This window comes from Ciconia boyciana, chromosome 14 (genome assembly GCF_034638445.1).
Source record: "Ciconia boyciana chromosome 14, ASM3463844v1, whole genome shotgun sequence".
Taxonomy (NCBI): Eukaryota; Metazoa; Chordata; class Aves; order Ciconiiformes; family Ciconiidae; genus Ciconia; species Ciconia boyciana.
The window spans coordinates 16,287,253-16,431,431 of NC_132947.1; the positions used below are offsets into that span (position 1 = coordinate 16,287,253).

Sequence of the window (144,179 nt, forward strand, 5' to 3'; positions counted from 1 at the left end):
CTGTGGTGCTGCAGCTTTAGCAGCAATATCTGTTAGACTATTTCTTACCTCTTCTTTTGTCCTTCTGCCAGTATGAGCTGGCTGATGAATGATAGCAAGTTTCTCTGGAATTGTATAGCTTTTAACAGTTCAGTAATTTGAGGAGTATTTGATGTTTTACTTCCGCTAGAAGTATAAACCCACACAACTTCCATAACTGCATGGCATACTCCAAATGTGTATTGAGAATCAGTATAAATATTTACAGTCTTTTCTTTGGCCAGCTGACAGGCCTTTGTTAATGCAATTAATTCTGCTGCTTGTGCACTCAGCTTTGGACTGAGTGGTGAAGTCTCCACTATTCCATTCACTGTAGCTATTGAATAACCTATAACACAGTTGCCATTCAGATAATACGAGGACCCGTCTACAGATAGTTCCAGATTGGGACCTAGAAACGGCACATCTGTTAAATCTCCTCAAGTCTTTTCAGCTTCCTAGGTTGTTACTACACGACCATGATACGGAGCTCCTTCCCCAGAAGGGGAGTAGAATAGCAGGGTTCAGTGTATTACACTGCTTAAGTGTTATGTTTTCCATTGTTAGGAGAATCAGCTCATAGTGATGTATTTGCTGTGGTGACATTGCCTGTGTAACTTGTACCATCGGAGGATGTCCAAGCACTAGATTTTTTTACTCCGTTCAACTAGGAGTGCTGTGGCAGCAATTGCAGAGATGCAGGCAACAGATCCTTGAGCTACCGGACTGGGCTGAGTTGAATAATATGCAACTAGATGTTGTCGTTCCCCAAAGGCTTTGAGTTAACATCCCTGAGGATGGGGGGATGTTTTTGTGGATTTTAGTAAGGCTTTTGATACTGTGCCTCACAGCATCCTTCTGGACATCTGTGAGATGAGCAGGTACACAGTGGACTGGGTGAAGAACTGGCTGAAGGGCAGAGCTCAAAGGATTGTAGTGAATGGGGCTGCATCTGGCTGGCAACCGGTCACCAGTGGTGTTCCTCAGGGCTCAATCCTAGGGCCAGCTCTGTTCAATATTTTTATCAATGATCTGGATGCAGCAGTTGAATGCACCATTAGCGAGTTTGCTGATGATACCAAACTGGGAGGTGCTGTTGACTCTCTTGAGGGACAAGATGCCTTGCAGAGGGATCTAGATAGACTGGAGCATTGGGCAATCATTAATGGGATGAAATTTAACAAGAACAAATGCTGGATTCTGCACCTAGGATGGAGTAACACTGGGCACAAGTATAAATTGGGAGAGGAGTGGCTGGAGAACAGCCCTGCAGAAAGGGATCTGGGGGTGCTGGTCGGCAGCAGGGTCAACAGGAGTCAGCAGTGTGCCCTGGCAGCCAAGAGAGCAAACCGCATCCTGGGGTACATCAAACACAGCATAACCAGACAGTCAAAAGAGGTGATCATCCCGCTGTATTCAGCATTGGGCAGCCTCACCTTGAGTACTGTGTGCAGTTCTGGGCCCCACAATTTAAGAAGGATGTGAAGGTCCCTAAATGCATCCAGAGGAAGGCAACAAAGCTGGTGAAAGGGCTGGAAGGATCCTATGTCCTATGAGAGTGGCTAAGGACTCTGGGTTTGTCTAGTTTGGAGAAAAGGAGGCTGAGGGGTGACCTCATTGCTCTCTACAGCTTCCTGAGGAGGGGACATGGAGAGGGAGGTGCTGATCTCTTCTCCCTGGTATCCAGTCACAGGGCGCGTGGGAACGGTTCAAAGCGGCATCAGAGAAGGTTCAGACTGGACATTAGGAAGAATTTCTTTACCAAGAGGGTGGTCAAACACTGGAACAGGCTTCCTAGAGAGGCAGTCGATGTCCCATGCCTGTCAGTGTTTAAGAGGCATTTGGACAATGCCCTTAATAACATATTTTAACTTTTGGTCCCTGAAGCGGTCAGGCATTTGGACTAGATGATTGTTGTAGGTCCCTTTCAACTGAAAATATTCTATTCTATTCTATTCTATTCTATTCTATTCTAAATTCTGTTCTATTCTAATTGTATGCAAAAAGCACTAGAATTGCTCCAGTTCCCAAAGAGATGCAGTGTGAGGGTGAATGGGATGGTCTAACAAAGTAGCAGTGGCAGAGGAGAAGGAGGATTGCTACAGCAAGGCAGGGGGGAAATGGCAGCCTGAGCTGTGTCGTCGGTAGAAATGGCAGCCTGAGCTGTGTCGTCGGTAGAAATGGCAGCCTGAGCTCTCCTCAGGCAAAAAACCAAGAGGCCTGGCACCAGCAGCATTGAGGAGGGTGGGCGAGCTCTGCTGGCTTGCCTTGGCAAAGAGTTCCCTTCCAGCTTCTGCAGTTAGAGCAAAGAGGCTATCCTGAGCATAGCCGCTGCCTCAGTGGCATGTGAGCTGAGCTGCTGTCAACTTGACTCAGCAGGGAAAAGGCCAGCACTGGCTGTTCATGCAGCAGAGCATGTTCATAAAGCTGCTTTGACAAAAAGATGAAATCCCTGTCCCGCATTTCTAAAACCCAATGTCCTCACTGTTCCTCTGGGGGAGCAGAGCACCTTCTGGCCTGGGATTCCCAGGCACGGTGATTCCTCCCGCTCCAAGCATGTCACCAGTGCACTGACACCTGTTGCACAGCTCAGATTTGCCAGCCAAACCGCCCTGTGTGCCAGGCTGGCTGTGGGTGCAGTGCTCCAAGATTCCCTTCCCAGCAGATATGGATTCAAACTTCTGGTGTCAGTAGGGTTAAACCAATGACAGAGCAAGGGATTCACCTGGTGGCACAGCGTCTCCGTGATAAAATAATTTATTAAAATCCCTGATAAAAATAATTTATTAAGCATGTGTGAAAGTGCAGGCTGCCGACTGCTCTTTCAGACCCTCTGAACTCAATGAGGCTGGGCCAGGGGGACTGCCGTCCACAACCTCCTCCTCCTTCAACCTGTCACCACGAGGCACCATTTTTGATCCCAAGGGAAACGAAGGAGAGAAATGGAGTGTGAAAAAGCCCTTGGGTCTCTCTGAGGTAGCACAGAAACCCATGCCTCCACCTGGGTGCACATCTCAGCAGCACACCACCTCCTTTCAGACTGGGATGGCTTTAGGGCAGGACCACTGGCCAACAAACTGCCAGCCCCACCTTTCCTCAGGCTCGTTATGAGGAGGTGTATACAGCCGGCCTCCTGCATGTGGGGCTTCTACACACACCTGCTGAAGATCTTCAGCCTGCAGCCGAAGACCACGCGAGGCAGCCTCGGCAGGGAGTGGGACCTTTGAGAACAGGAAACAATCCCGTCGTGAGAGAAGAGGCCCGCAGAGAAAGACCTCGGCCCTCCTGCATCCGCTCTGGTGCTGCGGCAGGGCCGGGGCCGCCGCGAGCCTCCCCGCGCTCTCCCCTGCCTGAAGCCAGAGGCGGGTGCCTGGGAAAAACCCTGAGGGACGGCGACCCGGGACTGCTGCTGCCTGGCTCTGAGCCCTTCCCGCGGGAGAAGCGGGGCCAGGGCGCTCCCGCCGGCCGCACCTCCTCAGGACCGCGCCGTGATCCTTCGCGAGGCAGCCACGGCCCGGCCCGGCGGAGGAAGGGGCGGTGCGGCGGCGGCTGCCTTCCACTTCCGGCTTCCCCGCGCAGCCGCAGCCCGCGCCGCTGGGCCGGAGCGCGGGCCGGAGCGCTGGCCGGAGCCCCGCCGCGCTGCCATGGCGCCGAGGCGGCGCCGGGGCCTGGCCGCGGCGGGCTCCCTGCTGCCGCTGCTCTGCGCCCTGCTCCGCGCTGCTGCCGATACCAGTACCGGCCGGGTAGGTCTGGGAGCGGGAGGGGGGGCGGGGCGCTGAGGGGAGTGGGGCCGGGCGACTCTGTGGGGCGGCGAGGCCGGCGGTGCCGCAGCTGGGACCGGGATGCCGGGGGACGGGAAGCCCGGGGCCGCCGGGTTGTGCGCTGTGTTGGCCCGGGGGCAGGCTGGAAAGCTGGGCGGGCAGCGGCTCCCCGGCTCCTCCGCGCCCGGCTCCAGCCCCGTCGCCGCGCCTGGGCGCTGCTGCCCGCCGGAAGCGTTCCGCATCTGCTGTAGGCCCTCCTCGTGCCGCTCTCCGAAGCGGCCGGTCTTGGTTGCTGCTGCCGGGCTGGGCTCAGGTGTGCGGCCACAGCCGCTGGCAGCTCCTCTGCCTGTGCCTGGGCAGGGTGGGAGCCGGCAGGCGAAGGCAGCTGTGCCCCTCCTGCGTGCTCTTGAGCATCATCCTCCCGGGAGGAGCTTCTCTAGCGCCTGGGCGGACATCGCGTGGTGTCCCTTTCCCTCGCCCGCTGCCGCGTCCGAGTCTGGCCGGGAGGGAAAGGGGATTGGCGAGGGCAGCCCCACTCAGAGCTGTTTTGGTTACTGTGCTCTGCCCTTGCTCCTCAAGGACAGCTTATTTTGGTCAGACCGAAGGTCCCGTGTTCCAGCATGCTGTGTTTGTCAGAGGCCGACGCTAGATGCTAAGGCAGTGGTAGCAAATGTCCAGTCTCCAAGCAGTTCTGCAGCTTGGCTTTGTCTTGAGCCATTGGTGATGTCCGTGTTGAATAGTGCTGTATGTCCATTTACATGGTGAACTTTAACGTGCCCAGCCCAGATGCTGTCTTACACCTTCTTTTTCCTGCTTTGGAAGCAAGGCCTTTCGTTTTTCTCATTGGATTCTGGCATCTTCTTGTTGCCACAGAGAAATGGGGATTGTTGTTCCTCTTGTGCTCCTCCTGACTTGAGCCCCTTTCCCGCTGCTGTGTTATGTTAAGGGAAGATGTGCTTCTCCTCTCCCCCCTGCTCTGAGTGATCAGGCTGCCGATGTGAGAGCAGCGCATGCAGATGGTTCACCAGCGCTTGTGTGTTGAGGGCTGTGTCCTGTGGGTCAGATGGATTGTCCTTGTGGCTGGAAAAAGCTTACGGGATATATGTCAATGTCATAGCAATCCTGGTCTAAGTATTGAATCAAAGGGCTGGGGTATTGGCCAGAAGAAAGAAACACTGGGGTGTGTGCATGAAAAATTATGGTGAAAAGTTTATGAAAGCAAGCCTTTATTCAGGTTTGATTGGCATTTGCACTTAATGGCGAATTAATATTCCTTTTTCTCATGGTATCAAAGTGAGGGGTGGGGAGAGAGGGGAGGAAAAAAAAATCCTCAATTAATGGCTGTTTTTGAAAATGTTGTCCTTAGCATTTTGACAAGTTTGACAGGTGGTTTTAACTAAGGCTGCATTTTGGGGGGGAGGCAGGGAAAAGGCACAAAGCTTCTTGAGGAGACTTGGCTATTTTCCTGTTCTGACAATTTGCTAGATATCTGCTATTAGTAGAGGAAAAGTTGATTTAACCAGAGTCCCTGCAAACTTTCTGAGTGTGTTTTTTTTTGTTTGGGTTTTTTGTTTTGGTTTTTTTTTTTGTTGTTTTTAAGAAATACTCCTGTGCTCAGTGCAAGCGTAAAGCTGAACCTGTGTTTGCAGGGATTGCCCGGGTCTATTAAGCTGTTTTCTTGGAGTAATGGTCCGGAGGCAGCAGTAGGTGGTGGGCAGTGGCTTATTGGGAGCGTGCTGCTGTGGAGACTGAGAAATCTCGTGATGCCAAGGTGACAGGGTGCGCAGGAGGTCTCTGGAACAAGGACAGAGCCTTTCTGGTGCTCCAGAGACCTAAGTCTGCCTCAGTAATTTGGTTGGGATGATGGCTATTTTTAATTGGCAGGTCTGCATTGTCCTGTCAGGACAGGTGATATTAAGCTGGGTCTTCAGCCCGTCCAGGGGATTAGATGATATTACCAAACCTAACCAAAAAAAGAGAGGTGGTTGAATATTCTGGGCTAGTTTGTCACTTTTTCTTTTGAGGAAGTGTTCTGATCCATTAAGTTGAAAACTTACCATGGCATCTTACCATCTGTTTCTTTCTTTTTCAGGGTTGGTTAAAAACTTACGGCTACTTACTTCCTTCTGACAGCCAAATGTCTGCCTTGCAGTCAGGAAAAGCTGTGCAGTCCGCAGTTGCCACTATGCAACAGTTTTATGGGATCCCAGTAACAGGAGTTTTGGACCAGACAACTATTGAGTAAGATTAACGTAGGCTAATTTTGTCTTTCCCTTTCTTAACGCATTATCATATTACCTGGGTAATTATTCCAGCTACAAGAAGTCCTCAAAAGGGATAGATTTGACTGACTCAGCCAGAGAAGTCTTGATTATGAAAAGGTGTCCCTAAAGAAAACATGTGGACAACTCCACCTTTTCTTTTTGCCAGCAGTTCTGTTTGTGAGCGTGAGGAGAAGCTCTTGTTAAATGTCAGTCTTTGTACATAGATCCCACTGCTGGTGCACAGGCAAAGCATGTGAGCTTTGAATCCTGTGAGCTTCTGAAAGTGGAGAACATCAAGGGTTTCATTTATTTTAATCTTTGTCTGGATTTAGGTGAAAATCTGGCTCCAGAAATGGCTTCTAATGTACTTCTTAATTAATTGCAGTTGTGGATCTCCATAGATGCTCTTTGTGGAGTTGTGAGTTGAAGTGAGTTGTAGTCTGATGACGATAGTCAAGACTACTTAGCTGTCCATAGTTGCCATTTGTTGGACATTAGATGTTCTCTGCTGTATGCTGACTATGTGTTGTTTGTGATCTGTGTCTTGATAGCACAGGAGCATTGGTCTAAATCACCTAGGCTGGAGGGACTTTGTTCTTTGAAGGCTGTTGCCTTTAGTCTGCTCTTCAGCGTGTACTGCGAGGTGTGGTGTGGAAGTGGTGTTCTGGTGTGGGAGCGGTGTTTGTTGCTGCTGCCTGACTGGCTTCCTGTTGTCTGATTTCCTGGATGTTGTGTATTGGCTGAATCTGTCTGCTGTTGGTCCAGACCAACTAGGGGAGCATCTGTTGACTAAAGCGGAATGCAGATAAGGTCTTACTAATGCTTTCTGGGGAAAAGAAGCATCTCATGGTGAGCAAAAAAAGAAATAATAGAACTTGCTTAGGCCCTGCCTGAGAGTTTTCCCTTGACCTTTTCTTACTGCATTAGCAGACCCTTTTAGTGCACTCTGCCTAGTTCTTCATCTCTCCTGTTATGGCACTCTTCTGGCAAAAGGGACACAGTAACACAAAAGAAAGGGGCACAAAGTAACCAAACAGTGTGAAGAACAAAGGGGTTTGCTTGTATGCTTTCTAGACTACAAGAAGAGGGAGAAACAGAAGAAACTAGTGAATTAAGCAGGAGGGGATCATCCTGGACTGGGAGCACCTCTCCAGTTAATGTAACATTCCTTCCTTTAGCTTACAGGAAAAGCCCCTTGTTCTCCATTGAGAGAGAGAGAGAAAATCCTGTTTGTTTGCTTTTCAAATGAGTTGAAAATGAAATGCTTTTTAAAGGTGGGGATTTTCTATCCAAGATCTCTTTGCCATTAATAACACAGTTTGTAAGTGAATGCTGAAGCAGAGCCAGAGACAAGGTTGTGTGTGTGCAGTTGGTGTGTAGAAGCTTGCAGTTGGGATGCTTATGGTTGGAACGAGGTGGGGGAAGAAGTGGCTATGATATTGGGGTGCTAGTTTGGAAAGTTAGGGAACTGCTTCTGCTGCTCTGTGGGTGACAGGGGAAGGGAGCAAACTGCGTGTGGGAGTCCCTGCTTTAGTAAGTAAAAGTATTTTTATGGAGGAAAGGAAAGCGTTGCCCACATTTTACTGAGTTTATATATGGGCAGGGGTTGATTGGTGCGTGAACACACAAAGGCTGATGGGTGAAAAACCTAGATGTTTCCCTCTTCTGAAACTCGAGTCTCCAAAGGCTTGAAACCTCAGCTACAACCAAACGCGGGTGTGCTTTGCAGGCTTGTTCAGTTGCTCTACGTCCATTTGTCCTGAATCAGTAGGTCCATATGTTGTATGGCAGGGTGGAGCAGGAGTACCTACCTAGAAATTACATGAAAGGAAAGAGGTCCTAATTGCCGTTAGCAGTGAGCCTGTATTTTGAGTTGGAGGGGCCCTATTGGGCTGTTACTTCCTCAGATCTGATTGTGGAAGCTGAGCGAAAGAGGAGCTGGCAAGGCAGGCTGGCTCTGAGAGCTCGGAATTACTCAGGTGTTTGCTAAGCTGTTATTTCAGTCTGTGTTATGAGTTTTGAGATTGCAATTATGAATTTTTCTGTCACTTCTGTCAGTGTCATAAGCTCTTTCCCTTTAAAGTGACTTTAGAATCAATCAGAGTGCGAAGTTATTTTCTATGGTTTCTTTGTCAGGCAACAAATTCTGCATATTCTGTTTAGATTTATTATGGAAGCCTAAAGTTTTTCGTCTCCTTCCCCACATGTTCCCAAATCCCGAGCTTGTTCTTTCCTCCAAGAGTGGTACCCAAGTGTGTGAAAGCTACCATGCAGGCGCTGCCAGTGGGAGTGGGAAATGGGAAGGAACAACACCATTGGTGTTGCTTATTGGTACCCGAAAGGAAGGTGGGGTGGGGGTCCGTTCAGCAGAGGGGCTGTCTTGAGGGAGCAGGTTGAGGATATGTAGTTTCCTGTAAGGAGAGCAGGGGAGAATATGTAGAACAGCCTCCTTGTACCCTGCAATTAACAGTGTCTCAGCAAACTTTCTGTCTGCCTGCAGCTACTGGGTTGAATTGTAATTCTGCTTGGCAGCTAGGCAAGGATATAGTCCTGGGAGCGTGCCGGGAGAGAAGGCACACTAGCACCTAACAAAAGTGGTGACTATTGTGTTTGTCGTAATCAACCACATGGCCCTGGAGGGAACCAAGAAATAGTCTTACTTGTGTTGGAAATGTCTTGTGTGTCTTGTGCTTTGTCTTGAGCCTGTTGTGTAGGTCCCTCGCCTTGGGATGCACAACACTGCTGTTTAAAGATACCACTGCCACCAGCTCAATAGTAGGCGATTGAGAGTGACAGCTTCCTCTATTTAGGAGAGTCTTGTGGAGGGCTTGGAGCCTGAATTGGGGAAAGCAGCTGTATCTGGACAAGAGCTGGATGTCACTGCTTTTGGAAATTACCTGTTTTCTGCATGCCAAGCAGCTGGAGGAATGCAATATTCTATGCGTAAACAGTGCCAAGTATAAATTTTGATGATCCAGTGTTATTGGTGCTGCCATTTAAAAAAAAAAAGGGGGGGGGGGGGCAACCATAAGTATCTGAATCCTGCTTCAAGTAATTGTCTTTCGTTGTTGTTTCTGATGTGATGTGCTTTTATAAATCCTCTGGAACACAGAAAGGGTTATCCAAACTGCTCAGTGGAGAATGGCTGTCAGAAAGATCAGCTAAAGAAGATCAGTGACAGCAAGCTACAGCTTTGTGATTATTTTGCCATAGATCTGCCCTGCTGAGAAAAGAAGAGATGGCTGGACTTGTACCCTGGTCCATGTGATTAGACTAGGGCCCATATGTCTGGGAAGCAAGTTGAATCAGGGAGCTGATCCAGATAAACATTCTCAGCTTGACATTAGCACAGGTGGTTGACAGCTTGGGTACTGCCTAGCTCTAACCAAGTCGTTGGGCTTTTTTACTAGATCTGTTTCAGAAAGTGTGTAGCTGAGCTGTGGAACAAACTGTGATAGAATATGGGGGTTGTCCTGGTTTTGGCTGGCACAGAGTTAATTTTCTTCCTAGTAGCTGGTATAGTGCTGTGTTTTGGATTTAGTATGAAAATAATGTTGATAACACGCTGATGTTTTAGTTGATGCTAAGCAGTGCTTACACTGGTCAAGGGATTTTCAGCTCCCCATGCTCTGCCAGGGGCACAAGAAGCTGGGAGGGGGCACAGCCAGGACAGCTGACCCCAACTGCCCAAAGGGCTATTCCATACCATATGGCATCATGCTCAGTATAGAAACTGGGGGGAGTTGGCCAGGGAGCAGCGATCGCTGCTTGGGGACTGGCTGGGCGTCGGCCAGCCGGTGGTGAGCAATTGCACTGTGCATCGCTTGTTCTGTACGTTCTTTTATCATCATTATTATTATTATTATTATTTTCTCTTCCTCTGCTGTCCTATTAAACTGTCTTTATCTCAACCCACGGGTTTTACTTTTTTTCCCCCGATTCTCTCCCCCATCCCAAGATGGGGGGGAGGGTGAGTGAGCGGCTCTGTGGTGCTTAGTTGCCGACTGGGGTTAAGCCATGACAGGATTCAGACAGGCCTGAGTGTAATGGGGTTGAAAGAGGAGTTAGGCAGCCGTGCGTAGTATAAGTCTGTTGGCAGCTTTGCAAATGCTGATACCTCAGAAGCTTTGGCTCAAGAAGCCCTTAAAGTCCAGGGTGCAGGTATTACAGCTTGCCTCAGGAACAGCCCTGTGCCCTGCCCTGTGTCCTTATGTTGTGATGGAACTGGCACAGGGGCAGGGAATCTGACTGTCTTTGAGGGAATTAACTTTTGGTCGGGTATCTGTGCAGTTCTGATTGGCTTTGATAGCATGGGACTAATCTGTGTGGGGGCTGATTTGCTGCAGCCTGCTCAGCATAGGGCACGTGTTGGGAAGGGGCAGCCAGTGTTCATACATGAAACAGATGTTGAGGTGTGAGGTACTTGGCGGTGTACTGCTAGTGTGGCAGCATAGCTAGCACTGTCCTGGAAAGTCCTGGTGACCTGTCCTACACATCCATGTTGGTTTGGTAGCACTCCCCTGTTACCTTTTTGTCTTCTAGATGATACTAGTAAAGATAAAACAGAAGGTTGTTTTCCGACTGTAATCAGGGCCTGATGATGGTGATGTTCAAAGTACTAGAGTTCTCATGAAGCTCAAGAGATGAAAACCTAATTCGCACTACGGTTTGTGTAAGGTTATGCTAAAAACTCCAAACCATATAATGACGGGAATTTTTAAAAAAAATAGTCAGGAAATATCTAGGAGAATACAGGCTACAGTAATCCTAGCATCTCTCTAGGAAAGTGGTAGAAGCAATGCAAAAGAACACAAATAAAGGACACTTGGAAAAACACAGTGTATTGAGGTTGAATTAATATAGCTTTTCTAAAAGCAAACCTTAGATGTACTGCTTTTCTTTGAAGGTGGCAGCAGTTGTGTGGGCAAGACAGATCTGATTTGCACAGGGTACTTAGGTTTCTGAAAGACATACTGTACTGATAAATGTAAGGTAATGTAAGTGGGGAAGATCTGTACTAGCTTTATATATACAGCTTGGGTTCTTGTCAGGTACAGTACAATATGTATAACACTTCTCATTTGCTCTGTTCTTGGTGGGGAGAAGATGACAGATGACTGCACTGAAATTTGTAAGCATCTGTAGTTTTTACATATAGGAAGTGGACTAAGGAAAGGTCAGCTGCTTGACTGTCTGAACTGGGAGCAGGTATGTGTGCTGTGAAAGAATGTTCTTGTGAGGCTGTACAAGGCAAAGTGTCTGTCTATTTGTTTTTTATTTAAAAGCCATCCTGGAAAGAAGTCTTGTAAACCATCTACTGGTGATGGGAAGACACTACCTTCCTGAAGGTGTGGGGTTAATATTTTTGATAGATAAGATGTACATTGTTTAGGCTCAAGCATGTGGGCACATATGGGCTACTTGCCATTGGCTGGCTGCAGCTGATGGAGGAATGTCTGCATTTGGAGGCCAAAAGTTGTCCCCCAGGTGGCCAGGGATGTGAGGGAAGCCCTGCTGAGGAGAGGGGAGGGAATTTGGTGTCCTGTGTGAGGAATCTGCCAGGATTGGCTACAATGCTCTTCTCACGTGTGACCAAGCAGTGGCCTGTTTCTGCATCCCGTGTCCTGCAGTGTGTTCTTAAGGCATTGTGTCACAGTGGACACTTGCCTTTGCTATCAGAGTAAGTGGGTCAAATGCATAAAATGCCTGAAGAATGCCAGTGGCAGTGGCCCCAGCAGCAGCCCAAGCAGAAGGCTGAGGGCAGTGCCAGTGTGCTTGGGAGGCTGTGGCCAGAGACTGCTTGCATTATTCCTGGGCTCTGGTCTCCTGACCTGGGCTGCACTGCAAAACCCTAAAGAATGTGGCTGAGACAGAAAGTTGCCATGCTGGGACCTTTGGAGACCAGTACCTGTAGTTCCTCTCTTTCTGTCCCTGTCTTCTTTTTTCCCTGCTGCTGCATGCAGCGATGGGCAGATTTGTTCCTCCATAAGCCACTTCTGACTTCTCTGGAGTGTGCCCACACCAGCAAACGGGATAGTATTCTGGGATACAGTCTATTTCTCCTTGTCAGAGAATCGTTTAGATTGGAAGGGACCTCTTGAGATCATCTACTCCAACCCCCTGCTCAAACAGGGACAGCTAGAACAGGTTGTCCAGGACCATGTCCAGTTGGGTTTTGAATACCTCCAAGGATGGAGACTCTACCACTTCTCTGGGCAACCTGTGCCAGTGTTTGACCAGCCTCAAGCTGGTGCAAGAAATAAGCAAAAGATCTGTTCAGGTAAAGGAGATAGGGGAGGAGACCTGACTTCTCTGATAATAGTGCATGGATCCCCATGCAAGGGACAGCATCCTTTGCTCTTCCAGTTCACCTGGCCATAGAGGCAAGAGTTTCCTACATCATGAGTGACCTCAAAAGAGTCAAGGTTTATAGCAAGGGTCTAACAGAATTTGGTGACTGTGACCCACAGATTGGAGTGATCTGTTCTGGTCATTACAGGTGAAAGCCTTAGTCATCATCTGGGAGTGCAGTCATGTCTGCACTTGTTCAATCTTATCTAGTGAGTTATGAATTGGAGGTTTTTTTACTGGCACAGCAGCACTTTAACAAATGGAGAGTGGATAGGGTAGGTGATAGGAGAGTTTGATCCCAGTGCGCACACACATGCAGTTTTGATCTGGGTATCTTTTGTGGCATTATCATCATTAAGCTCTTGTCAAGCATAAGGACTACCTGATCTGGTATCTGTGTTTCCAAAAGGAAAAATGAATTCTTTTTGGTGTGCTGAGGTGTGTGGATTGCCAGCAGAGGTGGGGTGTACAGCTCTGTGCAAAGAGGGTAAACTCGAGAGAGGGAAGACTGAGCCCTTCTTGGTGTCTTCATTGGCCATCCTTCAGAGTTCTTCCAGTCACCCCCTGAGTTCTTTAGAATCTCTTTTCCAAACTGTTAGCTTGCTTTTTCTTTCCTTCTGTTCCAGGTGGATGAAGAAGCCTCGATGTGGAGTTCCAGATCATCCCCACCTACGCCATAGCCGGAGGAAAAAGCGGTATGCACTAACTGGACAAAAGTGGAGGCAGAAGCATATAACCTATAGGTATAACCCCTTCCCTGCCCCTTTTTGTTTGGGGAAAAAACATTCTGTACTTCTTTGGTATGCAAATTTTGTAAGTACTTTTAAAAAATGGATTTTCCCTGTAATGCTTAGTTGAGGGTTTCATTCTCAGAACATGGTGGAGGGGAATACTGTCAGAGCAGTGGAGTAACTGAAGAGTCTATTCTCAATTAGAAAATAACTGATCAGTAAAGATGCCTAAATCACAGCCATCAGTTGTGTAATTTTGTCAGGAAAATCCTAGTAAGCCCCTTTCTGTTCCCTTAGAAGTCTCAGGCTCTAGCCCTTAGATCATGTGTCTTCTTTAACAAACCATTAAAGCAGAAGGAACATCATTGTCTAGAGGCGTGATGCTGTCTCCCTCTACTGATATGCAACATTTTACTGAATAGTTATTTTTGCAGAGGTTTTACTTTTGCTCATGTAGTAGAACTCTTGCTTTTGTCCAGACTTAGGCCTGCTGAGTGAATATGCTGAAGTGGGCTACAGGTGTCAAATGAGTCTTACGTAGTGACAGTTGTTTCCCAGAGATGTGTTTTGTTTGAGTCATTTAGGCCCTTAGCTTTTGAGAGGCAACTGCTGAGTGATGCCAATGGAAATTTCTGACAATAAGAATGTCACTTCAAAATAAAATTAAGCCCCGCTCTAGTTGAAAGTATAGCCTTTTAATTTTTTTGGAGGGGGAAAGGAGGTTGCAGAGGAATAAAAATTAGGAATGTAGACATTAAGGAGAAGATACAAGTGAGCAAGGCTAAGACAGAAAGAAAGTCTGTGGTAGAAATATGAGTGACCAGCATGGGGAGGGTGCCAGAATGTGTAGGAAGAGATATGATGGTGTGAAGGGAAAGAGAATCAGGGGCTGGGGCACTCTCTTGCTTCTGCCGAGAGCTCTGAGAAAGGAGGAGGAGGATTCTTCAAGTAACAGTGAGGGACTGCAGAGACTGGGAGGAGGGACTAGTTCTGGGGAGTAGTTCAAAGCTTCCACCAATAATCATTCCTTTAACTCAAATTGTAAAGGGACACCTTCTGTATGTGAAGATCTGAGAGTCAGCTCCTGCTTCTAACCTTTTCTGGACCTTAGGGAAAACTGGTATATAATCATATAAATAAAACATATCTTAAGCATATGCATAACCACAGGCAGCAGGTTGGCAGATGGCTTCACTTCTGCCATTGTCAAACTAGTAGTTGTTTAACTTTCCAATTTCAGTATTTGTAGTGTGCCATTCAGGTGATAGATATCTTGTTTTACCACTGTCTTTCATCTGTCAATCCTTATATTAAATTGAGCCAGTTTATTAAAGACTGAAAGTTGTTTCCATGACACAGATATTTCATATTCCCCAAGCCAAGCTTAATAGGTCTTGAGTCTGTTATATGCACACACAAAAAACACCCCATGAACAGCACTTTTTAAGCTAAAGTTTACAATTATGGGAAATTTATGTGCAGTTGAACTCCCCCCCCCCCGCCGCCGTAAACTCTGTATCATCAGCTGTCATGGACTGGGTTGCACAAAACTGGCAGGTCCATCACTCCTATGAGCTCTTAAGTATTTTGAGTAGTCCTGAGAATGAAGCTGCTCATATAAGTAAGGTCGTATAGTTTACTGAAAGGTTTGTTTCTCAAAAATAATTAGTCAGTTTTTTTCATACACTGGATTCCATTTTAGCATGATAATTTCAGACAAAATCTGAAGTAATTTACATTTTTAAACTAAGTTACTTAGCTGTCTACACTGGAATTTGAAAGGTTGTCAGGTTTTTGGGAAGCAATGCAAGATCAACCGAAGTATTGGGAAGATTCTTATTAATAAATGTAGACTTCAGATCAGGGCTGTAGTTTTGTTGGTAACTTTATTTGTAACAGCAAAACTTTGCATGCACAAAGTAGTGTCTGCAAAAAATAAAGACCCTTTGGAAATGGAAACTGTGTAGGTGTGGTGATGTATTGGAATTATAGTAAGAAGTCTGAAATGTATTCTGCAAATTTAAACAACCCTTCTTTCTCATCCACACAGTGTCCACAACTATACCCCCAAGGTTGGAGAGATTGATACAAGGAGAGCCATTCGTCAGGCATTTGATGTTTGGCAGAGAGTGACACCACTTACCTTTGAAGAGGTCCCTTACCATGAAATTAAAAATGACAGAAAGGAGGCAGATATCATGATATTTTTTGCTTCTGGTTTCCATGGAGACAGTTCTCCGTTTGATGGAGAAGGTGGATTCCTAGCTCATGCCTACTTTCCTGGACCAGGAATAGGAGGAGATACTCACTTCGATTCAGATGAGCCATGGACCCTGGGAAATTCTAATCATGATGGTAAGAGCGCAGGTCATTTTTCAAAACAAGGATAAGTTGAATGTAGGCACATTGACAGGCTTTCGACTAGAAAGGATTTGGTTAGTGGAGCTTTCGCCCTACAATGGTTCAGATGTTTTCTAAAACATGTATTCTATCTTAAATGGGTAAATAATTTTATTAGTAAGTTTGTGACTCTGCATGCCTCTGTGCACATGTATGAATGTTGAAGAGTGAACAGAAGTGTGTGTCCTCTGGCTTTTTACATCTCTCAAGATTTGGACCATAGTTGCTACAGAAACCACGGCTCTGGGAGGGAAAAGGTGAACAAGAGAGTGTTGAAATATAAACTCTGTATCTCATGGAATACTTAACAAGGGCAATTAGAGTTAGTTGTAATGGTGAATAGAAAGTTGAGAGAGTGAAGACATTTGAATGTCAAGTTCTTTTGATCCATATTTGTTTTCCCACAGTCTGAGTATGGTCATAATTCCTCCCATCAGAGGTTGGGGCTGGCTGATTTGTTAAGGAAGACTGATTATTAGGATAATTATCACAACTGTTTTTGTGTTATTAAGCAATGAGGAGTTTCAGTGTCTTTCTAGTTTTATCTTACTCTCTAATGGCAATGAGCACTTTCTGATCTATTTTCAAACCTTTGATTGAGAATAGTGATGACTTGTAAAAAGTTTAAGTTGGAAAAACAGAATTTTACAGTGGCCTCATAAAATATCACTCCAGTTTCCACAGTCTTAGTGATTTGGGAAGGACAAAATGTCTTTAAACCTTTAGGGATTCAAAATCACGTTTTGAAACATTTTATAAGGATTAGAAGTTTACTTGGAATGTAAATAAGGCTTGATTTTTAAACTATATAAAAACATAGTAGCATTGTTGTGGCCACGATCTCTAAGGACATATGCAGAGGTAGTGTCTTTCATTAGACCAAACAGTGTATTTTGAAAAGGAGAAAAGCTTTCAGGCATGAAAGTCACCTTCAGGCCTGACCTAAAAGTGACAGCTTGCTGTCAGGATGGAATGCAAATTGAGAAAATCCCTCAGAGTTTTGAGTTGGTATCTATCAGATCATCTTTGAAAGGATATGGAGTAGGCAAGTTCAATGTGGGAATGCTAATTTGTAGGAAAGCAGAAATGATATGATACTTGTCTTCTCAGGGCAAGAGAAAGAATGTTTCCTGGGATGTTTAAATGACTAGATTAGATGTAGGCAGAGAAAGAGAGAGGTTATAGCCTGTGGGATGTGGAGGGGGGATAGCATGGAGAGCGTGGGAAGTTACGGTGTGGCAGAGCACAGTCTTGCTATCTTGAAATGCTATGAGTTTTTATTCCTTGGTTTGTGGCTGGAGGGCAGTTTATAGGTTTCCTTTGCGGATCAGGATTGACAATCAGAGACTGAGTGATTACCTTGTGAGAGCTACTTTTGCAGCAGTTAGGTGTGTTTGTGCTTTATGAGTGGTCTGGGCGAGTTCAGTCTGGTCTTAGTAGTTATTTGATCTCAGCTATGGGGAGTGAGGGTGGCTTGTGTGCTGGATATGACTTCCCAGGTAAGCCCATGTATGAGACCTGGGAATGCTGGTGTCTGAGACAGAAGTTCCTTACAGGAGGGTGGAAGGGGAGGTTTTGACAAGTTGTACTTGGGTTTTTTTTTTTCTCTTTTTCCGCACAAAAAGTTTCCTTCTGATGATAAGCTTAGCAAGATTGGGAGGCTGCTTAAAGACTGGCAGGGATGGCTCTGGGGAAAATTTTCCACTGGATAGGATGTTCTAACATAGGTTATCACTTTTTTGAGCGTTTTTTTTTGTATAGTGTTTAGGATGGTGTTTGAGAGCAATGTATACAATGAATAGAGGGTCTCTTTTTTTTAATAAAAGCTATTTCTTATGCAGTATCCATGTGGCTCTTTCAAAACCATGATGTATTATATTTCTCTGGTGTGCTGAGTGACTCTCATGAGTAGTGTCCTCAAAGTGCATGTAACTGGTATTTGAGGGGCTGGTGTGCACTCCGAGTGTGAAAATTGATAGAAGAGTTGAGAGTTCCGTTCCAGAGGATAAATGTCACTTGTGTATTTGTTTTCAAATAACCGTGCTGCATAGTCTGGGTGACCCAGTTATTTGAAAACTCTTTTTAAAAAAGTCACCAGTGAGGATGTTGAGAATGGTGGGGTCATATTTGTCCCCTCCACCTGGGGGAAGCGCTGATGATAGGGAATGTCATGTGTTGGGGATGACAGGGGTAAGCCTGTAGTCAGAGCATTATAGATGCGAGTGTTAAATGCGAGGAATTTGGGTTTGCCTGTGTTCTTAGCCTTGGTATGCAAATATGAAAATGTCCTGTCTCCTCACTGGATGATCCAGGCCTTTTTAGGAGGGTTTTTCCGTCTTTTTCACTAGTTCTTGTCATTGGAGCTCTCACTAGCTCCAGGTTCTCACCTCTGATATGTTTTACTTGTAATGCTGTTAGCAGGTTTTAAAGAGTTTCTTCCTGGTCAGAGGTTTCCTGCACTGTGATCAGTTCACTGCCTTTTTTCATTGGAAATAAGGTGTTAGTGAGGACAATATTGTCTTTTTAACAGGAAGTATTTCTTCAAATATGGTCTTGCTTGTCCTTATGATTTTGGGATTTTATGATTATGTATTTTGGGGCAATGGGGTTGTTCAATCTGGAACTGAAGAAGTCTCTCAGTGAAAGAATAAAAATACCCTACCAGTAGATCAGTAGCAAAGCTCTCATTTATTCAGATGCAAAAAAGGAACTGTTTTGGCCATTCAGCATCCATTCAATGATTATAGAAATCTTAAAATAGCCATGAAGTAACAATAGTATCTTTACATCAACCTGCAAAATATCACCATGTAAAATGTTCTATTCCTGACAAGAATGTGTATTAGTTGAAGGGAAAATTTGAACAATCTGTCTCAAAGCTCTCGCAACAATTGTAAAGGTAAATCTCTGGTCAACAGAGCAGGATGCTGAAACTGGCACTGTAGGTCCTCAGAATATTTGGCTGATCTATTTAGTCCATATAGTTTTGTTACAAACCAGTACGATCTGAAGCTTTGCTTTTGTTGGTCTACACTTGTCTTACTGTGTTGTGGCATGCGAAGAGTTTCAGTGAGTCCATGTTTGGATGTAGCTGTCACCTCACAGAACTGTTTTGGTCTTCACTAGCAGTGCAAATTATATGGATAAAAGCAAAACATTTCACATGAAGTCTCCTCCAGTCAGAAAAAAATGAAGAATTATTTGAACAGGTCTTTCTATGAAAACAGCCATCTCTGATTTGTACATGGAGAACATGATATATGCTGTTGATGAAAGCTTCTATCTTGTAAAGATACCTTGTGGTAATCCGCTACGGTTCATTAGCAATTTTATCACACCAGCTAGTGGATAGTTAGTTGGGATTTATATACTCATTAGCATTTTGCATGATCATTATTATACTGCTTTTGCCCCTTGTGGACAGCATGGCCATTACCATCTCCCTTGAAATTATTAGTATAATCATAATAGCTATGATGCTGTTGGTTGTCTTTCTGAGACTGTGGTAATAGGTGCATGTGCACCAACACTTGTATTATCTTCTGCTGTGAAGAATGATCCTGCATAGGCTTTCAAAGTGAATACAAAGTTTCCTTCCCCCTGGATATTAGTTACAGTTCCATTCATGCATACAGTTCCTTTAGCCGAGTAATACTGTACTTTCAATTCATGATTGTTGATTTATCATCTTAATTGTACTGCCTTCTCTGACATTCCCATAAGCAAGCTGTGGAAGATTAATTTAGATAATATTATGATGAGGATGTGCAAAACCAGGTGGGAAGTTGAATTCCTGGAGCAGTCCTTATTAACTGTGATCATGGGATACAGAATTCATTTGTTAAGTTCTCAGATGAGAATGTCAATGGGAGCAGCTAGAAGCATGAAGCAGAATACAGGAATTCGGAAGGATCAAGGCAAATCAGAGGAGTGATATGGCAAACAGGATGCAACTGAAAAAGAGGAGGAGTGTGGTTTTACATTTAGAGATGAATCATCTACACAACCACACAAGGATGAGTGACTGGCATGGTCACGGTTGCAGGGACTTATGTTTTTCCTGGAAGGTGCTGCTTAATAGAAATGAAAGCAGCTCTTGGCCTTTAGCTTATCCCAGACTTGTAGCAGCAAGGGCTCCTGCTTATCAGACTTTGATGTGTGGGCACTTGCAGGCAATTGAAGCCGTTTTTGGAGTCATTGTCTTTTAGTGGTACATTCTGTGTAGCTGCTTGCAGGCCAAATGGCCCCTCTTGGCTGCTTAGACGCAGCGTTTGGTGACTGAGTTACATGTCAATGCAGGCAGTCTCAGTATCCCAATTGTTTACCTTACCAGAAGGAACACCAAAGGTGACTTTGCTCTACTTTCTCCAAATCTTGGGCTTTTTTTACTTGAAATGTGCTGTAGAAACAGCCAAGAGAACTTTAAACTGCCCATCTCAAGACTCACAGCCACTGACATACGTTGCTCACTGTAGGCAGCAAAGCTTGTGCCTGAAAGAGGGTAAACAGACTTGGCCGTGCTGGGATCTCTTTGCCTTGGCTGCCTCAGTGCCTTACCTAACTTGGCTCAAGCATGGAGGTGCTGCATGAAATCCATTATTAACTGGCCAAATCAAGTATTTCCTAGCCTTTATATGAAAATAATAATATATATGTACGTATCTCCAACAGCAGCTTGAAAAGGATTCCTGAGTGGCTGAAAGTAAGTTCTGTCAGTTTAAATATCCACATTACCCATGACTGCTCTTACAGCCCTCTGACAACTCAAACATTTGTTTAATCCAGGATAATTACAGGAAGTAAATTTTAATCTCCAGTTTAACATTGCAAATCATATCAATAATAATCCTAGGCAAATCTTCTTCATGGTCTTTTAAAAGACCATTGCTGTTATGCATGTTTTCAACACCATACCACTAAAAATGTGGTGTCTGCCAACCCACTGCAGATGTTACCTTATAGCTATATAGATACAGCTGTTTATAGCTATTAGCTATATTCCTCTGTTGGTAGTGACAATACTTGCTCTGTCACCATCACTGCAAATAGCAGTCAGTGTTCCTGTGCAGTCCAGATTTCATTCCAAAGCTTATGTGTACCAGGCACCATGCTGGTCAGGAAATGCACTGAAGCAGTAGTAGAAGGCTTAAAGTGGAGCAGGATTGATTTAGGGAAGACATTTCGAGAACTTTTTAAATGCTAAAGCAAGGTAAGTACTGAGGTATCCATGCCCTGCGAGGGATCACCAGAATTTTTTTCTTTCAGCATGCACAGAGTTGAGCTCTAAGAGCCTATCATCTGCATGTAGTGTGGCATTGTAAGTGGGAGTGTGCCCAAGGGCAGCCACTTCAGCTTCTTCAGGAAACAACCCCAGCTGACAAGTTATTCCCGTAGTAACTAGTGTAACTCAACTTCACATCAAGTTTGATTATTTTGCAGTTCACAGGATTCATCTTTCGGTATCCTCTCTTCCAGGTACTCTCCCACACTGTACAGCTTCACACCTGTATTAAGTTCTCTCAGTAAATGTAGGATTACCACTGTGACTGCTCTTTAGATATTGGCAAGAAATGCTGAGATTTGCTAACAGCAAGTAAACAAGTATTGTAATCATTACAACAAACATGTCCTCAGAGATCCTGGTGGGTTCCTGCAGAGGCTTCTTTGGAAAGCTTCTTGTTCAGGGCTTCTGAAGAAAAGCCAACCAAAAAGAGTGCCAGTGTTTACAGTGTTACACTGCCAAAACCAGTACAGGAGACGAGACCTCATGAGTTGCTTTCAGTGCCAAATCAGTGCAGGAGCTTCTGCAGAAGTTCTGGAGGGAAAGGGCCTGAGCCACCTTCTGGAAAGGCTTCTGTTAGCCACAGAGGAGAGGAACTGGATGGATTTTTCTCTGTGATTCCATCACAAGGACTAGCATTGTTTCAGTGGGCATCTACCTGAACAACAGAGCGAGCACTCCTGAAGCCACCATCTAGACATCACATATGTTCAGGAACCTGAGCAGGTTTTTCAGGACAGCCTAAAACTGTCTAAGCTGACTAATGTGAATGTTCAGCAAGGATCTCAGGGAGAAAGTTTTTATTAGAGTAGCTAATTTTGGAGAAGAGTGTTGCTGGTAGCCAGTGAGCATGACAGCCTGTTGTACCTGTTGGTGGGGGGCATGCATAGCTTTGAGCTGACATTTAATCTGCTGGTCAGTGTGTTGAAAGTGGTGTCTTCACTGGAGATTTACTGTTTTCTATCCCAGCAATATTAATATCACAAGCCTTCTTGATTCTTTTGACATTTGTATCCCCGTTCCTAAAGATGGAATCCTCTCTCTCACCTCTACATTTACAGTGTAATTCAGTTGCATAAACATAGGCATTTAGCCAAGCGTTGAGAGAACCACTCTCCTGTCACAGCTTGAGCTATTCTTGTTAAGAAATCAGGTGCGCCAAATTAATTTGAGCTTGAACTTGAATGTCCTGGTACTCTCTTTATTCCTGCTATGAGTACAAAGTTCTTAAAATTGCCCAGGCACCTACAGATTTTCTGCCATAGCAGTGCCTCTGTTTGGAGTCTGTCCCATTTAGATCACTGACCCTTGCCTTTATCCATTTGGTCCATCTTAGGTGTCTTATGGAGGGTGTCCCATGCTTCTGATACTTGATGCCTTTACTGTCGCATCTGAGTACTTGAATCTGCTCACTTGTCTTGAATACCCTAGAAGCCATTAGAGGTACAATATGGAAGGTTTCTTCTCTTAAAAACGCAGTTACTGAGCGAAGTCATACTTTATGGACTGTGTCTAGCTAGAACAGGCAGTTCTTCTACAGACTGTCTCAAGGAATAGATGTATGGCTTTCCCTGTTCACATTCCTGGATCTTGGAGGGATGAGTGTCTTTCAAAGCTCTAAATAATTTGACCTTGAATGAGAAACAGAATTCAAGTATCATGCTTTTCATTCTCAGCTTCTGGAACTTAGTTTGCAGACTAGTGCTCTAGGTCTCCAGTCAGATGCTTTAGGTCTCCACTCAATTTAAACTCCTACACAAGGGATTATGCACATGCTTCCCCCCATCACTGTCATATTTTTCCCAGCATCTCTTTCTCTTTCTTCCTCTTTGAACCAGGGGAAGGTTGAAGTGGCCACAGTGTGAACCAGGTAAGGGAACAGCTGTAGCCAAATGTTGTTTGTCTTTCTCTTCCTTTCTCCTGACCTGGTTTAGCTTAGAGCCGCCCCAGCCCTTGGGCCCAAATGAAAGAGTAGGTAGAAATGGGCAGCTGGGGCAGGAAAAAGGGCTGCTGCCCTTTCAGCTGCAAGATGCACATCTTGATCATAAAACCACAGCAGACCTATTGTATATCTACATTCTGGGTAGAGTTTTATTTCTTCAAACCTATCTGTTACTCTCTGCCTGCTGTTCTCCTATCCTTTTTTTCTTCCTGCTCTTTGACGCTATTTTGGTGACTGGAAGAAGGGAAACATTGTGCCCATCTTTAAAAAGGGTAGAAAGGATGACCCTGGGAGCTACCAACCTGTCAGCCTCACCTCTGTGCCTGGGAAGATCATGGAACAGATCCTCCTAGAAGCTATGCTAGAGCACATGGAGGACAGGGAGGTGATTCAAGACAGCCAGCATGGCTTCACCAAGGGCAAGTTCTGCCTGACCAACCTAGTAGCTTTCTACAAGAGACTTACCACATCAGTGGACAAGGGAAAAGCAATGGATGTCATCTATCTGGACTTCTGTAAAGCCTTTGACACAGTCCCCCACAACATCCTTCTCTCTAAATTGGAGAGAAGCAGGTCGAGGGAGGTGATTCTGTGCCTCTGCTCTGGTGAGACTTCACCTGGAGTACTGCGTCCAGCTCTGGAGCCCTCAGCACAAGAAGAACATGGAGCTGTTGGAGCGGGTCCAGAGGAGGGCCACGAAAATGATCCAAGGGCTGGAGCACCTCTCCTACGAGGACAGGCTGAGAGAGTTGGGGTTGTTCAGCCTGGAGAAGACAAGTCTGCGGGGAGACCTTATAGCAGCCTGCCAGTACTTAAAGGGGGCCTATAGGAAAGATGGGGACAGACTTTTTAGCAAGGCCTGTTGTGACAGGACAAGGAGCAATGGTTTTACCCTAAGGGAGGGCAGATTTAGACTGGATTTAAGAAAGAAATTTTTTACAATGAGGGTGGTGAGGGACTGGCAGAGGTTGTCCAGAGAGGTAGTGGAGGCCCCATCCCTGGAAACATTCAAGGTCAGGTTGGATGGGGCTCTGAGCAACCTTATCTAGTTGAAGATGTCCCTGCTCTTGCAGGGGGGTTGGACTAGATGACCTGTAAAGGTCCCTTCCAATCCAAAACATTCTATGATTCTATGATTCTGTGATTTTCATCCAGAAAGCTTTTCTTGTTCCTTAGCTGGATCTTTCTGCAAAGCCAGCTTCACTTTTGTCAGCAGTGCATGGTTGAAACCAGTGATGTTCAGAGTTTAACAAGAATGGAGTGTGGTGTTTGGGGCCCCCAGTACACGAAAGGTGTCAGCAAACTGGGAAGAGTCCAGTGCAGGAGCATGGAGGTGATAAGGGATTGGAACAAGAAGAAACCAGGGGAACTGGGCTTGTTCAGCCTAGTGAGGAGGAGGAGCATGGGGTGGGGAAGAAGTATCTAATAGCAGTCTTCTACCTGAGAAGAGAGGACAGAGCCTCACTCTTCTTGGAGGTGAACAGAGAAAGGAACAAAAGGCCATGGACACAAGCTGCAACAAGGAAAACCCCATCTGGGCATATGGAAAAAAATTCTTCACTAACAGAGTGGTCCAACTCTGAAGGCTGCACCTGGAGAGGTTGTGGAGACTCCATTCTTTGAGACTTTCAGAACTTGGCTGTATGATGCCCTGAGCAGCCTGATGTAGTTTTGAGATTAGCCCTGCTTGAAGCAGAAAGTTAAACTTGATGACCTCCAAACATGCCTTTCAATCTAAATTTTTCCATAATTCTTTAGCATTGCCAAACAGATAGAATTTTAGTTCCTAGAACTTAAGAGCGGATTGCAGTTACTTCTCACGGCAACTCTGAGCTGTAAAAAGGTATTCAGCTCATAAAATTCTCTTTTCTATCACCAAATTCCTTTCTAAAAACAGGAATCTTTTAATATTGAGATCCTTCATGAAGGAGGACTGGTGATGCTCATAGATGCATAAAGGGGTACCTGGCAATATTTTTGGCCAGATATTTGATGCTTTTGAAGTACCACCTCTTATTGTCATTTTTTTTTTTAATGCAAGAATGTACAAGGTTTCTGTAAGCATTCACTAGATTAACCATATAAACATTGAATGTATGTTAGGATACATTATATAACAGATCCCCTAGTATTAAGCAGTATGTGTAAGTAGGTTTGGTATTTTTTTAACCTGGTCAGGTAGTTCTTTATTATCAAACACTTCCAAGTGTTTCCAATCACTTCGGAAACATTGCCGACTAAACATTCTTCATCCTATTTGATTTGTTTGATTCGATCACAATTGCGATATTTTAGGTGGAGGGAGGAGACTAAGAGGAATGAAGAATATCCAGTTGTTGCTTTTTTTTTTCTTTGAGATTTGTATTGCTATCCACTTTTCTAGGTTGACTCTCTACTATCTACTTGCAACCCACTTACCTGACTTGTACAGGTACAGTGCATGCTTGCGGAAAAAGAAGACACAGCTTCCCTTAACCCCTGTACCTTCACCCAGCATATTGCCAGAAGTTGGTAGTCTTTTATCCTTGATCAGTTCCTGTTTCCTCTGCATTTTGCCTTGCTTTCTGTCTCATTTCTTTCTTAATTTACCATTTGTTTCATGTTCATTTTCTATGGAAATGCTGAGGCCAGCAAAGACAATTTACAAAGTATCAATATAATGAGCAACTTGACAGAGAGTGCATGTACTCACAACACAGTACACATACAGTCTTTGTGCTATTTGGCTGTTAAATACTTTTTTAATTTTCTTTCTCTGATTTCTCAGGTACAGAACATCTCCACATCTAAAGAGTTTTGTTTTAACAAATGGCATTTTGAATTCATCATTATTTTTCAGGCTTCTGACACTATTGTTGAAAATGAGCATCAGTATTTTTCAGAGCTGCTTTGAAGTTACTCATGTGTCCTTTAACACAGAAGACCTGTTATCTGAAAGACTAACATAGATGTTGGCAGTCAAGTGGGGCATAAATTGTATTAAAATTTCAATTTATACTACCAGGCCTTTTTATGATACTTCACTCCACTAGATCATGCTGTTGGTCAGTTCTTTTGTTCATTGAAGACGACCAGTTCAGTATTTAGTCTCTAGAACATACCTATTTAACATTGGTTTCATCTTGTAACTGCTTAGAGAGACTTGTTCCCATAAGCCAGAGTTCTCTAAAATCATATGCTAATATTGAAGCAAATCTGAGCAAGCATATAGACACATGGTCTTAAAACAGCCAGCCACAGTAAAAAGAAATCAAATCAGGCAGCTTATATCAGCAACAGTTTGAGATTACATCCCTGTCATGTCAATCCAACATAGAAGGCCATAAATAGAGAACTTGCAAATTAATTTTTTTTACAAAAGTAAAGTGAAGAGAGAAAGCCCACCAGCACACATGGAAGACTTCTGTCTTCAGATTCTTCTTCTTCGCTACTGGACAGCATCTCTGTAAGTAGTGCTTTCTTTTGTTGTATATGCTGTCATTATACAAACGTAGAAGTGGCATTACAGTAGTGCTATGCTAGTGCAGTCTGGATTTTAAAGGTTTGCAGTATTGACAGTGCTAGTTTTTGATTACAGCTGAAATTCATTAATAAGGATCACCTGCCAATTCCGCTTTCAAAACAATGTACTTGTAAATACACCCGATGTTCACAGTGTTCTATAAAGAAAATTATTATCCATTGCTTTTGTCAGTAATTGTTTAATACACAGAGTATGAATACGGTTATGTAGGTATTTGGAATCCTATTGATTTCTGTATAATCAAATTTTACTTCTTTCCACACAGAATGAGATGTTCTGAGATTCGTAGGAAGGAGCCAGTAGGGATCAAAATGATGTGTCATTCCCTTAAAAAGGAAGAAAAAAAACAACTGTAAAAAAGGCAGGTCGTGAGAATCAAGGTGAGCCAAAAAGTCTTTTTGCTGCCTTCCTTTGTAAAGCAGAAACAGGTGATGTGAAGTGAGCCAAAACACAGCAGTATCACTAATAAACTTCCTGCATTCCACTTGCGGAAGGGAAGAGGAGTAAAATAACAGGCGTTCAGGAAGAGAAAAAATGAAAAATAGATGAATTCTTGAAAAGAGTTTGCTGGTCATTGCAGTCAGAGGTGGATTGCAGCATCAGCAGTGAAATGACACCCAATACTCTAGATTTTGACATCAAAACCAAGTGGCAAAGTTGGGAATTGTTTAAACTACATTTTTTTTTCTCTCCTGTTTCTGAAGAAGAGCACAAGATTTGAACACAGTTTAACTAGTATTGCCTTCTCTACCCAAATCCACCAAGAATACCACTTTGCGGGGGGAATGTCTCTTACATCCCAGTTCTCTTACTTCTCAGTCCTACTCAGTCTTTACAGTCCCATCAGGAACCTTCTGTGTCAGGGGAAGACAAAGACAGTGAGTCGCCTGTCCTAGGTAGAAAACACTCTTTGTGGCAAAGAGGTACCCTCATAGCTTCCAGAACAGCACTTTCTCTGTTGCCAGTACCAGGAGTTAAATATAATTTCAACCTGACTGGCAAAAAAGAATCCCAGATAGCACAAACTGGTTTGTAGCCACACTGCCTACGCCAGGACCTGTGTGGAACACACTGGGCCAGCCTTCTAACTGTTTCAAAATGCCTCCTTTTTTTTTTTTTTTTTTTTAATTTGTAGTTACCTTCCAGTTGTTCCACGGCTGGATAAAGTATTAAATTCTGTCTGTAGACCCTGCTGTATTTAAATACTTCTAAAAAATAAAAGCACCAGCATAGCTTCTTTTCAAGACTGATGGAATGAAAGCCATATCTACATTTTCCCTGTCTTTATGAGTATTTTTCTTTTCTTTACCATCTGTTCTACCAAATTAGGGAATGATATGCTAATGTAGGCAAATATGAGTTTTCATTTTGGGATTGGTAATTCTTTTTTATTATTGCTTATTGAATTACACCCTACACTTGTGAAAGATACAGGAAAATTTTTCAGCAGAACACTCGTATTCCATTCAGTGTCAGGCTGCTGAGCTAGCTGAAGCAGTCACAACTTCCCCTCTCTCTGGCTGCCCGCTCTTGCCTCCACATCACTCAGTCAGTTTTGGTCTCACCATTCCAGAAAAATATAAAATATTTTTTCTGTGAATTTCTACAGGAGATTGTCCCCATAGTGCCATCTGTGCAGATGTCAGATAAAGCACAGCTTGCAACATTAATCAGGTCTGTAACACACCTAACAAACCTAGTTTGCACACTGCCTTTCGGGGACAATAAGGCAAACTACCTGTCCTTCATGATGATTGGTAACATAATGTGGTTCTTTGTCCTTCTGCAGTCACTTGATCTCACGGAGATCAGTTTGTTAACATGGCTGTGGTACAATTTCTGTTAAGACTGCGTATCACTTATTCTTCTTTCTCCAGTGAAGCTGTTTAAAGACACTCTTAAGAGTTTTCATTAAGTTCTTAATATATTCATTGCTACATTTATAATGATAATAGTTTATGAACAAAATGAAACCTATATTTCTTTTTAACATGTATTTTCTTCCTTTCTAGGTAGAAAAGCTGTTTTCCACAACTCATTTGATGCAAACAAATGGAAGAGCAGTATCACCACGTCTTCAGAAGATTGAAAAGCTTTTCTTGAGCAGAGTGTGTTGTGGAAGTGAATGGAAGAGTACAGACAAATCATCTGTTCTTCTTTTTGATAGTTCAGACTTCAGTACCAGGTCTGAAGATGCAAGAACCAAGGCATAGCTTAGAGTAGCCCTAAAGCTTCTTTAAGTTGTGCTTGGAAAACTATTGTCTCTGCGTGGCTGTTGGAGTGGAAGGGATCATTTTAGTGTATTTAAAGCATGTTTAGTTCACACCATCTTTTCTGTAATCATCTTAGGCATGCTATTGTTACAACCAATGATCTGACTTCTTCAGTATCATTCTTACTTTAATAAAACTTCAAAATTTAACCTTCATATGTCTTTTTAATTATGTCTGAGTAAACTGCAATAAGTAGATGTGTTAGCATAATGATACAGTTCATAAAGTATAAAACTAATATGACAAAGATCAGAGAGTGACAGTTGCTTTTCTATTATTAATCAGATATACAATATTATTTGTACTTCTGTTGTCTTAGAAGCTCTGTCCTGGATTTACACTCCACTGTGCTAGGAGCCCTACGGAGTCTACCTACACTCCTTACAGCTATATATACAGCTATCGTGCTCCGGGATAAATACTGATAGTAATATCACAACATTGCCATAATAGTATCCCTGTGACCTATTACTGATAGGCATTTAAATGAGTGGTTTTGCTGACCTATAGCAATTGGCTACCCTACTATGCAATGAGTTACTTAACCAAATAAAGAAAAGGTTTTGATATGGATTTTCATAATTAAAATGAATGAAACTGTACAAGAAGGCATGTGCTAGCAGTTTCACAAAGAAAAACCTTTCTCAAGATGTCTGTTACCTGATTTAACAGCCATTTTTCCAGCTGAAGATGAAAATCAAAGAAGCATTAGTGGTGGAGTATATGACTAGAAGGAAGATCATATGGCTAGAAGGAAGATCAGTTTATCTGTGACTACAGTGTTCTCTGTGTTGTTGCAATAAAACCATGTGTTTCTTATCTCTGCAGGGAAAGGTAGTATATTATAAACAATTTGAGAGTGCTTAAGCAAAGAGCTGGTTTTAACGTGATTATATTGCAATTTATCTTAAGTAAGGTAGCTCAACTGGGAATATATCAGCTAACAGGAGGTTTATTCTGAACATAAACTTAGATTACTTTTAAGGAAGAAAATTCAACTAAAAAGTATGTTTCAAGTTGTGTGTATTCTGTGTCTGGTGTGTGCATGGGAGGTATAGAGCTATTAAACCGAATGTAAGATAAGCAGTGTGTTCACCTGGTTTGGCATCATGATAATGGGCGACGCTTTTATATTATTATAGGTGTGTCCTCAATTATAACTTTCTCTGGTGATAACATTGTTTTGATAAGGAAAACACGTCAGCAACTTTAAAGCTAAATTAACTGTGTTTGTTTATGTTTTAGCATGGCAGGTCAAACTATTTCAATCAATGAACCAACTTACAAAACTGTCCCTGGTTTTAAAGGGTCATCCTCTCTCTGGTGCTTATTGGTGGACTTTTGGATGCCTCCTGAGAATCGGGATGGAGAAAACTCAGGCAGGTCTCTGACCAGGCCTGTTTATTTTGTACAGATGGTGCAAATGAGAAAAAATTGTTGGATTTCTCTTGGGACCTTTCCCTGCAAATGCAAAGCAAGGGTAGTCAGTTCCTTCTTCACCTTACTGTCCTAGCCAGGTGGCTGAATACACTGAATACAAGTTTTACTTGTTACTTGTCTTGGGGGAGAGGGTTGAACAGGAAATTAAGGAACTTTATATGATTGCCTGACCTTGTTTCCGTATGAGTAGCAAAGTATCAAGCTAGGCTATTAATTCTCCCTTCTGAATCTTGCTCCAAGAAGATGGACATTATTAAGAGTGCTGTTTGGACAAGAACTGTGGAGAACATGAAGGTCAGAGACCTTACTGCATGTTTAAGAACTAACAGAAACCATTTGAGAGGTACGGGCTCCTTTCAAGACTCCTGCAGATCAGCTGAGTGGACAGTTTCCAAAGGGCAGCCAAACAGCAGTAACAGTACACAAAGAGCCATCACAGCTCCAAGCTAGGGGCTGTGGGAGAAGTACGCTGTCAGGCAGTAGTTTTATACCTTGATATTTTCTTTTCAGAGCAAATCCCAGCCCACTCTTTGAAAAGAAAATGAACAATGTGTTGTCTTCCACCCTATGAAACTCCCTACCATTTATGAAAATAAAGGGAACTTCTTGCTTAACAATATTATTGATGTAAACTGACCCCTCAAGTGAAATAAGATGATGAATCCAGAGCTGGGTTTTTGAGCACTCTGTGCTTACAAAATGGTCTTAGACTTTTTTTTTTTCCTGTCTCCTCTTCCCACAAAATGCATGCTGTCCACTTGCCCTCTGAGAATGACTTAGCTGCTTTCAGACTTGGGACCCTATTATAGAATATAGCAGGGTGGAGACGGCAGATGATATGGGCATGCTGGAAGGAAGAGAACTATGGATGTGTCTGGGAGGAGGCTAGAACAAAAAGAAAGGTAAGGGGATGAAATAGTGGTGAGAAATCTTTGGCCAGGGCAGGGAGCAGGAGAGGGAGCTATGTCTGCTAGTGCCATTCCACTGCCTTTCAGCAAAGGTTTTGAGATGAGAAGCAACCACAGCATTGAGAATCAGAGTATTTGTTGAGAAGTGAGAGGAACTTCTTGTCCTACTTTCTGTGGAAGTCACTTCATTTCCTAGAAATTCTCTTTAGCTCCACTTCATCTGCTCCAGCCACCACCTCCCAGCACATTGCTACTCCAGTTTGAGGGGCCTCCTAGCAATGTGTCCTCTCTTAGGAGGATAGCTTTTCCACTGACCTGTCCTCTGTGGCTGTGATAGAACTGGGAAGGTTCATTTCTTAGTGAGTCCCTTACCTCTAGATGCAAGGAAGCAGAGCTTCTCGGCCAAAATTTTCTATGCTCTGTGGCATCCTCGCACACCACTGTCAGTCAAAATGGTGTTTTAAAACTGGACAGCAGCAGCTGTTTTCCGCAGTTGTCTATATTTCAAGGTATAGGTATTTCATAGGGATAACTAGGAAAAGGTGCCTTTCTGTTCAATAGTGGAAGAGCTGGTCGGCCTGACCACCATGGTTGTTGGCATACTTCCTCAGGTATGAGCCTTCATCTTTCTGGGCTTGCTGATCATCTCAGAACTCTTCCTAGTTGTCTCACTGGTGATCTGCTGGACCTGATACTTAAAAAGGAAGAACTGGTGGGTAGTGTGAAGATCAGTAGCATCCTTGACTGCAGTAACCATGAGATGGTGGAGTTCAGGATATGTATCAGAGGGGTCGATAGTGAGGTCAGTGCTGTTTAATATCTTCATGAATTACCTCGATGCAGCAGAGTGCACCCTCAGCAAGTTCGAAGATGATACAAAATTTGGAGGAGTGGTTGATATACTAAATAGTAATGCTGTCATTCAGAGAGACCTCGAGAGGCTGGAGAAATGGGCTGACAGGAACCTAATTAAGTTGAGCAACAAGAAATGCAAAGCCCTGCACCTGGGCTTTGTTGGTGGCCGACAGACTGAAAAGCAGCTTTGCAGAGAAGGACCTGGGGGTCCTGGTTGGCACGAAGTTGAACAAGAGTCAGCAATGTGCCCCTGCAGCACAGAAGGCAAACAGTGTCCAGGGCTGCATTAAGGAAGAGCATTGCCAGCAGGTCAAGGGAGATGATCCTTCCTTTCTACTCAGCACATCTGGAGTGCTATGTACAGTGCTTCCCAATACAAGAAACTTGAAATTCAAAACCTGACTGGACACAGTCCTGGACAACCTGTTTTACTTGACTTTGCTTGAGCTGGGGGATTGGACTAGACAATCTCCAGAGGTGCCTTCCAACCTCAACCATTCTGTGAGTCTGTGATTCTGTTTTCCAGCTGCAAAGTGGGCTGGCATTTGTTTTGGGCAGAAACAAGTGATTGAAGGCTCTTTAAAACTAATTTAAATGAAGATAGTGTCTGATCTTATGCTCCTGATAAAGGTTTAGCACACAGAGGAAAGTAACTTACATAGAGACAAGTTCTAGACATGCTGTCAGTACAAAGACTCTTAAGATACTTCAGCAAGGAGTAAAATACCACCAAATTGGTGAGGGAAAAAGTCTCTAAGTAGTTAGCATGGGCACAGCCCGTGAGCCCATGACTTTCTCATGAAAGTCAGCTCTGCAATGAGTGACTTTTACCATGGACTTCCATGCATGAGTAATTGTGGTAGCAGTGAAAATTATGCTTTCATGAGCATTTAAGGAGAATAAACCCATTTAATTTTCAACAGGACTTTGAGTCTTTGAATCCCTTTTGAAAACTGGGTGCATTTCTAAGCTTGTGAATCCCTTTTGAAAACTGGGTGCATCTTCTAAGCTTGAGTGTTTTTGAAAACCCATGAAGAGTGATTAGTCCTCCAAACTTAACCATGATACTACTTAATGCATTTTATATTATGCTGTTGAACATTTTATTGACTTGTTCTGCACACACCAGATTTTTCAGCAACAGATGAGAAAAAATTATTAAGTAAGTCCCCATTTGGATTTCCTGAATACAGAAAATCTGGAATTTTAAATACATATATGGCTGAATTTTATCCCACATGTTTTTGGAAATTTGTATTTGAACAAATGTATTCAAACCTTTATCTGAAATGCATTTGTGTATTTTAATGTCTTGCATATTCAGGTGCTTACGCCCTCCAACTCAAATGTTCAGACAATTTAACCATTTTGGTGTGGTACGTATGACCAGTTGAGAACTGTTTGTTACTGACTTTAGGTATCCTGAGATGCTGGCAAAGCACCCTGCTCTGAAGACTTGCAGACCCCTGAACCTATGTTGTCACATTTTTATGGGTAACAGTGAAGCAATAAGTATTTAAAAAGTGGAGATAGTTCTACGTGAATCACTGTTGCAACTCGTGTCCCAAGGAGAGTGCAGCTGTGTACACAGAACTGAACTTTGTTACCTCTAAGATAGGTGCAGTTTGGAGATGTGGGGAACGGAGGTACGCTGTTCGGAGGTGCTGCAAAGCAGCCACTGAGCTGCCACTGCCAACTGTTTTCTCCCGTGTCTGATTGCAGGTGTTCTTGGTTTGTGCCGTGCCAAAAAAAGCAGAGAACCCTGATTCAGGCAGAATTGAGGCATTTTATTGGCATGGGGAGACTCTTACATCTGTCTTTGTTGGCTGTATCTTCATCCCTCACACAGCATTGCCTGTGTCACCTCCCATGTCAAGGTGCCCTCACGGAATAGGACATCCAGGAACCACACTAGATCGAGGAGACGAGTGTCCCAGATCCATGGGACTGAAGAGGAGTGTATGCCTGTAACATATAGATAAAGTTGAAGGTACCCCTACTTCGCACTCCCACCACCTTCTGGACCAGACAGGGCTCCTCAGCCCTTTTTCTTCCTGTCAGGAGCATGTCCCTTCTTTCCTCCTTCCTCCTTCTTCCTCCTGCCATTGGGATCCAACCCAACCTTTCCCTATGTGGCTCTGCCTCCTGCAGGATGGTGCTACCTGTGCTCACCTCCTCCCGCAGACATGGCAGTGCCAGGAGTCGAGCAAAGTGAAAGCATGTTGAGGAGCCTGTGCTAGAGGAGATGGGGTTGTCCCAGGTACTACACGTGGTACGGCGGGTGTTAGCCCTGGTCTTCCTGTCCTTCCTCCTGCCTTGCCAGATGCCTTACAGATCTCCCCTAGGATTTGGTGGTCCAGGTCAGATCAGAGCATGGCACCAGAGGACCCAGAAGGGGGACAAAGCTCCCTTCCTTCCTAACCTGTACCCTTGTTGATTAGGAGTCTCTCACCTCTCCTGGCAGGACTCAGATAAGGAGGCAACGGTATCAGAGCAGCCTATTTCGTTGGCCATTTTCTGTAAACTCTCTACAAAAGAGTCTACAGTCAGTATCCTTTCACTCCAGGCAGCTGCCTGTTTTACCTGGTCTGAGGGTGCTCATGGTCATGGGTGGTCGTGGGCTAGGAACCTGCTGCCAGTTCTGTGACAATGACTGTAAAAGCTGCACAGACTTTTGGGACTAAAACCATCTCCAGGAGCTGACCCTGGCACTGTGACCTGCTGTGCAATAGGATAGCAAAGCATTTGCTTCTTGCTTTATGAGTAAGCGGGGCTTGGGATTGCATCAGCGTGTGGTTGCGTACTAACCTGGCTGTGCCTTCCTTCCACAGGGAACGATCTCTTTCTGGTCGCAGTCCATGAGCTGGGACATGCGCTGGGTCTGGAACACTCCAATGATCCCAGTGCTATCATGGCTCCTTTCTACCAGTACATGGAAACACACAACTTCAAACTGCCCCAGGATGACCTCCAAGGAATTCAGAAAATCTATGGTGAGCAACACTATCCACTCATCTATTTACACTGAGCTCAAGTCTAGTGAGTATTTTACAGCCACAGACAGGTAGCCCCCAAAATGCTTGCAGCTGGTGGGCTGGATTTCCTACCATAGCTGAATGGGGAACCGTTTAAAGCCCTTGATCTACAGCCAGATACCAGACAACTGTCCCCGTGGCACTATCTTTGCACATCAGGATAACCAAACCTCTGTGATCTCACTGCTGCTCCATCCCTCACTATGTCCCCAATATGAAGGAGCACTAGAAAGGGAAAAAGAGGCAATTGCTGTACCCAAGGTGTGACCATTAGGAACAGCCAGTGCAAACAGAGGGGAAGAATGTGAAGAACATGGAACATCAAGGAAAGGTAAAAAGTATTTATGCACTCATTTTTTTCTCCATATATAGAAGGTAGGGAAAAGAAGTTTGGATCTGCTTAGGGAACACTTTACTTCTTTTAATCCCCGGCTGAACATTGTTGTACGACATGTGCCACAAAGATATGGGCTCAAGGAGAAAAGACAGAAAAGGAGGCAGAGGGATTATGGGAGAAAACCAAGGGGCTGGAGATGATGTGGTACCATGTGATGGGATCATGGACACCAGGGTGTGAGGACAGGGACTTCCAAGAATTATTGGCTGAAGGAGACTCTGGGAGCAGAGGGGAATGCAGGTTTTAGGAACCACAGTCAAGGGGAGACTGAACTAGAAGATGCTAATGGATACAGTCTGTGGCAGCCCATGGAAAACAGGTTTTGTCAAACATCCCTGATTTCATTCTTTGAGGAGAGTATAAGTTTGATAGAGAGGTTACTTAATCAATGTAGCATAGAGCAACTATGCTACGTAGCTATGCAACATTTGCAGCTGCTTGACATCTGGAGTCAATTAGCTCCCAGTACCAGTAGAGCAGATATTACATGAATTAGACCTGAAAAAACAACTTATAAGACAGTTGTCAGTGGGAAAGCTGGTGTTTCTAAGGGATTGCTGCTGGGATCAGTAGCAGACCTGAAACTAGTCAACGATTGCATCAGTGATCTGCCAGTGAATTTTAAATTACTGCTAATAGAATTTGAGCCAAGACCTATAAGGCTCTAAAGCAGTACAGCAAGACTTTAGAGGTCTAAACTGTATGTCAATTGTTTGCGTCTGATTTTTTTTTTCTAGGTTTTTTTTGTGACTGGCATGAGATTCATTTGTTCAAATGTAGATGCCTAAAGGAGATAAATCTCTTTCTGGGCTAGTTTCCCTGACTCCTGTCTGGGCAATGGGAAAAAACAGGCATTTGTAGAGTGCAGTTCATCCTTGCTGTAAGGCAGATACCCAAGTAAGGTCCAACATTTAAAATAAGATGGCTTGAAGTACACCAAGGGAAACTGGCTCTTTCCATTAGTGCAGCTGAAGATTTCTCTTTATTGTTCATTACCAGGATGAAGTTGCATGGCAATTGTCCTATGGTATCATTCAATTATGCATACTTTAACATAGTATATATTCAAATACTCACAGTAACAGAGACTCTGGATGGTTTTGAAATAAACTGCTGGAGTAGTAAGTATTAAACTTTCATTAAATAATATACCTAGGTTTTCATCTTTGAAAGCTGCTAAAATGTCACTATGCTGTTTCTATTTTGAAATGTTGATTTAGTTCCTGTGAACTTTGACTAATCAGAAAGAAAAAAAAATATCTTAATTTATCGCTGACAATGAAAGTGCAATCAATAAAAAAATTACTGGTTTCTCTGTTTTCAGATATGTTTCTGGAAAGGGAGCAGATAAGGAATTGACAGCCACGCTTCTTCACATTTGTGGTTCAAGCCAATATCAGCTGTGGCTGAGCTGGGGACCAGCACTCCCCCAGCACAGCTTGGGCAGGGACCCAATGCCCAGGGCTGAGTTGAAATGAGGCTCCTGGGCCCATGGGTGGGGGTGGAGGTACCGGGTGATGCTGGTCAGGGCCATTAAGACCTCAGGGTCCTGACAATTTGTGAGAGCACTGCACGGCATCTTGTGCACAGGTATGACAGAGCAGAGAGCTCAGTACTGTACTGCCTACGGCTTGGCAGTAGCACCACTACACTCCCACTTACTTTTCACTTACGTAGTGACATTAAACTTCAGCCACATACTGTGTTAAGATTCTCTGTATGCAATATAATATGCTTAAAATTTTAACTCAGCTTGAAAAAAGCAGTATGAATTAATTACTGGTGCAGGTAGTGGGTTGGGGACAGTGTTGGTGGTTGTAGAGATAACTAGTACTGCGGGGAGAAGAAGGAGCAGCTTCTGCAGTAGGAGCTTTGATTCCCCAGGTAGAGATTTCAGCCCTTAGCACAGAGTTACGGTCCAAAAACTAAAGTTTAGTTTAAAAGTAGACACAAAGAAAAGATGGAAAATGCAGGTTATGTTTCTCCCTGGAACTGGAGATATGAGAACAGATCCTTTCCTCTGAGCTTCTTACAACTGAGAAGCAGCTGCTGAAATATCCTTCTTGTAGCTTTAGCAGAACATTCAACTGATGTGTTTTATTTCCACAGTGCCAATCATCTGCTTTGTTGTGCCTAGGGAATGCCAAAAGCCCATCTACCAGACCACCTGTCCAAAAATCAAAACCTCCTGCTTTCTTGCTGCTGTGACATTCTCTACAGTGCAGCAGCATGTGCTCAATACGTATTATTTAGGAACCTACTATGCAAAATAAGTCATAGAGCCAGAGCCAATGCCTTGCCTGTAGAATCCTTTTTTAAAAATAAATTCAGTTAAAATAAATTCTAGTTTTTCATTCCACTGAAGTTGCTAGAACAAAGAACAGAGGCTCTACTAAAGCTTAAGTCCATTTTGTCTCCTTCTCTTGAGAATGGTGCGTTTCAAATGTATTTTTATGTTGTATCTGTGTTTATCCATTAGAAAAGAAATATGTCTAAACCTGTCATACAATGATTTGTTGAATTATTAAGTTATTTGCTGCTGGATTTATTTCAAAACTGACCTAAAGAGACAGTAGGTGATGTGAACTCTTGTTTGTGCTTCATGCTGGTTAGTATAAGGTCAATGTTTAAAATGTTATTTCCAGTTATGAGCTAATGATGAAAAGGCCAGCAGCTCACCGTGTGTGACAGAGTAGGCTGTAAGACAAGTCAGCAGTATTTCCATCTTCTGATAGGTGCTTCCTGTAGCATGTTCCTTGACAAAATGAGAGAAATATCATGACTGTTCTTTACATGTCTGTTTCAGAAGGATATCTCCCACTGTACTTATGTGCCCATGTCACTATTGACATGCGCAGGAGGGAATTAAACTGGAAATAATACCTTTATGTAGGTCCCCTGGATATCCTGTTAAGTTGACTGCCTCTTTTCATTTTGCTAGTCTTGAAGTCAGGGCTGCCTGTAGCTACAGTGCAGATGGAGAGAGGAGACATGCTCAGCCATGGCCTTATCACAGAGCCTGAACTGATCATCCTTCAGCACTGGTTCTCCTGTTCTTCACATCCTGCTCTAAGCACCCTTTTGCAGTAGGCTGTGAAGCAGCTTCTCATGTTAGGAGTGACTTCTGACACTATGCCTGGGGAGCAGAGGGGTTGACATGATGTGCAGGAAAAACTCATGTCCACACAGATGCTTGGAACTGATAAACCAGGCCATTACAAAGCCTAAGGTCCTTTCAAAGCCTAAGGTCACAAAGGAAAGGTCTCCTAATAGATAGACCAAAGATAGACCAAATAATTAAGCCTGGAGACAAGCTCAGGGATCTGGATCCTCCCAAATCTCTCTGAGGATGTGTCAACCTCACACATCTTTTCTGCAGCTGAAGAGAAAAGCTCCCAGTCAGTGCACATGCTGCATCCCATGAGGGCTGAGATCCAGGGTGGTCGTGAAACCACACCAGCCCCTGGCCAAAGAACTAGACAACACCAGCTCTGACATCCAGGAACCAGGGGATCAGCAGGGCATAGCGTCCATGAGCAAATAGCACCTTCTGCCGGCCTCATTACTCCTGTGCAGCAAGCACAGGTTTCATAATCTCCCTCACCTTTTCCTAATGGCGGCCCATAGAGCAATCCCAGATCCTTGTAACCTACATGTATGTGTGAGATGGCTTGTGATGAAACAGCAGAAAGACCTGATGTGAAATGCTCCACGTGGTGACACTGCATTGTGAGTGGGACTGTCAGAGCAAGCTTTGCTGTCGTCCAGAACCTGGAAACGTTAGGCATAGGACTGTTTTCTGATAATATCCTCTTGAACGTGGGGAGAGAATAGAGTAACATCCAAGACCTTATCTATAGAAGCTGCAAGACCTGGGACTTTTGGGTCCATGCCCCATGGTGCTGTGGTCGTAGGAGGGCAGGGGAAGGAAAATGCGTGGCAATAAGAGAGCTGGAGGGATCTGCCCTGGTGCCGCATCTCTGGCATGTTGCAGAGATACCAGACTCCCTCTCTATGTTGCATCCCTTCATTTGCACCTTTCCTCCTGTCCAGAGACTCTGCTGGACTCGGCAGGAAATACCAGACTCCACCTCTGGTGCATCCACTGAGTCTCACCTGCTGTATGCCAGGTCTCCATTCCCATTCCTCTGAAAAACAGGCAGGGAGTAACCGCCTGGTTCCTGGTGCTGTCCCTGGGGTCCACCTGACACCTGGAGGACTCTGCCACAGCACAGGGACTCACCTGTGCCCACATCAGCCCTGGAGCTTGAGTTGAGTGTGAGAGGAGGGAGCTGATCAGCTGCCTCCTGACGAAGGGGGAGCTGAGAGCGACCCCACCTCTTTTGGAAGGTTTTCTCAGCTGATGGAGAAACACTGCTTTATGTTATGGCTGGGCATGAAATACTTCTCTCATCCTACAGGTCTTTCTGAGTATAAAAAAATGTTCTGTTTTGCAGTGGAGCAGATGTCAGGTGTCTTAAAGATTTTCCAGAGGGGAACTGGGCTGCAAGCACCACAGCTGGAGTATCTTGCAGAGCCCCAAACTCTCATCATTTGCCTGCCTAAGCCTGGGAATTTTGGACCCAGTTTTCTTGCACCCAAAGCAGAGAAGCCAAGCACAAGGTGAATCGCCTTGTTACAGAGCCCAGGAGAGCATGCCCTTTGGCTTAGAGCAAGGATTTCAGCCTTGGATGCTTGTCTTCCAGGTGAATGCTCTTTCACCTGAGTGGTAGTTGGTCATTCGGAGGAGAACGTCTATGCGAGAAGGGCTCCAGAAACTTCCTGCCACCCAGTGATGATCACAAGGGCCTCAACTGCCCAGCCATTGGCTACGCTCTGGGTGCTGGGGCTTGTTCTGCAGACTGTAGTGCACTGTGGCAAGGATACCCAAACTAACTGAAATAGCTAATTCACTTCACTGCTGAAGTCTAACCCCAGAAGTGCAAAGTGCTTTGTGGACAGGTTTACCAAGCGAGCAAGGGAAATTAGTCCTTCCTGAGCTCTGAGCTGTTGTGGATGGACCGTCTCTCGTCCCTGAGATAGCTTGTTGGCAGCTAGCTCATTTAATATGAACAGGGACCTCTCTCCACTGCCCTGGAGTCTGCAGAGCAGCCAGGTGGGTTTCTCTCGCTCTCCCTGGCTCATTTGGATCATACATTTTGATTTGAAACTGAGGAGCCTTTCCTGTGTACCTGGACAGCTGGTACAGTCCTGCGGAAACATGCAGGCAGCTCAGCTTTTTACAACCAAAAAAAACCCCTGTATGTTATTCAAAAGCGTAACTGCCTGTGTGGATGATAGTTTTATTCTTGGAGTGAATATTAAGAAGATAAAGACAGGCCTTTGTTTGCAGGTGGATCATTATCTCCCCTGATCTGAAACAAAGGGCGTCCTCTGCACTGGCAAGCCTGGAGAGCCGCCTGGCTCGCGCAGAGCTGGCTGTGACGGATGCTGAGCCATGCAAGATGCTGAGCCTCCAGGCAGGTGTTGTGCAGTTGAGGGAACACTCTGTCAATAGCCAGGAGGACAGTACAATTATATTTTGTCCTCAACTATCGACACAGTGGCTCCTAAATGCCTCCTCTCTCTGTGTTATCTTCACAGGTCACCTTGGTATTCAGATGGTCTGCGACAGAGGAAGCATGAAGGGAGGAGGCTAAGTGCCAGTGGCGGAAGTCACACCTGAAGGTGATCTGCTGTGACCCAAAAGCTTTCTGACATCCTTTGCCTTGGTTGTAATAGAGAGGAAGAAAGTCTTCTTCTCCACACAGTGTCTGTAAAGTCCCAGCAAGTTGCTTCCCTTCAGAACGTAGCGTTTCCAGCTCTGGGAGGTTTCTTACCTGCTTCCTGTGTGGAAGTGGCTGCAGGTTCAGCCCCGGGGGTGGGTTTGGCTCTGGTGCTGGGATCACACGCAATAACTAGGTGACTGGGTTCAGGCCCAATTGCAGAACCGTGCAATAGCCTCTGTCACTTAACTTTTCTCTCAATGAGATTTGCTGACTGATTCTCTGAAGTTGCTTGGAAATGTAGTGATAGAGGCTGTGATTTGTGTGCGATACCGCCTGGTTAGTTACATCAGTGGTGGGTGTAGTTGGTTCCTGTAATAAATACCAAGGTGCCAGCATCTCTTAAGTAACTCTTTGTTCACGTGGTCATCTCTGCTGCTCATAAACCTGTTATATCCTGCCTTTAGCCATCTGTTTTGGAGGCAGGTTACTGTGATGAGATTCTGGAAGTAGTAATGACTGGCAAACTATAGAGGGTCTATTCATTCTGCTTTCATGCCAGGTTGGGCTCTGAAGTGGCTTAGGGCTTACAAGATAGCATCTTTCTTCAGTAATGGACAGGCTGTGCTTCTGCTTTCCATGCCCCTAACTGTAGACCAAATTCTGCCTGCCTAGCACTTGGACCCGAGGATTTTCATGTTGTATGTATGCTCCTCTGCTCTTTGCATGTGCATAACTGTAGGATTACCTTCCACCTTTAGCTGTGAGTCCACCCTCACTCAGTGACAAAGTGAAGGCAGCAGTTAAAAATAAAAATGCAATCTGTATAGCCACAAGAGGAGACAAGACTTCAATCAGGATAAATTAGAAGGCCCAGAATGCATAAAAACAAGAAGAGAAGTGAAAGATAGCAAGGAAAAATCCATGGCTGGCAGGGAAAGACAGTAGGAGGAATATTTTAAGTGAAATGACAAAGTCTGCATCCAAGCAAGTTGCAGTACCACCTGCAAAATGTGTGGGAAGCCTTGTCAGTGCTGGGTACCTCCTTCAGAGCAATATGCCAGCGCTAGTTTGGCCATTGCAAGCAGTGAGTACGTACGGTGGCCCAGCTTCCGTTGTTGGTCCTGACTTGTGATCTCTTTCCACTGTGCTAGCAAATGTTTCGGTTAATGCAAATCTCTGGTTCACCTGAATCATTGCTGATTTGCACCATCCTAACCGCAGTGTGTACAACTGCTTCTGCCTTGCAAGTTTACTGCATTCTGTTTCAGTGGCACCTTAGGGCTAATTAAAAATTTTATATCAGTCCCCTGGGTTGCAGGTGCTATTTTAACTTTCCTGTTCTCTACAGAAGACTGCGACAGACTTTGGGCACTTAAGTTGAACGTGAGCGAGTTGAACGTGTCTACTGTCCTTGCAGCAGGGGCAGGGCAGGCTGTAACCTGGTATACGAGTGGTGAAGAGAGAGTGAATCTTTAATAACTCCAATCGTGCATGAAATGTTAAATTTCTAGCATATAACCACAATACTATATTGCCTATTCTGCACCTTACTATCAGATTCTATATGTCTTTGTGACCCATCAGACACATTCATCATAATTTTCTTTGGATATTACTCCTGTCTCACCCTTTTTTCCTTTAAAAGAGAGGGGGAAAAAATTAATGTCACGTCCTCATCCTACTGCTCATGGTCCGCTCTATAAAACTCTATTCTTGCTCTCTTCTCCTCTCAAAGTGTGGAGTTTTTGGCTTCTCGTTTCTGGAAATCCAGAACTGCTGTGGATTTCAGTATCTCTATCCATTTGCTGTATCTGAGAAGCAGAACCGCCCTGACTTGGCAATCACTCCCTTTCGCACTCCGTGTCTTTCCAGCAGGCAGTTTGAATACATAACATACAGTCAGTTCTTGGGTCCCTCCCAGACAATTCCCTCTGATAGCAGGTGTGCCTCTCTGCATTGCAGATTGCTACACATCTCACCCTATTTAAAGGCAAGAGGGCTCCTTGGAGTCCTCCTTCCAGTCATGTTGTGAATTTGCTTCTAGCTGCCTCTCACAACACAGGGATCTCTCCTGTGCTGGAACTGGTGGTGGTCTTCTGCAAACTACCAAATAGCTGTCTGATGATATTGCTCCACTGTATGAATTAAACTGACCACCAAAGAGGCTTTTCTGATCCATATACGGCAACAGCGATGCATCTCTGATTTGGTCAGTGCGCAGCAGCGTTAGCCTCTTGCAAAGGGGAGGGAACGAACAACTACACCTCTCTTGTGCTTCTGTAGCAGCATGCTATAGTCTCCTTTAGAAAGATGATCCTTGTATCAGTCCATTGGCAGGGGAATCCTATAATGTAGGACATGCATTAGAGTTTTTTCAACGTTATTTACAAAACACGTCCACTCAAAGCCATGTGAATGGCAGCACAAGAGTAAAAGGATCACACTGCTGTTTAATGAGACCTGCAGTGTGCACTAAGTCACTGCTTATTGTTTCCTTGCTTAGGTCCCAGTCAAGACTTACCTTTTCTAAATTTCCTATTTTCACCAAGCATGTAAATTGCTGGTTTTCAAACTTAATTTATTCAGGTACTATAACTGGCACCAAGTGCCATTTTTGGCAGCCAAAACAGGTTACTGCTTTCCTGCTCCTTTAATTCACCAAAGCAGGAGCTGAACACTGCGCTCCCACATCCCATCTGAACAAACCAGAACCCTGGCTTTCTTTGTGTAAGATCTGTCTGGGATCTCTTTCCCCATTCCCATCCCTTCCTCTGGAGCATATCCCACTGTACCAACTCAATCCTACCTCCATGAGCTTTCCAGCCTGAACCAGAAGTGCCAGCTAGCATGCCACTTGTTGGAGGAGATGCCTTTGCACAGCCCATGTGCTTCACACCACAAGTGGGTGCCACAAGTACAAGTACACCCACAAGTGGGTGTACACCACAAGTACACCATAAGTTCCTTATGGCTGTATTAGCAAACAATGTCTATGGCTGCTAGCAAGAATAATAGTAGCACATCTGTAGATAGAGCAGTATTTAGGGATGATGTTAAGTAAATAGAGTGCTGAGCCCTTGACACCCGCGCTGTATGCATTTCAGGGAAGGGGGATGGTTATTGTGGATTAGCTCTACCTGTGCCCTGTGATGCCTGTTTACAGTTGCAGTATCCTAGATGCGCTCCAGAAGTGCATCTTCAAGTTTAGCTTTGTCCAAAAAGAACGCATTTCATGAACTTCAGTGTGAATCAAAGCACAGAAATTGCAAATGACAGAGCATCTCTTCAAAAGCACACTCCTGAGCTGAACTGAAACACTAGTGTAGCTGCACCCATATTGCCTGGCTAACAGGGGGGTCCAACCCTGTTGCTCCTGTGACAGGCAATGCTGGAGACCTCTGCTGCATACCATTTGGGGAAAATTCACAGATAGCTAGCAGGAGCAGTATCACAGTTTGGGAATTTTATTTAAAAGAATGTTATGGTCTGCTAAGATACTGGGCGCTGAACAGCTGAGAATGGAGGGGGATGAGAAATACACAGTATCAGTACAATATTTTTATCCGTTTCATGTACACAGCTTTCCAAGAATAATTATCAACAGAGAATCCTCATGTAAAGGATTTCTGTGAGCAATATTTGATGTCTTTTATTAAAGTTCCAGAATAAAAGTAAATAAAAATAGTTGCTAACAAAAATTGCATATGGCACAAAATAACACATTATGAGGACAAGTCACCTTGAAGAAATAAAATGATCCATTTGAAAAGCTATGAGAGCTAAAAGAGCTATGAGAGTAAGTCTCAAGATCTTAAAACCAAAAGACATTGCAGCAACAGACAGAAGGAACTGCTCTATTTAGCTCATTAAGGAGAATTTAAAAAGCATCCTCATCAAGATCTGTAAATGATTAAATGTTGAGACATTAGAGCTAAGAAAAAAAAATAATCTAAAGCTGCAAAAACTGAGACAGTAGGTAAGACACAGACTTTAGCAGTGACAGGGCCTAATCATTGGAACAATTTGATGTGCATTATAGAGGATTTTCTATGGCTTGAAATCTGGAAAATGTGCTGTAGCTGCACCAGAAACACTAGGCTCATCACAGGACTCGCAGGTGGAGGTTTCTGGCCTGGTACTGCAGGAAGTTGGACTCTCTTATCTAAGTGGTACTTTCTGAACGTAATATCCATGAAACCTACACACACAATACTTACCACTACAACCTTAATAACAATTAAATATGATGGCTTTCTCTGATGACTTCTTTGTCACTAGCTGTGATGGTTTTCACTAACACAATCACCCCTCCAGGACGTGTTAAGCACTCATTCATTATAGGAACCCTTTGAAAATATAACATTTAAGAAGAGCTTAAGTTGGCATGGGGACTTGGGCACCTAGCCATCATTTTAGGCAGCATGGTTCAAAATGTTTATCTGCAAAAGTCCTCTTGTAATCCCACAGGTGCGTAGCCTCCATGGGTATCTAAATCCTTACTCGTACATTCCTTCTCTGGGTATGAGCAAGGCAGTCGCCCACAACGGGGTAGCGCTCTCTCAGCCTGTGAGGATGAGCCTTGCCCAGGGCAGGTGTTCCGTAACACCAGCTGGTGTGAACCCCTAAAACACTGAGACTGATATAGCAACCATGAAAGTCAGCCCCCATTCTGCCTACGAGTGGAGGTTTGTCCTGCAATCTCTCTATGTAGCCCCTTCAAAAGCACTGTTCAGAAAGAGATTGAAACCATAATCCATGCAAATAAACAATCAAATCCCATTTGATTACATCAGACATAAGACTTGCCAAAATCTCTTGCTTCTAGTAGCCTTCTGCTTATTGTCATACTAACTTGTGGTCTTCTCTGAGAAGCAACAAGAAATCTATGACTCTCTTAATTAGATTTGGTCCAGATTTTATCATTAACTGTTAATGAAATCGTCCTATGGCGGAGTCAGTTTAAAAGCAGACCTCTGCTCCAAGTCTAAGTCACTTGTATTCTTAGAACTCTTTACATTCCTGCAGCCTTGTCAGATCTCAAAGCTGAGCTGGGTAAGGATCAAAGGGGAGAGCTATGCTTGTGGGGGGCATCATTTGAATGAGAGCATGGTCCCGTATCACGGCTGTTCATCAGAGTTCCCATGGTGTTCTGAAAGCAAAGATTGGTGACTAAACTGTAATAAAGTAATTGCTTTCTAATTTCTAAATTCCCCTGCAGTTCCTCTTAGATTGTAGCATTGGTTTTCACACCCTAACTTTTTTCTGGGTTTTTGTTGTTGTTGTTTTTTTAATGGTCTACTAAACATTTCTATTCAAGGGTTATTACCTTTCATTTCAGTTGGGAACATGATTGGTGTGGCTCCTCCTTCCTTTTAGCTCCAGCCTCCTTGGGAAGACCTACAAAAACATACTGGCTCTTCTTCAGTTCTTATCACTCATCTGTTTTGGGACATCTTTCATGTGTGGATGCATCTCGTTCTGCTCCCCATTTCTAGGGAATGAGCTCTGCATAAGGAGTATGTAAATTCCTCGCAATGTTATTCATCCAGCCTGTTGCCTTTTAAAACCTACGAGGGAAGCACAGAAAATCCAAACTTGTCCACTTTGCTAAACATTTATTTTTTTTCACTTCTAGGTCCTCCTGTTGAGCCCCTGGAGCCAACCAGGCCTTTACCAACTCTTCCTGTTCGCAGAATTCACTCCACTTCGGAAAGAAAACATGAGAGACAGCCAAGACCTCCTAGTCCTCCTCTGGGTGATAGGCCATCTCCTCCTGGCACGAAACCAAACATCTGTGATGGCAACTTTAACACCGTGGCTCTCTTTAGAGGAGAAATGTTTGTTTTCAAGGTATTAAGAATTCCTGCTTAACCATGAGTCTTTCTTTAGTTTTATTGCTGGAAAAGATTAATAGAAGTATAAGGTAGTGAGATTTGAAATGTCTGTGAAAATAGCTCTGTTCCTCTGAGGCTGATGAATGAGCAATATTAGAAGGAAATGTAAGCAGATTGGCTCTGTAATATTTGGAAACAGTGCCTGATGGGATTCACAAAATGCCCAGGCAGCCTGTGCACCAAAGTGTGAATTGGATGCACTGGCAGAGAATTCAGACACCGTCAAGCTCAGAGAGGAGCCACACGTAAAGCCAGAAAGCAATACCATTACCTAACCAGGGATTAAGCCTCGTTGCCTCCAGAGATGGCATGCATCAAACCCTGGGCTTCAGGAAGCACTCAGCCTACCTGAAGCTCTTAGGGAGTTTGAGTCAACCTTGCTTGTAAACTACAGCCAGGGAGGAAGGAGAGGCTTTGCTCAATAACCCACACTGGAGTGCTTTGAATATGGAAATCCATGGTCCCATTCACAAAGTACCTGTAGCTTTCACTCTGCCCAGTGGGTGTGAATGTGGAGAGGGATATGTTGAAGGTCATTAAACGGACAAACCACAAAAGTTGCCAAAAATGCCTGAACTGAAAATAGTTGAAGGCTGGGACAGTATCTGGGAGAATTCTCACAGGCTCTGTCCTGCTCTTACTAATCGCTGAGCATCCACTATGGCTTTAACTAATGATCTCATCTCTAAAGGAATATTTAATAACTCTTTTGTGCCTTTGGACGTTGTGTGCTTCACACAGTCACCAGGTAATGTTAAGGCTGTATGGCTCTCCTGGGGTCTGATAGTTGAGCACCAGTTGTACCAGGACAAGTGTGACACCTCAGTGACGAGACACGCAGAGAGGTCACCCACAAATGAGTTCGTAACGCTTATAACTGTGGACTTGCTTCCCCCTGCTCCTTTTTCCTCTCCTTCTTTCCACCCTTTTTCACAGCACCAGCAATCAACTTCTCACCCTTTGGGCTGCCATCTTCCCCACGAAGCGCTTCCCTCACTGGTGACAGTGTTGGGCTGGGTTGGAGCTGTCATCTGAACCAGGACTTCTGTCTTTAATGGTTATGGGGCCTAGGCAGTGATTAGTAATGCTTGATGCTGGACACCCAGCCTGATTTGACTGCAAGATAAAAATACCCAATCTGAAGACGCTTCTGGTTTTCTCAGGATCGCTGGTTCTGGCGTCTGCGCAACAACCGAGTGCAGGAGGGATATCCCATGCAAATTGAGCAGTTCTGGAAAGGCCTCCCCGCAAAGATTGATGCAGCTTATGAGCGGTCTGATGGAAAATTCGTTTTCTTCAAAGGTACAGTACATTTCAGTACAGCCTACCACACCTGCCTCACATCACACTCTTCTTTTACAGCATGAAGATGGTGAAAACAGGAAAAGTGTCCTTTTCCAAGGGGACACTTCAAGCAGCCACTAATCCTTAAAATATAGTGTGGGCTGGCTTTGCCAGGACAATCTCTGTATAAAGCTAGTATTGATTAGTGGAAGTTGGCTTCCCTGTGATAACAAGAAATAGCTCCTACTTCCCAGGGAGTGTCAGTCTCCTGCCTATCTCCTTGAACACGTTTCGGCAGGGCATTAGGTCCTCTCCAGGTATAGGGGACTCCCAAACAGCATTTCTGGACAATTGTCTCCTAAAGAGACAAAACGACCAACCTTATGCTGGGACCCACATTAGCTCCTTGCACTATGACAGTGTCTGAACAGGATCCTGTAACTTGAGAGCAAGTTGTAAGCAAGAAGAGTGGCTGGAAAGCATCGGCATGCCCCGTACACAGTACCTGGTCTTCTGAATTTATGTCTGCAGCTTCAGTCACTCAGCTCAATGAACTGTATTAAAAGTTGAGAAGGCTCAGAGAAAGGCAACTGAAATGATCAAAAAGTATGGGCTGACCTCCTGCAAGGAACTCCTCAGCCTGCATGAGGGATGACAAAGACAGGGTATGAGAGAAGTCTTTGAAATCATGACTGGCCTAGAGAAGGTAAATGGGAAAGGGTTGTTTAACATCTCTTCCAAAACAAGAGCTGAGGAGCAGCAAATAAATCAGGAGGTTTCAGGTTCAAAATTAAGAGGAGGAGCAGTTTTTTCACATAATACAGTTAAGCCTGGAAGTCCTCAACATGCTGTGGTTCATTGTGGCTATTTTACATTTATATCAATTCAACTACTAATTAGGCAAATCTGTTTGTTGTTTGTGTCCCCATTCATCTCTAGGAGATAAATACTGGGTTTTTAAAGAAGTGACAGCAGAGCCAGGCTACCCACACAGTCTGGTAGAGCTGGGGAGCTGTCTGCCCCGGGAAGGCATAGACACGGCTCTGCGTTGGGAGCCAGTAGGCAAAACGTACTTCTTCAAAGGCGACAGGTACTGGAGGTACAACGAGGACAAGAGAGCAACGGATCCAGGATACCCAAAGCCCATCACTGTGTGGAGAGGAATCCCTCAAGCTCCACAGGGAGCTTTTATCAGCAAAGAAGGCTGTATGTATCTGCAGTCATTACGCCTGTTAGATCGGCAATAGCTTGTTTACCTTGGGAGCTGGGTTGCTGGATGTGGGGTGTTTCAAGTATTTCCTGAGACAGGAATCAAGTCTCAGAATTCCTAGGGTCACACTGGCACCTGCGAGCACCAGCAGTCTGAGATCCTTCCTGACCCTCGTCCCAGCCTGTGTACCTCTTCAACTGCTAAACCACATTATCATAATGCCAGCTCTGGGGGACGGGAAGGGGACTTTTTCTAGTTTAGCTGCCACAACAGTCCCTACCCGAGTTTTCCTGGGCCTTGATTGTGAGGATGCCGTAACTTATGTTTTCCTCCTAGTTTCTTGCGTGTAGCTAGCTCAGTCTGTTACAGGCTCCAACCTGCCTGATGTACTTTGAAGTTAGCCATGTGCTGAGTAGGGGGTTGGACCTCCAGAGGCTCCTTCCAACACATTTCTTTCTCCGATTTGAAGATTTTTTCCTCTTCTTCCAGTTGGGGAAAGAACTAACAGAAGGGGCTTGTGCCATTGAGGCCATGTTTAAATTTGGGGCTGCGGTGTGAGATGAGGGCTGTAGGGCTGGGCTAGGCTGGAGGACTGCAGTGAGAGCCAGCCAAGCTGGAGGACAGATGCAGGAGACACCACTGTTCCTTTCTCCTTTTTTTTTTTTCCCCTAATCACTTGAGAGTGATTAGAAAAGGAGTCACCTGGGAAGACAAGGGGTACTTCAGACAACATGTAGCATAAACCATCAGCCTTTTATTAGCAGCAGGACAAGACTGCTCCTTAACAAAGGCCAAATCTTCTGGATTCTGTGGCCAAAAGGACTCATCTTATTCAGCATCTCCCTCAGGCTGGGTGAACAGAAACCTTAAGTATTCTTCCAAACACTATTGCACCCAGGCACGCGCTGTCATTCTGCAGATTATATTAATTGCTTGGTAACGATGAGCACATGTTTACAGATGCTTTAGTAAAAAATAACTCACTGCAGAACACATACTTTAAAGTTAGTTAAGGTTTTTTTTTTATTCACAGCTTGTCTTGGCCAAGGGGAATGGTGCTCTGTGGGCAACATTGCACCCACAAGCCAGGGTTATAGCTTCTCCTTTAAATCTTAGCTCGAAAACCACCTTCACTTTTCAGTAGTTTTGGGATGCCCTGGATGAGTGTGTTTTATTGGCCCAGGCAGCTACCACCTCCCACTCTCTGCACATCCTCACACAAGCACAGCTTATCAAGTTGGAAATGGTGTGGTGAGAAATATTCTCTGTTTTGTCTCCTAGTTTATACCTACTTTTACAAAGGGAAGGAGTATTGGAAGTTCGATAACCAGAGGCTGAGTGTGGAGCCAGGCTACCCCAGGTCAATCCTCAAAGACTGGATGGGCTGTAACCAGAAGGATGTTGAACGAAGCAAAGACAGACGCCTCCCCCACGATGATGTGGATATTATGGTGACAATAAATGATGTGCCTAGCACCGTAAATGCAATTGCAGTTGTGATCCCTTGCATTTTGTCTCTGTGTATCCTTGTCTTGGTATACACGATCTTCCAGTTTAAAAACAAAGAGGTGCAGCAAAATGTTGTGTATTACAAAAGACCTGTCCAGGAATGGGTATGACACAGCCCGCTGCACATTTCCACTCATTGATCTGATGAGGACTATGGACAAAAAAAAAAGAAAAGAAAAATGCATTCAAAAGCCTACCAAACAAAACTACTTCAGTGACCTACAAGTTTTGGACAGCCTGGGACTGAAAGAAGCAGAAAAACTGGAAAAAATACAGGCAGCCTTGCAGTGTGGAGCCTCTTTCCTTCTTACTGCCTCAGTCGCGTGTCAGTCTTGGTGTGCCATCCTCCACAGGCTCACTCTGCTAACATCAGAGTCTTCAAGACAGGCTTCAACTGACCTGGGAAACTTCCTTCAGTTCCCTGCAACAGTGCTCCCTGTTAAACCCAGCATTCTCCAGTGTAGCTAAACCACCTCTGAACAGAACCATTTTTTTAATAGCTGTCTCATAAATGAATTAAGATCATGAAATCTATGAACAGGAACAATTCAGTATCGTAAGCAGAAGACATTCTGATGCTGAACCATTCTAAAAGATCTTCTTAGTTTATTACAAAATCCAGGGATTACCTGGATACAATTTTCCAATACCTGCTGGTCAGATGTTTTGTACATTCATAACTAATCAACGCTGCCACTCAGTACAGTGCATGAGGAACCACTAAGCACTCAGAGGTAAATGAGTGCAGAGCAGAAGCTCAAGAAGCACCCAACCAGACACCATAATGTTACCATCAAGCCCTAGTTTGGGACAATCTGAAGACAAAATAATTGGGTCTAAAAAAGTAATCATGGCAAGACATGTTTTTCTTTTGGGAGCCATTCATGAAAGAAATATTTAAATGTCATATGATGTTGTGTTGAGCTCCCGTCAGCAAGAAACAATGAACCAATGGTTACCAATATACAGAAAAACGTGTATAGATGTAGACTGCACTCTGCCCCTGTTAAGATGCTGGGAAAAGATGAATTGTTGTTACGTGGCATGTATAACTAGATTGTGGAATTTGTATGTTGGGTTTCAGGAGAATGGAAATGTTTGTTTGGAGTGAGATCGTCATTGTATTTTGCTGAAATAGTCAAGATACAGTAAGAATTAGGCCTGTTTGTAAAACTAAATCCAATCCCTGTAGATGTTATGAACATTGTATGCCTTTGAAATTTGTTTTTTGTTTTTGCTCACTTCTTCACAGGCAAATATTTGGCAAGGACCAAAGGAAGCATGCCACACAGTAGAATGAGTTCATCACTAGCCGCATTTGACAAAGACATAAAAATCAGGTAAAGGCTAGCTAAATATCTGAACTTTCGGCTAGTAACTTTTCACAAGTCTCTTCCTACAACAGTAGCTTCTTCTTATCCCTCTTACAGTTGTGAATGGTTTAGGATGTTGTGTCCTAACCACAAACTTAGTCCATTTTGTTGTCGATGCTGATTTTTCTACCATGTTAAATAAGAGTGGAAGAAGTTTCTTGCAATGCAATGTAATGGTGAAGTCCAGTCCTGTACAGAAGTGCCATTCATGTAAGCATATGAACTCCTTTGCACGCTCACTATAAGGAATAGGTGACCAGCGTAAGCCCTCTGCCTATAATTGAATGTCATTCAGTGCAATGAAGTGCAATGCACAGGATGTCCAGTTAGTAGAGAAAAAGTACAGCCTTATAATGTCAGCTATGAAAAAAAATCCAAGGATGACAAACATGCTAAAAATATTCCTAACTACAATGATGAGGAATGAAGAAGCAGAAAGATTATTAGCATTCTGAATTTCTAACTAGTGCTCAAATATTGCTATGGTGAAGCAGGAGACAAATAGATACTTCTAGTGAAGCCCACTAGGACTGCATAACACGTGGTCTCAAACTGTATTTTGTCCTTCATAATTGATTTCCATAGCCAAGCTGTTTATTGTGTTTAAACATAAAAAATTACAAACATATTACAAAATGAGAAGCTAGTAGATGCAAAACTTTGAATTTTAGTGAAAAAATGTGATAACGTCTTATGATGGGTGAAGGAGTGCAAAGGACCAAATGAAATCGGAGATACTAATTAGACACACCCCCCCACATGCTACTCCGTACATTGCTATGTGTACTATATATGTGGTAGAATGCACACTATGAATGCCACAGCCACATGGCACATCGAACTCATCTGTACGCTGCCAACTCTTCTGGGACTGTGACAGCCCAAATCTTTGAGCAACTTCCAACAGCCATCATTAAAAAAAAAAAAGTTACAACCTAGAGAAATGTCTGGTTTTGTTTGTATTTTTTTCCTCCTGCCCAAAGGTAGATTTTTGGTCTGTTCAAAGCCCTATACTGAGTAAGAAGCTGTACAGGCAGCACAATGCCTGGGTCCGTAGCAAGCTGAGCAGTTTCCTCAGACAGCTGCGTATCGCCTTGCGGAGCCAGGCACCCCACTGCAGTAAGGCAAGCTGCCTGCCCTGTATTGCCAAAACTCAGCCTTCCTCAAAGAACTGCTGCTTCAAAGAACCAGAGAAATAGTTTGGTGTTTCTTCTGTTTCGTAACTGGCTCCTGGTGCAGATGTTACATATTTGAGCTTCCCAGGGGTGTGAGGTATTTGTGTAGGTCTTTAAGGGGCTGAGAAACAGCCTTCTACACTTACAAGTGTTGGCACTGGGGGGGCTGGGGCAGGTAGGCGAGCAGTTGACCCACTTCCCGAGTACAGGCCCATCGACCCCACTATCATCTCTTTTAAGATTAGCACCTGTGCAGTCCTGGGGTGACCTGGATCCGGGCACAAACATCGGTATTCGTGTAAGGGATAGTTCCTTAATATTCCCATACCTCAGCTCTTTGCTGGGATCCTGTATTATGCTACAGAAACACAGCACCTGATCAGCAGAGAATCGACTCGCTCTGCCTCCCATCAGCATGGCTCAAGCACCTCCATGGACAGGTGGCCACGTTCCAGTCCCTGCCCAGAAATGCAGCACCAGGACATATTGCCACCACAGGGGAGCAGGGAACAGCAGTGCTTAGTCAACTCCAATCCCGTAAGCAAGAGGCTCTTCTAGGTGTGCTCCTGGCATGATACACACCACCCTGCAGCACCGGCCATTTGTACAGCCAGAGGGGAGTCCTGGCACATGTCTACCTTGAGTGCAGCAGTTGCAGCCCCTCCGGCGAGCAGCCCACTACATACACTATACTGCACTCAACATTCTACATTTGGTTTTGGGGTTTTTTTTTCCCCTCCAGTTTTTGACTACATCGAATAATTTAATCACCAGTAAAGGAGGCTCGTTTTTCCAGGTACATTAGAAATGTGCTCGGGGATACACAATCCCTACAGTCAGAACAGAGGTGGTCCTCCACTGTACGAGAGATTAGTTGTTCCTAACTTATAATTAGTCATTAAACCTCAAGGGGATCTCCCATCTCACACCATGAGGACTCAGGTTTTTAAAAACCACTCTGGAGGATCCTGACAAAAGTTTTTGGACATTAAAGCACACTATGGCAGCCAAGGCTACATACCCTATGACTTCTTCACTGAATCTCAAGTTGCAAGACTCATTCCTCCCTCAAAACCTCTGGACAACTCTTCTCCATCCTGTCACACTCATCCTGGGGCTTGATTCCAACCTTTCTCATAGTATCAGACTTACTTGTCCAGCACAGCTGGAATCAGCTTTAGTTCCTCAGATCATTCCCGCAACCTTTTGCAATACCTGAAGTCACGTGTTGCCTTCGTCTGCCTGGCAGCAAAGGTGGTATACAGCAGTGGTATATAGCCCACAGCTATATAACGCACAGCTAATAGATAACCCACAGCTTCATAATTCAGCAATTTCATTTTTAAGAATCCTGAGAACCCGTGGTAGCAATACCCAGCACTGGGGACATACAATTTGATTTTGTTGACTATTCCTTAAACACCTTTTTTTGGCATCGCCACTGGAGAGTGCTGCCTTTGAGATAAAGCACATAAAAAGTGCCTGTCCAGTGTTGCACAACACTTTAAGTGCCTCGAGCTGCGTAATGCCAGGGGCCTGCCACTTGTAATTCTACCATTCTGTAACCCTTCACCTCAGTTGTCATTTCTCCCTTACTGTTTCATACTGTTGTTCTCATGATCTCATCCTCACGGCCCTGCACCTGCAAGCTCTGACACTGCTAGGCAGGTTCTCATGGGAAGTAATCGGCAATAGCATGAGAATCTCACTCCTTTCCCCTGGCTTCTTTTGGAGTTTTTAGTTTACAGAAGAACCAAAATTTAATGAACAACACATTACGCAAAAATATGTATTTGCAGAAAAGCTTGGCAACCACTGTGCAACACTTGCATCTAATCTACACATAGTACTCAAGACAAAGATGCATCATGGATTTACAGATAATGCTTTGTTTGGGCTTTCTTTTCCTAATTAGCTCCAAACATTCAGTCTGCTTTTTTGACTGTAACTGAAGACTGAGCACATCTTTGTTCAAATACGTACCTTCAGGCCAAGAATTTGCTCTTGTGCTGCTCAGAGTTCATTACTACAGGTGTGAAATTTGGATTTGTAACCATAGCATATTTCACTTCACATTAAGCTGCACTGAATTTACCTTTCTATCAACCCATCAGTCAGTCTTCATCCTTACTAGTCAGAACAAGTTAGTATGGGCAAACTTCCCTGCACTAATCCACCGCCTTTCCTAAACAGGACACAATAATGCTGAACACTGTGGCTCCCAGCAGAGCTCCCTGTGAAACTCCTGGAAAATCTAACCATTTACTCTTTTTCCCCCATCCTCAAGCGTGTAAAAGGCCTTCCCTCTCATTCCATGGGATCACTCACCCAGCATCCTTAAAAGCCTTTGGCATAAAAGCCTGCCAAATGCCTTTCGGAAATACAAATAACATTACAACAAACCTCCATAAAGAACTTCACGGGTCTTGTAAGAGATGACTTGCCATTAAAACACCAAGTTTATACTCTCTCATGATATCATGTATGCATGTTTCTACTAATTCCATTCTTTATTATAGTTTCTGTTTTCCTTCTACATAGGTCCATCTTACTAGTTCAGAATTCCCACAAACCCTTGCTTAGAACGGGTACCACATTTGCCACCTTCCAGTTCCCAAGCTTCAATGCAGCTTTTGTAAGAGGTCCCACACCACAGTTAGCAATACCCCATTCTGCTGCCTGGCTCTAATGCTCTTTGGCATATCACAACGCCCAACACTGTACCAGCATCTTTCCTATTTAAGGATTTGGATTACACAGAGACCGGATTATTTTTCTTGTTTACCTCTAAGCAATTTTAAACATGTAATACACATCAAGATCACCAATATAAACCAGGATTCCTGCCCATCACCCGGAATGAAAAAAAGAGTTACAGAAGTTGCAGAGGAAAACTTCAGCCTTACTCATTTCACAGACAAATACATGCTAACACCAATAGCAATAGCCAGACTTTCTGCCATTTATACCTAAGAACAGAGCCCTGTGAGGTGGCAAAAGGAAAGCAGCTTCTCACTCTAAATACTGAGATACGCTAAGAGGAGGAGACCTGGAGTCAGTGCCAAGAAGGGTAGTCCACTATATCAAAGGGACCATAAACACCAAAAATCGTTAACCATAGTAGCAAGGAGCTAAGAGCTGCTTACAGGCTTCCCCAATGGCAGAAGGAAGGTGAGCTGTCTGGAAGTGGAAGCCCCTGGCTCAGTCCAGATGGCAGGACTGCTATGATCAGAGAAGATCCTATGGCAATCTTTATTTAAAAGTTTAAGGAGCAACCTTTAATCAACCAAAACTTATAAAACCTTCCCTAAACATCCAGACAGTAACACAAAAATGGAAGTTTTCTTAATTTTCTAGAAAGCCTGAATCACCAGGGACAAAAAAGAGCCCTGCCCACACTGCCTTCAGGACAGCACTCCTCAAAAGAACCCAGCTGAGAGTAATGCAGCTGTGTGGAAGCAAGCGAGGAGCTTCCACATACCCTTAAGGATGGGAAGTGGAGGCATTTCAATGCCTTCAGTACACGCTTAACAGGCAAGCAGAAGAAAAGCAACTGAAATGAGAGATCAGTGAGCAACAGCTCTGTTTAGAAGCAAATGACTGTCTTCTACCTGAAAGCAGTATCTACAGCTCCTTTTCACCATCATCACTCCCTGACAAGGCCAGAGCTCTTAATTAGCAAGTTCCCAAATCTGTAACATCTGACCAAATGGAGTAACTGGTTAGAACCGTGTTGCTTAACCTTTGTCTACGAGACAATTCAAGATGAGGTGATTTAAATCTTTTTTTATTTACTTCTAAGTTTCCCAGCGTAGGTGGCTAACTCCTGTAGAACAAATCTAAGCCCGCTGGCAAATAGCATGCTTTTCTAGGCTCTCTCTTGCAGATGCCTCGGAAGCAGCACACATGCCACCAAGCATCTGCACACAACAGATCAAATACCACTGTTCCAGAGGCAGTCACGCATTGTTGCTGTTAGAAGCCCCTGGATTGACTTTGAGAAACTCCAGTTTTAATCAGAGCTGATCACTTCAGAATCACTGCCCCTGTGGGAATAGCTGCAAGTCAGGGCAAGAGAGCAGGTGATGACTTCTGAATTATTTTGTGGCAAATAAACTACTATATTTTTGGTATTGGACATACAAGGGGCTCTTAAGTCTACCTACAGCAGAAACACTACCCTTTAGCAAGAGTGTGGAAAGAGAGGGCAGTGTCATGCATGTGCTGAAACATACTGCTGTGCAGCAGAACACTGATGCATTATTTAAGGCAAAATAATCTAGTGATCAATATCCAAGAGCCACAAGAGTAAATATTGTGGGCTAATTTGAGGGGCTCAGTCAGCATCACAAAACCAGAAAGCACAGCTGAAGAACTGGAAAATGTCAGCCAAGGGATAGAGAGCATTCCTTATTTGTAACTTATGTTATTTGTCAGTTTTTGTAATAACACTTAGTTTACAAAACACTACAAAAAGTTGGGTTTGTAGCCTCTTCCTTGAGCTAGGCCTGCAGAAACAACATCAGAAGGTCTAGAAGTCTGTAATCCAAAGTGCAGCTTGACACTTCACTCCTTAGGAGCTTTCTGGAAAGTAGGAACCAACACTGCTCATGTCAAGCTAAAAAGAGAAAACAGAAAGGAAATTTAGCAGACAAGTGCCAGAGAGTGCAGAAGGCATTTCAAAACACCAGTACAGTCAGTTCTCAACCTCCAACTACAAAGGCCCAGTAGAAATTTCCCTTCCTAGAACATAAGGGTCTATGAAAAGAGGGAAGCAGACCTAGCGTCTGCTAACAGCCAGCCATAAGAACAGACTTGTCAAGCTGGTAAATGCAAAATGTACACTCAGCCTGGTCTAGGTCGTTACCAAACGCTCAGAGCAAGTTTAATTATGGCTCTGTTATGCTCAGAGACATCAAGCCTTTATACAGGAACAGCTTTTATACAGTGAAGGGGCAGCAAAGAACTCTTTCAAAGGGTTTTTCACTCAAGGAATTCCTTATTCTTTCCTTATGCCATAAACCATTCCCATACATTCTTATGATAACTGAGAACTCAGCCACTAAGTTACAATGGCCTAGGTAGCTCAAGAACACACCTCTAGCACCACAGCAATGATCATAAGAGTTGTAATCAGGTGAAAGCCCAAATGGAGTTTGCATAGGACATTCATGTATACGTATGCCTAAACTTTGTAAAAAAATGTGCATACATTAATGAATGGGGAAGGTCCTGTATCACTACCACTCCAGGCAGAAAACAAGAAAACCTGCCTCCTATTGAAAGGTAACTTGGACAATGCCTTTGACAAAAAGGCTTAAAAAAAAATTTAAGGCAGCAGCCTTAAACTAAACAGATTTAAGGCAGCAGCAGACAAGCTCCAAAGTCTTTTTGGCTCCAGAAATGGTTGTAGCAGGCATTTGACATAATTTTATGGGTTACAGCAATTAAAAGCCAAGGTGTCACGCAAAGTCACTGGCATTTTAACTTTTAAAACAAGATTTGTTTAAAAAAAATCCATTCATGTCATAGCTAAGCACGGAACAGCTAGAAAAAAAGTATCTGAAAGTTGAAATGGATACTATTTCTCACAAAAAGTGTTATAACTGCAACAAAACCCCTTACACTTTCCATACAGGACTAAGCAGGCTCATCAGCCACAAGGAAACAAACCCTTCTGTTATCAGTAACCCAACAAAAGGAAAGAGGAAGTAAAAAAAAAAAAAAAAGATAAATAAATTGTGAAAACAGCTAGTTTCATAGTAAAATTGTGCCTGTTTGGACCATGATTATACACAGATCTGAATCCTCCTTACCTGTCAATCAAGGAATCTCTCATGTTGGTAGCAATGGTACTTGGCTGAGCTTCATTCAGCCTGAAGATGCTCTCGATGACGGAGAGCTCAGTGCTGGTCGTATCCAGCCCACAGAATGCACACCAGTCATTTACAACCATTCCTGCTGCAATGACCTCGCTGCCACGATTCACTGTTCCAGCCTAGCAAAAACAAAGCGGCAAGAGTTAACAGGGTATGCTGACAGCAACACGTTTCGTTACGCATCCTTATTACAAGTCTTCAGTGGAGGGCCTCAACTCACACTCCTGAAAAGATTAAAGCTGACATCCAGTGAAATAAAATCTAACACTTCTTAGGAAACATAAAGGCATAGCAATTGTGAAATTCACAAAACCAATTGAGCAGGCACAGGATTTTATTACTTAATTTTTTTTAAACGCTGCCTTTGGCCAAACCACAGACAATCTCACATTCCATATGAATCAATCAGCACAATTTGCATAATACCAGCAGAGCAACGTTTCAGAAGCAAACTAAAGGTGCTAAGCAGCTTATTCAGACGCAGAAGAGAAAGCAAAAATGTCTCAGAAGACTTGCCCCATTCAAGTCTTCTCCTCATCTCCCACTTGGAACAGCTCTGCAGAGAAAATAGCATCTAGGAGCCCATGAGATGTAGAAACATTAAAACTGAGAACTGGGTCGGAAGGGAGTGGCAAGAGAAAACACAAACCCACAAATGCCTTACCACGAGTGGGACCTGGAGCAACGAAGACAGTTCATCCTGATCATCAATTGAAGTTTTGGGGTGCACAATTCCTCCTTGGTTACTAAAAACACAGTAACTTCCTACCAGCACCTGATCTGCTACCGTTTGCCTGAAAACCTCAACCTTCAGTACATCTGCCAAGATCTCTTCTGTCTCCTGCAAACAGAAAGAGAGAATAAAGTCCTCAGCAAAACAGTATTGTAGAGTTTGAAGTCAAGCTATTCCTGCACACAACCATCAGCTGGGATCCTCCCCTTTGAAAGCCTGCCCACACCTTCACAATCCATTGCAATCCAATCATTATAAAACACTCAACCTCTGTTCTCCAGATGTTTCCAGTTACCTGTGCATACTGAGCTGGGCCACTATAACTAAACACACCACCATGCCTTTACTGAGAAATGCTCTTCTCTCCTCTTTCTGGAGGATGTTGGCAGCACATCAGTTGTGTCAAGACCTGTTCTCTGGGCATTCCCTGTGAACCAGTCCTCTTTTGTCCCAGACCACTGGGACAAAACCAAAAGCAAACACTGTAAGGACTTTCACTACCTGTAGCCACACAACACCCCTCTCTCTAATGCTTTTAAGATATCAGTCCTCAAACATAAAGTAGCAGCAACTTTGTCTCCTCTGCCCTTATTTTAAACTTTCATACAAGAACCTTCCGTTTGCTTTTACCCCTCTGTAAACACACACACCACCACACCCATGGCCTCTTTCAACTATTACAAATTTCAGCTCGCTCAGCAGTAGCTTGTAACTACTGCTGTAGTCCTGACTAAACTCTTCTTTATGCTCTCTTTATTATGCACATGCAACCTTTTTTATTCATTCAATTTTATATACGCAAAGCAAATTGCACCTGACAATATACTTCCATATCACACTCCTTCCCTTCTACAGAGCATTCACTACAGCATGCTGAACAAGAGGGCACATACTATATTTGGGGAAGGGCCAACATCCACAAATAAAGATAAATATAGGAAAAGAGGCAGATCAACTGAAACGAAGTCAGAAGTCCAAAATCCAATTCTGAGACTTCTCTCTTGAGAAGAAAGGAAACATGAGGCAGCACAACCTCCTACATGACATTAGCTCAGCTGTTAGCATAGGTCTTCTGATCCCCGTGCTACATACAGCAATCCTTAACAACTACAAACCCAAACTGCAGCTTGACAATCATTTCACATGCACCCACCATGAATTTAAAAGCATTATAGATCCATATACCCTGTCAAGATCTGGATGAACAAGAGCTACATAGTCATTGCAGGTAGTGACATTGCCCAGTGCTGAGAGACGCTCTTCTACTCGTTGAATTCGTACAGAATCTGGAAGGCTATTGCGGATATGTTGAAGCTCTTGGTCTGTCGTACTGCTTGGGACCAACAGTCCATGTCTGTTTCCTAAAATCACACCAGGAAAAAAAAAAAAGGGAAAAAAGAACGTTTCCACAGGCCTTCCTACATTCCTGATGTTCACATAATGGCTTGAGTTGCCCTTGCCCTATCCACTCCTCCCAAGCCCAGAACTCATCCCAAAAGAAATAACGTTACCATTTAAAAATAACACAGCACCACAGGTACAGGAAAACCGGGATGAAGCACAGACTTATCTCAGAGTAGAAAAGGGTGAATGGCACTATCTTTAACCACTTCTCTTTTTCGACAGAACTAAAGGAAGCCCAAGGTTCTCAGTGCAACACTTTGACTAGGAATTTCCCCTATAGATGCCAATTGCCCCACAAAACATACAGATGCTGCTTCTTTGTATTACTTTACTTTGGCAAAGCAGTAAAATAAGATGGACAAAGACATTCTTTTCACGGGAACAAAACTCAGGCAAGAAGTTCGTCTCACTGAATAGGGTCTCACTAGCCAGAGACAGAGGAAAGACTTTTCTTTGACCTTCACATTTGTTAATGCCCCCCCCCTCCCCGGGCTCTGCCCCTCCAGTGCTGGCATTGAACCATTAACCTTAAGAAAAACGAAACTTCTCCCAGTTTAGCAGAAAATAGACTTACACGTGTCTTTAACCCATTTTCAAGCCCTGAGAGGCAAACACTCCCCACCACCCCAGCTCTCTGTTATTGGACGAGTTTTAGTTTTTCACTCCTCCTCTTCACACACTTGAAGCATTGAAACAAAAACTCTGAGGACGAGGGGTGCTGCCCGTTGGACTCCCCGCCACAGTTAAACCCACAGTATGTCACCCTGTGCACCACCCCAATACGGGACGGTTTTCCTGCTTCCCCCGGAGCCCCTCCGGGGCTCTTCTCGCCCCGAGGCCCGGCCGGGCTCGAGTTCGGGGGGAAGGGCCGCCCCGCCACCTACCCACACACATTCTGCCGATGATGCGGCAGCCGGCGATGGAGGCGTGCACCACCGGGATGGTCCCGAAGAGCTCCCCCTCGAAGACGCTGCAAGGAGAAAGAGCCGTTAGGGTACTGCCGCGGGGCTCGTCGAGGCGGCGGCGGCAGCCGGGCCGCCCGGGCCGGCCCTCGGGCCTCCCTCACCTGTAGAAGTTCTCGGAGCCGCCGATGGCCACGAGGCAGTAGGCGTTGGTGAGCTTGGCGAAGCAGCCCAACTCGTTGTTGTTCTCGAAGCTGGCGCGGACAGCCATGGCCGGGCCGGGGACGGGCGCTGCGGCGGGGACGGGCGCTGCGGCGGGGACGGGCCAGGCCGGACTGGCGACGGGCGCCGCAGCCTCTGCCGGACGCACGCGGCGTCGCCGCTTCCGCTTCCGGCGGTGGCGGGCGGCAGGCGCGGGGCAGAGCGGCCCCGGCCGCGCCTGGCGGGGACAGCGCCGCCACCGGCCGGGAGGCGCGGTCGCCCTGGCCGCCGCCGCCACGAGGGGGCGAGCGGGAGCCCCGCGGGGCGGAGCGGGAGCCCCGTGGGGCTGTGCCGGCCCCGGCAGGGACCTGCCCCGGCGCCAGTCCTCGGGGCCTGCGTGACAGCAGCGCGACCCCAGGCACCGCACGCCACCCGGGCCTCTGCCGTGTCACCGAGGGCCGTGACACGTCGCCATGCGCCCAGATACACCAGCACAGGCTGAGGCCACCCGTGTGCCCTCACAGGCCACCTGTACCTGAAGATGCCACCATCGCTGTTTGTGTGCCTGGACACGCCGCCGTGGGCCACCACCACCTGTGTGCAGGCACGATGCACGCCCAGATGCTGCCCCTGTGCAGAGAGAGCATCCCTGCCCAGGCGGGACCCGTGCCCGAGCACCACCCTCGTGCTGACACCGCCTGCGTACAACAGCACCCAGCTGCAGACGTGTCACCTGTGTGCAGACATGCCACCCGTGATCCAGATGCCACCCGAGTGCCTCAGCATGCCACTCGCGTATAGGGGCCACCCGTGTCCAGGCATGACCTGTGTCAGCTGTCACCTGTGTTCAGATGGGATCTTTGTGCAGACACCACCCCTGCAGTGATGCCACCCATGTGCAGACACCACGTAAGCGCCAACGTCAGCTGTGTGCAGATGCCAGCCACATGCCCAGACACCACCCACATCCTCCTGGCATGGCACAGCCCAACACAGGGGGACCCCGGCCAAGCTCGGCGTGCTCACCTCCCCATGAGGGACCCAACACAGCTCTTTCCAGCAGAACAGCTCCTTTATTTTTAACAACCTGCCTTCGACCATTTCATTTTCAGCACATGGATACAGGGAGAGGAATCACTCAGTACAAAGAGAACCTGGGTTCACCCTGAAGACCTCAGTGGCCAGTTTCCAGCTGTAGCTCTGCTTTTGCTGTAAATTTGGGGGGAAATGCTTCTTTCCTAAATGGGTAAAAAGAATGTAGAAGTGTGAATTATGTTTATGTCATTTTCTCTCCTGCCGTGATCTTGTAATTGAAAATTTGAACTGTACTTGCTAATCTCATCTGAGTCAGTCATCTGCATGTATTAGAAACAGGACAGACACCTTTTAATAGGAAAAAGACTAATTTGCCACCCAGACATGATGATTGGTGGGGAAAAGCAACCACTTGAAAATAAGACCAAAGGACGCCTCGAAGGCCCAGGTCAGAGTTCGAACCGACTGTGTATATGTTTAGATTTTAACTTGTTGTACTTGGTGATCAGATCCAGCTTACTGTGCCCAAGAGTCATTCTTTTCTCAGCCCCATACGCGCTGTTCTTTTCCATCAGCATGTCCTCAGTGAGTTTATCATAGCAAGGAACTACAGGCTTTTTATCTCGTTTTAGTGGGTTGTATGGGGATAGCAGGTCCAATTTTCCTTGTCCGGGACTCTGTCTTTTTTCCATCCCATAAAAAGTGCTGTCATTTTCTGCTGTCGGTTCCCTGGAGGTAGCAGCAGGCCCCTTCTGCTTCATGCTTGTCCCGTTGCTACTGGCACCCTCCGAAAGGGACTGCAAAGTCTGCTCCCGTCTTAGTGGGGAGCAGTGGCTGCTGTTAGCCTTATTGTCCCCTTGATAACTAGGTTTATTGGAGCTCGGGGCAGGGGAAGGCTCCGGCTGCAAGAATATCCTTGCTGTCATGGGACTTGATTTGTGATACAAGGCTGGGGTGGATTTATTTGGAGGACTGTTTGGTGAGTCTGGTGGTTCTCCTTGCTGCTTAGGGCAAGTGGGCTTCAGAGATGTGTCTTCCTTCCCCTTCTTATTACCAGAATCAGAGCTTGAATCTTGCTTTTCCTGGTGCACGTTGCAGCTGGAGTTTTTCAGAAAGGGAGACATTTTTATGCTTCTGATGCTTACATTGGAAAGGCTGCTGGAGGGGCTTGTGGTTTCAGCATCATTCACCTGTGCGGGTTCCAAAAGGGAGTTGGCAACTTTTGAGGTATTCTGACAAGAGGGGCATGTTCCAGGATCTGGCACACAGAAGCTGGTCACTGCTCTGGACTCTGCATACAAGTACCGGAATTCCTTGTCAAACTCTGCAACAATTTGACCACGGAAGTGGGTCACCAGGCTGGTGTGGACTTGGCTGCAAAGCCAGGTGAAACTGCGAAAAAAGAAAAAAAACACCACATGTAACTTCAGTTCACAGAGTGCCAAGATACCTAGCATTGATTTTAACATTCAGGTGATGTATTACTACCCAATTTATGTCATTAAAACTTTCTCTGAAGTATGCAAATCTGAGATTACCTGTAGAGATGAATGTGCTCATTACATAATTACAAAAGAACAACCCTAAAATGGTCATTTAATTTCAGCTCAGTGATGTAATGAACTGTATGAAAATATAAACAATGAACAAAAAATATCAGCCGGTTTTCCTCAGCCTTATGAAAGATGTAGAGCAGCAACTGGTCCCTGCCTAAAAAGCACCGCAGCACGTTTCAGGCCTTTTCTTCTCCAGCTTCCTCTTGCCAGCGCTCTCTGCCCATAAGCAAGGAACCATCGTTTTCCATTCCCCGTCCCATCCGTGTGTTGGAGAGTACCAGCTAACCGTTTGTGGGCAGGCTTGTCTGTCCATGCAGGGGGTTACTGTGGTGTGCATGGTTTGTATCAGGCAGGCAGTGGCAAGGAGAGCTCCGACTGTCTGGAGATGGCGTGGCTATGGGACAACGAGATACAAAGCCCGGGGCACTGAAGGGCTCTTTCTGCCCAACTTGTATTGCAAGACTTTGTAACTCAGCATCTGGCTAGCACAATACACTGCAACCATACCTTCCACAGAGGGAGAGAAGACTGTTTGGGGGGATATCAAGGCATGCCTGGTCTCCTGCTCTCTTCCCTTGCCTTGGCAGGAGCTATGTTCTCATGTCCTTAACAAATGCAACATGTGACGGACTTGAAGGAGCTGCTTAGGTAGGCAGGAGGGTGAGGAATAGAGATCTTGGGCACTGCCTTGAGGAGCAGAGGTCTCCAGAGCCCCACAGAAATACCTCAGGACAGGAAGGCTGATGATGTTTTCCATAAGTATTGCTGTGAGATTTCCCAGATTCTTTCCATCTTTTCCTTGCCGTCCAGTTAAGAGATGCATGGTGTTAGAAGTTCATGAGCCCTTTGTTCAGCAAGTCTAGTCCCTGCTCTTGCAGTACAATGTCTTGGGATCTTTTCTGGGAACTTGTTATGTTCCACCTTAAAATGAATTATGTTTTGCCCCAGCTGGGGAAAAACTTTCTCTAATTGCCACTCTGCATATTTTCCTTATCTGTTTAACCCTACCTGTTGTTTGTGCCAAAACTGTAACTTAATACAGTTACAGATAGTAACCACATTTCTCCTCACAATCTTCATTTTCCTAGATTAAACAGGGAAGCCTCTCTTACAGAGTAGGCTCCCCAGGCTCCTGGTCATCCCAGTCATCAGCTGCTTCTTTTATTCTTGCTATAGTCAAACCAGATTAGCAGACTAACTGTGTTAAATAAAACAGAACCTTCACAGATGGAAGTACCAGCTTAGGGCTGCATTATCAGCTGCTAAAGCAAGATACTGACTTTGACAAGAGCAGGAATGAAGTCACAGAAACTATAGGAGAGCAATTGTAATGGGCGATTCCAATTATTCTCAAGTAAATGTCATTTCAGGACAAGATACTGGCACTATGTTTTGGGACCTCATCAATGTTTACTTCGCAAGACAGCTATTTGGGAACTTTCAGTAGGAAAACCAGCTCTTGGCTTGTTCCTGAGCAGTATGCAGTTGTTAAGGTTCATAACGTTGTTTTGAAGGAAGTAGTATACTTACAGTCAGCATACACAACCTCCAAAGAGCAACATAAAATGAAAAGATCAACACTTTCCTGCTTAATATCAAAACAGGTAAATTAAGTAAGAAGAAGTAGTAAAAGAGTGAAAAGCCTTTGCGGGTGGCATGAGGAGTATTCAGAAATAACATACTGGAGGCTCAGAGCAAATGCATACAACTCATAACTGCACAGCACAAATCATGGAATGGTTTGGGTTGGAAGGGACCTTAAAGATCATCTAGTTCTAAGCCCCTGTCATGGTCAGGGACACCTTCCACTAGACGAGGTTGCTCAAAGTCCCAAATTAGTAGAGACTCTTCTAAAGAATACAATTAATGGCCATATAGGTAAATATGATATAATAGGAAAGGTGGCTTTTGCAAAGGAAAGTTATCTCTCACAAAGCTGTGAGAGTTCTTTGAAGAAATCCAAGAGTCCAGATGGGAGATTTCATGTAGCCTTTATTGCCATTGTCAAAGGCGTCTATCCCAGGGGCACTGCCTAGCTCCCAGGCGTGCTGGTGCTCCCGTCCACGTTGCTTACAGCTATTACCCTTCTACGCAAGAGTGCTGTATCTGGACTGCACAGTGCTTAGACGTATCCCAGCTCAGGATCTACTCCACTCACATATACACCTGTGTTCACCTGAACTCCTTGAAACCCACAAACCCACAGTGTGGTTCACTTGAAAGCCACAAATGCGCTCAGAGGGCTGAGCACCCTCTCCTCTGGAGGGGCAAGCTTGCACCCCTCGCACTGCAAGCATTGTCCTGTGAACTGCAAGAGGACCCTGGTCAGCCAGGTGGAGGATAATGCCTGCTATCCCTGTTCACCCAGCCTGGCACCGCTGTTGCCAGCAGACCTGGAAACAGAGCTGTGCAAGTGGTCATGTTTGCCCTCCTCATTCTGGCTAGGAGGTCTCATGTCTCAGACTCAAATGGTCTAGCAGGAACATCACAACAGCTACCCATCAAGGCCTCTGGCCTCACCTTAGCAGGAGGTAAAAAACAGGTCTTGCTTAGGTTTTCTTTCCCTCCCCGGACGAAGTGATTTCCACCTTCTGTCTTCTCCCAGCACCCTCTGACCCAAGCACTGCCTCCCTACAGAAACGCACAAGATGGATACACCCAGTCATCTCCTCTCATCCACATGAACTGTCCTTTCCCCTGTAAGGGGAGCAGCCTCAGATCCAGCACTACACTCCCCTGGCCTTATGACTGTCCCTGCCACTGATGCCTCCTGTGGCTCTTTCCCCAGTCCAAGCATTACTGTGTCCCAGTTTCCCATGCTGATCCAATGGGGGCCTGCCCACTTGGTGTCACGATGGGACCTGGAAGGAATCATCCAAGTCCCTGCAGTGGCACAGCCCTCCTCCTTGCCATAGTACAGGTGTCCATGATGGGATGATGTGGCCTTGCCAGCCATGCCTATTCCCATCACTACAAACTGCCTAAAGGTCTTTTCCTCCATGAATAGCATGGAGGAAATAGTCAGGGAATGATCATTCTTGGTCTCTTCTGGTATATGGAATGGAATGAAGTTAACAGGTTACAAATTCAAAACAGACAAGAAGAGGTACTTCCTTGCACGGCACGACACGCAGGCAAGCTGTGGAGCTCCTCACTGCAGGCCACTGTGAATGCTAAAAGTTCATGCGAGTTTCGGAAAGCGGTAGGATTTTCCTGCCATTATTTTTTCCATAACAAACTGCTGCACAGAGAGATCCGGTATCCAGTTCTGAATCACCCTGGGGCACAAACTGCAGGAGTCTGGGAAAGGATCGCTGCAGGATCGGACCCCTTCCCCGCCTTGCTTTCAGACCCTCCGGAGCAGGAACCCTCCGGGACCCCGTGCAGCTCAGCCTCTGCCCAGGAGGTGGAGTTGCAACATCACCGCCCCACCGCCCGTCGGGCCGCGCCAGCCCGGCCCCGCTGCTCCGGCCCGGGCCGGGCAGGGGCGGCCCCAGGAGCGGCCCCAGGAGCGGCCGCAGGGCCCCCTGCGGCGTTTCAGCCGAAGTCTCGGCCTCAGCAGCGTTTCCGACAACAGGATGAGCTCTTGTGCGTGCCCCTCTCTAAAGCTGCCGTCCGGGCCGGGGTTGCAGCGGCCTTTCTGCAGCGGTGTTGCGCAGGTGACTCGCAGTTCTTCACACTCAGCTTCCCTGCTTCAGCTGTTAACCCCTGATGAGGTACCAGTTTGCAGCAGAAGGTGTTTTGCTTCTTTCAGCAGTTTCTCTTACTCATTTTTATTGCTTTTCTGTCACTTTGGCTGTCAAGGCATTCTTTTCTTTCTGTACACCAGTACAAACGTGTATCATTTTTGGTCGTTGCTAAATGTAGATACTGCGTAACACTCATTACTACCCCTTTAGTTTCAAGTGACATTTTCTTTGATAAGATGACAATAATCTGACTTTATTTTAGTAAGCTCTTTAAGCTTGCTTCCAATGCACTTGAAATAATTTCCACTTCTCATTTTTCATCTTCATTTTGATTAAAAACAGTGCAATGTATTCAATTAATTTGGGCATCCCATCTCAGTTATCTATTTCTTATTCATCCTTACAGCAGCATGCCTTGTCTTTTTCTTCTGGATTCACTTTTTATTTATACACCTGAGGACTTCCTCCTCTTTGCTTTGCTGTGCTCTGCAAGGTTATATATAGCTTATCTTCTGGCAATGCTCACTTTATTGCTGTACCTAGCAGCCTGGGGTTTCCTTGCTGATACACTATGCTTTCCATTCCTTATGCACTCACTTTCTGCTTAATTATAATTTCTTTCTTGAGGTGACTGTTCATTGAGTTGGATCAGGAACACACTCTTAAAAGCTCTTTCCTCTTGCTTGGGACATGGATACCTAAGAGTATGAGCACCTTTCTTTTAAAGAAATTCCAAGCCTCCTCCAGCTTCAAAGCCATGTAGCTTTACCTGTCCATTGCCAAACACTTATGTACTGAGTTTCTTCTTCCTCTGTACTGAAGCCAGGTGCAGAGCTTTTGTAATCCTTTCAACTTTCTCCTCTCATTTTTCAGTTTCAGTTGTCGTGTCAGCTTCAACCCCAAATCTTGAGTTTCTTTCACTACAATATAGGAAACAATGAGCTCCTTCCTCTCTGTGCCAGAGGCAGGACACATACCGATACTTTGACCATCTTCCATTTTGAGCTGAGAAATTTAATCTCGTCTAAGGCAACTCAAACAGCCACGTAACTCCCTTTCAGGCTGACTATACCACCTCTTTTCTCTAGTCCTAACCTGGAAAATGTTTGCTCTAGTTTTCCTGTTCAAGATCCTGTTTAGCTCTAGCCCCATTTGCCCTTAGGCTCCTCCCATCTGCTGCATTAGTAAATGTCTTCACATCCTTCACTCTGTTATGTTAAATAAGTGCTCAGAGAAACATACCATTTCTTCTGGTGCCCAGATTAATACTAAATAGCTAGATATATAATTATATTTAGGATTTTAGATTATTGCTTTGCCTAGATATCTCAATGAACCCTGTTTTCTCCTTGTCTTCATTTAGAGGAATTATAATGTTAAAGGTGGAAAACACAGGGAAATACTTAATCAATAAACACCTAAGAGTTGAGGGGTCTAAACTAATTTGCCTACAGTTGTTTAAGATAAGAGCAGTGAGCTTGGTTCCCATATTTAGAAAACTCTCCAAAAATGTGCCTGATTCATACCAATAGGCAGCAATATATCAGACTGAGTTCAGCTTGCCAAGAGTATTTTGGAAAACAAGAAGGGCTTTTACAAAACTATCGAGGAAAATGTCAGCACAGAGAACAACAGTATCAACAGATGGGGTTCAATACGAAAACGTCAGTATGTATACTACTCTCGTTGCATGCACGTAATACTGCATATAGGGCTCATAGAACAGAGAATCTGATGGCTAGAGATGTAACTAGAGACTAAAAATGGATTTCAGGCATGATTTGAGCATGCATTTGAGGAGAAAAGAGTTTGTTCTTACAGTTGAAGAATTAGAAGACACTTACTGAATACCTGAATAGTCAGGGATAGAGTAGGAAAATACCCCTCTGCAAGAAAGGATGCAGAGAGACTAGACATCTGTATCCACTGTCAAGGTAGAAGGATGTATTGAAATTCTAGAGGGATCTACCTTCTTGACTCTGGTGCTATCCAGTATCTTCATGAGCAGCCTAAATAATGGAGGAGTGTACATTCATTAAATTCACAGATCATATCCAATGGAGAGGGACTGCACAGATATGAGTTTGAAAAAGGTTCTGAAAAAAATGGATGCAGTTCAACAGGAAAACATTCAAAGAAACTACATTCCAGGCAGTCACAATCAGGTGCACAAGTACAGGCTGGAGAATGAGTAGGCAGCAGCTCTGGGGGTTAGAGTATGTCTTAAGAAAAACACGCATCTGTAGTGTCACATTGTTGGGGAAAAAAAGCAAACATCCTGGGGGTGTATGAACTACATTGTGGTCTACAAGACATGCATAATCCTTTCACTCAACTTGAATCCTCTGAGAAACAGGAGATGCTGAGTCTGGAAAAGAGACAACTGACGGTCAGCGTGGTAACTGTCCCCAGGTTGCACAAACCAAGCTATACGGAAGGTACTAAATTTGTGTTGGTGTCCATAGGAGACAGACAGCACACAGATGTAGTCCTCCATGATTCAATGCCCAGGCAGGATGACAGCAAGGAATGAAGAGTGAGTTGCTTGCTGGGATGAAGGATAGTAGAGACATTTGGATCTAAGTTATGGAGCACTACAGAGAAGCCACTGGTCAATGTCTGTATAGGTCCCATTGACATAAAAAGAGATAGGATGAGTCTCGGGGATAAAATAAAAGCACCTAAGTAGGAAGCTAAAAAAGATCAGGATTTTATTGGTAGCCTTATAAAATGCTCCCTCTTCCATGCTTAGAATGGGACAGAGAAGTATAAGAGTATTACAGGACATGGTTAGGGAAATTATGTTAGGGAAAGGATGGTAGACTCATAAGGAAATGGAAAACTGTAGGAAGATAGTGACTCTATAAAGCAAGCTGGATTCCATCTTAACCTAAATGAAACCTGGCTGCTGCACAATATAATGCAGAAGATATAGGGAGGCTTTAAATTAGAATCTGGAGCAAAGCTGTGATGTGTAGAAGGCCACACAGTTTGAGATTGCCCACTTTACCTTAGGAATAAAAGCAAGAAAACTGTATTCTGATATAAGGACAGGATGGAAATCAATGACACTTAGGTAAGAAATTAGAATCAATGAAGAACTTCTGAACAAATAAAACTGTGTTTAGAAAAGTGCACAGTGGTGAACAACCAGATCAGATACAAATGTTTACATGCATACATAAATTCTATGAGCTAAAGAAACAGATAGATGTTGTGAAATACCTGAGCTGAAATGATGACTCTGACACAGGAGGCATTTCAGAAACTTACTGGGTAGAAGAAAATCAAGGAACAGTATAACTGCAAGGGTAGAAATTATACAGAAAGGACAAATAGAGGATATGTTGCTGGGGCAGTGGCACAATACATAAAAAAAAAAAAGGTCATATAAGGTAAATGATATATCATCAAATGAAATATATTCCTGTTGGATTAAAATTCCACTCCCAAATAGGAAAAACATAGTATTAGGGCTATACTGTGAACTTTCTGAGCAGAGTACTGATGGTAAATATGCCATGCTAAGGAAGCGCTGAGAGGCTAAGAAGGCAGAAAGCAGAGGAATAAAGGGAGATTCAGTTATATCCATGTTGAATGGGGGCTTTTTGACTCATAAATGACTGCTTTTTGGAGAAACTAACCAGAAAACCAACAAAAGGAGAAATAACATTACCAGTTCAGAAAGTTTCTTTGGAAAGGCCATTCGGCAAAAAAATAACCATGACGTACCCATATCAAACATTCTTTCAGGACTGAAATAATCCACAACAGTCATACTTAACTTAAATGAGAAAGTGAGGAATGCTATTAAAAATAAATTTAAAAGAGTAACTAAAAAGGTTAAATGCTTGAGGCAGCATGAAGATTGTTTAAAGATGCTATATTAGAGTCTCAGAGAAAATGTACCTATCAAAATAAAGACATTTTAAAACATCCAAAAAGTCACCATAGTTAAAAGGCACATTAAAGGAAAATATTAAACAGCCTTCAAAAACTGGAAGTCAGCAATTTTCCAATTATTAACCAGTGAATAACGTATCATTTAAAATTGAACATAGTAGCAGAGGAATGGAAAGTAGTAAATGTGAACCTTTTAAAGAGCTCCTGGAAAACTACAAGCCAGCCAGTCTTATTTCCATGCTGAACAAACTGGTAGAAGCAAATAGAGACTAAAATTATTAGATGCATAAATAACTATAATCATAATGCTGAAGACTAAGCATGTTTTTGTGGAAGGAAGCCATGCCTCAAAAGCCTCTTGCAGTTCTTTGAAGGAGGCAGCAAGCACACAGATGCATATGATCTGCTTGATGTTGGATACTTGAATTTTCAAAGAGATTTTGACACGGTCATTCAGCAAGGACTCTTAGAAAAATTACGTGATCATGAAGTACAAAGGAAGGTCTTCCTGAGGAGTAACAGTTGATTAAAGATGCGATACAAATGCTGGCAAGAGTTTTAATTTACCCACTGGAATCCCAAAAGTTTTGTGCTGGGATCCCTGCTGTTCAACATATTCAGAAAAGTCCTGAAAAATGGTAGAAACCGTCTGTGTCAGAGCTCATGACAAAATTATCATGGGTGGCCAAAAGAAAACTGGATAATCAGAAGCTGCAAGAGGATCTTGTGGTATGGGCTAAGTGACAAAATGATAGACAAAATTCAATGTCAATAAACTCAAACTGTTGCAAAAACCCTGATGGTCTCTGTATATTGATGAGTTCTCAGATATTAACACTTAGGAAAGAGGTCAGGGTTCCCATGGACAGTTCAAAAAAAATGATCATTTCAGTGTTTAGCACTAGTCAAATAGGCAAACAGCAGACTAGGAACTGCCAGAACAGAGACAGAGGAAAAGACAGAAGTTGCCATTATACTACAATGCTAAAGTGTAGTGGGTGGGGATATCTTGACCATTTCATGCAGTTCTGGTCAATTCATCTCACAAAAGATAGCCATTATGATTAAAGGCCTGGAAGATCTCCTGCACAAGAAATGACTGAATAGCCAAGGATACTTCATCTGGAGAAGAGATGATTCATATGAGGGATTATAATGGAGGAGGACAAAATCATGGATGATCAGTCAAGAAAGTAAATAGGAAACAGTGATTTACTGTGCCCAGGTTATGGGAATCTGGGGGCATCAAATATAATTATCTAGCAGTAGGTCTAATGTAAATACAATGGATCACTTCTTCACACAAAACAAACTGCATAACCCATTGCCAGAGGGTATCATGAAGGCCAACCATGGTGGGAAAAAGTCGCCTATGGCAAACTGAACATAAAGAAGCACATACAACATATAACCCCGGAGGTTCTGAAACCTCTGATCCTTGCACACAAGACTGTTGAACTGTAAAACCTGCCACTGGGTAAGAACACTCTTACCCTCTTTCCTGCATCATCCCGAGACACCCCTGGATCCATCCTGGATCTTTGGCTTTACTCAGTAATTATTCTCATCCTTTGAATCTAGCTTTCCCATCTGCAGGGAGAGTAATCTAAATATCTACTATACTAGGTATAGTACCAGGCTGCAGTATACCCAGTAGCAGACTTCCTGATTTTCTCCTGTGGAAGCGTTTCTGACCACTGTGGAACAAATTCCACAAAGAGAGACTGTTTCTTTTAGTCCAGAACATCACGTGCTTACTGGGACAGCAGAGAATCAGATATAAGACCCTATTCAACTGAATAATTATCGTCCAGAACTCATGAAGTTTCAGCTATACAGAGATCTATAGCAAGAGAGCACATCGCAGACCCAAATCCCTGCCCCAGAACAGCAGAAGGAGGAACTTACCCAGAGAACTGAATCGGCATTCTAAGCAATACCCTGACTCTGGGCCACAGGGAAATAAGCTGTTCCTCCAGCTGTGGAGTTCAATCCAGCTGACACATGCTCAGTTTTAGCCATTCAAAAATGAGTGGTCTCAGTTATCTAATCCCTGCCCCCTGCAGTCAATGGAGATGGACAGATGTTTCCAGGCAGTGATTCACTCCATTGTTCTTAGATACGTGTCTTAGAATGGTCAAAATGCCGCCAGACACTGCTCTCCATATTGTTTGTTTAGAGACTCTACATAACCAGTTTCAACCAAGTACTTCCATTTTTCACTGCCAGAGTTTGCTAAGGTGAGACCTCCACACTAGGAGATGATGAAGTCAGAAGCAGAGGAGAAGGTGCAGCTTGGAGCTACAGCACTGATGAGGACACCGGTAGACTGAGGGTCCAGCATGTGCTGGCTGGGAGATGGGAAAGGCAGAGAAAGGCAGAGGGAGAACAGTGTTCAAGGAGACCTGGTGGAAGGAGAATAAAGTATTGCCAGGGCACCAAATTCACAGAAATATCAGAACAGTCTGTCCTGGGGAGCTGCACTGTTTGTGAAAGATAACATGATGCGCAACAGCGTGAAAATACTGTGGGAAAGATCTGTGGGTGGAAAACTCAGAGTCTAGTAATAAAAATATAATAAAAGAACAGTACTCCCAACCCTCTGATGAGAACAGTGATGCTGATCAGACAATGTTAACTGAGATTACAGAGGCTGCAAAATTAGGACAGGTAGTAATAGTGGGAGATTTCATCCACTCATATACATACTAGGTTAATGCTTCACTGGGATGAGCTGTGGAGAAAAACTTTTTGGAAGCAATAAATTATTACTTGCCAGAATTAACTAGTCTAAATTGTTTGACCCACAAGAAAAGATGCTATTCAGGATGTGGTCTGGAATGATGCATAAAACTCAGTTCCAGAGGTAGAAGTGGAAGAGCCCATTTGTAATAAACGCTCACAACACAATTTTAACTCTGTAGAGGGAGAGAGCAATCTAAATAAATGCAGCACATGGGTGTTCAATTGCAAGAAAGGTAACTATGTAAAAATGCAGCAATTAGTCAAAAAGGAGCTGAAAAGGAGGAGTCCAAAAAACCCAAGATGACTATGGCTTGTAGGTTGTTCAGAAATGCTGTACTGGCAGTTAAGAAATTGGGGGGCCCATTTGAGACCTCTGGGTCAAAAGGGGCATTCAGTGATGGCAAGACCATACCAGAGAACCTCAATGAATTTTTTGCATCCATTGCTAATGCTGGTGACACTGAGATGTGTTTCACTCCTGTGCACCAGGGCCACTGCAAAGACTGCTTTGCTGAGGACTGGGAGGTTTCCAGTATGATCCCATCTACAGAGAGGGCTCTGGACATAATCTTGAGGCCCACATACCGCTGGAGCTGACCTCCGCCCTGGGACATGGCAGAGTGTGCTGTGAAGAACGAGATTACTGATGGCATGGAGAAGCACAGCCTCTTGGAAGAAAGTCAGCAGGGCTACTGTAAAGGCAAGCCCTGCCTCACAGACTTGCTGGAGTTTGGTGAGGGAGCCAGTGAGCACATGGCTAAAGGGACCAGCCCAACTACATATTTCTGGGGTTTCAAAGAGCCTTTGGCAAGGTTCTACACCAAAGCCCTTTAAGAAACTAAGTCACCATGGGCATGGAGGAAAGGTCTCATTATGGACCGACAGCTGGCAAAAGCACAGGATGCAAAGGGTAGGGTTTAATGGTCATTTTTCAGCATGGGTAAGAGTCAGCAGTGAGGCCCCAGAGACTGGGGCTGGGGCTGGTTTTGGGTGACCTCAGGCATGGAGGGGTGCAGTGAAATCTCCAGGTTTGCAGGGGATGCTCAATTCCTTCAGGTGGTTGGATACCTCACTGAAGGTAAGGAAACCCAGAAGGACCTCACAGAACTGAGCAAGTGGACAAATATGTGGCAGATGAACTTCAGAGTAGGAAAATGTGGTGTACCCATAGGGAAAAATTATCTGTATCAGGCCTGTATGATGCTGGACCTGGAACAGCTCAGGAAGGAGCTCAGAATCATCGTCAGCAGTTCTCCGAAATCATCAGCTGAGTGTGCAGTGGCAGCTAAAAAATTCAATGAATGTTGGCCACTGTCAGCAGGGGTGATAATAACAAAGCAGAGGGCATCATTTTGACCCACTATAACACCGTGGTGCAGCCATATCTTGGAGGCTGCATACAGTTCTGGTCTCTGCATCTCAAGAAGGACATAGTGAGGTTAGAGAGGGTGCAGCGAATGATAATTAAAATGACTGAGGGATGCAGCAGCTGCCGTACGAGGAGACACTGAAAAGGCCGAGGTCTTCACTTTAGATAAGAAAAGGGCAGGGAGGGTGGATAAGATTGGAGGCTTGGAAAAGTGTGAAAGCAATGACTTAGCTGAATGTAGGACAGCTATTTTACCAATCTGCAGCACTAGAACTAAGGGCACTTCATGAAATTAGTAGGAGATTGGTTTAGAACGGACAATGAGTTAGGGCAAATTCACAGACCATAGGTACAGAACAGGTGCTGAAGGGAATAAGTAGGGATGTATGCAACAATTGCGCAGGCTGTGGGAGGACAAGGGGGATGGACCACAGAGAGCAGTTCGGGCTGCTCTCCCTAAACAGCATCGGCTGGAGACAGAATCTAGGCTAGTTGGAGCATCATCTGACCTGGTAGAACATTTTTTACATTTTTAAGAAATGAAGCAATACTCACAGATAGATGTGTCCTGGAAGTGTCAATGTTGGCAGACAAACAGTTAATGCTATCTGAAAGCTAAACAGCAAGGTAAGAGCAAGAGGATGGAGTAGAAGAAGGTAAAGCACCAAAATGAAACCTGACATTTATAAGGGAAAATGAAGAGGAAACCCAGTGTATCATTATCATGGAGAAAAAAAAAATAAGAGGTACATTATCCAGTATTTTGGTAATTAATATTTTCTCAGTGTCACCAGTCTTTGTCACAGTAGTTCCTACTTTTTCTTACCTGTATGTACCAGCAAGAACTTGGTCACAATCAATCAGGATAAATTTCTCCAGAACTTGGCCTGCAAATTTCTTGCCTGCTTTGCTGTAATATGTGTCTCCACTCAGACATCTTATGCGCATGTTCTGAAACCAAAGAAAGCAGAGTTGGCAAGGGGACATGTATTGAACTAAACTGAAATGTTCCCTTATGCATCACTGATGGACTCCCTCAAGCAGAAGCTCTGCTTCCAGAGGTAGAATGCAGTAAGGCATTAAGTTTTTCTTGGCTTCTACATACCAAATACTTTGTCACACCGTCTGCTTCTAGAAGAGAAAAATACCAGCAAATATTAACAAGTTGCACTTAGATACAAATGCTGGTTTGAAAAAAATTTGGAGAATCCTATGAGCCTACAGATCATTTCTGAAGCAGGTAAGACTATACAATTTCTTCCAGATTATTGATAATATTCAATTAACCGCACTTGCCGATGGCTCTGCATTTAAACTAAATTTTTACTTATAACAACTAGCCAGTTTCTAATCCATCGAATGTGCTGTTCTGATTTTATACAGTGACAGGCTTCTTAAAACCAAAATATTGCTTAATAAAAAAGATTTACAGAAAGGTATGTCTACATTTTAAGAATTGCCTTTTATCAGTATATTTAAAAATGATATTAAAATTTTCAGCTGCTGTACAGACCTGATCCTCATCTGTTTTAAAGACTGCAAAGAACTTCTCCGACACAACTTCGGCCTGTAAAACCGACTGCCCAGTACAAAATGGGAAATAAGGCTCTCAGTATCCATCAGGAGCCTTTTTCGTAACGTGAGGTTTTTTCCCATAATAAAAGTTATTTGCACCTCAGCTGGGGAAGGCAGAAGAGGAGAACAGTCACTGGAAACAGTTACTGGCCTGGTCTATATGACACAGTGCCAAACAAAACATCTCGTATGTAAACAAACGTCCCTAAGGCTGCGCCTTCGCTGGCCCTGCCAGATCATCCCTAACTGCCCCTGCAGGCCAGCTCCCCAGCCACCTGCAGCGGCTCTGGCACACCAGGAGCTGTCACAAACTGTCACCACCTGCGTGTGGCCCGGCAGATCCCTTTGTGGGCAGCTCATCCCTGCTCATCCCTCATCTCAGCCCCGCAAAAGACGAAGACCCACGGCAGTTGGTAGGGGCTGCACACGCCACCGGGGCCATTTTGCCTCTTGGCAGAGGTGGGTGCTGCCCATGGCCAGCAGGCGTTCCTGGTGGAGGTGGCAGCCTCCCCTCCACCACGCAGCAGATTTCAGTCTGGCCAGACACAGCAGTGTGTAACAGCCAGTGCTGCAGACAAAAGACAAGCGCGAATAGTTGTGATTTGCCTACAGATGTTCTCCGCGGGGCGCAGACCCACGTCCCTGCCGCCCCTCCAGGAGCTGCTCCTGGGCTTCGCTGCACCCCCTTCTCCCCTCCTCCTCCTGGGCAGGTTGAGCACGCATGGGCTCCCCAGGCTGCCTGCACACAGCCAGGGACCGGCTCACCCAGTCTCTGGCCTCACGTGGGGTTCACAGCGTGGAAGTTGTGCCTCGGGGGTGAGGAGCAGGAGGCAGTCACCCTACAGCAGGTGACTCCATTCCTGACGGGCTTTCCTCTTCCGTCAGAGTCCCTGCGGGCAGGAGGTGGGCTTCCCAGAAACATCTGCTGGGGAGCTCATTGCAGCAGGGTGGGAAAGGCTTGACTCTCACATTGCACTGAGGAAGTCTTCCCGCCCTCCCAAGGACACCATTGCCTTCAGGGCTTCATAACAGCAGCAAATCTCCTCCAGACCGGGGTCCATCTGACCCAACAGTCTATCTCTCGCAGCAGGCAATGGCAGCTGGGGAAGAGCAGGAAGAAGGCAATCATTTATGATGCTGTCCCTAATATTGCTGCTGAGTCTCTTTTCTGCTGGGAGATTTCCTGATTCTCTTGTGGTTTGTCTTAGTGGGACCCCCCCCAGACCTCTTCTCCAAGTACTTGTCCAGTCTTCTCTTGAGTTCATAGAAACTTTTAGCAGGGACAGAGCTAAAGCTTCAGAATCTTTGCACTGCAGCTCTCACTTGTTGCCTTCTTGTGTCCCAGAACATGTTCTCATCTGTCACCTATGAGAAGGGAGAAACTTTTTCCCCATAAGAACAGTTATGCATTGGAACAAGTTACCCAGAGATGTTGTGCAGTCTCCATGCTTGGAGATTTTTCAAGACTAGACCAGGTAAGGCCCTGAGCAACTATGTTTGACCTCACAGGTGATGCTGCTTTGAGCACAAGGTTGGACTTGATGGCTTCCTGAGGTCCCTGTCAACTTGCATTAACCTGTGATACTCTGAAAGGCCACCACAAGTTGCTGATATAGAGCAAGATACACTGGATGCTTGGGGAGGTGTTCCTCTAATCCTGTGGCCAGTCAACATGAGGATTTTTTTTCTTCCAGTGCTGACGTTTTACTAATACTAGTTCTCACTGGGAGGAGCTTCCTCTCCCCCACCAGGGAAGTTAAAACCACTTCAAGTAAGGGATATCCCATAGATTTGTCACCACAGTATTTCTTCACTCCCTCTATCCTTTCCAAGGCTGGGTGAGTTTCTGATATCTGGCTCATTTTTTCCATCTTCTTCTTCCTCTTGGCAATCCAGGCCCTGAATTGTCCAAACAACACGAGAATCCTGCAGTCTTGCAGGAAAGCCAGACTGCCAGGTACCACTCTCACTCCATTTAGACAGTAGTTTTAGGTTCAGCAGATGGCCATTTGAAAAAAATGCAAATCACAGTCTTCTGCTGTGACGGCTGCCAATGCTCGATGCACCACTGCAGGATTTGCTGATGTTCAGCACCAGGATTTGACACCAGCGGGCTCACACAATTCTTAGAACTTCTGTTCTTAGAAGCAAGATGCTGGAGGGGCTATTGCCCCAAATTCCCCATTAAACCCCAAATTGTCACCAGTTATTCCAAATGGAGATTTACTGTCACATCCTGTCACAACTCAGAGCAAGGAATAAAATATGTACACTCGTTCCACTTAGATGTGAGTATCAAGCGTGTTTGCTAACATACTGCTTGAGATGCATCAGCTTAAGAGGCACTTCACATTGAGACCTGCCGATGAGTCACTGAATGGGGGAGGCAAGTGTTGATTAACAAGGCATGACATCAGGTCTAACAAAGAGACGTAGACATCTCCATGGATATAAACTCATTCTAATTTTAATTAAAAACAATGGCCAGGCTCTTGGATAAGAAGCAAATAAAATAAATTTTGGAGAGATGGAATTTATCTGGATCCACCAGGTGACTTCAGTGATGCAGTTGTTTATGAAAGCAAACATGCTCCAGCATGAAGCAGTTTTCTCTAACAGTTGCCATCTCAAGAGGCAGGATGAAATGGGTCTGGCTTGTGAGAAGCAAGAAAGGACAGAGCATCACCAACACGGGGGAAGAAGGAAGTCTCTCTAAATTAATCTTTGTGTAGACAGGTTAAAAATGAGGGGAAATTAAGACATTTGCAACTGCATCTATTTTGAATGCTGTAAAACATTATTTTTGCATTTCCCCTAGCCTGTTTTTTAGTTAACAATGGTTTTGAGGTAACCGGATAACTTCCAAGCATTCACCACCAAGATGAAGGGAAAACCTATGAAATTGGTGGCTGGAAGAGAATCAGTCCTCCAGGGAATCCTATGCACCCAGTGAAGGAGCACAGCCAGGACTGCTGGCCTTGCAGGACTAACAAATGACAAAAAAACCAACTTCCATTGATAGGTGGTAGCCAGAAGGGCTATATAGGGAGCACCAAGATACTGGGGTGCATTTCTGAGTCTGCAAGTTCCCAAGAGAGCTTGTCGCACTGACACATTAATTTTTATTGCTTGCCTGCTCTGGGCACCACACACCAATGCTGATGGGCATCCCACTGAGGGGGGAATCAGGCTCTGCACAAGTCCCTCATGAACCCACAACTGAATCTCAAAGCCTAAAAGCAGATCTTAACATGATATTTTTAACATGTGGTTTTACATTGAGGCAGTGCAGCAGGGCTAGGAGGAAATGGTAGGTTTTGCATCAGGACATCTGGAGGGACTCACTGCTTCCCTTCCGCACCCAGCTACTGCACTACAGCAGCTCTGGCCAGAATCTAAACTGAGACCAGGGATCGGAACTATGAGCAATTTAAGTCTTGCAATTCTATGTCCTACAGCAGGGGCTGAGAGGGGACAAGGAAAGGAGATGATGCAGGTCCACGTGAACATAAATTTTCTGGTCTGCCTCTGTCTGCCTATCTGCACCAGCCCAGCAAAGGGTTCAGTAATGCACTGCATCTTATTGGCCTTGACTTCACACTTCTGTGTAAAACTGAAATGAGGACCACAAAACATCAAGATATGGGACTGGGAGGCTCCTCCACTCCTTCCCCTGTTCTTCCAGACAGATCTCGATTTCCTAGACCAAACAGCCATGGTCTCTCAGCCTGGGACAGTGGGAGAAGGGATAGGTCCTAGGGATCAGGCAGAGGGAACAGAACAAAGGGTACATGGCTTTTACCGATTCCAAGACCTGTTTATCATATCCAGTGTGTGACTGAAAACTTACTGGTAAGCTGTCCTGAGTAAGAGCCATTTTATTGCACATTTCCAAAAAATGCTTCAAGTACTCTTCATCCAGGATCAGGTAAACAGGGACGTGCCGTCTGCTTGAGGCCTCCAGCAGGTCACACAGTATTTCCATGTCTGTAAACAGATCCATCACAATCGCTATGACCTAGCCGGGAAAAAAGAGGGGGGGGGGGGGGGTAAACCAAGAGACTGTTGAAATCTCATGCCCAAGTGAATTGTGCTTTAAACTATGAATTAAGTATTCAAACCTCCTGAGTTACTGAACGTCTGTGGCCACATGAGTGGAGATTGCTTCTGGACCTTTGTATTTAACAGCTCTTACCCCACCATGGCAGATAAAATCACTTTTAATAATTGTGACGACATTCCCCATCCACCTACCTCCTGTCTCATCTGTCATTCACAGAAAGAAATAGCTGAAAGGGTAATGCATGTGCACAAACTCTGAATATCATAGATGCAACAAGTATGCATTGCCTTAAGCAAATATGCCAGAAATACAGCATATAAATGGAAGAGCTGAGACTGACCAAAATCATTATTCAATCGGTATGAGTGAATCCATAGATGACTAGCATATTAATATAAAGAAGTATCATTTTTTTCAGGAAGGACACACTGCCAGGTAAGGGAGAAGGTATTTTGATCAAGTACGTACATGTCCTTGTTCCAGGATTACATCCTAGGGGCGACTAGACAAAATCGTAGAATAATGTGTGTGGGAAGGATCCCTTCCCTTTCCCTGCTGGCAGCACTCTCACTAACGCAGCCCAGGATGCAAGTGATAGTTATGAAACCTAACAGTAGGAAGAGGGAATAACACTAACATTATTAAAAAAAAAATAAAGAAAGAAAATCTATCTCAATAAACTGAAGACTTGCAAGATAAGGTCTCCAAGGGAGGGGTTTTAAGAATGAAAAGAATTTTAAAGAGAACTGTCAATTCTTTAAAGAATGAGATTGAAGAAGGCCATGGCAACGCATCCCACTGTGGAGATGGGATGGGAGGCAGCAGACCATCTTGGCTAAATGAATTCTCCAAAAACTGGAAGGAAAATACAGAAAATGGAAGGTAGGTTATGACAAGTACCTGCTGCAAGTGAGTTGACCCAGAACTAGAAAATTCAAAGTACAGTATGACCTGCAACCAGAACAACAGATCAAGGAAAATCAACCATAAATAGATTAAGATGTGACTGGAGAAGCTGTTCCACTGTTCCTCACAGAGTGAGGCTGCCAGCAGACAACATCAAAGCAGCCATTATTTGGATCAGGAAGGAACTGCTGGGATCCATCTGCTGGCTGTCACCATTAGTGGTAAGAATCAGGAGGACATCTTGGAGAAGGAAGGAACAGGCAGGAGAGCACTTGCTGAGCTGGATGATTTGTCAGGCCTGACATACTTCACCTGAGGGTTCTTGCAGAGCAATCCGGTGACTTAGACCTTGAACCATTAACAGTTAACACTGAGAACTCATGGAAGATGGCAACACACTGGGGGACTGAAAAAGGTAAAGTAGTGAAGAATTTACCAACAGGCCAGCTTCATTTCAAAAGCTGAAGAAATAACGGAACTACTGACTGTGCTGGTTTTGGCTGGGATAAAGTTAATTTTCTTTATAGTAGCTAGTACAGGGCTATGTTTTGGATTTGTGCTAAGAACAGTGTTGATAACACTCTGATGTTTTAGTTGTTGCTGAGTAATGTTTACACTGGTCAAGGACTTTTCAGCTCCCCATGCTCTGCCGGGCGCACAAGACCTGGGAGGGGGCACAGCCAGGATAGTTGATCCAAGCTGGCCAAAGGGCTATTCCACCCCATATGGCGTCATGCTCAGTACAGAAACTGGGGAAGAAGAAGGAAGGGGGGGACGTTTGGAGTGATGGCGTTTGTCTTCCCAAGTCACCGTTACACATGATGGAGCCCGGCTTTCCTGGAGATGGCTGAACACCTGCCTGCCTATGGGAAGGAGTGAAGGAATTCCTTGTTTTGCTTTGCTTGTGTGTGTGGCTTTTGCTTTCCCTATTAAACTGTCTTTATCTCACCCCACGAGTTTTCTCACTTCTACCCTTCCGATTCTCTCCCCCATCCCACTGGGGGGGAGTGAGCGAGCAGCTGGGGGGGCTGAGCTGCCAGCTGGGGTTAAACCACGACACTGACCAAGTACTTTAGTCCCAGTCTTTACCATATCTTAGCAGTGAATAAGGTAACTGTTTGGTACTTGTAAGTTGTGTGCATAACTCTGATTTTGAGATTCTGCACCTAGCGGAGGATGCCCAAATAAAGATGACCCAAAAAGCACTGAGTTTTGGAGTGAAGCTCCAGTGGCCTACTTTACCCTGCTACTCAATGTTCATGCCCTGCACTACACCTTGCACACAAAATGCATGACAGAGTTTGTTCTCTTGCTCATTGTGCACCCTGTGAGGAGGTAGGAGTCCTGTTTTGAAACACCTCTGTGTTAGAGCACGGCCATGAATGCAATTCTCCATAGTCCAAATCACCATGTAGGGTGAGCTTTCCTCTGCCACTTCTGCTCAGCTGCTCCTCTTCAGAGTTAAATGCAGAGGACAGCAGTGAGGTTAACTTTTACGTGTGCAGTGGTTCAAGCTTTAAATAGGAACAAGCTGAATCACGTTCATGGGTCTGATCTGGAATAGCTTCAGAAAAGAGTGGAGGAGCTCCAAGTATCACTGTCCTTGGATGTGGGGACAGGCTTATGTCTCTGCTCCAGACTGGCACACTGGCCCCAGATCGCCCACTGCCCAGTAGCTCTTCTGCTCTGTTTTCATTAATAAACTGCCTCTTTCCAGGCTCATACTCATGGCCTAGGTGCTGAGTGGAGGCAGCTGCCATGGGCAGAGCGGGGCCTCACTGGCTTCCCCACGCTCTCCTGCCCAGTCTTTTGCTTGGCAAGCTGGATCCTCTCAGCCCCGCTCTGCCTGCACGCACCATGGAGAGACCCTCTGCACCAGAGCCGTGGCAGAGGAGGGCAGCAACGCCAAAAGGTTCCTTCCTGCTCCCTTGGGGATTTATCCCTTTTGCAGATGGACAAGATTTCTTGGCTCTATCTGATTTTTCCCCAGAGACAATCTCTGTGATGATGGCTTACACACTGTCATTGGTCCTCAACATCTTGCAGAAGACCCCAGGCCCAGCTCACCACAGCAGGGTTTGGGGAAGAACCTTCCTGGAGGCTGGTGTGATCCCAAGCATCCACGTAGGACACAAGGCAGCTGTCATCAAGAGCTAAAAATCATTCCTACTGTCCAGGCCAAAACCACATCTCCACACTCTCACCTGGGCCCTGGGAGATACAGGCTTCAGAGCCTGACTCCGAAGGGCACCTCTTTTGTAGCCCTCATCAGTGTTGTCTTTCCAGAAGCCTTATGAGGCTCTGGCAAACTCTTCTCCCCTCCTGAAACATGCCCATTTGGCATGGACAGCATAGTCAGCCCTGGAAGAGCTCTGAAAGCAGTGAGAAGCATCTTCAACTTCCCAAATTAATGTTGCTGCTGGGTTATCAGCATTAGGTACCACTGAGATGCACACAAAAAAGCAGGTCTTCACCATGTTTTTCCACATTGGCCTTCAGCCAAAGACCAAAGGCAATTTAGCCAAATGACCTTGATGGGCCACCCATCCTCTAATGACCAAGAAAAAACTATAGCCCAAACCTTGTGTAAGGCCGCAAGCAAGTCCCTCTCAGCCACACTTGCCTCATGATATTCCAGCTCATCTCAGGCTTAGGTCTGAGGCAGGCTTGGCCTTGGAGACAATCTAAACTTGGCTTGGGAAGTCCATATGATGGAGTCAAGAGAGACCGATGCTCCTTTGTCCCCAGACCCCACACGCTCAGAGGCACTGCTTGAGCCTAGCGCGCACAGAAGGTCCACACCATCTTGCTTTTCTCTACTAGTGCTCACAGGCTTTGGCAGAGTTTGGGACTGTTGCTTGCCCAAAAATGGCACTGCCAGTCTGCAGTACTTGCTGTGAGAGGGACGGGGCTGAGCAGGCAGTAGCATGGCTGCGCATGGCAGCATGTGGCACAGAGTCACCCGTGGCACCCAGTGCCCTGGGCTGGATGCAGCTTGCTGCCAGGCAGACCTGCATCTCCTGGCAGCCTTGTGGCAGGGTTCTGGCATCAGCGCAGGAGCAAGTGCCCCAGGCAGTGGGACGTCAGCTTGTGCAAGCGAGGTGGAGCCCTGTGTGATAGTCAGACTCATGTTTTCCAAAGCAGATCTTCGCTTGGCATCAGGAGGTGGAACAGGCTATGGCTCTATTCATGGCCTCCCCACATGCGGCCCCTTCGCAGGAGGGATTTGGGTAGAGTTGCTCCTGGTGGTGCTGGCAAGCACCCACAGCTGATGTTGGGCAAGGCGGCTGGCAGCCCCATGACCACTGCAGTTTGCAGCAAGGAGCATTGCAGTGGGAAGAGGGGAGTTGTGCCCTGCCATAGCCTCACACGGTGGAGATGCAGGCACCCATGGTGGGGCTGCTCATTCTAAGCATGGGTGCCACAGGACAACCGTAAGGGCCACTCAGATCACTATATCCTCTTGGTAAAGAAAGCAGGCAGCTCTTACAATAACATCAGCTCAACCCCAAAGCCAAGAAGTTTTGGGGGAAGACGACCCTGGAAGTCTTCCCCTTGAAGCCTCCTAAGAATGTATTGTCACAAAGTGAGGTTTGAAGCCTCAAGGATAATTTCCAACAGCTCTATAAGACAGTGGAAGTTAGGTACCTAACTACCATCTCCAATTCAGGCTCCTGAAAACTCATGTCTCACATTTAAAAGCCTTGGGCATTTAAGTCAATCTGGCCTTACAAACCTAAGCAATGTACGTCCAGTGCCTCCAGCCCCCTGGTTTCAGTGGTGGGACCTGCAAGGCTGGGGCTGGCTCAGAGCATCCCTGTTCCTCACCACACTGATCACGGCCACCAAGCCCATGGCACAGCCTTGGCAGGTCAGGACATTGCAAAGACACAGCTGCCCCACAGGCTCTAGAAAATTCACACCTTGCCACTGTAGGGTTAAATCATGACATTTCTAAATCCACTTCTGGAAACTCACAATTCAGCGATTACTGCAGTCATCACTTTGGGAATTACAGCACTTACAAGCACCCCACTGGGGTTGCCATCTGTCTGGTTTCTAACCAGCACAGCTGGTTTTACTAGTATTTGCCAATAGCAGTGTGGTTTTGGTCATTACCTTAGTGTTGCCATTTGAAGCGACACATTGCTTCTCTGGGAGACCATCTGGGACCCTTCCACCATCACACGTAAATGCATACGTGCAGCCAGTGTCAGAGTTGTACAAGAGGGGTGAAAGAAGAAGCATGGACAGTTCAAAATAGATTGGAGCTCATCCAACAAAAGAAAAATTGTAATAGTATTATCAAATGAAGGCTAAGGTGTGGCTGCGCTGCATCTTCTTATGTCTGCAAAGAGAAAAGCTCAAATCTGAAAATACATCTTCAAAGACAGCTGGTTAAATACAGCTAAGTAGAAAGACAAACTGAACCAGCAAAAGGTACCAATAAAACAAATGCCCTTTTTGCTGATTTGTCAGTACAAATATGCTGTTGCAAAATATGTCAGCTGATGTTCTGTATGACTGTACAGGAGAAAACAGCAAACAACATTTCAAGACGCACACCTTCCTGTCTACAGGACCCAGGAAAAGCATTCAGGGACCTCAACATCTTTCCCACATCCCACCAGCACTGTATCCCCCTTCTATGTTAGCTGTAAGCACACAGGACAAGAAACACTGTAAAGGAGGGATATATGACGAGAGCTTAAAGTCTAGTGGAGAAAATATTTGAAATGCAGAAACAGCAGTTGAAAAGCATTTCTTGCTTTTGCAAGCGGTTCTCTGCACAGTTGCTACTGGCACTTCAAGCAAAAGATGATTTTACCTCTGGTTGCTCTTTTGTCATTAAAAGACACACAGGTAACATCCTTTGGGATGGTTTGATGAGCAAAATGACTCAGTAACTACTTAAAGATGTGTAACTGGGTTGTGAATGAGCTGGAACTGCCGTCAATCATAGAGTTAATCATGGGAAGCACTGGCCACAGCTGCTAACCTAGAAGCCAGTAAAACACCAGTAATAAAACAGTAAGATGGTTGAAAACTCATTCTCGCATTTCACACAACAGTCAAAAACACTGTGTGAAAATCCCCAGCTTGAACATAAAGGGCCGAAGACTGTCAGTGCTTTTGCAAGCCAAGCAAAAAAAGTAAAAAGCTCAAAATGTTCTTAAAGTACAATAAAGCACCTACTGCCTGGGCAACCTCCCTGCAGCAATAGAGAAGTTCCTGTGAACTGAGAAAGCAGCAAGATGTTTTTCATCTGGTTTAAAGGATCATAATATCGTCAGAGATCCGGGACACATGCTAAGTGATAAGAGGACATTTCTTGGTAGTCATTTACTTTGTGCATTCTGCCATGACTATGTCTTAATCCCATTGCTGAAAAGGATGCAGTAAGTGTCACAGGACTTTTCAGATCATTTAAGATATCATAAATCAGCTGCCTGCAAGGACAAACAGAGCTATTTGTCACTTACTTCCTGGACAAAACTTCCTGTATTTGCCTACAAAGGTGCAACAGAAGTTCAGGCATGAAGCGATGGCTGCTTACAACTGAGCAGTAGCTTGCGTGGCAAAATGATCTTCTTTTGGACAAAAGAAAAAAAGATCCCCATTTACCTCGTATCACGCCCAAAGTTCAATGATACGTGTTTCTTTGACGATGTTATGATGCTGCTCAGCAATCTGAGCTGCTGCATGGCCCCAGTTTCATCTGCTGGGGACAACATAACTTTGCTCAACTCTGCAGATGGTGATAAAAGATAACACTTTATAGCTCAGTCTGCCCGGAAACAGCTTGTTCTTGACACAGCTGAAGTCCAGGCTTAACAATTCTTTATCTCCCACTTTCTGCAGTAGGCAGTAATGAATTTAAGGAGTGACTGTAAAGTTAAATAAGAAGCTATTGGAGTGATAAGAGAAATTGCCTAGAAGCTGACTGGTTAAAAGTGAACTTTGCACTAAAAATTTACTCAATATCACAATGCTATTGAAATACTACAAAAGAAAATTGACATGGAACAGATGAAAATAACCATAAAGAGGACAAAGACAATAAAAACTGAAAATGTGTCTGAGATACAGCTGTCTGAGCTGCTGCTTTAGTACACAGTATAGTGTCAAGGTAAAAAGAAACAAGAAGGAGCATAATTTCGTGAGTAAATTCACACTGGGATTGTGCTTGGTAGGCAAGTATTGTAGTCATCCAGTTTTTATTACATCCGAGGGTTGTCAATCTCTGCCCAGCAGAAACTGTGCAATGGGGCAAAACGGGCTGATCTTACTCATCCTCAGAGAGGCACAGACATCAAGTCTAGAAGATATGATGATGTATTCTAACCTACTTCAAACCACAGGCAGGGATATTCAGTCCCACAAGTTTTCTCAGGTCCTATGTTCCCCCACAGCAACTCACCAGTGGTATCCTCTTGTCCTGCTTAACAAGATGTCCAGGGGTTGAGAAAAGCCCTGGCCGTGCACACTCCCTGGCAGAGGGCAGAAGGGCTGGCTGGTGCACGCTTGCCGGCTGAGGACAGCTAAGCGTTAACGCTGCACATCCTGCCACTCACTTGCTCCAGGCTTTGGTACAGTGCTCTGCATACCCGCAAATATAGACACAGAGTGCCTTAAAGGGCACTGCCTGTATGACATGAAATCCCAGGCGGAAAGAAATTACAGGAAAGGAAAGGAGCAGGAACAGTTACAGATCTGCTAGAGAAAAAGCAATCACATCATGCCAGACATCTAGAGAGCAGCAACAGTTTGGAGCGTGTGGTGTATGGTTGCGGGACCAGCCACCAGGACTCGGGTGCTGTGGCACAAGACCCCATTCAAGGGACGCAGCTCTATACATACCGCCCGTGCCCGGCTGATCAGAGACCGGAGCAAATCCTTAATGCTGTTAGTTTTGTTTCTTTGGAAAATCACAGTGGCTTGAGTCTGGCCAGAGACTGTGAGGAGCGGCATCCCTGGCCACCCCAGCTCCAGCTCTGGAGGGTGCACATCAGACATGAGCGGAAAGTAGGTGCCAGATGTTAGCTCAGAGTTGAGGGAGGACCTATCTCCAGTGTCTGCATCGCCAGGGTCAGCCTCTTTGTCTTTCATTGCATTGGTATCTGGAAAGCTTTGGTTTCTCTGATGGCTTATATATTCCATGTCCAAGGTGGAAAGAAAAGGCAGTTCCCGTTCCTCAGCGATGGCACTCAGGTAGCCGCGTTCCCCCTGTTCAAGAAAGGCATCTATGGCAAGCCTGGCTGTTTCACTGTGCTGGAGCACCAGTGGGGTGGGCTCCCTCCACCACGGCTTCTTCAGCTGCTCTAGGCGACTCTTCAGTGGCCCAGACACTCCTTGCTGGCCCCCATAGCTGCGGTGGAACTGGGGTCTCACCTCTACTGCTAGATAGTTGAACATGACTGGAGCTGTTGATACTAAGAAATGCCTGTCCAGGACTCTCTGTCCTCTCTGTCCGACTCCAGGTCTTTTCTGGCCCTCTTGCACTCCTGAGCTCCTCCCAACAGGTTCCTCCAGGACTCAGCATGAGCTCCACTCCTCCGCTTGGGAGTTAATCACCAGGTACAGCCTCCCACTCTGGGGGAGGAGCTGGCTTTCCCCAGCTCCCTCACTTGGCTTCCTCAAACACACACCTGATACTTGGTGCTTAGAGTATCCCTTTTGCAAGGGGAGGAAGATCAGCTCTTCAAGCTGGTCTTTCCCTTTCCTTGCAACTGATTCATGCACTGCCCTCCCCCTCCCTGCTGAGAGGTCCCCACCCTCGGCCAAGCAGGCTCTAACCTGTTTTGTCCTTCATTGTGCTCACAGTAGAAATGCAGATGCTGAAACTTGTTCCTGCTTGAAATTTGTTCCAAATCAAACATGCTTCTCAGTGTCAGTTATAATGAAATACAAATATCCCAAGTGGGTAATCAGACTCGGCCAAGAAACTTATTCATCCCTGAACCATAGCTAACGCTCCTCTTTAGCATTTCTTGTGAGCCCAGGCTCTGCTAGACTCGCACCCAACAGAGAAACCAAAACACCATCTTTTTTTGATATCACAGGGTCACAGTGTTTGCATGAAGCACAGCAGAAATCTTAGCACAGCTCATGTCATTAGATACCACAGGCTACAAGAGCAATAGCTCATATGGCCTTTTAGCATCTCCCTAGAAATCCTTCAAGGAAGGGGCATTCAAACTTAGGAGTCTGGTGCTATGTGAATGACGATACTGTCCACATGCTGTGTATTTTGGGATTAGTTAAGCCAGCTTCCCAAAAGCATCATGGAGCTATTTTTGGAGAAACAATACAGGCAGACATTAATATGTGATTTACAATGCTGTGTTGGGAATGCACCACCCAGAACACAATGCAGTATATGAAAAATTGTGCACAGGAGTCCCAGACTGCAACGCGGACCTCCCCCACCCCATTCAGCTCACTTACCCTGGAGCTACTAAACTCCACAGAGGCTAACCAGAGAACGAAGAACTGGCTGGATAGTTGATCTAATCAGCTAGCCTTTTATCTACAAATTGCAAAGACCCTGTAGATTAAATTCATCCAGGCTAAATTAAGTCATCTAAAAGCTAAACGTCTGCTCTCTAATAATCACTGGGCTATAGTCAATGGAGAGAGACAGCCATGCCTAAGTGTGAACCCGCATATTCAGACACTAAGTTCTAAGCTAGCTGGGATGAATCGTGTCCCCAGGGGACTATCGCTCTCCATGGACTACAGCTGGAATGGGATGATTAGTTTAGATTAGCTGTCTAGTCTTTAGATCCCTGAAGTCAGAACAAACTCCTACCGGGACTGTGCAAACTGCAAGAACAGAAGCAAAGGCACATTTAATCAGAAAATTTAAGTTGCCTGCCAGAGCTATGCTGCAATGCATCAAGCAGGTGCAGAGTTAGCAGCCGGGGACAATAGACATGGGACAAAATTATAATAAAGCGGCTGGCATGGAAGCGTTACAGGTTAGAGCACCTTAAAGAATAACATTAACTTAAAATGTGAGGTGAACGGCCAACGGCCAAACACAATGTAAGGAAGTTTGGGAAAAAAACAAAGGGAGGGGCTATAACACAATGGGCTTTTTTCTGGAGCTGCTTTGCCAGGGTGATAATGTCACCTTGGTGATGACATAAAAGAAGGGTAACATCACTCTATTTTCTGCCTTCCTAAAGAGCTGAAAAGAGTGTGAGTTTTAAAAAGGTCATCAAATGTGTGTTTTCTGCCAGATAAACAACTGATACTGATTCTGTAAAGTAAAGGGATTTCCACTGTCTCCAGCTGGTGTTTTGTAATGACCTACTCTCCCTCCAGTAATTTCTTACGGACCTCAGCACATGAAAGCACATATGATGTGAACATCTCCAGACGAGCTTGTCAGGCTGGGCTTCTTCAGTGTTGGTGGGGAGAGGCAGAGATTTCTAGGGAGTCAGTTACCTCACCCTGCAGCAGACATCTGAAGCAGGTCAGATGAAATGTGCCATGAAAGTGCTTATCTCTCTCCACTGAGCAGGAGAGCTCAGGCTGCCGAAGTCAGTGACAGAGGTTTACCATGCAGGTGTCTAAAATTAGATGAGACGTATCCTGTCCCTGCTGTCTGGCATGGGAGATAAATGTCTATAATTGGCACTCCACAGACTGATGGGCCAACACAGGATGTGGGAATCACATCAGCCAATTTTTGCCAGCTAAAAGCAAGGATCTTACCTGGAAGTGTTGTCTACACACCTTCTGCAATCAGCATAGAAAGACATGGGGAAAATTCCCTCTGGCTAAACACACACACCAAGTCCCACTTCCAAGTCAATGTCCCTAGGCAGTTATACTCTGGCTGATACCTGAGCTAGTCAGGATCCAAGCATTAGACAATACTTCATTCTTGTCTCCCACTACAGATGTTCTTGGAGTTCACCAGCACAAACACCTTGCCTGGGCTTTCCACAAAAGGTACCTCCTGCTTCCTCTTCAAGCACAAATGGAAGGGAGCCTGCCACCTTGTTTCATGATAGTACAGTTCTTGGAGAGTGCTCACCTGGGAACACAAGAAGCCACATTTGCTTTTTTCCCCCCGCTTTATTTCAGACTGAAATCCACATCTTCCACCACAAAACATCATGGTGCTCAAACATACTTATCTATAGGCATTTCTGGAAGGCATCTGCATAGCAATGTTCCATTGTGCAGAATTCACTGGCCAGATGTAAACAGCAAGTGCAGCTAGATGAGAAAAGTCCAATTTTAGTTACTGCACTGAGATCTGTGTCAGCACTGAACTCGCAGAGCAGTGCAAAGTCAAGTCTCCCAGTTTTTTGTTCGAGGTTCCTGACCCATGGCATTACAGAATCATTCTTCTAAACACAGCGGCAGCACACAAATTCCTTGTTTCATTTTTTCCATTTGTATGTTAAGACTCTTTCAAATCAGGGGAGAGTCAGCTTTGCACCTACTCAGCTGAAGGAGGGCACTGGACGCCAGTTGCCAGCTATAGGCCAAATGATCTAACTGCTAGTGATGGCAGGGAAGGCAGACAACCCTACCTCCTCCGCTGGCTCCCTGCTCTGTGGTGTGCCCAGCATATAGGTTCTTTCCAGTTGCCACTCTGAGGTCCCTACCAGCCACACGCCATGTAGGAAAGTCAACATGTGGCCATGGAGTCGCTGTGGTGGCCCTTTGAGGTCCAGCCCTGAGCTGCTCACGGTGCCGATTCACAGCTGTCATGAGAAAGACTACAGTGTGCCTCTTCCCTAGGCTGCTGCCCTGTACTGAACATGTGAAAAAGCACTCAGACACCTCTTCCTTCTCCCCTTCCAAAGGAAATACACAGAAGTAGAATTGGACATTGTAACATCAATGGGTCTAGTTACCAGCAGGAAGAGGGTATGAAGGGAAGGATGTGGGACAATGAGCAAATCCTCATAAGATGCCTGGCTTTGACAGGATGTGGAGCAGCCCAGGAGGCTGGCAGGTGGTATGAGGAATGAAGGAGCTCAGCTCACTCTTTTAGTCAGTGACGTAATTGTTAATGAAGGCTTTGCATGTGCAAGACTCCTTGCTTCCTAAATAAGCATGAAGGAGCTCTTACCTCCTGGGAGAGCTGCAGTAGCACGCCAACACCAACAGGATCCAGCCTCAGCAACACGTTGCAGGGTCCTCCTACGTGAACATATCTGCACAAGACAATAAGAACAGTAGATATTTCTGGTTCCTGCATGCAAGTGCAAAAATTGTTTATGCTAGTCTGCCCCAAGTCCCTCAAGCAGATCTATTGCCACTTGACCTAAACTCCCTGGCTGCTCCCAGCATGTCATATCTGGAGCAGCCACCGAAATGTAACAGCAGAAGGTGGAATCATGTTCCTGTGAGCTCCTGCTCTGCATTCCCAGTGGAAGGATGAGGCCCAAACATCTCTTCTGTCCCACAAATGAGCAGAGCAAGCTGTTAAGCAGGTTGAATGACTGTAAGCAAAACAAGTACTCCCTCAACATGTTCAGCAACTTCAGGAAGAATACATGTAGGATGCACAGGACAGCCCTAAACATCTGAAGAAGGGGCAGCGGTAAAAAAAAAGCTCACCAGAGGAGTCTGGGAAGGATCATGAGACTATTAATATGCAAATGCCCCATTATAGTGCAGGAAGCCAGGCAGCCCACAGCACCAGTGGGTGATACTCCCTTTGCAGGCAGAGAAGAGAGGTGGATACTTCACAAGCACAGCACAATTGCCTAAGCAGCAGAGGCTACCACTCACTCATGTTGAGTCTCAGGGTCTTTCCTATGTCCTTGCCAACTTTCCCAGGCTCCTGTATAAGCTTCTGCCCTCTCCTTGACTTCTCAGACCTTCAGGAAAAGACAGACAGCACTGAGGGCCAGGCCGTGCAGACACAATATGCCCAAAGGATGGAGATATTGCTCCCTAAGGTATGCCGCAGAGTGGAAGAAGTACCATCACCCGGACTGCTGGAAGAGGTGTTAACCTAGGCTTAGTACACCAAAGGCCCAGTCAAGCCTGATGCAGCACTGTTCAGCAGAAAGAATGGGGCACAGGTTTCTCGCAGTCTCTTGTAGAGAAAAGAGCAAAAGTCTTGATTAGAGTTTATTATACAAGATGACAACAGAGCTCAGACAAAGCAGGGCAAATGCAAAGAGGCAGATGGGGAGGGCAGGAGCTTATACAGGGGCGTGTCTACTAAGAAATTAGCTGCCACCAGCATCATCCAAAAAAACCCCATGTACAGGGCTAAGACCACAACCAAACATCTGCACTGGCACCTGAGAAGCTGGAGAACATCACAACAGATGACCGCTGTATTCATGGCACAACTCTATTAGCAGAAGAGTTAGAAAGACACTCAGTAATTTCTAGGTATTAGCGTAAACATTTACAACTCCCAGCGCTGGTATTTTCATCTTCCTGGAAGAAAGCACACACAGTCCAGTTTTGGAGCTCAAGACAGGCAATGACTTGTTCAGCATACCTGTAGAGGAGATCAGCAAACTTCTCCAGATGCTCAAGCAGTACTTCAGCACATCTCTGGGATGCAGACAACCTTTGCTACATGCTCAGGATTAAACTGGTCCCACAGAAATGCTACAAGTAGACTGCACCCGGTCTATGTTGATTTGAATTTCTGAAGGAAGACCTCCTCTGCAGGGTTTTGGAAGTAGGAAAGTGTGGAAAAATATGAGAGTGGGTCACAGGGTATGGTGTGGCTCCCACTGCTCCTCAAAGTGGTGTCATGCAGTGGCATACATCACAGGGACCATGCTTGCAGAACCAGTCACCATCCCCTCCCAGCTGATGCTTATCCTCCCACAGCTTTGCTATTCTTCATCTACTCTACATTCACCTAATTTAAAGCTCTGGTGGAAAAATTTGCTCTTATTCAGTCTCCAGTTTCTGCTTACCTTATTTGCCAAGCCAAAGGTAGGGTAAGTGAGACAGGTCAGTGGTTAAGCCCAACTGCTGTCAGGAGCAGCAATTCTGACCTGAGGGCTTGGTGTGGCAGAAGCATGACTAAAAACTTCACTTTGTGGAAGGTGAGGATAGGAGTTGGAAATCTAGGAAGTGGTAACTGCACTTTAACAGGGCTTAGGCACCTGGACAGTACAGGAAATGTGGAGATCATCAAAGATGCCTGTGCTTTTAGCACTTTAGCTGTTTAAAGAAGCAGGAGAAAACTGTTAAATACCAAAAGGCAGTGTGAACACAGAAGCTAAGATGACACAGAAAAACATTTAACCACCTAAAATACAGAGTAGGCATCAAAGGGTATCAGACTACTTCCCCCTCGCCCCGCTCCAAAATGTCTCAGAATATCATTCTGAAGCAAGGGACTTCCCAAGTTTGAATCTGTGGGCAAAACATGCACCTACTCTCCCACCGGTGCAAAACAGCAGAGGAGGAAGGGAAGACATTGAGCATTGGCCCTTCTTTTCTGCTCACAGAAACAAGAAAGCCAAGATCTAGCTGAAATTAATGCTTCCTAGAGGCTCATGTCTCTTGATTTTAAGACACCTGGGAAAGATGGGGGAACAAGTCCTTTGGAATAATAAGCGATGTCCAAATTCCATATATAAGATAGGAGATCAGGTTGGATGATAAAGTGTTCAACCTGGCTCCTTCCAGAAGAAATGTGCATGCATATATTCACTTAAAATACAGTAAGTGCCTCCAAGCCAATGCTCTGAGACCACTTTCAAAAAACCCAGCAGCATAAACAAAGAACTGTCCATAACCAAAATATCTTCAATCATTCCCTCTGCAAAACCTCAAAAATGGGTAAAGATGGGCTTTACAATGTTTGGTTAAACTTGAAGCAGTACTGTACATAAGAATCCCTTTTAACTGCTAATCATTGCTGCTGTAACGCTTGCAAGGTGCAGACTTTGCTACTGGAAATGTATTCTCTCCCAAGGACTCTAAATTCTGGTTGTAAAGATGTCCTATATAAGAGATTTTAGCAATGGCATGTTTCTAGCCTATTGGCATGCACCTTTCAAGAGTAAGGGGGTCATATTCTATATCCAAATCTTGTCTTCAGGTAACTAGTGGCTGGGAAGCAAAGTCTTCTCTTGTCCTATGTAGCCTCCAGTGTATTTTTCCTCTCTAACAGATTACCCTTTTAATTCATAGACAGTTTCTGCCTTATTCTCTTAACAGGCCCCATACACTTCTGTCCAAAACACACCCTGACTGCTGGCTCAGCTCTGTAACAGCGGGGTGGTTGAAGGCGCTTTATGGAACAAGCGGAGAGCCATGATTATAGGTCTTTATTCTCGTATTAATAAAAAGTGCAAAAGCAGATGCCAATGACCGCAATCTGGCACCACCATTTCTGGAGCCTCCTGCCCATAAATATAAGAAAGGGTTCAATTTTGGTCACATGGCTGTCCCCTATTCAGAGTACAAAAGGCATTGTCATCTCCAGTTAGTGGTGCCATGAATTCTGCTAGCTTGCTGGCTTCACAGCATCAGCACCACAGACACTGCACGATCTCTGACCTGTGCGCAGCACCAGGTTGGATGGTGGTGTACTCCCAGTCCTGTGTTCCCATGGCATGGATAACATGAGTCCAGGTTTAAATTACATAGCAGGAAAGGGGTTAAAGTTTAAATGACTGTTTTGTATATGAATTAATGTATGTAGCTTCGAGCCAAAATATCTACCATTAATTTTTCCACCTATTTCAGGAGCAGTAAGATACACAAAGTAAAGTTTATTTTGGTACTTGGTATACTTCACTCTCATTAAAAATAAATTAATCAGCAAATTCCTACACAGCTCAGCCTTCTTTTATGTAAATACAACCCAGCTGTAATGAATTACAAGGTGTTATTATCTCACACACACTGTATAATACTTCACACATAAGAGGTTTCTCTGCTTAGCTCAGCTTTCAACAAAAGCATCTTAAATAAACTGCAAGCAAGTTGTTTGGTCTGTAATGTTTTCACAGAGAAGGGATACACCTCACACATAGAGGGTTTCTTTACATGACTCATTTTATAACAAGTTAAACTGAGGAAGTTCGCCTTGGAAAAAAATAACAAAATGCCTTTTTTATACACAGAAGGCTCCCTAAGAGAAGATTAAAAAAAAAAAATGCAAGCCAGTGTTTGGGAGCCTATATTCTGCATCCCGCTGCTCTTTACACAGAGAAGGGATGTCAGATATTCCCCAAAACATACAGTATGACGAAAGCAACTTCAGAAGGAAGAACAGTCACAGCCAGGCACAGTCACACTTTCACCAGATTAAGGATTCACAAATTAAATTATCACCTTTGACTTTTGTTTAATAGTTTTGTTACAAGTAAGTCCTGATATTATAGGGCTTATTCTTATCAAAAGCGCGCATGGCACAGAAAACACATACACATGAATTTTACCCAGACTGACATTTATTATTGACAAGGATTTTAGACAGGAGAGAAATGAAAACTGTTTTTGTCACTGACCTGGAAATAGCCTGGTGAACCATCCACCTACACAGTACACCTCAGCCTCTGCTGATTTAATCAGTGGAGCTCTTGCTCCTGTAATTACTACATTGGCGTAATTTGCCTGCACAGCCATATAAAGTTTTCACTGGGCTTGACAGGTCTTGTTAAAAAGCCCTAGACCATTCCTTTGGGGGATGGAGGTTAGCATAGTCCTGTCCCATTAAGAGCCATGGACAGACACAGGGATGTTCTTTTCATAAAAGAAGTTCTTAGACCACAACTCTAAAAAGAATATGGAAATATCAGCAAGGCAGACTGAAATACCAAGTACTCCAGGCAGCTTTTAGTGACAGCCCAGCCACATTTTGGACTTTATTCTCATTAAGATGGCTAGAGTCATAGAGGATTACTGGGGACTGTGCATTATTCTTTGCATTCTCCTATCTTTGTGCAACAGAGCAGAGAGTTCCTAAAAAGGATTTTCACAGAAAATCCTTCAGAATCTGTTAAAGCAATTCTTAACTCCACTAAAGCAAAAATGGACCATTCCATCTTGATATCAGGCTTTTAAAATACATTAACATCTAATATGCAAAGCTCAGATTTGCATTCACAACCATTCAGTGAGCAGAGGAACACCGTTGTGTCTATATGTAGCAGCTCTCCAAACAAGGCAAAGAACAGAAACGTCTTCTTGAGATAAGTCATGGTAAAATAGCTGGTTTCCTAAAGACAGAAGGCAGGTCTTTCAATTTGTCAGCAAGGACCGCTCGGTGCCATAAAAAGGACAGAGGTTCTCAAACCAACTAGCATTTATTTGTGGGTGAATATTTAGAAGAGTACGGCTGTCCAATTTGCTACTGAGTCACCACGGATAGGATATCTAATTAAATATTTCCTTTTCAACAGCAGATTTTCCTTCCTGACCCCACAGCCTCAGCCCAGTTCAATTTCAGGCATGCTTCCCAAGCTGATCTGACAAATTGATAGAAATGTCGGGTGCCGGTGCTCTCAGAGTCCTTCGTCATTGTAAACAGGGGAAAGGGGCTTGAGGATGCTGTGGGCGTTGCTCTCCACGAGCGGCCGCCAGCTCACCTCGCCTGTCAGCAGCAGGTCCTCCCCGCTCAGCGCGTCCAGGTGCTGCACCTGCAAGGACAGGACGTTAGTGCAAGGTGTCCCATCACCCATTCAAGTTCCTCAAGAGCTACACAAACACGTTGCTTTCCAGAAAGAAAGCAGAACAGGGAGATTTTAGCATACTTTGCCATTTGTGTGAGGTAGACCTAAAAAGATTATTTATGACTGCTTAAGCATCATGGAAAGGCTAGGAGATAAGTATCTGCAGACCCAATGGAGTTAACTGCATAAGGTCTTCTACTAACACCTTAGCTAATACTTCCTCTGAAAGTTTGGCAACAGAACAAAGAAGAGCCACGCAAAGCTAACATGAGTCATTTTATCTTCCCAGCAGTTAATTCAGATGACACGCTGCTAGTACCATCATCTACATGGAGGGCTGTCACAAAAGTGGTTTCACATAGACCAAGGCTTTTCACTATAGAAAAAAAACCTGACCAGCAGGGAACACCTGAGATTTATAGTATAAAAGCACATGAGGTGGAGGATATGAACATGGAATGAACACTCAATACAAGAAATACTTGGGATCAAATGAAATTTTAAGATGCAATGTAAGCAACCTCTTGTCACACAACATTAAGTTAACTTGCTGCCACAGGACACTGTAAACATGGGGGGGGGGGGGGGGGGGGGAGGCGGGGGAGAAAAGAAAAAAGTCCATCAAGGGTCAGTAAAAGACAAAACCACCACCTCTGGCTCAGGAAGTCTGAACTCAGATTGCTAGGAGAGTTGACCAGGGAAATAATGCACATGCTTGCCCTGTTACTATATTCTTCTCTGGCATCCACTAATAGTCACTGTTAAAGACAGGATGAACAAGAAATTGTGGGAAAGACCTCATACACAATGCTTACTGAAAACAAAACATAATTTGACAAGGAGTTTCTCAACAGAGGAAGGAATACTTCGGGTCAGACTGAAGAGCCACCTAAGCACAAGATCCTGTTTCTGACAGTCATCAACAGCAGATTCCCCAGCAGGAGTTAAGTACAATGCATGCATACAGTGTTATTTTCCTTGTTTATTTTCCCTCCCTCTCAAAATTTGTTAGGTTGGGGATTCTGAGCCTGAAGTGGTTGTTGTGGATTTAACAGCCCTGGACAGACTTCTCTTCCATAAACCTTGCCAGTGGCTTTGGAACCCATGTGCAGTTGTAGCATTCCAAACAACCTGTGGCAACATTATGTCCTCACATTCCTGTATCAGTGAACAGCCTTTCCCTGCTCACCTTTCATATGCTTTCAAGATTTCCCAGAGCTGTCTCATATTCTCTCTCAGCTGTTTTTCAGGCAGATCCTATTCATTGCTAATAAATGAGTTGTTTCATGTCATCTTTACTGCTCTTCTCTGAGCCTTCTTCAGTTCAGTTTTTATCTTTCTTGATGGCCAGAACCCAAACCATACACATTATTCAAGATCACAAGGGCACCATGGATTTAAAAAGTGGCATGACAACACTATTTTATTCTCTATTCCTTCCTTAGTAGTTCTGAGCATTTGTTTTACTTTTTTTAAATGCTACAGAGTGTTGAGCTGACATTTTGATAATACAATTAAAATCTCAAGGACTCATTCCTGTGCAGTAACAGGCAGTTTAGAACTCACCAATATATATGTAAAGCTAGGACTGTTTTTCTCACTTTAGAGTTGTCTACAGGAATGACCTGTCTTCACAGAAGCTGTGCTGATTCTTCCCCAATGTGACACATTTATCTGTGTGATCACTGTTTCCTGTTCAACTGCTGATAGCTTCTGTCCTATCCTTTGCTTGAATATACAGAAGTGCAACAAATTCCCCACTTGGCAGCAAATTGTCCCAAATTACATACTTTTTATATGTGTTTGCTTCCTGCCAATCTTCAGTTTTAAACTTTCCTACAGCCTCACTGATGTCAAGCATCAGCAACCTTAAGCATTAAATACAGCCTCCTGAGAAGCCCTGTAGCATTCCAAGTGTCCTCAGTCCTTTACAAAGTTCAGCCCTTTACTTCCCATACCATTTTCGCAGACACACACTGAAATACTGTCTCTCCAAATCTCTATCTGGTCCTGAATATAGTATTGGAAACATTCCAGAAAATGCTGTTGTGGAGGTTCTGGTCTTCAGTTCCCTGTCCAACAGCCTACACTCTTCCTCCAGAACCTCTTTTACCCTTTTTCTGTCTTTGGAACCCGCCTGGACTATATCCTACCAACATTTCCTAGAAACCCAGTTCACAAACGTCCTAAGGGTTCAGAGGACAAACACTACTAATATTGTTTCCTCCAGGTAATAACTGACAGAAACAGAAATAATTCTGGAAAACAAAACCTTTTACTTCTTTCCCACAAAGATCATCAGGAGACTTTCAAGCTCTGTGTATTATTTCATTATGAAGAGGATCCCAAGTCCGCAACATCATTTATAATTCTACAACAAGTTGCAGCCCGTTTCTGACACATTTTGTCAAGCCCCTCCATAGCATAGGTCCAGAAAAAGATGAGCAGGATTGCTTTCAATATTCCATGAATTTCTCTGCAGCCATTTTTCAAACTGCAATAAATATCAGCTAGTTTTTATATTTTTACCTTTTTCTCCTTAAAAATAATCATTGAATATAAAAATCAATTATATTTATGAGGAGAATTGAGCTACATAGTATGCAAGCAATAAAAATAAATATTTAATATACTAAACAAGAGAATGAAGGGAAGTCACACTATGAGCTGTACTGTACCTGTTTGCGCACATATTCTACGAGTAACTCCAGATGCCGAGGGTCCTCACAGTTCCTGTTAAAAAAGTTTCTCCAAAGAGCTGCGGCCAGAACATGATCATCAGACAAGATTCCCTAAAGGAAGTACAGAGGGGGATTAAAAGCTGCACGCAAAGAGGGTCTGAACACAAGACAACCACATTACTCTACTTGGCAACTGACAGTATTAGCTGTCTCAAAGCCCACAGCTGCTATGGACTGTACATATGAAAAGGCATCAACATCACTCTTCCCCAGAATGGAAAAACAACCCTGTCCTTAAATTAATTTACAGAGCAGCCTGTAACAAATATTCTGGCAAGTTAATTTGGAAAAACAGTGGGTCAGGATGTTCCTAATGTAGGAGCAGATAATTGCATTTCTATGTTATGAAATCTTTACCCTAAAAATTTTGGCCTTATGGAGAAGACAGCACCACCTTACAGAATTGTGTGAAGCCCATGACACTTGGAAAAGAAAAATTAAAGGATATTTAATATAACGTTGTAGAAATGTAGTCAGGACTTCGATATTTTGCTTTGCTTTTCTATTTTTCATTCTAAATGAGAAAGAGGAAACTCATCATCATCAAGAACTATCTAGATTTTTCCAGTTCGGTCTCATATTAAATTTGGCTTATACAAGAATCACATCCATGAGCACTTTGTCTAAATTCTCTCCCACTTTCATTGTCTTTTTAGATTATGTGGTGTTACCACCGTAGTCTCATAACTCCTGTCTTCTGAGGACACATTTGCCAAAGGCAAGTGAGGACTTTAAAATATTCAGTTAAAAATATAAAAGGTCAACATTTGTCTTTAATTTAACTAGACATTTTGTTTCCAAAAACAGTGTCAACAAAGAGAAAGAAAAAGCGAAACACAGGCAGACACATCCTGACTATATTTAAAACTAGATTAAACACTTGCATACATAACACTGTCCAGAACTCTATGAAGTTTACATTTACATGATATTAATAATGCAAATTGCTGTGCAAAAAGTAGTATCACCATGTGAATACAAAGAGCATCTGAAGAGCAACACCCACTAGAGAGGAAAAAAACCCAACCAAACAAACAAAACCACCACTACTAAAAGAGGTGATGTAATTGTATTTTCTTCTTGAAAGCCCTGCAGACACTTGTGCATAGTGGTGCTTTGCCTCCCCGTATTATTAGACACTTCCTATAAATACTTTCTTACATGGACTCCTTATAAATACTCTCTTTGCTTTCAAAGTATAGCTGAGTACAATGGGATTCAGAGGGAGGAAATGATTTATTGATGGTCAAGCAGTGATGGTGAAGCAGTACAAAGAACATCCCTCCTTCCATGTCCCATGGTTTAAATGAATATGCTGTGTGCTTTCTTTTTTCTTAAAAGCACTTTAATTCAAGGCATAAGATGATCGCAATAACGAAGAATTCTGCTTCTGTAACATAATATTTTCCAAAGATATGTATGGCAAATGTTTTACCCATCTGGAGTATTCTGTGTTCATGAATTAGATGGTCTATTTGTTCTTTGTTTCATTGTCTGAAAACATCCTTCTTACCTCATCATATCCAAATAGAGCTGCATAGAAATTTTCTACCATACTTCTCAAATCTTCCTTTAGAACAACAGAATTAATCTGAAAAATAAACCAGAAAACCATCTGTACAGGCTCTAAAGAGGAGGTGATGAGAAAATATTATTGGTTTCACTCTGAGTAGGCAAAGAAGAAACAGTGCCTTGGCCCACATAGGTTAGGATTTGGCTGTAAGCAACGATGTTAGTGCAGTCAAACATTTTAGAACAACATGCAATACAGCTCCGTTAATTCTGTACACAAATGAAAGTGTTACTCAGAATATACGAGTGGCAGAAAAATCCTCAGCCAACAGCACTGACATATAGCTACATGAGCTGAGAAAAAATGCAGCTGGGGAAAGAGTGAAGGCAAGGCTGACCTTTCAGTGGCAGCATAGGCTAAGATAATGAAGACTCCTCCGTATTTTAACTATTAAGCAGGTTTTCCAGACGTTGATTCATTCACACAGGTCTTTTAGAGATTCGGAGGTTTTTCCAACTTTTTTCCTAAAGCACAGAGTCCAGAGCTGGACATGCTATTACAGTAGAAGTACTGTAATGCTAAAGATAGAGGCAGCATCTCTACCACTACTCCTTCCTTACTTGTCAATATTGACTTTCTCATTCAGGAATCACATGAATTCTGTTTCTACAGCATCTCACTAGAAGCTCAGACTTACTAGTTTTTGACTATGACTATATTTCTTTCAGAGTTTGTGATGATCCAGCTCCTTCCCCCTATGCTGTAAGTGTGACTCTGTCCAAGTTCCACGCTGACTTAACTAAATGTAACAGTTGCTTAAATATTGGCTGGTTTGGCCTAAACCACCCATTGGCTTGCAGAACTGACCCCATGTGAGCTTAAGATGGAACCAAAAAGAGATCAGCTGCTAGGTCCAGAGTGATGGCTGAAACACCTCGCGTGCATCTCCCTCATACAAACTGTCTATTCCTTTTGCCTGTACTTTTTACTTCTATCAACAAAATGATTTAATAAACAGTTCCTCTCCTGAGTGCTAAGCTACACTTCAATTGGTAAAGCTTCTTCTTTGTATCAACTCTCATGAGAGATCTAAGAAATACTAAGCATTTTTTTCTACAGATCTTGCATACAACATAAGGTTAAATGACAAGGATTATCTTCATACCTGCATACTAGCCGAACACGTATGTATGAAACTGCATCTTGGAGACAGGTTTTACAAAAAAGAAACTACAAACAGGAATACAGGGTAGGACATCAGTTCTAGTATGGAATGAGCACTGCTGTCTTTGATGTACAGCTTATCACAAGGCTAAAAGCTGTGAAAACTCACATATCTAAAATCTTAATACTTATGACAGTATGAACCACATGTCATCATACTTTCTTAGTATCTGTAAGAGTACTCACCTTGGTAATTATGCAACAGCTTTTCTATCAAAATATGAATTAGTTTTTGCAAAGCTAGAAAATCTCCAGTTCAAATATTCTTCCATTAAACCACAGTCTTTTTTCATCTATTGATTTTTATAGACATGCATATAGTGCAAACACAAGGAAAATTCCTTTTATGTCAGTTACTCATATTTTTCCATTAATATAAACTATTAAAATTCATGCAGATATTTTATAGGCTATCAAGATTTGGAGACTGGTTATTACTGAATGTTTAAAAAAAGAACTAAACATAAGAAATCAGAGGGTTAAATGATGACTGCAACTTCTGTAATGACTTAATTAAATTTTTATTGAGTACATAAACTATGATGTCATTTCTACCCAACCATGCTCAAACTTTCTATGCATGTCAGAGATCGTGGTTTTTCTCAATAGAACATACTTCTAAATAAGCTGCACTTCTACAGCTCTAATAAGGGGGAGCAGGTCTCATGTAACACACTCAATAAATTATCCTTCCATTTTAAACAAACAAATTCCATGAGTTATTATATATTTGCCACGCACTTTTTATGACATAATAAAAATGTTACCTCAAGGATTACTTAACACATACTACAAATGTTACAGCAGGCAACTGCAAGGGGCAAAGAAAACAAATAGTCCCATTACGGAGACAAGTCCTGGACTATACATCCCTAGGGAAGCAGCTTTCTATACTAAAAACAAAGAGCAGCAGCTTTAAGTTAGCAAGAAATAGATTGATGAAGGAGATAACCAAGTTAAACAAACATGGCAATAAATACATCTTAAAAGACAAACAGTTTAAAATATAAAATATGACTTTGGGGATGGACCAGTATCTTAGGCAATAAAATTACATTTAAAGGAATATTGCACTTTCTGAAGAATACAAGTGGCATTGGTTAAGTACAAACATTGTAGGAAAAAATCCTTCTTTATAAAACAAGAAAAATTAGTAAATCCAAATCAGCGTTTGTTGGAAATGCTTCCTCTTTTTAAGCTTGTACAGGTTCTTACCACTGGCAAGTTTCACAATCTGGTTGGTCATGATTCTGCTGACTCTTCCACACTTTGTTATTAAGAAGGAAAAACTGCTAGACAATTCCAAGTGAGTAATTGCTAATAAAAAGAAAAAAATCAGTAACATCTGGAGCTCTTCTAGGGACTTAGCCCCTTTGCCTTATTTGGAACAGCCCATTGCAGAGCTGTCACCAGAATAAATTTATATACCATCACCTAAATTGACACACAGAACTATTTTAGTTCAAAACAAGGAATAAATTTTTGGTACATCTCATGTTAAAAAAAGGAAATGTACAGCTAGCATATCTTCCTACTACATGTCAACTTTTCATTGAAAGACTCCATAATCCCACACTCTGCAAGCTGACTACAGCATACGACTACTGCATTTTCATTATTATATTGCAGTAAGAAACCTCATCTTCAGCTTCAACAAGTTCAATATGCATCATTCAACAGCCAACTGGTGAGGCTTACTGGTGTATCAGACAATTTACAATATCAAGCCTCAGATAAGGTTTTGTATTCTAACAAAAGTTCTAGGAAAGTAAGAGCACAATGCTTTATTGTATATGCTGGACATGTATGAAAATATCTTATGTATGGGCACAGTTTTTAAAGTGAAAGCTGCTACAGGATTAGTCCATATTAATGTCTTTTGTTGGATCAAGAGCATTCTTTCGTAATGAATCTCCTCCTCGTCCCCACCTACCATGCTTTGGTTTACACTGCAGAGAAGTCTCAGCGTGCACCAACTGGAAAATGTGCTCTAATACGCTCTACCTGCTAAGAGGCATTCAGCCCACAGGATCAGCCTAGAACCAGCGCAAGGTAAAGATCATCCCCGTGGAGCAGGGACGCTGGATCATCAACTGTTTCACTCAACGAATGTGTTCCTGTCAGACCCCACTAAATGCTAGTGTAGATGTAGCTGTGATGTCCATGGGCTACACTATTTGAAAGCACTTTAACAGGAGTTTCTTTCTGTTACAGCTTTTGCCAGCACGTGTTGCACCCTTAAGCTACTTTAACACATTAATCCATCCATAGACTATAAAGCCAGAAGGGACATTTCTAACTGCACCTTGTACAAGCGCTAGTCATTGAATTTCATGCAGCAATTCCTCTCTTTAGGCCGTACGTTATGGTTGAATTAAATTTTTTTATGAAGAGACTTCAGCCAGCAGAAATGATTAGATCATAGAACCTGACCCTCTGCATATCACAGACCATTACATTTCAGTGAGTTCCCTCTGTACTAAGCTCAGTAAGTTGTGTTTGGCTAAAGCATATCACCCTCACGGTTGAACATGTGTATCTCATTTCATATTTGAATTTGCTGGCTTAAGTTTCCACCCCCTCATTCTCATTATACCATTCCTGCTAGAATAAAAAGCCTCTTCTGTACAATCTTATTTGTTCCTATACCTGTACACAGTAGATGTGTCAGCATAGTCATCTTTTCAAACTAAGATTAGGCTCTTTAAGGTAATGTTTATGCTAGGTGCACTGATATACTCAACCATCAGCACAGTCCTGGAGTGGTCAAAGTTGTAATAGCAAAGCAGTGTTTTATGCTGATACAGTAAAAATTAATCCATCTCTTGTGCAAAACAAGTTATGCAGGTATGGGTACACTTTTGTTGTTATGACTGAGTCTACTCCGGAGACTTCTGTTAGCTGCACTGCCATAAACATCAATCGACTCCTATTGACATTTTTGATTACTGGAGCATTCAATATCAGCAGAAGTTCCTGAAGGAGATACAGGACAAATCTTTCATGATAAAAAAAAATGTCATTCCTCAAACATTCAGGCTTTCTTATGCACATTCTCTCAAGTTGCATTTGGAAAGAATGACTTATAATATATAGTTTACATTAGTTATAAATAATATACAAACACATATAGTTATATATGGGTTTTTTAAGTGTTTGCTGCCCTTTTAATAAACTGACATGACATTAAATGGGAAAACCTAAATACAGCCCTTTTATTTCACCTAATAACATAACTATTACTTGTACGACAGTAATTTTGAAAATGACTGAGACTGTAGCTAGGATCAAAAAGATTAAATTAATAAAACAGATTAAAAATATCTCTGTAGCAAGGGGCCAGAAAGGCCAGTTCCTTCAGGCAATCTCACATAGTTGTGAAATGACAAAGATATTGCAGAAATTATTTTTCCAATCTTCATTTTTTGAGTCTTTTATTAACCACTCTGTTACTTTGTCTGCAAACAAGCTTACTGGCTTGTAATTAGTTACAGCTGTGAGTCCTCATATACTTTAAAATATTAACTTTTCTGATAAATTCTCTAATTTTCTAATTAAAAGTAATTTTGTCATGCACCTCAGTAGATAATCAACTTCAGAGAATAGTCTTTAAAGCCTTCCTCAATGTTCAGTGACAACCTACTTCAATATTGTATTAACCTAGACAAAAGCTAAATGTTAGATTGTATCAGAACCAGTTCCTGCCAAAATCTTCAATCCATAAAAACAACATGTTAATGGCAAAAGACTTTTGCATGCTCTGCTACCTTCGTAACAACTGCATAATCATCAATAACACTCCTTAGAGCATGTTTATTTCAAGCAGACATAGAAAAGCAAGTTATACAACATTATCTACATATTTCAGCAAAAACAGATGGTCACCCCTAGCTGTCTAGCATCAAGAAAATGAGGTATGTTTCTATCTTGCAGTCTATTAATTTGGAAACTCTGCCATGGTAACAGTTAAAGATGCAGAGGAGATCACAGTACAATCCTAACTCTATTGAATATCTGGGGGCTTACTCTGAATTCCTTTTTCTCTATAGTACGTGGCTGGCAGAACTCATTGACAACCTCTCAAGACAAAGATCAGGGAAAAAGCGTCAAATCGCTGTGCTCTCTGTCTAGTTGTATCCTCTAGCTGATCCTCTGTAAGGGCAAGCAGTTGTAGAGGGTTTTTCCTGTAATGCCTCTTTTAAAAAAAGTACTTGCTAAAAGCCTAAAACTGATCATGAACATGTTTCTGAACACACCAGAATCAAGAATTCAGTCTGATAAACTGAAAGTTACGTAACCAAGTTTAAAAGAGGCACTTGGAAAAGACAGTAGTAAAGGCAAATAAATTATTAAGGTAAATTATTCACCATGAACACTCACAGAGATCCTGTAAAACTCGATCTCTTTACTGAGACAAACGTCACTAACTGTCAGAAAGAGTCACACACAAGAAATGCTGTACTGGATCAGACCAAGGGTCCACCTAACATGGTATCTTGCCTTCAACAGTACCCAGATACACTGAGAAAAGTGAAAAGACTACAAGCTGATAAAAGTTTCCTCGAAGTATTCTCCCAACCAATTTCAGGTCAGGACAACTCTCAACCCTTGATATTTGTTTATACAGTGACCTTCAAAAGGTCTTTCTGTCAAGCAATTCGCCCAGTAAACTTTCTGCATCCACAACATGCTTCAGCAAGAAGTACCCTAGTCTGCTACCCATGATGAGAACCACCACCTCCTGTTTGTTTCTTCTGAAACTGGCTCCTGCTAGTTTCATCTGGTGGCCCAATTTTTTCACTGGATGAGACAGTGAATACACATTGCTCCATCACCTTCTCATGGCACTTGGGATTCTGAGAGTCCATCATATTCCACCTGATACAATCTGCCCATAGAAAAAGACTTAAGATAACTTAATAGAAGTCAAGAGCAACAAAATCCCTGATCAAAGTACTAAACTAAATGAAGCTTGTTATATAACATTTAATAGGGCTGCAGAGCCATGAAAGGTGGCATCCATTTTGAAAAGTAGTTCAGCAGAAGCAGGTAAGTACAAATTAGTAGAAAATACAGTAATAAACAAAAATAACAATCACAGATAATTATGACCAGTAATATTGAGTGCTGATAAAGGTACTAGTAGTAGGTGTTAAAAAAACAACCATAAAATTTATATAACAATGTGCACATGTTTAGCAGCTACAATTCCGGAAATGGATCTTAAAGAGATTTTGTGAGGAAATCTCAAAAAAATTTCAGTTCAACAATTTCATAGTGAAGAAAAAGACAAATTTTGGGAATTATTATTAAAGGAATATAGAAAAAAAGAGGAACCCTATTCTTCCATAAATCCATAGTGCACCCACATATAAAATGCCGCACATATTTATTACCTTTTCATCTCAGAACAAGTCTGAAAGAAATAGAAAACACACAGAATAGACCAAGGTGATTAGACATAGGAGGAAACACTAGTTATATTCAGGAAGAAATGAGGAGGAATGTGATGGAGAGGTAAGAATGATCCTTCTTATACCAAATGGATCATCCTCCCCTAGGGGGAAAAAAATAATAAAAAAGCATTCTTTCTCCAAGAATTTGGGACCAGAACAAGTTTCTATTGGATAGGAACAGCAAGTCACCCATCTCCTCTCCAAAAAAGCAAACCACATCTCCTCTTCTAAAAAACTCTCCACAAAAAAATAAGTTTATATTATTTCAAAATGGAGTGACAACTGCCAGAGTCCATACAATTAGTAAGCAATTAACAAGCTTAATCCTTGATGCTAACAGCTAGTACCGCTACAATCTTTATCCAGTGATTGAGGCCAAGACAAATGCAAATACTCACTCTTACCATCTCACATTCAAATTCATTTTTGTAGTGCCTAGCAGACTGGCTTATTTGCGTTTGCTCCATCAGACTTCCCACTATGTCCTAGCACAGCCCTGTTCATACGTGACCTGTTTGACAGTCTTCCATCAGTTCAATATTTGGGTAAAATTCTAATTTGAAGCCACATTGCTTTCACTTCTACCAATATTCTGCACCTTCTGGTTTCAATCATAAGCTGAGAAAAACCTGATTTCCCCAAGCACTCCTCCTCCCCAGGGCTTCAAACACACGCATGCCACAGAATAGTTAACAGTTAAATATTTTCTTGCCAATATTTTAAGAGTGCAGAAGGTTCCAAATTGCTGGTAAAATAAACAATGCCAGACTGTGAAAACTCCTGCCTGCCATATACTCTGATGTTAACAAGAGTTTCTTTATTACCGTAACCTTTCAGAAGCGAACAAAAATTATTTCTCTACCCTAGTTCTGCCCTCAAGTAAAAGGCAAAGGAGGAAAGCGAACCATGAAAAAGCTGTATGGTAAGATACTGTAAGTTTTCCATCTTACTTCTGTATTTCATTCAGACTTGATGCTGCTGTGAATAAACAAACTTCCAGAAGATCCTAAAAGCATGGGCAAGGATTTTAAGAAGCCAAAAATTTCCTTACACACTTTCCTGAATAACACAGATTAAACCTACATATGGGCCACCGTCCCTCTTGCAAGTACATAATAAACTAGGAAATACAAAAGGGCAAATTTAGGATGCTCTCAATAAGACACATTAATTTTGACTCCTCGGTACATAGCTCTGTCCTCTGGGGCTTTAGCCATGGACTTCCATCGATTACAGGGTCTCTGCCATTTCCTCACTTTTAAAAAATGAAGTCTTCAAATAGCATCTACAAATAGAAGGAACTGCTAGCACTTTTAGCATGAACAAGACAAATGACTATAGAGTTCAGGTGACACCCCCTAAAACCACTGGTCATTCACAGGCCTGCCAGCCTTCTGTTACCTACCAAATATATTTGGAGTTATGGAATCCATCTGAAAACCAATTCAGATCTGTGTTGCTCATTTCACATACACCAAGATTCTATTGACCCCATCTTCCATCCATGATATGCATGCCACTAGCCGAATCTCCCTTTTTATGTGCAGTCATTCTTGTGGCCACAAGGCCATCTGACTAAATTGAAAATCAACATGATGTATGTTTTGCTAGCAACAAATAGAGATCTCTAAAATCAGATACGCTGGTGTTTTGGTCAAATCTTTTAATCTTTTGCATTATTTCTTGTCCTTTGAATATGGAAACAACAACATTCAAGTTCTTATAGAAGTGTAATGATAATTAAGTAGTTAGTATCAACAGAGATACAGCAAGTGTTGTATACAACCTGAAACAGAAAAGAAAGAGACAACAACTGAGAATAGACAAGGGAATAGAAAGAATCTATTGAGATTTCCAAACCAGAATGGAAAACAGAAATACACAGTGTGCCTAGACATGTACAAAAGCATCATATGCCATTGCTTATACTAAAGTAGTAAAAGAAATCAAAGAAGCAAGCAAGCATGAAAGCGAGCATTGGAATTATTTAACATACTGCATTTGCACTTCCTGATCATTACCAATTATTCTACTGTGGGAGTTGTTAGCAAAAGCAGTCAAAAATAAGGGCTTGATAGAGCTGCCAGTTTTATAAATGGATAAAATGGGCCAGAGAATTCAGAAAATGAAGTAACAAAATAAACTGAGTTCTAACAGGAAAGTATAAACATTTGCAACCCACTTACCTAGCCAGGCTACAAGGCACTGTAGTATGTGCATTGTAAACATGAAGACATTGTGTCTGCAGCAGAATTTAAGACTGGGCTTTGAAGGAGTTTGACAATTAAAGTGGCACAGAGGTGCTTGCAGGAGAAGCTGATCAGACTGCCAGCGCTGGCAGATTGCCAACCCACTCCACCAGTATATACTAGAGGCTACTGAAGCAAAAAAACCCACTAGTGGAGACAGTCAGAAGATGTAATGCCACAGTGAGCAACAAGCCAGAGGGATGACCCTTGCAGCAGTTTTCCAAAGACATGTGAGTGATGTCTAGGTCAGAGAGAAAAAAAAGATGAGGCACAAGGATACTAGCAGAGGCAAGTGCTGACGATGGCAAATACGCAACTGGGATTTAGGATGGGAAAGCAATTGTTCAGATAAAGAAATAAAGGAATTGAAGAAGAAAAGAAAGATCTGAAGTTGAAAGAAGCAAAGCCATGAAGACGCTTCAACGTGCAAGGGTGGGTTTGAAGCAAGCAGACAGGAGGACAGATCCTGAGCTTCCATTATGGACCTTTGCAACGGCAGGTTGCTGGATGAGCATATTGAATAAAGGCAGCACGTGACCACTGAATCAGTGAAGCAGCATGCCAGGGATGGAGAGCAGGCACAACTGGCACTGATGGCTGTAAAAGGGTTAGTTGAACATGAAGGAACACAAGGGAAGGGAGAGAGGTGGTGGTGCCAGTCTGATATACAGAAAGGGGTCCTGCAAGGAAACAAAGAGAATTGACAAGAGAGGTAGGAAAAGGTAGAGAGATAAACTGACATCTCTACATGATAAGAAGTAGGAAGGGAGAAGTACGTGACATACTGACAGAGGGGAAATGTAAAAACAGGTGCATGCCCTGAAAAGGGAATCAGATACAAGCTCCAGTGAATTCAGGCATTAGGGTAACACAAAAATGACCAAGGACAAGGAGGGGAAAAACATTCAGAATGGGTGCGATGAATTAAGACCTTAAGTAATTGCTTATATACTGCAAGTAAATGCCAAAATTAAGCATACCTGAAAACAGTAATACAGTCAGCATACCATAGAGCAAAGCAACCAACGGGGAAGTAAATTTTCACTGCACCTGACAAAACAAAAGTGTCAAGCAAGGAAGGCAACCCAGAGAACAGGACCATGCTCTTCTAACAGAATAGCAGGACTGAGAGAGAACAAGACTAGTTACCACAATTGTACAGACATAAGCTTGATGAAGATCCTATTAGATTGAATGCATTGGCTGTCACAGAGAAAACAGAGACAAGAGTTTCTCTTGCACACTGTGCCTCTCTCTCTCCTGGAAATAATCACTCTAGTCCCTAAAGCTGCACTCACATTTTGCTCTCGGAAACAAAGCAATAAAACAAAGTTACTAATCCTTCACCAAAATAAAGGTTAGAGAAGAGATCCCAAGTACCAAACAGACCTCACTTGTGCCCTCTGTGCCCTGTGAAGACAAGTCCAGAATTTGTGCAAAATACAGCATTTCAACCACTCCTTAGTTTAGCCAGAATTACCATTCGGAAGCATTCAGGAGAAGCTGGATGCGTACAGAAAACCAACCAACCTCTCCTTGTCAGGAGCAGTTACCAAACACCATCTGGTACCTGCAACTAGAGCCTCCTGACGAGAAGGGAGGGAACGGCCAGCCACACTACAGGAGGTGGCAGTGGCAGTCGGTGAGCTGGGAGAGCCAACAGCTGGATACTGTTGGAATCAAAGCCACAACACATGGGTGCTGTTGAGTCTGCCAGAGACACGACAAGATGTTGTGCGAGGGGAAGGGAATGGGCAGCCTCTCAAACCCCTGCAGCACCCCTGCACTGTATCAGAACCTTAACTATGCTTATGTTATTGCCTTTCAAGACAGGCAGGCACCAAAAACATAAAGGAAAGTTAAGTTATTCATTCCTGAAGAGGAAGCAGAAGATATCAGTGACATTCTACCGACAGCAAAAAGCACAAGCAACAATATGAGTAAAACGTATTGGGAAAAACACAGTTCTCAATGCTTTCTTTGATTACTCTGATTTAGAAGAGACATTGGTCTTAGTATTTTTCTGTATTTACAAAGGAGCTTAAAAGTGCATTCATGTTTTCACTGCAGCAGCTTAGAGTTGTTAAAAAAAGAATTACAGCCACAACATGAGATACCTTGCTCCCAAGAGCCTCAAAAGGAGACCAGCTGATCTCAGTTGAGGAACTCTGGGGTAAACTACAAAAGGGTAGGAAGCAGATAATGTAAATGTAGCATTACAACACATTACTTAACCCTGCACTGACCGCAGGCAAATCACAAACTGGATCACAAAGCACAGGTAGGAGCCAGGCAACAGGGACAACATAGCTGCGACCCGTCCTGCTGAGCCCGGAGACTGCTGCTGGTGGAACTTTCCTGTTTCCACCATCATCTCTACACTGTCAAAATAAAAATTATGCAGTTGTGGTGAGCAGCAATTGCATTGCTCAACGTTTGAATTTTGGCAACCACACTATGTTCTGGAGAGTTTGAGGAACACGGGGCAGCACTTAACACCTACAAGCACTGCATGACAAAATCGATTTTGGCATGCGAGTCCCACTGGTGCAGAACGTGAGGAATAATGAGAAAGGTATTTCTAGAAAAGGTGCTATAAGGCAGCTTCCAGTGTACTTCTTGCAGGCACCAGGGGGAGGCACAAAACAGACCAAGGATAGTGCCTTACAGTAACAGGATCCAACACATCTGGGAAATTTAAATTGATTTTTTTTATGCCAGACTCTACAGAAAACTGGGGCAAGCCAGTTGAAAAGAACCCAAGCATATTATACCTTGATTTCAACACCAGGTATCCTTGGCATGCCCCAAACATGCCTATATTTCAGACAGCCAGGTGTGTTAGTTCCACAGGCACCGGTTCTAGAACAACTACAATAAAAACAACATGAGAAAGAGACCCCTATTTCAAAACTCCATGACCTGATAAAGCTAAATTTGCATCACCATGCAGACTGTTTGTTCCAGACCTCATTACAGTTGAGATATTTTCAAGGTAACATTCCATACACATGCATTTTCCTGCATATTTAAGTTAAGATTTCCAGAATCAAATTTACTGAATTTACGCTGGAACAGTACCTGATCCTATTATTCATTTATGAAATGACAAGATACTGGAAACTTGCTGTGAACTTCAGAGCTCTTTGAGAAAGGATCAAGGGTTAATGAGCTATTTCTTTTGTGATGTTCTTAAAAATCTAAGTTCAGTTAAAATATATCATACAATGCCTGGTATCCTATTAAACAAAAAAAGCACAAAAAACACAAAGCAATTTTGTATCTCACTACTTTGGCATATTTTTTTGTTTTTTGTTTTTTTAAAAACGGAACACTAGAAACTGGTCAGATTTTATATATTATGTTTTCTAAATAGTCATTAAAAAACTCATAACATTTTTCTCCTTAAAATATCCTAGTAAAGTCATACATTTCAAAATATACATAGACGATTTGAAACTAAAACTTTTCGTCTTTAGTTTAATCCTTTATCTCATATCCCAATCTATTTCCTCAAACAAAATCACTACCTTCTCTATAATATTTTGCTTCAGTACACTTCCTCCATCTCAACTCCCCCCTCCAACGCACTGCCAGAACATTGCACGCACTTTCCTTCTGCCCCAGCTCTGCCCCTGTTCTCCCATGATAATGTAGTTTGTTCTGCACATCCCAAATTGACTCCATGACTTCCCATCAGATTTTAGAGACTGGCCTGAGGACTCCCTTAGTATTCAAGTACAGTAGATTCCCACTGTAGGTGAACCAACTGCAATAGTTCAATTCATACAAAGGTCAAGTTCTATTTTAAAATTCTATCAATTTTACACCCTGTCCTCTCATCTTCTAAAGCCGTTCTAGAATCTTACCTGTATCACTCTGACCATGATTTCTGAGTCTTTAGTTAGAAGCGTCAGACTTCTTGTTCTCCACAGTAAGAATAACATAAACTGAATTGTATCAAGTTTAGGAAGTTTTGTAGCTACTGTAAGGTAAAATGTCATTTTTAATCATATGAAGTCTTCTAATTGCGAAAAGAGTATCAAGACAGAAAATGGTGTTCAAGTTTCACAGAGCTAAATTCTGCTCTCAGTTACACTGATGTGAACCACGTTATTGATTCTGATGGCATTACTTCAGATGTACACCAATGTAACTGAGAGCAAATTATGGGTCACTGTATATAAACAGCTCTAGCTAAAAGTATAACAAAGACTGTATTGTGCTATGCACAGCAGAGCCAATAAACGTATTCAAAAGACACCTAGATGTGTTCCTGGAAAAAAAGGGGGCAGGGGTCTAAGTGGTCTGGTGGGAAAACAGGAAAGTGAGATTAAGATAAATTAAAACAGGTTTGGCACGCTGGGCTCAACAGCCCCTCCTATTCTTATCTCTTTTGCAGCTTTTAGAACATGTATGGTTATAAAATGAATTGTTATTTTGCACTGAAAAAAACCCATATTCATTTCAAAAGCAGAATGCCACCACAACACACGAGACTAACACTGTTAAAACAAGCCTACGACAATTTACAGGTATTTGAATAAAGCCTGATGGGCCTTTCTAAGACAGCATGCGATTTGCACCCAGAAGTATTAGTATGGGGTTCTTGGAGGAGGGGGAGGGGAAAGGGTGTTGGGTTTTTTTGGTGTTGGGTTTTTTTGGGGGGTGGGGTGGAGGGCTGTCTTTTTTTTTTTTTAACCTTATATCTATTGTCTGATTATCAGCTGAAATCCCATTCCAGGGAACTGCAGCATCTACAAGTCCTTCTGATCAACTCTGCAGCTTCATCTAAGGGTATTCAAATACACTCAAACTTATAACAACTGCTTTTATATACACACAGTTACTAAAACACAATACTCAGGTTAGTAAGGTTAATATTCAGGTCACTAAAGACCTCTGTTAGGAAGACAAATAGCAGCAATTTCTAGTACCGACTGAATTCCCCTTACAAACTGATTAGGCAGCTGCCAGTTTGCATAGCATAAATCTATTCACTGCAAGCCACAAGGTGGAGATCTCTGGCAAAGTAGGATCGAAAGGAAGTCTTTTACCCAGCCTAATGTTACTATTAACACTTTGAGCCATTGCATCAAGCCAATTTTTCTGTTTGTTTTTAAAGTTTGATAGAAATGTCACTAGTGGAAAAATTAAGTAAAGAGCACTGGTTAGCCACAGAACTGGACACACCTGGCTGCAAACCCACCAAAAGAAACTGACTTCATTAGTACGAGGGACAGCAGAGTAAAATTTATATCTGAAATATGCCTGCACCAGTAGAATTTGCTGAGGCCACAGGCTCTCTGTGTGTTTTTACAGCTGTGTCAAGTTTTGGTTTCTGACTCTTGCCGACATTCAGGAGTGCTGAAGGAGCTCAGGCTAACAGGTCCCAAAACTTTCTAGCTGAGATTTAGATCTCAGCAATTTTAACAACCAGGTTTTGAAATAATACAAACTCCATTTGGAGTTGGCGCTGATGTAAATTAGTAGTTAAAATGCCTTACATTCTATCACTTTCGGCTCCAATGAACTTGTATATTTAAGAGCAGATGGCATATTTTAATAAACCATCAATATCAATTCAGGAATATAGTATCCATTTTCTGCATCAAGTGTTGGAATTGTTGCTAGATATGGAAACAAGTTGAAGAACTGCAGCTTTGTCTGTCAACAAGTTAAACTAATTGCATCCAACTGGCAATTTCATACAGGTGCTCTGTCACTTATACCACAATACAGGAATGTACCAATTGGAGTTAAATATTGACCTTTGATACCCTGCATGAGAGAAAAGGCAGGGAATGGAACTGCCTAACCTTCTAGGAGCTATGCAGATGATAACTTAGTGCCCTAAAAGTATTCAGTAAAGTTTCTTTTCATTTAACTTACTTCTGAGAAAGGCTCAGATTCTGAAATTTGAAAGCATCAACAGAGGAACATTACTGTCATCTTCTTTTTATCTACTATTCTAATCTTGATATATTTAACTATCTTCTTTTGGAGGTAGAATATATACTGATTGCAGGACTAAATTACTTGAAAATAAATAGCTCTTACACATATTCCTCAATCAGCTCACAAACTCTTTGTCATTACCTCAGCTTCAATTTAAAAGAACCATTAGGGATAAATACACCAAGATTAATAAGTAGAACCTAACACCTAGGGTAACTGCCCTTTACTTATTAATCACTTAAAACTCCTTGCAATTGCTAAAGCTGAGATGTGAGAAAGAGTTCAATCAGGGTACATCTATGTGAAGGGGAGGAAACTAAGTGAAGAAGAGTGAACAAGCGTGGAAGAAACAGGAACTGCCCATGCAGGCCCATGGGTGAAGTGGTATATCAAGCTAGGATCACTAGCACCGAGAAAGGAAAATAAAGCAATGATAAGGAGCAAGGGAACAGCTAACCTCTTCAAACATCAATGCATAAATTATTTTAATCTAACATACAATAAATACTACCAGAAGAGACTAAAAAGTTCATTCATCTTGACAAAATAATGACTGAAAGATTAGAAATAATTAAAAGATGGGGGGGGGGGGGGATCACTAAAAGATTATGAAAGCCCTATGCCTTCACAAACACTATGAGGAAGAGAAGACTCCTAATTTCCACGTTTACAATCATTATGCTTTCCTACACACCCTTAGTGCCTGGTCTAGTTAGCTGTTACCTCAAGAGTTCACGTTCTCTCACAAGGAGTCTCATTAAAATCAATGGGCCTCTGTGCAGCTAAACTATATTAAATATACACACAGATATAACTGTTTTTGAGATCAAGCCTTTAAATGTGTACATACTTTGTTTAAGCATCAGCTATTGCCACATAAAAGCTATGTTAACACTAGGTTACAGTCAAAAATATATTATAGGAATCATATTATTGCAAACTAAGCATGCTCATTATTACATTGCATGATCATTATTACAAACAAAGATTGCAAAATTTAAATTCAAGGATAAACTGAAAAGATGCCTAACCTGCCAAGGCAGAGAATGAATGGCATTCAAACAACTTAAGATCTCCTTACAGTTGCATCATACAGCAACCATACCCTTATAATATGCATGTATTAACATCTGAGGCTCCAGATTGGATGAAAACATAAGGACACTGGTGGGGCTTTTTACACTTTGGGGAATTTGGGGGAGCAATGGAATAGTTCAGTTTGCAGAAACAGAAACCCTGTGCTTCCTTTTACAAAGAACTGACTGTAAGCACTATCTTTTTTTCCCCTTAAAATTTACTGAAAAAATCTCGATACAGGTCTACCTTACACCATGCTTCACTTTTGAGTTCTGCATGGTTGTAAGGGTAGCAAATAGCTCTCTTTGCTTCTCTTTGCTATTTGCTGCTGCTTCAAATTCTGCAAGGAAAACTACAAGATGGCATTTGAGGTTAGTTCATATAAGGCAAAATCGGGGTCAAAAGGAACAGAGAAATAATTTTCTGTTCCAAAGCAGCATTCTCTCTGTGCACAGATGGAATCAAAAGATCCCTGAAGATTTTGGAGGGCTTTGGGATGTGGGGTGTTTGGCTGGGTTTTGGTTTGGGTTTTTTTTTAGCTTTTCAAGAAGAGCAGCTTTTCAAGAAATCTACACATGGAACAAAGATCTGAGCTGTTTCCAGTTCCTACAGAAAGCAGAATCAACCACTGATATGACATGGAAGGCATTGGATAAGGATAAAAACACATCAGCTATTTCATTCAATCTTTTTTTCTCTGGTACTATCATCTCATTTGTCTAGGCTCACTCACACTGCCTTATGGCATCTGACCAGGAAAGTGGAGATTCCCATATTGGAATTTATGTAAACCCATTAATGTAGCAAGAAATTCTAAGATGCCCGAATTTAGATTTAATCTGAAAGAAGATTAAGAGGATGACTTGTCTTTAAAAGCAAGCTTTAAAAGCAAACATAGCAAACCTACGAAATTCCCAACAACTAGGAAAAAAAAGCCATTGCTGATGGAATAACTGAAGTTACACCAGAATCAACACTTTCTAAAACCACATACAAAATGAAAGACCAGAGAGAAACTTCTTGAATTACTAATATGATCACATACCAAATCCACTGGTTAATTCCCTTGTTTGTCACCAATAGGAATACCCTACCAGCCTCTCCCTTGATTACTTGGCTGCAACTAAGACTTGACAATATGCCATTATTGCTATACGAAAACTGTCACTTCTCTAACAGTCTAATTTATTTTAATCACAAACTTCTATTTAATCATTGAACAATTCCTTTCTTTTTCCACAACACAAGAGATCTTTCCCAGCCCTGTTCTCCCACTAGAAGTGCCCTGAACATAGGCATCCTCAACTGTATCAGGGCTCCTGTCACCACTGTGATTACTGGGGTCATGAAAACTATCTCCTACTTCCACTGCTTCTGCACTGCCTTCTCTGAAGACTATCACCAACACAAGGCTGGAGAAATACACTTACAGACTTTAAGGCCAGAAATGACCATTACAACTAACTAGCATAACCTTCCTCAGAACAGGTCAAAAAGATCCAACCTTGTTCTTCCTTCAAACTTGCAAATGAACTATCCTTGGAGCTACTCTCTCCTTACAACGTTTCTTTTGTGATAAAGACTAGGTATACTAAGAATCCAAAATGAAAAATAAACTAGTGACTAGTTATAGTCATGTACAGGAACTTAACAAAAAAACCTTGTCCCTTAACCTTCCTTTTACTCACCATCCTAGATACAGAGAAAACTCAAAGTTCTGCTGGAATTACTTAAGTTGTGGTTATACATTGTGGTTATACACCAGTCATGTTTCTCCCTACCTCAGCTGCTTATTCCTATCCACAAACACCCATTTTGTTATAGCAGCATCCATTTCTGCAATCACATGGCAAACCACGTGGAAAATTAATTACTTTCAGACAAATCAGTATCTTCACCCAGGCCATGGTGCAGTTTCAGAAACAAGGTCGGTAGCTCAATACAACAGGCAGTACAGCTGCAGGAATGAATGGTCAGGAGTAAGGGCTACATATACCAGCTTAAGCTAATAAAGAAATAAACAAGCAGCTGCAGGTTGATTCTTAGGCATTCTTCTAAGATATGCAAAGTTACAAAAGCATTGAAAGATGTGAATCATCAAGATTATCAACACCAAAGATGACTTACCCCCATCACCTTACCACGCTGTTCAACATCCTCCCACATGCAGTGAACTATATAGCGACACATGTATTTTCCTGTGCGACCCTCCTGCTTCATTCGTACCAGACACATCCTGCAAGAACATAAACACCAAGTTCATAGCTTTGAGTTTTTCTTCAAATGTAAAGAGTAAATTAAATATATTTCAGCTCATTTAAGATGTGCAGTAAGTACTGTAAGATACTTACAGTATGCGTTTTTGTGATCAGGAAAAAAACCACATATAAAGTTTTGTTGTTTTTTTTTTTTAAATAAACTACCACAAACTGTTCTATTCTGTACTCAAGAGCTGTATCTGCTGGATTTTGGCCAATCCAGCTATGGAAGAGTGACAGTGGACTCTATTCTGGCTGACAGTACTGTAATCTAGTTAAACAGTACTGCAACCTAAATTCCTCAGCCTTAAGAACATATCACCCCTTGGAGCAGGAACAAATGTCTTTCTAATCCTAGGCTACAAGCCAGCTGCAATTCAGCTTGGTATACTAAAGTGCTGTAAGAGTCCGAACTAGGCAGGCTGTGAAAGCTTAAGCAAGTTACAGACTTCAGCCAAATTCACATTAGCAATGTCCTAAATTATTTCAACTACAGGGGTCTTTGGATACATGTCCAACCACTTGGCAAAACCCCTACACGCAGTACATGCTAGAAGAACTCACAAGTTTGTAAGAGCATTGTGGGATCTTAATGAGGATAACTGGTTGAGTTGTTTTACTTTTTTTTTTAAGCATTAAAGCCACTTGAACTTCATTGCGCTGTTCTGCCTAAAAAATAAATCATCAGAACAAAAATTTTATTTTGCCTCTTTTACATCATCTGTAAACAGCATGAACTGAAATACAGGCTAATCCCTCACTAAGCTAAGAGACCAGTCCCATCACCAGTCCCACCCTCCCTGCCTCGCTAATCAGCTCTGCTCCTGTGTTACGAGTCAGAAGTGCCTGTCCAGGACTGAGTGAGTTACTGCAGATGAGGTGATGCTCAAACACTGGAGCTGAAAGAACTGACTGCTTTGCATAGAGACATGCTACAGGTGGGAAACTGCTCACAGGAAATTCTTCTCACAGCTTATGTAAAAGCAACAGAGCAGAGCTGCTGGAGGCCACTTTGAAGCAGTTGCATACTAACAATAGTGAATGTGCCACAAGAGTTAAGAGGTAAAAATGACAATTTTTATCTGTTCATTTCTTCAGTGGATGTAAGATCTGTGCCTCCCTACAGGCATTAAAAGTATTTGGTGATCTGTGAATGCCAGCTCAACAGGGAGAATCATAAACATTTGAAGCTCGTCTGTTGAGCTGACCTGTAAAAGGACAGATGCCAATCTTCATGATGGATTCTATCTTGTCTACTGATTAGTAAAGGAAAGATATTTTTTAATCTGCAAAGGAAGCAAAACTTATTGCCAGCGATGAGTCACAGACACAAAACAAACTGAAGGTAACAAAAACTGCATTAGTTCTATATTCTTTTTTCTGATTAGAACCATATATTTAAGTCTCATACAAGGGCCATTCAACTGAGACACCAAAATCGAAGGAAGAGAAGCCCATGGACCAGAATCTGATTTCTAGATGGAGAGCTTCTGAAAATGACACCGGCCGTATAAGAGACAGTTCGGGCTCCAACATAAGCCAGGTGGAATGAGGTCAGAAGACTGGAGAGAGGGACTGAGGCATGACAAGCAGACCAGTGATCAAAGGGTGGAGCGACTAAGAGAATCTGGGTAGAGGGTGGGCAGAGAAGGCGAAGGGCAGCAGTCAGCAAAGGGAACACTGGGAAGACTGTGGCAATTTCTGTCTCAGGAAACAGAGCTGTAAGGATTCCCAAGGTTTATACTGTGGCAGTGACAACTCGGTATCTGTCCAACAGCACCACTGTCACAGCAAATAGATGCAATTAAGACAGTATCAAGAAATGAATCCTCATCTTGCTCACAGAAAGATGACAAAGCTTTCTGCTAAAACGGTAGTCCAGAACTCGGAGAACAGCTGTCCACTTACCAGTCCTGCCACAAAACAAATGCACAAAGAGCTTAAAACTTTTGTGCCTTACTTCCACCAGTTTCAAAACCTTTGTTCCTCTTGCGCATTTACATAATTGAACTGTATGAAAAGGTTAATTAGTAAGAGTCACTGTATCCCAAATTTTTACCCACTTTTAACAAGTCAAAAAGACTCAGTTTAAAAGACTAATTTTGGGCTAAGAAAAGCATTTCTATACTTCTCTTGCTGAATACGCAAGCTCGGGGGGGGAAGGTAAGAGTGGCTTGGCAAGAAAATCTCCTCCCAAGCATAAATACTGGTTCTTATCCAGTCTGCCTTCAGTGGTGGTGAAGCAGGAGGAGAGAGCAGTGCACAGACCAACAGCTAACAATTGGTCACTGATGAGCAGGACTGGAGTGGTGTTCAGAGTAAAGCCTGCTACCCATGAAGCCTAAAAGGCAGCTCTGTGTTTGGATGCATAGTGCTGTCACAGAGCTGTTCTGCAGCACCACGAGTGAGATCATGGAATTTTGCAGTTTATTTGAAAATTCGGTAGTTTGTTACTACACCTGCCATCTGAGGTTTAAAAGACACAGACTCTTTAAAGACTATAAACTTTCTAACTAGATCAACATAGTGTGAAACATTTTATCATTTCACTACAGAATCTGTTCTGTAGTTTAGTCAAATACTGACTCATCTTCGTCAAACCATGAAAGCAAAATTATTCCAAACTATCTTTAGAAAGCTGTCTACCTGACACTGGTTGGGTTGGATAATTTATGCTGTATTTAAGTTATGCAGAGAGATTATGTTAGAAGAAAATTATACAAAAGGATGTCTGAAAAGGAACAGGAGCACCTATAACTCGACTCATCTTCAATGAGATGTAGCACCCCACAAGAGCCTCAGCTACAACTGCTTCTGTCGGTATTCCCATAGTGCCAAGAGACTGGCTTAAACAGCAGCAGCGGTAGTCGACACCACCCTGTTGACTGTTGTGAGGTGGCTCAGTACCATGCAATCAAGGTGTGATGACACATTATACTTCTAAGGGCAAAACCCGCTCAGAGCTTCCTGCTATCCCCTGCACCTGGCCACTCATTCCTGCCTCCTCAGTGGCTCCAGAGCAACTATTTCTGGGGCTATGTTATACTTGTTCAGAGAAATTACTCTGGCTTAACAACACAAGTATCAACAGCAATTTTGGAAGGCTTTATTCTCTTTAACCCATTCACGAATGGCCAGCAACTTGGGGGACAGGAGAAGGAAGCTCCTGAATCGACTTTGTCATCAGCTATATGTTGTGACATACACTTCTATGAATAATGGTAACGAACAGAATTCTGAACTCTTCCTAATTTGTATGTTACCCTGTGCTCCAGCCTAGCAAGTTCACCAAGTACTGTATTTACAGCCATGTACAAGTCTTTGCTGGGGCACAAGCTAACAGAACCGAGCCTGGCTGTGCAGTCTTCCTCTCCCCTGGTGCCTTTGCTTAGGCCATGTAGCCCATTCCCTCATGTTAAAGCAGGATCAACTAAATGCCTAAGACACTCCACATAAACTTGTTCTTAAAACCTCTCTCAAGCAAGACTCCTCTGATGTAATTTAAACCCCTTTCTCCCTGCCTCCTCTACCATGAAACACAGAGAGTTTATTCCCTTTCTTCTAAAGCAGCACTTTGCAAAATGGTATGGTATCCTCAGGCTTCTCTCTGCAAATTTGAGAAATCTTTTCCTGCAGGAACTGTTTTCAACATACTTGGTGGTTCTTGTTCTCCTCTGGACTCTCTCAGACTGATCAACACCTCCTCAAGTGCAGATTTCCTTATGAAAAACAAAATGCTCAGATGAATTCTTGCAACAGATCTTTGACTTTTTCAGAACAGGAGTTGTAGCACCACTCTATTTTCAACCTAAATATTTTAGAGATGTCACCATACTTGGTGTGGTGAAAATATGAAGGGAGCTCTAGGTATCTACATGATACATCCTGCACTGTGACATTTCTTAATATGGTCAAAGGCATCTCTTTGGCAGTTTCATAACAGCTCTGGACACAGCCAATACTCCACTTAGACTGCCACTGCATGGGAAAAGGCAAACCCAGCAGTGGAGATGAACAGCTTGAGATTTTCTAAAAGGTGTGGACTTATAAACATAAAGAAAGAGTCCTCCTGACATCAAAGGTGTGAAGTAACAGAAACGGCCTATAAAAACATGATATTCAGGAAAGAATTTTGATAGGTTGATTTTCTAAAGTATAATTTTAGCACTGCATTGGAAGGCACTGGAGTGTACCTAAAGGAACATTATCTTGAAAGAAGATAGCAAAAGCAGAGGCTAAACACGAGAGCCTGAATTTCCCCCCTTTCTGACTGGAGGTAAGTAGGAAAACTCTATTCATAGACAAGAAGAATAAGAGACAGAGATTCAGAATCTGTTACAGACCAGAATCTGTAACACAAGAACATATGCTATGACAAGCACCTTAAGTGTATAAAAGGTGGGATGCAAAAAGCACAGAAACAGTTGACTAGAACGTGATGGGCAATGACAACAGCCAAAAAGGAGGCGGGGTTTACCAAACTAGGAAAAATTCTCATCTTCTCCAGCTCCAGAAGACACACTAAATCAGTTGAAACTAAAACTCTGAAGAAGAGGGAAGAAGTAAGTACACCAGAAAGTGATCTAGACTGCATTGCCAAAGTGGAACAGGAACACTTTAACAGATGGTGATCAGAATCTACATGGTCAGGTCATTGGCCACCAGATCAGGAAGGTTTCTAGCCTCTGAGGCAAAAGGTCCAGCAGGAAAGACAGAGGTATTGGAGCCTTCAGACAGGGGTAGGATGTCCTTGACCTTGCCAGAGCTAGCAGAATCAATAATATGCTGCTCCCACTTTACTGAGATCAAACTGATTAAAGAAAGGAGAATCACAGAGAACATAGCAATAAACCTGACTGTGAAAGCAAAATCATGTCATGACAGGATCCTGGTCACTGAGCTAATCACAAGGAAAGCCTGCAGCATTTCCCAATGACCCAGGTAGTGAGCAGTGCTTCTCTGTATCCTGGAATATCAAACTGAATCTCTCATTTGTGGTCCAGAATGACAGCACTCCTTAGGTCAAGCTGCCAGGAACACAGAGGAGCCAGGCACATAAACCTTGGAAAAATTAACCTTTAGTGCTAACCTCCACACCTGTATTTCCATTGCTGTCATACGAAGTAGAGGGGTTTGGTTCCTTCCCGCTTGTGTAGTATATTGCTGTCAACCTGTCCACCATATCTTAAATGTAAGAGTACTTCAATTTCCCTCATTAAATGTCTCCTTAACATCACCGGCTCAAAGTGTGGCAACTCTTGGCCTTCTCCAATGTAGCTTTGATCTAAGAATATGTGTCTATCCCATACTAGTTTCATCTCTATCATAGTCCCCTTGTTTATTTTTATGCCTGTCATGAAAGAAGATTATGTATCTTGAATTTGCTGCTGTGTATCACGGGGTACATTTTCCTGTCAATGCCAAATCAAGATGATGTGAAAAAAAGTATGTTCTTTGCAGATTCATGTTACCCCTCTTTGTTTTTCCCCAGATACAAACGGTTTGGTTTCAAATATTTATTGCAGTAGTTTTCCAAATATCAATATGAATGATTAGCTTATCAATTGTTAAAGCCTTTTTTCCACAGGAAACAGTAAGAAATAAATAAACTGCAAATCTCAAGGGTCTTTCTTACTTGATTCCACTGATTTCATTAACTGATTATAATTTCAATGGTTCTGCTAATTTATTCATTCTTTAGTGAAATGAGCTGCCCCATCTTTCAATATATTGAGGAGACAGGAAATTAAAAGGAGCGAAGGGGAAAAAAAGGAGGCAAGGAAATAAGGGGCCTATGCTTAAGTGCAGCTATTTCAGTACAAACTTCCTTTCAGCCTTTGGATAGCTGAACCTAAGTCTATGGACTTCAGTTTCCTGAAAGATCTGGCACTTAACAAAAATTACTGTACTCCCTTGTGCATCCCTCTGACCTTTACAAGTATGTAATGCTAGATGAAAACCTGATTTTTTTGGCTACTATTTTCACAAATGAAAAAAGGAAAAAACTTAATGTTTAAGGTGTTAAATATTTTTACGTGCAGCCAAGCTGGCATTCACCAACCTGCACGTACGTTACAGAGGTGCAAGAATAAATGCCAATGCTATAATTTGTTAAATGCTTCTGACAAGCAGCAACTTCAATCACCACAAATTCTCCCAATTTAAACCACTTTTACATAAATTTAAACTTTTCCTAAAACACCCAAGTAAGATTTTTCCACATAGGCTGAGCAAGTCTTTTAGAAAACTCATGGTAAAGATCATTCCACCACTGAGGAATTCAGAAATGTAGAAGATGTTAGCTTCTCTATGGGACTTTTTGTGCTTTAATAGAAAACTGCTAAAATGCAGTAATTAGTAAATTGAATATAACCACTATTATCAATAACCATGGAGCCTACTTTTTCTCACATTAAAATACATATCACTATTTCCTGAAAATAGTTATATTACTATTTTACTTTTCACTTACCAGACATGAAGCTGGGCTACTAGAAACCATGAATTCAAAGTATCAGGCATTTGGCACCCTTGATGAGAGGAGGGGGGAAAAAAAAAGAAAAAAAAAAAACACAAAACCAAAACTAAATATTAATGTGAATTTCATCATGTTTTGCACCTAACAGAAATCCACTACACCAAAATCTAAATACATTTTAGTAATTTAATTTCTGGCCCTAAACAGTACATACATATCAGAAAAAAACATAATTTACTGTCACACTTGTGCTTAAACATGCAGCCACAGGACCCTGTAGATTCCGAAAGATTTCATGTGTTTGAACTCACTTAGATAACACTAAGTGGGGAGGGCGGGAGAGGGAATCCAAAATGGAGAATTAGACAAACATGTGGCTTCTAGCTCAGGACGTCCCAAAGCAGTAGAGAGTAACAGGGAAGTATCAACAGATGCTTTGCTCCATTCTTATACTCTTCCTTTAATATGTGCTGTTGCCTCCTGCCAGGGACAGGATACTGTGCTAGCTGGGTCTTTGCTCTGACTCTGCTGTTTTGATTTACTACACGGCTGTACAACCCACAGCACTGAGCGTACCCTGCCTCTAGCCATTCTACATTAGGATTAAAACCACCAACCATCCCTAGAAACAATTTCTGATTCTAGATTTAGCTCTACTCCAATAGCCACTAGGTTTCCCAGGGATGGTTTGTCCACATGGATGTTCACACTATGGATCTGCACATGCTGTTAGGATGCGAGGCTGGAGATTTAGGCTATGTGGCACAGAAACCATATTCCTCTTCCTCATGCTTGAAAAGCATGGACCTATGGGTTATGTGGACATTAAGTCCTTCAGTTCCTGTCAATCTTAAACCTTCCTCCTAGGAAGCCACCTCTACATCTGTTTCCTGGAGAAGTTTTTACGAGGAGCACCTAATGAGAAGGATCTGACACAGTCACCTTTGCCTACCCAGCACGTGGTCTTGTCTTCCGGACTGTTCAAACCTAGCTGTAAGAAGGCCAGACAGTATTCAGAAATGGACTCTCCAGTCAGATGTGCCCCAAGGAAGTCAACCTTATCTTTTCTGTGTTGAATATATTCCTTCCTGACTCCTATACTTCTCGGCTCTCAAGTATTACCAAGGAGATTCACCTGGATCATGAAGCAATACTCTTCACAGCCTCTTTCTTTTTATATGCCAACTATGGTCAGGCAACCACCAGAAGAACCAAGCAAATCATCACTATTCCTCCCTCCTCAGGGAGGTGACTCCATCAGTGCCTAGGAGGTGCCAAGCTTCAGCATCAGTGCCCATACATTACCTATGCCACCTCTAAGACATAAACATACTCTTTATACTAAGACACTAACAGTCTGTTTGGACATTAAACACAAGTTTCCCTCACCCTTCTCCCCTTTTGGCGCTCTCATTCCTATTAGAAACAGTTCATGTGCCTAGAAATGACTACTTTGACCTAAAGGCATGCCAAGACATCTCTAATCAGGGCAAGAGTACACAATGCTTGCATTAATCAAACCACTTCATTAAATGAAGGTTCCGCGGGCAAGATTCAGAGTAAAACACTTAGTTCAACAGACAGAGGTTTCTGAAGTAGAAGTTACCATGTACCAGTCTCCCACCACAGCAATCACTCTTCAGTGGAAAGCAAAGGTCACACCTCTACTACTGGAAATAAAGTTTTTAAAGACCTACTCAGTACCCAGGAGGGAAGAATTTTTTCTCTAACTTTCCAAGTGTTGCACTTCTATTTTTATAATTCATTTTTTAACTCCTATATTAGGACAATCTACATCATAAATTTAAAGGAGGGATGACTCCTTTAAAGCAACAAGCTTGCCCTCAGATATCAGCTTTTTAGAAAGAAGGCAATTCTGAGATTTAGGGGCTTGGAACACCTTATTCTGGGAAACTAACTGGGGAGAAAGATCCATCCTACAATTAAACAGAAAATTATTCCTTTCAGAATACAGTTAGATACAGAAAAAATGTCTGATGGTAAAGCTACATATGAAATTACTGTGACTATTATCAGCTGGGGAATAAATCTATTCTGTCCACAGAACACATCCTGTTCATGTGTCCACATACGATAAGACATATGGATGCTCAGGATTATGAGGACCTACCTCTTCCTCCAGTCATATTCTGCACTTAAAATTCACCAGGTAAGGGATGCAAAACTTGAACATAGCCTTTCTTTCATGATAGATCATCTTTGCCACTACCACAATTTTAGGAAGGACGCAATGGGATAATATCCCCACATCCTGAAAAAAGCCAGGGGCACTATGTCAGGGTTCCCCTGAGCATGACAGAGAGCAGCAAGTGCCTATAAGGCACCTGATGGGCTAAGGCAGACAGAATCCAGAGTCCTGTAGGTAAACTCCAGCCCTTTCGAGCTGCTGGGTAGCCCCACTACGAGCCATCTGAAAGGCTGTTTTGATAGGGCCAGCTCTTTACTACTGCAGCTGCATGACAGGGGAGCAATTAACAGTATTAACAGTTCAAGATGAATTCAAGGTAACCCTACACTCCATGTTCATCAGACAAACTTCAGCTCAGCTCTCAGTATCACCTACTTGGTCCTAAAAGCTGTTCTGACCTTTCAAGTGTTAAGGCTAGGCATGAAACACTCTCCTCACAGGTGGCTACCTCCTTCATTTTGTTAGAACTACCCAAGCTCTGCAAACTTTGTGCACAGAAAGCCTGGCACCACTTAATCTTGCTATTTCCTCTACTACTTCTCTGTTCTCCTTTAAACAAGAAACAGCTGAAGTCCTAAAACAGCTCCACTTCTCATATAAGCAGCACAGTACAGACATTTGGGATGTAGGCTCTAAAGCAGAGTTCCCAAAGTTTTGTGCATGGATGATCACAAAACAAAGAGACAACAGAATGGCAGGTATAATAAAATTAACTGCAGTATAATACTAGAGAGTCAATTAAAACACCTCATTTATATACTACAGAGGCCTCATGACTTGCATATCCATAGTCCATATTTTGGGAACTGCTGTTCTACAGCATAATACAGAGAAAGACCGTTCACAGGGCTCATATTGCATAAGAGAAAGTCTCAGAAATTTCACTAGGTATCAACAGAAATGCACTGAGATAGCAAGATAGCCTACAAGACATGAAATGCCATCATTGTCCTAGTCCTCAACACCATACTATCCAGTCTGTACACTCTATGTCACCTCTGTCAGAGAACTGCCTGACAAAATCCACATACCAATCCAAGTTCCATAAGGTCACACTGCAGTTGTTATTCATGCCACAACATAACCACATCACAAAAGCACGCCCAGAAACACTGAAGAGGGCTCTATGAAGAACTGGTTCTGATCACAAAGGGTTAATGAGCCCACAAATGGTTTTACACATGCATGGATGTACGGTTTCCAAGGCCAGCTCAGTACGTTAACAACTCTAACAAACGGCAGAGAAAAAGCTAATAAGCTCTCCAGAGACAAGAGCTGACTCTATGCAGTTCACTTGGATATCTCAACACCATGGAACTAGAGCCAGAAGTGCTGGAGGCAGCAAAGCATAAATACACCACTAGGTCTAGAAGTCAGCTTTGGCTCAGGCAGACCTGAGCTGGGTCCCATGCAACACCATTACTACTCTTAGGGTTCCTAAGCAGTGCAATTCATCATGTGGGTGTCCAGCACCAACATCAGCATAGTCTCAGGCACACCTGCACTTGCTCCATCACCTTAAAAGTTAGTTGCTTCCTGTTCCTACTAGTCCCCCAGGCTGCTCTTTTGGGAGTGAGCTGCAGTCCTGGCTTAAGCAATGCCCATCTTTATTTGAAAAAGGAGCAATTCAGAACAGAAAAAAACAGCTCCTGACTGACCTAGTTTGATGAAGACATGGTGAATTGAACTGAAAGTTGGGTATCTTGCTTCATGCCATGTTCCCCTATCTTAATCATATACTCCTCACCACCTACTTTATGCCACAGCTGCTGTCCATCAGACCCTTCCATGTGCCACTTTAATTCACTAACACAGCAAATCAGTAAGTCAGTAAAAAACTAGGCCGTTTTCTTTCAGTGACCTAAACAGTTCACCAGAGGACATGATAATTGTCCAGTCCAGAACACAGGCAGAGGAAGATGTAGAAGTGAGCCTTTTCCCTTTGGACACTATGTTGACTCAGCTGCCCATGGAACCACAGCCTAAAGCTTCTTCATTAACAAAATCAATTTAAAAGGTTCCCGCCCACCCCACAAGTCTGTGTTTTGGGGGAACTACTTTTTAAACGTGGATCACATGCCTGTTAAAATTTTAGAGCTAATCCCCCAAACAGCTGCAGCTGTAAGTAGATAGAAGTAACAGAATCTTCTTATATCTGTTTTTGTATGAAAGCAATGATTTCTTTGGAGCCACAACCATAGACCCCAACACCACAGACATTTTTATAACACCAACGGGTGCATCATGCACCCTGTCAATCTCAACAAAACAAACTATCTTGTACCTTATATAACAATGGTCTCAAGTCAATGTAAACATAGGTTTCCCTGGGTGTAAATTCAGAGATGGACTGGCTACAACTTGCACTACAGAGCAAAAAGACAAAAGGAGCAACGAGGACATTCTGAAGAAAATGGTGACATTTGAAGGAAAGGCTGCCTGCTGTTCGTGATATGTTTAAAGTGAGGGGGAGCTCTGGGAATTTTCTCTTTAAAACAGTAAGACAATATCAAGAATACAACTGAAGTAATTTTACTCAGTATTGAGCCTGAAAATTTGTACCAGTATCTTTTTCACAGATATGTTCTGAAATTCCTTTAAATTTTAATCTAGGGCAACATTTATATATCTTTGTACAATTAACCTGTTAAACAGAGATAGTGAAACACCAGTTAAAAATAGCAAAGCCTCTATTTGAGAGGCAAATATGACAAACAGAAGAGAACTTATCTGAGAAAGCCTGAGAGGGCACACAGCTGGGGAGAGGTGTGTGCACAGGAAAAATGAGGTTCCAGTTTTTTCATCACTAATGATGAATCCTACTGCTCACAGAGTTCTCTCACTCCTGCAACCACTGAAACCACATCAGAGTTTTGGAAAACCTTCTGAAAGCCATTGGAAAAATCTTGCAGCAGCAACACCATGTACCCAACCACCCTCAATAAGCTCTGCACTAGATGAACACACAAAGATGTCCCTTCAGCTAAGCTCTCAAGAGGCGGCAGCAGCAGCCCCGACCTGTGCTGGTGCGTTGTAAAGCCATAAGAAAGCATTTGGTAGCTCAGGAATTCAGGTGACAGGCCAGATCCAGGCATTAGGTTTACTACCAGCTAAATCACACTGACATAGGAAATAATTCACATAAGAATAAAATATTACTGAAGCTTACGTAAGTCTCAAAAACACATCTTCCCCATTCACCACACCAGATTTGACACTAATAAAAGCAACAACAGATTTTTTAGCTAATAGCTAAAAAACTGTGTGCAACATGGAAAAGCCATCCCAGTTCAAACCAGTATTATTCCTACATACTTAAAGGAGGGACTTGTGTCTGTTCTAGTCATTCTCTCTACCCAGTCAAGAGATGTGTCCTGGTTTCATGCTGTCATGGTCAGTAAAACGTAGAGAGTCTCTAAGTTCTAGTCAAACCTGTCTCAGCCATGAGGAAGAGAGACAGGTAGGACACTGTGATTTAACTGACCCTGTATCATAAACACAGTTGTGCATCAGTGGATGGGGATGGTTCTCATACCTGCATCCTAGTTATACTGGACCTTCCCACAACTGGTCATGGGACAGGGTAGGACACAGAGACCATCTGACCACAGTAAAAAGGGAAGAGATATCTGGATTCTTAGTTTATCCCACCCTTGGTAATAAAAAAGGCAATAGCCTTCAAAGTCCAGGATATTCTGGGTTTTACCTATCCCACCCTTGTTCTTGTTCTCCATTGCAACAGGCAAAATGTAACAATCCCAGACTCCAGAGTCTGCCCTTGAACCCTTGCCACTTCAGAGCTTAAGGCAATGCTGTAGTACAGTCGGCTTCTAGTTGACCACACACAGTTAGGGTCTGACAAGTCTTTTTGCTGTCATATTTACTGGTATAAATATATCTAATGAATTTTCATCAGAAGTTCTCTCACCAGGGCAGTAGTCCAAATACCATCAAGTCCATTACTTACTGTTAAAAAATTCCTCATAGTCAGTTTTCTCCACACAACACGTGTACATGCGCAAAGCTGCTACCTTGATTTTCTAAAGAAAAAGAAAAGACAATGCTTAAGGTATTCATCATGAGAGCTAGTGAAGGCTACTGTGTTTGTTAAATACATACACTATCATTTTCTGAAAAGACTTCTTTTGAGAATCACAATCACTTGAGATTTTCAGGAGCACATTAAACTACATCTCCCAGGAATGACACAATCTTGCCTTGAGGCAAAAAATGATTAAATGGCTTCTTGAATACCCTTCCAAATCTAGTTTAATATAATACTGTCATTACAGAAAAAGCAAGTGACATACCAGCCGTCCCAAAAATATCTTCTTTTCCTACAGAAATGAAAATTGACCAACTAAGCTTCAGCAGGGAGAAAGAAATCCCAAATGATGAATGACATGAGGTATATTCAGGTGCTTCGGCACTTCTAATTTTGTTCTTGGCCTGGCATTGCACCAGAAACACCTTTAGTGCATCATCTATAGCAAAGATACATGTGCTGAAGCTTCAAAGAACACAATAACTGATAGCAAAGATCTTAAAGAGAAGAGCTGTCAGCCATTCCTGTTCACTAACATCAAGGGGAGAAAAATAAAAAAAATTTGAAAACTCCAGAGCCCACTCCCCTACCTAAGCCAGGAAGCAGCACTGGGTTTGGGTTGTTTCGTTGTGTTTTTTTCTTTGTCTTTTTTTTTTTATTTTTAGTGACATATACTAGGGATCATCTCAGTGCTCACTATAATACAGAGATGAGCACTATGCCTGCCAAATGGCACTTCAAATTACCAAAGTAATTATTTGTCTCTCCTCCAACCAAAAGAAAAATAAGAAAGTTGCAACTGATCTCCTGCTGAAACACAGGAGCCATTATTTTTCTTATTTGATAATCTCAGGCTTCTGTCAAAAATCAAGTATACATCTAAACTTCTTGCAGTAAAATAATTTACACTGCTTACTGGAGTTCTGAAGGTTTCCTTTTTAAAGGAAATGCTGCCTGGCCTGGGAGTAGAGATCTCCCCGGTGAAAGCCACTGCCCCAGACCAGGCATTACTAGACATTAAAAACGTATTGTAAAGAACAGTTCCTGCAATCCAGCCCTTAAATAAGGCAAGTAACACAGGAGAAACTGGTGAAATTTAATCATGGAAGTTTTAGGGTGTAGAAGAGGTGTGGGGGAAGGGATAAGAAAATGGAAAAAAGCAGAGAAATATTAAGAAACTTCCTTAAGATCTCATAGAGAGCACTGACTGGCAAGGCCAAAAATGAACTGTGTCTCTTGGGCCCTAACCACAAAATAACTCTCTCCAAACCCAAGTTCCCTAGCCAAAAGCAGGCAGTAAAGAGTAGCAATTAAGGAGAACTCTGAATCAACACTTAGAGCTAACAAGAATCTTTATTACAACAATATGTACACAAGCACATGGGAGAGAAACTACTCTCTCATGAGGTTTAGAATCACCTGATTAAAAGCAACTGATTTTAACCAAAATACCTAACCCCCTTAAGTGTCAGTTATCTTTTCTTTATATTTTCTTTCTGAGGAGCGAGATGCAATCAGCAAGTTTCAGATCAGTCTCGGAGGAGGTCCACTCCGCCTTGCAGATATTCAAAGCACCTTATAGGTTTTAATTCCTGCACAGTTGGGCTCAGCCCTTCCTTCAAGCTGCCTTTTCCTCTCACTCCTTTATTCTGTGTCCTAGTTCAAAGCAAAGAAATAATGAATTTCATCTCCATCATCTTCCTTCTGCATAAGGAACTGAAGGTGTCTCTTACAGAACTGCTCTCATTTAGTCAATGTTAACAACTGCTTTATGAAAGGATTATTTTAAAAACATGAAAGAGGAGGACCTGTTTGTGACTCTGCCCTAGTCAGCTACTACTGTACAGCAACTCAAAGAGCAATCACAACGTATCTCACTACTGTCCATTTGGGAGACCCTCCTGTCACAGAAATACAGAACACTGAAAGAGGTGCAGGGAAGGGCAACAAAAATCAAAACATGAAAGAGCCTCAATAACGGAAACAAGTTCAACTAAGTCTCCTTAGTCTGGAGAAAGACTAAGATATTATGGAATATAGGAGTCTATAAAATCATCAGTGGAAGGGAGAATGTGAACATACACTCCAAGGAAAGAATAATCACCTTTTTTTTTTAAGTACAAAATTAAAAGGCACCAACTGAAAACAACTGTTCTTCTTCCCCCAGTAGGTACTCAAGCTATAGAACTCCCTGATATTGAATGCTATAGATGCTATAAACTTACAAGAGTTCAAAGTGCAACTGAACAAATTTATAGAGGAAAAATCCATCAATAGATATTACAGAAAAATGCCTAGTTTCATGCAGGAAGTCCTGAAACAGACAACTGTTGTAGGCTGGAGAAGCACAAGACAAGTATCATAATATGCTTTTCCTGTAATTAAATTCTTTCTAGGTAACTGCAATTGGTCATTATTAGAGACAAGATGATGGTCTATGTGGGTGTTTGACTTAGCTAGTAAGGCTGTTATTGTGTTCTTTGGTGCACAAATGAAGTGAAAAATAAGATAGCTGAAGAAATTCAAGAAGGCTTAAGACTTTACAAACCAAATACAATATTCCTACTTATGTCAATGATAGAAATGCATAGATCAAGGGAGGTTCAAGCTATGGATTATTATTTCTTACATCACAAACCAGGGATTTGCACGGGTAACAATTAGAACTCTTCCATTAAGTACTGCTCCTATCATAAGAAAAAAAGTGGGGTTTTTTTATTTGCTTTTTAGAACTCTAAAAGTATCAAACAACTAAAAGAATTATTAAATTAATGCTTTACCCATCTGCTATACTTCAGTGGTCCAGTGAAACCCATTGCTTCTATTATCCTTGTAAAAGTACCCACTTTCTCTTCAGATGGCTGCAAGGAATCTTTTGCAGAAAGATGCTGTAAAATTGAAATATCACATATTTCAGTCTTAGCAATTAAATCTGACAAATCATTTTAGTTAGAAAAGCTACAAGTTTAATAGAGAATTTTAGATTTTTTGTTTACTTTCTTTGTTCAACAAAACAAATACATATTTAGGTCTTCTCTGCAAAATATTAGTTTTTCATGTGTGACATTCTTCTGTTTATGAATGCAAACATTGCATAACCATTTTGATAAAAGCATCCCATTAGAAGCTCAGACTCAAATAGTTTGTACAGAAACCTGCTTTCCAAAATATGGCTCCCATTCTAGATTCCCGTATTCTTTCTAGATGCGTGTCTTTACTTGGGCTTAAATCTTTTGCAGATAAAACGAGCAAACAAATCACAGAAACAGAGTAAATAGAGCTAACCTTTCACATTCTCTCTCTCACTCTCACAGAGATATCATATTCTAGAGTAATTATATATCATAAAAACCAATCAGCTCTATCTTAAAACTGTTGAAGCTACATGAAGCCATTGTTCTTACTGAAAAGCTCCCCCAGATTGCTATTGCCCTTACAGTTAATCTAAATGGTACTTGCAGAAAATCTGGATCAGGAAAGTATTTAGTCCTCAATGGTTTGCAGTGTCTGCAAACATGAAGATAAATGTTCTCTTCCAGATTAACTACACATCTTAAACACCATTGGACTGATAAGAAATCTTTGTGGCATTCTGCCTCTAAGCATCCTGACAGTAGCAATCAACCATCAGTAATTACCATTCATACTCCAACAAATAATTTCTAATGAATTAAGAATGCAGTATAAACATTTTGTTATCAACAAACTACTCTACTTTTAACCCATCTAAGCAAAATCTAATGCACATGAATCTCCTACATATACTTGAGGAATACAGCTGAGAGCCATTGTAATCTGAGAAAGTTCCCTGACCAAAGAAATGTTAAGTTGCTTTAAGTTGCCAGAATTTTACCCTAAACACTTCCTCCTAAGACATGAACATACTAAGAAAACATACTTCTTAGTAGGGAAGCAATTTAGCAACATAAGGACTGCCACACATGGCCAGAACAAACACTTAGACCAGGATACCATCTCCAACAAGGACCAGCAGCAGATACTTGGATGAGACACAAAAGCAGAGAAATACGGCACACGCTGCAGCTTCCTGGGGTGTACCTGCCCAGCTTTGGACAGTCATTCCTGCACTAGAAAACATATCCACACTTCATTTTTGGCAGCTACAACTGGATGCACCTTCAGCACCCCAGTGTTTGAAACTATTTAACCTCCATAACACACAGAGTTGTGGTACACAAGTTTCACAGTTTAGTCATGTAAAAAAAAATTCCCTTGTGCCTGTTTTAAATCCAACCTTGCCATTTCATTGGATGCTCCCAATTTTCCTATAAGAAGCCACAAACAACCATTTCATAGTCCCTTTTTCAGTATCTAGGATATGCTCAATGCAGACCTTGTGTCCCAATAACCACTGCCATACCAAACTCACTAAATCAACTTTCATCTCCTCCACAGAAATTAAAATCATACTAAATCCCTAGTGAATCTAGGCAGATTAATTTTACTACATGCCTCTTATCTACAAATGCATTATGAAGTCTCTCTCAGTATGGATTTTTCATTATGCAGAGGAAGTTAAGTTAAAAACTGAAATTATCTCAATTCAACTGTTGTTAGCTCATCACCAAAAACATGATTGACTGTCTTTTTCTAAGAAATGCCATGATTCTTGCTTCAATCTTCTGCAAGTCTGCCTGAACTAGCGGAGGAGATGGAAAGGGAATTTAAGCACTGAGTGTTTGGTTCAACCTACGGATAGAGGTATGCAGTTCATTCTGCCAATGCTAGGACTGCAGCCAAATGCAATTAAACTGTCCTATAAGCGTATATAAAGTCAGATCTAGAAAACATATAAAACATATTTTTGAAGTTTTCTCTATAACTCACTCAAAACAAGCTCATCAAGCCACTGAAAGGGACATAAGCCCACCTCAGGCTGACTTTCCTGCTCAATACCTGAAATTCAGGGTTCAAAGCAAACAATCCTCTTAATTTTGACCCCAAATATAAAAATGAAACAACTGGAGCTCACCATTAATTCTAAACTAGTTTCCCACCAGGAGTGCGTAGTCAAGTTCACATTTCAAAGATGAGTAAGTATTTCTCTATTCAAAGTAATGAGGTTGCAGTCCAAAAACCTACCTCAAACCTTACCTACACTGTTGTAAACTGCTTCCTCTCTGGTCATAAATCCTGCCTGGCTTCTTAAACCAAAGCTATTTTAACCAGGAAGTTTCCTGATTAATCTTTCAACCTTTGTACCCCTCCCCTAGCCCTTTCCAATACATCAAAAGCAAGTCTCTGACCCCTGCCTTGAAGATATTCATGCCGCTCCTGGCTTGTTAGATCTACCATCTTGTCATCCATTGCTCTCCCAGATTTGCTCTGCAAATGATGCTTGTGCAGATATCAGAGGGGTGGCGCAGGCAGACATAGGGACTAGGGATACGCACCATGTTTAAGAGCCTGGATTCTATCCTTAGCTCTGGCCATGGTAAATTGTGCAAGCCATTTTGTGTGCTTCAGTCTCTTTGTCTGCAAAATGTTTGGTTTACCTCACCAGCTGAAAAACACTGAAAAATTGACTAAAAAGAGGAAACCCTCTAATTAAGAACTAGATGCAAACAGCAGCCAGGGGTTCTTTCCTTCCACAGATCTCCTCGTTTTCCTTCATTTTGTCTATCCATGTCAAAATAACCGATTTAAAATACTTCTTAGTATTTACCTCTAACTCTACACCAGCAAAATACACAATTAGGCAGATAGCAAACTGGGATTGTTGTTTATATGCAAGCTTTACCCGTCAATCCCTAACTTTCTTTTCCCTTCTGTCCCCTTGTTTCTCATGCACACATTCCATTTTGCCATTTTCCTCACATTGCATTAACAAGAGCAGGATCAGGTTATTTATTAGTTGAGACACGCTGACTCCCTTGGATTAAGTGCTAAACTAATTTTATGGAGATGATTCATGCTCCAGAAAACTTCTATTCCAAGACAAAAGACAATAAATGTAAGGGATGCAGAGGCCACAAACAAAATAGTACAGATGAACAGTAAATAAATTATTACACAATAATTACTCGTTATTGGTAGATTGCATGACAATTTTCAGTGTTTAGCAGATAGAAAGGAAAAACTGTCATTACACATTATTCCCAAACTAAAGAATCAGGACTTCTAATATGTATGAGCAACTTCCATGTTTCCCTTTTTAAAGGTAAGAAAGGAACATCTGCCCCACCCCACCCCAATAACTACTCTTCTTAACTTAGTTTCTTTCCTCATTGGAAAGAAGCCCTCAGACTTATCATTGGAACCTTCACCCCAGATAACCCAACTGTAACTGCACCTTCCTATGCTAGCACTTCATTTTCTGGAAAGGAACAGAGAGCACTTCTCAAATTATTGGTTCACGCTATGCTAAAACATTTTATATAAAAGTTGAATTACCTCCTACATGTTTTGAAAAGTATTTTGTTACCTGTATCTGTATAATCCCTAGCACAATGTGCTCTCCGACAATAAAACCATCAAACTCTTCTAACCTTATTTGTATTGTAAAACAATCTGTTTTGCTGTGTAATGGCTCCATTGGCTTGAATCAATCCACCACAGGATTTAGACAGTTGGAACTGGCCAGCCTGGCGTCTCTAGTAAAAATGATAAAAAAAAAAAGAAAAGAAAAAAATGAAAAGACCATTGACTAGTAAACACTTAACTTTACATCAATTACTCTTAGTTCACTTCCAAGTCAATTACAGTTCAGTCTAATCCTGAAAAACTTCATATAACAAAAAGCACAAATTTATTATCATAACTGTTACAAACAAAATGGTTGTCCATGTTTAATGCTCCACACCACGCATTTTCTAGTGTTCCGTAAATGTACTGATGGAATGGACTGGCAGAACACTCCACTCTCAAAAACCACAGGCTATCTGCTTTCATTTTCTCACACACTACTTCTAATTATGGGTTTTGTCTCTTAATAAAGAATAAATCTTTGTCCTGGCCTTGCAGAGGAACAGAGTTTATGCTATTTTTATCTACAACTTTATAGTCCATTCAGTTGTCTTTGCGGCCAGGATTTGAGCAAAACAAATTACAGGGTAAAAGCTATCACTACAACCACTATAACTTCACACCACATGATTTGTATTACAGAGCTACTGCACAATAACAAAAACTATCAAGTAGGAGTGAGTGGTATCTCCAGGTAAGAAGCTGCACACTGAACAGAACACCTATCACAGGCTCCCAGAATACCCAGATTAGCATTAACTTGTTTATGAATAAATTCAGACAAAGTAAATATGCTGGTTTGTTCAGCGTAGTCATTCCCAGAAGTCTACTGAATCTACTAGTGGCTCAGAGTAAGCCCACCTTTATCAATCAAATTCACAACTGCTCATTTCCCTCTCTACTCCCAACATCATATGCGACTTGATATGGACTGGTGCTTTAATAGTATGGTTGTGCCACAAAAGCACAGGCAATTTTCCCAGGACTGGAAGGTCCTACCTGAGAAGAGACATCCAAGCCAAAGAGCTTACAGGTAAGTTTATAATTCTGTAAGTCATGGTGCTCTGATAAAAGTTGTAACATACAGGAAGACAAAGAAGCAGCTTAATCTCCTCTCATTTCATTGCATGCAAGGAAACATCAAGAGATATACTCTAATTCTGTTCAGATAGCCTGCATCTATTCCCATTTCTACACATTTTTCACTTCTTTATTATTAACTGCTATTACATTATGTTCTAGTTAATTTACTATGGATAGACACAATGTGACACTATGCATGCTATAACAGAACTCAAGCAAAACTGCAAATCAGTACTTTCCACTAAAACAACACTACTTAATGTCATGCTGTGCTAGATAAAGATACCATTAGTACTACAAAGTCCAAGGCTACTGTACAGTGCAGACATTCTATAAAACAAAGTGCTGGAAATTACATGGAATCATGACTAGCTTGTAATAGCTGCTTTGGAAAAATGACACCTACATTTGGACTTCTGCATTTAATCTACTCAGCACAGATCATTTGGATCCATTAAAAGACTACATAACTGGAACGAAGACAACTGTGTAATAAAGAGTGGGAGCTCACCCTTTTAGCAGCAGAAAGCTTTTAAGTTGCCTTGATATTTCAGCAATACACAGACAGTGAAGACATCACTTTTGGAAGCCTCTTTATTTAAAAACCATTACTTTTTCTTACTAACTTAAACTTATCCTCTTTTTTATTTTTAAACGCACTTTAGCATGCTCTGATATCCTACCTGGAAAATACCATAAAGCATCCGTCTACACTGGCCTTGGACTGCGGTTGTCCGTAATAATCCACTGCATGCTGCTATCCATTGAGTTACTCCACTCTGGCAGCTCTGGAACAGAGAGAGTAGCAATGAAGAAACGGACCCCAATACTCAGAAACAGTTAAACTGTCCTCCTGCTTCCACAAGTTTTATTCATTTATACAACAATCCTCAGATTACACTCCCAACTTGCACTTGACAGAAGTATAAATTTTGATTTTTAAAAAATCTTGCCTTCCCGTACAAGCATGCAACCCAAGTTTGATGGCAGAAACGTATCAGTCAAAGGAAATCGTGGGCTGTCTACATCATAAAACTACACCACAATTTTTATATCTATACAATAAATTCAAATGCTTAAGAAGTATTCTTCAATTGACCGAGTGATCTCTAAAAAGCCCTCATCCAATTCTCAGGTTTTATGCATCTTTGTCTTACTTTACTTAGGCACAGCTAAGAATTTTAGTATTTCAAAAGGGTATATTGTCCCAATAAATTTCAATGAAGATAATTATTTTCTGTAATGAAACTGTCAGGTAATATGGAAAAGAGGCAGGGTTTTCTTTGCCTGCACTTTCTTTGCACCTTTCATTCTCTGCAATATTCAAGTTGGTACAATATTTGCCTCCTTCATACATGTTCTACAGTAATACTGGAAATAATGTATATATTATTAGAATGGATATGCTTTTTTCTAATAAAAATAGCTTCATTTTCAATTGGCCACAAAGAT

General features: G+C 43.0%; 4 protein-coding genes across 8 annotated transcripts in view; 1 reads left to right on the plus strand and 3 right to left on the minus strand.

Annotated features, from left to right (window-relative positions):
• The first annotated feature begins 3,604 nt into the window (after positions 1-3,604).
• MMP24 (matrix metallopeptidase 24) lies at positions 3,605-52,684 on the plus strand. 4 transcript variants are annotated; one of them, XM_072879362.1, is made up of 9 exons: positions 3,605-3,761; positions 5,872-6,020; positions 13,021-13,137; positions 15,176-15,480; positions 34,579-34,740; positions 46,544-46,758; positions 47,966-48,104; positions 49,026-49,292; positions 50,578-52,684. In XM_072879362.1, exons 1-9 carry the CDS (start codon positions 3,663-3,665, stop codon positions 50,913-50,915), a joined length of 1,791 nt encoding a protein of 596 aa, XP_072735463.1. In that variant the 5' UTR covers positions 3,605-3,662; the 3' UTR covers positions 50,916-52,684. The 4 variants fall into 4 exon arrangements, with proteins under 4 accessions (XP_072735463.1, XP_072735464.1, XP_072735465.1 ...); XM_072879363.1 differs by having other exon boundaries at positions 13,021-13,089; XM_072879364.1 differs by lacking the exon at positions 5,872-6,020 and having other exon boundaries at positions 3,631-3,761.
• Positions 52,685-52,750: 66 nt separating this feature from the next.
• Positions 52,751-62,659, minus strand: EIF6 (eukaryotic translation initiation factor 6). The gene is made up of 6 exons (XM_072879366.1): positions 62,436-62,659; positions 62,254-62,339; positions 61,151-61,326; positions 59,897-60,073; positions 59,170-59,351; positions 52,751-57,971 (listed from the first exon to the last, which is right to left on the minus strand). Exons 1-6 carry the CDS (start codon positions 62,540-62,542, stop codon positions 57,962-57,964), a joined length of 738 nt encoding a protein of 245 aa, XP_072735467.1. The 5' UTR covers positions 62,543-62,659; the 3' UTR covers positions 52,751-57,961.
• An 876-nt stretch (positions 62,660-63,535) lies between these two features.
• FAM83C (family with sequence similarity 83 member C) lies at positions 63,536-90,729 on the minus strand. Its single transcript, XM_072879286.1, has 4 exons — positions 90,175-90,729; positions 82,195-82,362; positions 77,596-77,720; positions 63,536-64,899 (listed from the first exon to the last, which is right to left on the minus strand). The coding sequence occupies exons 1-4, from the start codon at positions 90,727-90,729 to the stop codon at positions 63,957-63,959; spliced, it is 1,791 nt and encodes a 596-aa protein (XP_072735387.1). The 3' UTR covers positions 63,536-63,956.
• A 7,988-nt stretch (positions 90,730-98,717) lies between these two features.
• UQCC1 (ubiquinol-cytochrome c reductase complex assembly factor 1) overlaps positions 98,718-144,179 on the minus strand; it is a 48,523-nt gene continuing 3,061 nt past the window's right edge. Inside the window, exons 2-11 of one of the 2 annotated variants that reach the window (XM_072879287.1) lie at positions 143,411-143,515; positions 141,668-141,772; positions 137,939-138,046; positions 135,081-135,153; positions 128,899-128,956; positions 122,296-122,404; positions 104,205-104,282; positions 102,629-102,742; positions 99,867-99,917; positions 98,718-99,497 (exon numbers count right to left, since the gene is read on the minus strand). In XM_072879287.1, the coding sequence (XP_072735388.1) occupies positions 99,339-99,497; positions 99,867-99,917; positions 102,629-102,742; positions 104,205-104,282; positions 122,296-122,404; positions 128,899-128,956; positions 135,081-135,153; positions 137,939-138,046; positions 141,668-141,772; positions 143,411-143,515 (960 nt within the window). In that variant the 3' untranslated portion in view covers positions 98,718-99,338. Of the gene's footprint in view, positions 99,498-99,565; positions 99,918-102,628; positions 102,743-104,204; positions 104,283-122,295; positions 122,405-128,898; positions 128,957-135,080; positions 135,154-137,938; positions 138,047-141,667; positions 141,773-143,410; positions 143,516-144,179 lie in introns of those variants that run through there. The other variant, XM_072879288.1, reaches the window with a different exon arrangement.

What these genes read in the sequence shown, in the direction of transcription:
- MMP24 (XM_072879362.1), top strand. Translation starts at nt 3,663, where the DNA reads ATGGCGCCGAGGCGGCGCCGGGGCCTGGCCGCGGCGGGCTCCCTGCTG. An exon ending in GGGAAATTCTAATCATGATG is followed by an intron (nt 15,481 to 34,578) that starts GTAAGAGCGCAG and finishes TTCCTTCCACAG; the next exon opens with GGAACGATCTCTTTCTGGTC. An exon ending in TTTTATCAGCAAAGAAGGCT is followed by an intron (nt 49,293 to 50,577) that starts GTATGTATCTGC and finishes TTTGTCTCCTAG; the next exon opens with TTTATACCTACTTTTACAAA.
- EIF6 (XM_072879366.1), bottom strand. Translation starts at nt 62,542, where the DNA reads ATGGCTGTCCGCGCCAGCTTCGAGAACAACAACGAGTTGGGCTGCTTC. An exon ending in CATCGGCAGAATGTGTGTGG is followed by an intron (nt 61,327 to 62,253) that starts GTAGGTGGCGGG and finishes GTGTGATTTTAG; the next exon opens with GAAACAGACATGGACTGTTG. An exon ending in TGCTCCAGGTCCCACTCGTG is followed by an intron (nt 59,352 to 59,896) that starts GTAAGGCATTTG and finishes TGTTTTTGCTAG; the next exon opens with GCTGGAACAGTGAATCGTGG.
- FAM83C (XM_072879286.1), bottom strand. Translation starts at nt 90,729, where the DNA reads ATGTTCAACTATCTAGCAGTAGAGGTGAGACCCCAGTTCCACCGCAGC. An exon ending in TGATCAGCCGGGCACGGGCG is followed by an intron (nt 82,363 to 90,174) that starts GTATGTATAGAG and finishes TTTCCCGGCTAG; the next exon opens with GTCATAGCGATTGTGATGGA. An exon ending in GTTCTTGCTGGTACATACAG is followed by an intron (nt 64,900 to 77,595) that starts GTAAGAAAAAGT and finishes CTTTTTTCGCAG; the next exon opens with TTTCACCTGGCTTTGCAGCC.